This window comes from Oncorhynchus masou, chromosome 1 (genome assembly GCF_036934945.1).
Source record: "Oncorhynchus masou masou isolate Uvic2021 chromosome 1, UVic_Omas_1.1, whole genome shotgun sequence".
Classification (NCBI taxonomy): Eukaryota; Metazoa; Chordata; class Actinopteri; order Salmoniformes; family Salmonidae; genus Oncorhynchus; species Oncorhynchus masou.
Window position 1 is genome coordinate 77,415,062 of NC_088212.1, and position 144,179 is coordinate 77,559,240.

At 42.3% G+C, this 144,179-nt stretch overlaps 1 protein-coding gene across 2 annotated transcripts; it reads right to left on the reverse strand.

The window, feature by feature from the left end:
- Positions 1–52,225: 52,225 nt before the first annotated feature.
- Positions 52,226–120,596, reverse strand: LOC135551055 (TOX high mobility group box family member 3-like). Of its 2 annotated transcripts, none has more exons than XM_064982436.1 (7): positions 119,785–120,596; positions 81,930–81,983; positions 65,189–65,431; positions 57,707–57,967; positions 57,017–57,247; positions 56,279–56,359; positions 52,226–54,593 (listed from the first exon to the last, which is right to left on the reverse strand). In XM_064982436.1, exons 1-7 carry the CDS (start codon positions 119,884–119,886, stop codon positions 53,721–53,723), a joined length of 1,845 nt encoding a protein of 614 aa, XP_064838508.1. In that variant the 5' UTR covers positions 119,887–120,596; the 3' UTR covers positions 52,226–53,720. The 2 variants fall into 2 exon arrangements, with proteins under 2 accessions (XP_064838508.1, XP_064838518.1); XM_064982446.1 differs by lacking the exon at positions 119,785–120,596 and adding an exon at positions 102,450–102,616.
- Positions 120,597–144,179: the final 23,583 nt, after the last annotated feature.

The following is a 144,179-nucleotide window of genomic DNA, read 5'->3' on the forward strand; positions in this document are numbered from 1 at the left end:
CATAGTTTAGGGATCCCTATTGTTCCTGTGGATATGCCTTTCCCTATTCATGCCTTAGATAGTCGACCATTAGGGTCAGGGTTTATCAGGGAGGTAACCGCACCTTTGTGTATGATAACGCAGGAGGGTAACAAGCAGAAGATTAGTCTTTTCCTTATTGATTCTCCTGCGTATTCTGTGGTGCTAGGCCTACCCTGGTTAGTTTGTCATAATCACACTGTTTCTTTTCCACAGAGGGCTCTCACGGGGTGGTCGCGAGAATGCTCAGGTAGGTGTTTAGGGGTTTCCGTTGGTGCTACTACGGTGGAAAGTCCAGACCAGGTCTCCACCGTGCGCATTCCCCCCGACTATGCCGATTTGGCTCTCGCCTTCTGTAAAAAGAGTCACGTGTTTCCCCTGTCGCAAGCGGAGACGGAGGCTATGGAGACATATGTCTCTGAATCCTTGCATCAGGGGTTCATTCAGCCATCCATTTCACCCGTCTCTTCGAGTTTATTTTTTGTGAAAAAAAAGGATGGCGGTTTACGCCCGTGCATTGATTATCGAGGTCTTAATAAAATCACAGTGAAATATAATTACCCGCTACCTCTGATCAATACGGTTATTGAGTTAATGCACGGGCACGTTTTTTCACAAAATTGGATCTCAGGAGTGCGTACAATCTGGTGCGTATTAAGAAGGGTGATGAGTGGAAGACGGCATTTAGCACTACCTCAGGTCATTATGAGTACCTGGTCATGCCATATGGGTTGATGAATGCTCCATCAGTTTTCCAATCATTTGTAGATGAGATCTTCAGGGACCTGCACGGGCAGGGTGTAGTGGTGTATATCGATGATATTCTGATATACTCTGCTACACGCGCCGAGCATGTGTCCCTGGTGCGCAGGGTGCTTGGTCGCCTGTTGGAGCATGATCTATATGTCAAGGCTGAGAAATGCTTGTTTTTCCAACAATCCATCTCCTTCCTAGGGCATCGGATTTCCACTTCAGGAGTGGAGATGGAGAGCAACCGCAATACAGCCGTGCGTAATTGGCCGACTCCAACCACGGTAAAGGAGTTGCAGCGTTTTTTTGGGTTCTCCAATTACTACTGGAGGTTTATCCAGGGTTTTGGTCAGGTGGCAGCTCCCATTACCTCACTGCTAAAGGGGGGCCCGGAGCGCTTGCAGTGGTCGGCTGAGGCGAACAGGGCTTTTGAGCACCTGAAGACTCTGTTTACCTCGGTGCCTGTGCTGGCTCATCCGGATCCCTCTTTGCCATTCATAGTGGAGGTGGACGCATCCGAAGCTGGGATAAGAGCAGTGTTCTCTCAGCGTTCGGGTACGCCACTGAAGCTTCGCCCCTGTGCTTTCTTTTCGAAGAAACTCAGCCCGGCGGAGCGAAACTATGATGTGAGGAACCGAGAGCTGTTAGCTGTCGTAGAAGCCTTGAAGGTGTGGAGGCATTGGCTTGAGGGGGCTAAACACCCTTTTCTCATTGCAGTCTTTTCCTGGACTGACCACCGCAATCTGGAATACATCCGGCAGGCGAAGAACCTCTTGAAACTCCCCATCCCGAATCCTCGCCAGGCAAGGTGGGCCATGTTTTTCACTTTTGAACGTTTTGTGTTTACTCTTTCTTACAGACCAGGCTCCCAGAACGTTAAGGCAGACGTATTGTCTCGGCTGTATGACACAGAGGACCTACAACGCGGTCCATGGATCCCACTCCCATACTCCCAGCTTCGTGTCTGGTGGCGCCTGTAGTGTGGGGCTGGACAAATACGCGGACATTGAGCGGGCGTCATTCGTGCAGAGCCTTCTCCCCCTGGATGTGTCCAGCTGGTCTGGACACGTCTGTTTTCTTTCGAACGTTCCGTCTGCTGTCCGTTTTTCTTCCAAAAATGAAATAGACCACCATTGATATATTGTCTCGGCTCACAGAGGAGCGTCACCCTCCTCTGGTCATCCTGGGATAGGTCGGACGAGTGTCGCTGTCTTGAAGGAAGGTACTGGTGGCCCACTTCCTCTGGTCATCCTGCTAAGGACGGTGGCCCACTTTAGAGGATTTATGTTTCTTCCTTTTCGGTGTGCGCCCAGTGCAAGGCTCCTAGACACCTGCCCAGAGGTAAGCTACAACCTCTACCCGTTCCTCAACGGCCATGGTCGCACCTGTTGGTGGATTTTTTTGACTGATCTTCCACCTTCACAGGGTTACACCACGATCCTGGTCGTTGTGGATCGGTTTTCAAAGTCCTGTCGTCTCCTCCCTTTGCCCGGTCTCCCTACGGCCTTACAAACTGCAGAGGCCCTGTTTACACACGTTTTCTGGCACTATGGGGTGCCTGAGGATATAGTGTCTGATCGGGGTCCCCAGTCCACATCAAGGGTCTGGAAGGCATTCATGGAGCGTCTGGGGATCTCAGTTAGTCTTACCTCAGGTTTTCACCCGAGAGTAATGGGCAGGTGGAGAGAGTTAACCAGGATGTGGGTAGGTTTCTGCGGTCTTATTGCCAGGATCGGCCGGGGGAGTGGGCGAAGTTCGTGCCCTGGGTAGAGATGGCTCAGAACTCGCTACGTCACTCCTCCACTAACCTTACTCCCTTTCAATGTGTATTAGGGTATCAGCCGGTTCTGGCTCCTTGGCATCAGAGCCAGACCGAGGCCCCTGCGGTGGACAATTGGTTTCGGCACGCTGAGGAAACCTGTTAGGCAGCCCACGTCCACCTTCAGCGTGCCATAAGGCGCCAGAAAATTGGCGCAGACCGTCGCCGCAGTGAGGCCCCAGTGTTCGCACCAGGGGACAGGGTCTGGCTCTCGTCCGAAACCTGCCCCTTCGCCTGCTCTGCCGGAAGCTGGGTCCGCGGTTTGTGGGGCCGTTTAAAGTCCTGAGGAGAGTGAACGAGGTATGTAATAGGTTACAACTACCCACTCATTACCGTATTAACCCCTCGTTCCATGTGTCTCTCCTCAGGCCGATGGTGGCTGGCCCGCTCCAGGAGGCTGAAGTGCATGATGTTCCTCCGCCTCCTCTAGACATCGAGGGGGTTCCGGCGTACTCTGTTCGATCCATTTTGGATTCGAGACGTTGGGCGAGGGGCCTTCAGTACCTCGTGGACTGGGAGGGGTACGGGCCGGAGGAGAGATGCTGGGTTCCGGTGGAGGACGTGTTAGATCCTTCCATGTTATCAGAATTCCACCGTCTCCATCCGGATCGCCCTGCACCTCGCCCTCCGGGTCGTCCCCGAGGCCGGTGTCGACGCGCAGCTGGAGCCGCGCGTCAGGGGGGGGGGTACTGTCATTGATCCTTTTTTCATTTTCCATTGGTTTTGTCTTGTCTTCCCACACCTGTTTTCAATCCCATTCATTACCTGTTGTGTATTTAACCCTCTGTTTCCCCTCATGTCTTTGTCAGAGATTGTTTTATTGTCAGTATAGTGTGATTGTTGTATAGGTGCACGTCGGGTCCTCGTACCCATGTTTGGTTTGTTTGTACATTTATTGTTATGGAGCATACTCTTGGAACTTTATTAAAAGACTCCATTTTACACTCAGTTTGACTCTCCTGCGCCTGACTTCCCTGCCACCTATTACACCTATGCATGACAACAAGGTTCCAGAAGGCAACTACAAATGTGGCCATTGTGCCCAATTCAGTTTCACGTACAAATGTGACTCATTTACCCACCCCGCACATGACAAAGATTTAAGATCAAATGCCTGATTACCTCCATGACACCAATGTTATTTACATGGTGAAATGTTTCTGTGGTCTGTCTTACATAGGGAAAACCTGTAGAATCCTTAAGACCTAGAACAGTGAGCACCTCCGCAATATACGGGCAGGTGAGAAATTTTGTACAAGCTGGACATCCTATTAGTTCTCTGTGATGCATTGGAATAGAAATGGTCAAGATTGGACATTGAAAGGAAACTTCTTCAAAGGGAATCTTTCTGGATCCACCGGCTTAACACTCGGGCTCCCAAGTGGTGCAGTGGTGTAAGGCACTGCATCTCAGTGTTAGAGGCATCATTACAGACAGTGCTTCAATTCCAGGCTGTATGACAACCAGCAGTGATTGGGAGTCCTGTAGGGTTTGGCTGGGGTAGGCTGTCATCGTAAATAAGAATTTGTTCTTAACTGATTTTCCTAGATTAAAAAAAGGTTAAATAAAACACACTGTCTTTGCTTGGCCTTAACGAGGAGTTTGACATAAAACTGTTTTTATACTTCCAAAATGTAAAAATTGTGGGTTTTTTTTATCCTAATTTAAAAGTGTGTATATACAGTACCAGTCCAAAGTTTGGACACACCTACTCATTCAAGGTTTTTTTGCTATTACTACTGTTTTCTACATTGTAGAATAATAGTGAAGACATCAAAACTATGAAATAACACATATGGAATCATGTAGTGATCAAAAAAGTGTTAAATCAAAATATATTTTATGTTTGAGATTCTTAAAATAGCCACCCTTTGACTTGATGACAGCTTTGCACACTCTTGGCATTCTCTCAACCAGCTACATGAGATAGTCACCTGGAATGCTTATCAATTAACAGATGTGCCTAGTTAAAAGTTAACTTGTGGAATTTCTTTCCTTCTTAATGCGTTTGAGCCAATCAGTTGTGTTGTGACAAGGTAAGGAGGGTATACATACGATAACCCTATTTGGTAAAAGACCAAGTCCATATTATGGCAAGAACAGCTCAATTCATTATACCTTTATTTCAACAAGGAACACTGACTGAGACCAAGGTCTCTTTTACAAATCAGCAACTAGAAAAGACAATCCATCATTACTTTAAGACATGAAGGTCAGACAATGTGGAAAATGTCAAGAAATTTCTTCAAGTGCATTCCATCAAGCGCTATGATGAAACTGGTTCTCATGAGGACCGCCACAGGAAAGGAAGACCCAGCGTTTCCTCTGCTGCAGAGGATAAGTTAATTAGAGTTACCAGCCTCAGAAATTGCAGTCCAAATAAATGCTTCACAGAGTTCAAGTCACAGACACATCTCAACATTAACTGTTCAAGGGAGACTGTGTGAATCAGGCCTTCATGGCCGAATTGCTGCAAAGAAACCACTACTAAAGGACACCAACAATAAGAAGAGCAACGGACATTAGACCGGTGGAAATCAGTCCTTTGGTCTGATGAGTCCAAATTTGAGAATTTTGGTTCCAACCGCCGTGTCTTTGTGAGACGTGGTGTGAGTGAACGGATGCTCTCCGCATGTGTGGTTCCCACCGTAACGTATGGAGGAGGAGGTGTTATGGTGTGGGGGTACTTTGCTGGTGACACGGTCTGTTATTTATTTAGAATTCAAGGTACACTTAACCAGCATGGCTACCACAGCATTCTGCAGTGAAATGCCATCCCATCTGGTTTGCGCTCAGTAGGGCTATCATTTGTTTTTCAACAGGACAATGACGTAACACACATCCAGGCTGTGTAAGGGGCTATTTGACCAAGAAGGAGAGTGATGGAGTACTGCATCAGATGACCTGGCCTCCACAATCACCTGACTTCAACCCAATTGAGATGGTTTGGGATGAGTTGGACTGGAGAGTGAAGGAAAAGCAGCCAACAAGTGCTCAGCATGTGGGAACTCTATCAAGACTTTTGGAGAAGCATTCCTATGAAGCTGGTTGAGAGAGTGCCAAGAGTGTGCAAAGCTGTCATCAAGGCAAAGGGTGGCTACTTTGAAGAATCTAAAACATCAAATACATTTGTATTTGTTTAACACTTCTTTGTTTACTACATGATTCCATCTGTGTTACTCATAGTTTTGATGTCTTCACTATTGTTCTACAGTGTAGAAAATAGTCTAAATAAATGAAATCCCTTGAATGAGTAGGTGTGTCCAAAAGTGTGACTGGTACTGTATATTACTGTAAATATTTATCACTTTCCTTGTGTATGGTCATATATTATAATACATTGATTGTTGATATTGTGAACCTATGTAATACATTTTTACCTCCTGTTTCAGGAAGTGATGTCAGTGAAAACTGCCCCTACATATTGGACCTTCCACCCTCACCTGGGATATGGATGCCTAACATAAAATCACCTGGGAGCATGAGCAGCAGTGTACAGTGTTTTCCTTTTTTTCTATTAATTCACCTAGAACTCCAGCACCTGCAAGAAGTACCAAGATGTGTGTACTGTATGTTCTTCAGATTTTGTACATGTTTAGTTAATGAAATTGGAAGTTGTCAATTGTGATCATGGTCACAGTTCATTCCCAATTGCAGATCAGCTGGTGTTACATTGTATTAGATTGAAGGTAACAGTCAGTCAGATTAGGTTGCAGGTTAAAACAAAAACACTGGCTGTTGTTGACAAGAATAGACCTATTCAGTTCATACCCATAATTTAATACTTAATTCAGTGATTGAAACTAAGACTCCATCCTCAGTAGCTTATTCCAGCAGGCTATTGGGCAATGGAAGTGCTTCTTACCTCGAAATCACCTCGCTGTTCATGTTGAATAAATGAGTCTATCAATTTGAACTAAGCAAGCTGTTAAATTGTTCATCTTACATCTTGCCTAGGCTACTGTAGGCTATCTGACATTAGATGTAGGCCTATCAGGGGCAATAAGATACCTGCATCTAGCTAACCAAACCATGGTAAAGTTGAATTACAATCACAAACCCAGATTGTAGTAAGTAGGCCTAGCCTATGGCTATTGAAATGACAAGTCAATCTCGCAAATAGGCCATTTACAACAGCTTGTAGTCTTAACATCTGGCACATAATAACAGCACAATTGCCAGAAAATAGCCTAACATTAGTTTTTAGAAGTTCAATCAGGGTGAATAATCTTTTCTCTTGCGACATATTCAAATTCCTTTATTTGTCACATTATCTCGCAATAATTGTTCATTTGAAATTTTGTTTCTTAGGTCGTTAGAAGTTACATTGAGATTCCTTTTTAATTTGCTCGTTAACATTATGGAAAACGGGTTTATTGGATAAATGTGGCAACTGCTGTGGAAAATAATTGGGGCTAATTTTCAGGCCTTGAGGGCAGGTTTTGAGTAGTCATTGGGCTGTACATTTTAGCTAGACGTGGCAACCATGGCAAGATAGAGATGAGAGAGGGGGGGGGGAATGAAGGGGGAAGAGAGAGGGAGGATTAAGAGAGGTAGCGGGAGGGAGAGAGAGAGAGCAAGTAAAATACAAGTGGTCCTGTATGGCTCAGTTGGTAGAGCACAGTGTTTGCACCGCTGGAGTTGTGGGTTTGATTCCAGGGGCCACACAAATGCATGCATGACTGTAAGTTGCTTTGGATGAAAGTGATGGTTAAATGGAATACAATAATAGGAATCTACTGAGGCAATGAATTTATTGGCTAAGTGACCTTTCCCTCCAAAGAGACTAGTTGCTATGCAGTATTATATAACATCTTTGACGTGGCATGAATTATTGGATTTTACAGATGACGTTTTCTTTTATAGTTGGAAACCAATGGATGCATTGAATTACTGAAATGGTTTGGAAAACACTGAACTGATTGCTGACATGTTTAGGACAAAATTGCACTGATCACTGAAACTGGCCTGGTAAATTGATTCTAACCTTATAGTGTACTTTTAAATGTAACAAATTGTTTTGAATCTAACATCCAGCAGGCACTTGAAACTGAAATTCCACCAAAGATTCATCAACTTGATGTTTACGGTTCACTTCCACAAGAGGTCTTGAAGTCCAGGAACAGATATATTATTTATTACCCTGAAACATTCTTCAAAGCATTTTGAAATGCCAAGCTACTTTATTCAATGTGACAGCAACACACACTAGGCTACAGATGTATATCTAATAGAAAGGAAGGGAGACTTGATTTCAAGGAGCATTTCCAACCTTCTCTTGTTGCTCTCAAGCAAAAACAGTATCCGTATATTTACTTTACAATTATGTGTATGATACAAAAGATATTACCAACACAAATTTTCTCTTGATCTTTTCCTCACTCAATTATGTTGAGGTTATACCAAGGGCAAAAACTTAAATTGACGTCTTACGTCAAACATACAGTATGCATGCCGTTATGATGTAGGGCTGTGCAGTATACTGTATTTTACTATATACCTGGAATTGATGCATGGTTTGGTTTGTTAAATGTGATGAGCAACACTGGCGAGTGTAATGTCCATTTTTGTAGTTTACTCTGTCTGCTACTTGCAAGTCGTCTATCTATTATTCCTCCCTGGCTCATACATTTGTTGTCATATTCAAACAACAATGTATTCAAAGTGCTGCCCACTATATTCCAACTATTGAATTACAATAATCATAAAATGTCCATGATTTCAACAGTTCACCAATAAACTACTGTAGGTAGGGTGATAGGTGATGCAACACACAATGGATGCTATGGGAGAATTAAAAAAAACCTGCAGTAAACAAATCCGTTTTCACTAAATGTCAATAATGTGGTTGTCAAAATACATAATAAATTATTTGAAAACATTAATGTGGCAGTTGTTACCCATGTCTTAAAACCGCAATACTGCACGTTATAATATTTATGCAATTAGATCACAACTGTAAAGCATGTTCAAAACGGGACAGCCCGTATTGTGAAACCTGCAAAATCCGTGTTAATATTTGCTCTTTGCGATGGGTAGTTCTCAACCTAAAAGAGAAAAAGATGGCGCTAGAGTGGACAGTTCCTGTCTTACAGGCTCCTGACCAATTCTGCTATTTTGTGTGGACTTTTTTCACTGATCTGAACGTTTTTTGTCGATAACATTTCCGCTATCATTTCATATCACCGAAAACAGCTTCTGGACATCAGAACAGCAATCACTAACCTTGATTTGAACAAAGATTTCTACTTCAACGAGTCAGCAGCTGTGGATGTATGTACTGCTCACTCCGGATCAAGGCCTACTCCCCAGGATTCGAAAGAAACGGAGCAAGAGAGGCACATGAGTAGGCTCCCTGATGAGACTACGTTGGCGAGTAAATAAACCGCCTCTACCCTCCGTTCTATTGGCGAACATACAATCACTAGAGAACAAACTGGACAAGCTATGTTTGAGACTATCCCATCAACGGGACCTGAATAACTGTAATATCCCACGTTTCTCTGTGTCATGGCTGAACATGGACAATACACTGTACATCTAGCTGGTTTTTCTATGCATTGTCAAAACTGAATGGCAACTTTGGGTAAGGTTAAGGGGGATGTGTGTGTCTTTTTTTTAACAACAGCTTGTGCGCAATCTCTAATATTCAGGAAGTCTCTAGGTTTTGCTCACCTGAGTTAGAATGCCTCATGAAAAGCTCCAAACCATACTCGTTACACCAATAGTTTTCATCTATTTTTTTGTAGGGAAGAATGGAAAGAATGAATGGGGCCATGTATTGTGAGATTTTGAGTGAAAACCTCCCATCAGCAAGGGCATTGAAGATGAAACGTGGCTGGGTCTTTCAGCATGACAATGATCCCAAACACACTGCCCGGGCAACGAAGGAGTGGCTTCGTAAGAAGAATTTCAAGGTCCTGGAGTGGCCTAGCCAGTCTCCAGATCTCAACCCCATAGAAAATCTTTGGAGGGAGTTGAAAGTCTGTGTTTTGCCCAGCAACAGCCCCAAAACATCAATGCTCTAGAGGAGATCAGCATGAAGGAATGGGCCAAAATACCAGCAACAGTGTGTGAAAACCTTGTAAGGACTTACAGAAAACATTTGACCTCTGTCATTGCCAACTTAGGTTATATAACACAGTATTGAGAAACTTTTGTTATTGACCAAATACTTATTTTCCACCATAATTTGCAAATAAATTCTAAATTCATAAAAAATCCTACAATGTGAATTTCTGGATTTTATTCTCACATTTTGCCTGTCATAGTTGAAGTGTACCTATGATGAGAATTACAGGCCTCTCTCATCTTTTTAAGTGGGAGAACTTGCACAATTGGTGACTGACTAAATACTTTTTTGCCCTACTCTATACCATGAAATATGTGCTGCTTCCATGCTATGTTGTCGTCTTAGGTCTCTCTTTTTGTAGTGTCTCTTGTAGTGATGTGTGTTTTGTCCTATATTTTTATTGAATTTATTTTCAATCCCAGTCCCCATCCCCGCAGGGGGCCTTTTGCCTTTTGGTATGCCGTCATTGTAAGTAAGAATTTGGTCTTTACTGACTTGCCTAGTTAAATAAAAGTTACATTAAAAAAAATGATAATATACATATTTACCTCAATTACCTTGTATTCGTCCACATCGACTCAGTACTGGTAGCCTGTGTATATAGCCATGTTATCTTTACACATTGTGCATCTATTCCTCATGTTATTATTTTTCTGTTATTTCTCTTTTTTGCTCTTTGCATTATTGGGAAGGGACCCGTAAGTAAGTATTTTAATGTTAGTATACAGCGCATGTGACAAGTAAAATGTTATATGGCATTGTATTATCAAGAACTTTGGAAAAGTCCTGAGGTTGTTTCACGATCACTGGATGTCTTTTGACCAAAATATAAGGTAAAACGTTTATCCTTTACTTCTGTCATTCAGATGCTTTCAGAGACACAAAAAAACAGCAGGTTACAAAATGGGAGCTTCATAACTACGTTCTGATGTACTGGTCCAAAACGACTGGTCCAAAATCACGTTTTGCCACTCCCATTTTCATGATGAGAACTAGCTTGCTACTGTATCTGTGTGGTAGAGCCTGATGCAGTTGGCTGAGGCAACGAGCCGGGCGAAAGGCAGCTGTGCGCGGCATTGGCTGTATTGTGCCAGCTTTTATTCTTTCAAGCAAAAACTGCCAGAATTTAGTGGCATTTGGGCCGGAGAGAGGGGAGAGGTCAAGCGTGCATCTCTTGGCTCCACAATGTCTGTGTGCCAGTCAGTGTGTCTCTGTGATCTTGTCAAGATAGGATGGATTTGATATATGCCTGTTGATATGGAGGATTGGTTTATGGTTCTGAGTTTGAGAAAGGAGACAAAGCTGAACAATGAATTATGCTGATGCTGTCTTATCCTGTGTGTCTTTGCTATAAAAGTTCCCAGTTGAAATGTGTAAGGGACTCTCAGAGAATTCATTGATAGACACTGAATTGATCTGAGAGTCACAGGGTTGTGATAGAGCTCATATAATTAAAGATGGACTTTGATAACTAATTCTGACTTGTGTGTGGTTTGCTCTAATGATTTGGTAAATAGAGGAAATTTCCACAACAACCGATATCCAATATTTTCCTTGGCAAAGAAAAACGATACCGATAACCGATATCTTACATTTTAGCAGCCTTTTAAGAATTCTAGTACAGTTAAATAGTTGAAAAAATTTTCATTTGTTCAGTTAGGAACAGATTGTTTAATAACTTGATTGTTTTATGAGATTGTTTAATAACTTGTAATAAATTGTACAGTTGAATTACACATCCATGAATGTAATTTATCGCACAACAGATATTCATGAGACAAATATTTTAGCTGCCCCACATTACATAGATGGTTAAGTTGTTGGTGGCTCTTCTTACTGTCCAATCTTGACCGTATGGAGAACCTTAAATGCTTTGAAAGAAATATTGGTTTAAACTAAAATGCAGTTAATGATTTTAGCTTTAACTGCTTGAAAAGATGACTGTCTCTAGGCTGTCAAAAACTACTATAAATGGCACAACTTAAAATGTCAAATGTAACTTAACTAGTCAAATGAGAGCAAATTTACATCTCATCTTTCATTTAGGAAATAAAAAAAATAAAACACAACTGCTTTCTTTTAACCTCTTGAAACTCCCCATCCCGGATCCGGGATTGTGACTAAGCCTCAGGCTCATTAGCATAACGCAACGTTAACGATTTCTGAAAATCGCAAATAAAATTAAAATAATGCGTTTGCTCTCAAGCTTAGCCTTTTCTTAACAACACTGTCATCTCAGATTTTCAAAATATGCTTTTGAACCATAGAAATTGACTAATTTGTGTAAGAGTATGCAAAGCTAGCATAGCATTTTGTGTAGCATGTAGCACGCAACATTTTCACAAAAACCAGATAACCAAATAAATAAAATCATTTACCTTTGAAGAGCTTCTGATGTTTTCAATGAGGAGACTCCCAGCCACATACCAGATGCGCAGTGTTTCCTGAAAGCGTCTGTGTGTAGGAGAAATCGTTCCGTTTTCTACATTGCGCCTGGCTACCGAAACGAACCGAAAATGCAGTCACCTACAACGTGAAACTTTTTCCGGATTAACTACATAATATCGACCGAAACATGGCAAACGTTGTTTGGAATCAATCCTCAAGGTGTTTTTTCACATATCTCTTCATTGACATGCAGTTCTTGGAAGCTTGCTTCTCTCTCTCTGCTCCATGGAAAAATACTGGCAGGTGACTTTTGCGCACCAATTTCGGCGCAGGACACCGGGCGGACACGTGGTAAATGTGGTCTCTTATGGTCAATCTTCCAACGATCTGCCTACAAATACGTCACAATGCTGCAGACACCTTGGGGAAACGACAGAAAGGGCAGACTCATTCCTCTTGCGTTCACAGCCATATAAGGAGATCATGAAAGACAGAGCCTCAAAAATCCTTGTCATTTCCTGGATGCCAAGTCATCTTGGTTTTGCCTGAAGCTCACGTTCTAGGGCACGCACAGAGAAGATATTTGTATTTCTGGACACGTCAGAGTGTTTTCTTTCGAACAGTAGCAATTATATGCATAGTCGAGCATCTTTTTGTGACAAAATATCTTGTTTAAAACGGGAACGTTTTTCTTCCAAAAATGAAATAGCGCCACCATAAGTGTAAGAGGTTAAATTAAATTAAAATCTTAATCTATACCAGCCATGAATGAACAACAGAAAAGCCATTGGGCTTAGTAAACATTTTTTCAGTGCCTCGAGATGGCTGGGTAACAGTATGACTGCCCATTTACAATTTTAACACCTGGGGGAGGTTTTTCATCACAAAGAGGACCTGCTCGGCTTTGTCACAAGAGAGTGTTTCTTATTTCGTCTACAATGTGTGAAGATGCACTGAAAAGGCGCTCACTGTCCACACTAGTACAGGGAGCACCAAGATACTTGCGCGCAGCTTTAGCTAGGATGGGGAAACGGTGCTTGTTACTTCTCCAGTATCCAAGTGCATCTTCATTCCTGGGAATAGTAGGTTCTGTCAGGTATCCTAGTATCTGCAAATAATGGGAAAGGGGTGGGGGGGTGGGGTTAGAACATGTAATACAACATATTATTCTTGCATTCCAAAGGATCATTAGGCATTGATCAACATTGGCAAATGTTGGCCGATTTAGTAACAGAAAATGAAAATACAATGAGTCTCTCTCTCTCACACACACACACACACACCAAAAAGTTATTTTGTTGGCATTTACCAGTAAAACATAATCATAACCAATTTCTTTCACTTACTTGCTGTGCTGATTCATTGTTCATTTGTTCAGTCATTTCAATCTCAACTAGGATTTCATCATACCTGTCAAGTAGTAAAGTTTCAGCCCTGTCTGTCCGTGGCCTCTTCTTTCGTGGGTCCTCTTCTTTGGATTTTCACTTTCACTGCGTGGGTTTCCATCATGTCCAGCTGTGTCTAACATTTCACGCAAACCCTGTTTCTTGTCTGCATCGAAGTAGATGTCTTTGTACCTAACCATCGAGCATGGTGACGACACAGTAAAGAGTAGAGATCGACCTATTAATCGGCATGGGCGATCGGTAATCTGCATTTTTGGACACCGATTATATTGCAATCCACGAGGAGACTGCGTGGCAGGCTGACCACCTGTTATGCGAGTGCAGCAAGGAGTCAAGGTAAGTTGCTAGCTAGCATTAAACTTATCTTATAAAAAACAATCAAGCAATCTTAACATAATCACTAGTTAACTACACGTTTGATGATATTACTAGTTCAACTAGCTTGTCCTGCGTTGCATATAATCAATACAGTGCCTGTTAATTTATCATCAAATCACAGCCTACTTCGCCAAACGGGTGATGATTTAACAAAGGTGCTATCATGAAGAAAGCACAATGGTAGCACCAATGTATCTAACCATGATCTAACCTTTCTTAAAATCAATATACAAGTATATATTTTTAAACCTGCATATTTAGTTAAAATAAATTAATGTTAGCAGGCAATATTAACTAGGGGAATTGTGTCATTTCTCCTGCGTTCAGCGTAAGCAGAGTCAGGGTATATGCAGCAGTTTGGGCCGCCTGGCTTGTTGCGAACTGTGTGAAGACAATTCCTTCTTAACAAAGACCGTAATTAATTTGCCATAATTCTACATAAGTATGACATATCATTGAAGGTTGTGCAATGTATCAGCAGTATTTAGACTTAGGGATGCCACCCGTTCGATAAAATACAGAACGGTTCCATATTTCACTGAAATAATACACTTTTTGAACATAATAATAATGATAATTTGACCATATTAATGACCGAAGGCTCGTATTTCTGTGTTTTTATTATATTATAAAAGTCTATGATTTGATATTTGATAGAGCAGTGTGACTGAGCGGTGGTAGGCAGCAGCAGGCTCCTAAGCATTCGTTCAAACAGCACTTTCCTGCGTTTGCCAGCAGCTCTTCGCAATGCTTGAAGCACAGCGCTGTTTATGACTTCAAGCCTATCAAATCCTGAGATTAGGCTGGCAATACTATAGTGCCTATAAGAATATCCAATAGTCAAAGGTATATGAAATACATATGGTATAGAGAGAAATAGTCCTATAAATCCTACAATAACTACAACCTAAAACCTCTTAACTGGGAGTATTGAAGACTCATGTTTAAAGGAACCACCAGCTTCATATGTTCTCATGTTCTGAGCAAGGAACTTAAATTTAGCTTTTTTACACGGCACACATTGCACTTTTACTTTCTTCTCCAACACTGTGTTTTTGCATTATGTAAACGAAATTGAACGTTTCAATATTTATTTGAGACTAAATTTATTTTATTTATGTATTATATTAAGTTAAAATAAGTGTTAATTCAGTATTGTTGTAATTGTCATTATTACAAATAAATAAATATATAAATATAAATATATATATATATATATAAATATATAAATCGTCCGATAGATTGGTATCGTTTCTTTTGGTCCTGCAATAAGCGTTATCGGCATCGGGATTGAAAAATCATAATCGGTCGAGAGAATGCCACCGTATCGCTTGTACACAGCGTCTAGTAGAGTACTTTTGCAAGTTTTAACCCCACTGTTACATGCCTCATAAGAAGAGGTAGGTGCGGGAGTCAGGAGCAGGAGAGCAAGGAATTCCAGTTTGCACAGTCGTTTATTAGTCCCAACCCACCAACAACAGGCGGGGAAAATCACAAAACACACGGAGTACGAACGGTACAACGACGTGGAGGGAAAAAACCCTGTGGCTCAAACACACACCCCTAACAGAGCTAACACAGCAAAATAATACCGCACAAAGACTAGCAGGCAGCGGAGGTTAATAAACCCACCGAAATTAACTAATCAGACACAGGTGATAACAACAGACAGACACAAGTGAAAAATGGATCGGTGGCAGCTAGTAGGCCGGCGAGCACCGCCCGAACAGGGAGAGGGGCCACCTTCGGAGGAAGTGACAGTCCCCCCTCCTGACGTGCGGCTCCCGCAGCACGCCGACGCCGGTCTCGAGGCAACCCGGAGGACGAGGCGCAGGGCGATCAAGATGGAGGCGGTGAAACTCACTCAGCAGAGATGGATCCAAGACGTCCTTCACCGGCACCCAGCATCTCTCCTCCGGACCGTACCCCTTCCAATCCACGAGGTACTGCAGGCCCCTTACCCGATGCCTGGAATCCAGTATGGATCACACTGTGTACGCCAGAGCTCCCTCAGTGTCCAGGGGGGGCGGAAGGACCTGCCGCACCTCAGCTTCTTGAAGCGGACCAGCTTCCACCGGCCTGAGGAGAGACACATGAAACGAGGGGTTAATACGGTGATAAGGGGGAGCTGTAACCTATAACACACCTCGTTTCTTCTCCTCAGGACTAAATGGCCCCACAAACCGCGGACCCAGCTTCCGGTGCGAACATCGGGGCTTCACTGCGGTGGCGGTCAGCGCTCGCTTTCTGCCACCCTTCGGCCCATTTCAGGTGCACGTGGACGACCTCCCATTCCTCCACCGCAGGAGCCTCGGTCTGGCTCGGATGCCACGGTACCAGGACCGGCTGATACCCCAAAACGCACTGAAAGGACGAAAGGTTAGTTGAAGAGTGGCGGAGTAAGTTCTGAGCCATCTCTGCCCATGGAACGTACCTCGCCCACTCCCCTGGCCGGTCCTGGCAATACGACCACAGAAACCTACCCACATCCTAGTCTACTCTCTCCACCTGCCCATTACTCTCGGGGTGATAACCAGAGGTCAGGCTGACCGAGACCCCCAGACGCTCCATGAATGCCCTCCAAACCCAGGACATTAACTGGGGACCCCGGTCAGAAACAATGTCCTCAGGCACCCCGTAGTGCCGGAAGACATGTGTAAACAGGGCCTCCACAGTCTGTAAGGCCGTAGGGAGACTGGGTAAAGGGAGGAGACGACAGGACTTAGAAACTGATCCACCATGACCAGGATCGTGGTCTTGCCCTGAGACGGAGGAAGGTCAGGAGGAAGGTCAGGAAGTCCACCGACAGGTGTGACCAAGGCCGCAGTGGAACGGGGAGAGGTTGTAACCTCCCTCTGGGCAGGTGCCTAGGAGCCTTGCACTGAGCACACACCGAACAGGAAGAGACATAAATTCTCACGTCCTTAGCTAAAGTGGCCCACCAGTACTTCCCCCTAAGGCATCACACCGTCCTATCGATACCCGGATGACCAGAGGAGGGTAACGTGTGAGCCCACTGAATCAACCTGTCGTGAACACCAAGTGGGACGTACTTCCGACCAGCTGGACACTGAGGTGGAGTAGGCTCTGACCGAGATGCCCGCTCGATGACTGTGTCCACCCCCCATACCACCAGTGCCACCAGACAAGAGGCCGGAAGTATGGGGGTGGGATCGATTGACTGCTCCTCTGTATCATAAAGACGGGACAGTGTGTCTGCCTTAGCGTTCTGGGATCCTGGTCTATACAATATCGTAAATCTGAATCTGGTGAAAAACATGGCCCACCTTACCTGGCGAGGGTTCAGACTCCTCGCCGCCCAGATGTACTCCAGATTGTGGTGGTCAGTCCAGATGAGGAAAGGCTGTTGAGCCCACTCAAGCCAATGTCTCCACACCTTCAGAACTTTTACGACAGCCAGCAGCTCCCGGTCCCCCATGTCATAGTCTCGCTCCGTCGGGCTGAGCTTCCTTGAAAAGAAAGCACAGCCTGAGCGCTGTGAGAGCCCGGCTCCAATCCCAGCCTCAGATGCGTCCACCTCCACTATGAATGCCAAAGAGGGATCCGGATGCGCCAATATGTTGGTTATTACGGCATTGTCGGAACTAGAAGCACAAGCATTTTGCTACGCTCACATTAACATCTGCTAACCATGTGTTTGTGACAAATACAATTTGATTTGATTTACCGTAGTGGGAGTCGGCCAATTATGCACAGCTGCAATGCGGTCACACTCCATCACCAACCCTGATGTGGAAATGCGATTCTCAGCCTTGACGTATAGGTCATGCTCCAACAGTCGCCCAAGTACTCTGCGCACCAGAGACGCATGGGAATATATCAGAATGTCATCGATATAAGCCACCACACCCTGCCCGTGCAGGTCCCTGAGAATCTCGTCTACAAAGGATTGGAAGACGGCTGGGGCATTCTTCAACCCATGTGACATGACGAGGTACTCATAATGGCCGGATGTGGTACTAAACGCTGTCTTCCACTCATCTCCCTCCCGGATACGCACCAAGTTATACGCGCTCCTGAAGTACTCTCCACTTCCATGGAGGAGCACGTGAAACACCTCACCCCCATTTTCCACCGTCTGGAGACCGCTATGGATCAAGTGAAAAAAAATTAAAAATACAGTCAAATACTGTCATATCGTAAAAAATGTGAATGTCCTGGTTTAATGACTACAACTATTTGAATAACGACATTAGAAAGTGACTACTTTTCAAAACTATTTGAATACAGACCTGAGAAATCAACTACTTAAAAAATATATTTTAATATAGATCTCAAGAAGTGACTACTTTTCTGAAACTATTGGATTGGCTGCATTCAACTAATCGCAGGTCTGTATCTGGTACTGCATGTTGAAGACAGAAATAGAATGAATAGCGCACACACAATCTCCTATACTATTTCAATCTATCTGACAGAAATGTTTTGTGCATATCAAATATGACTATCTGAACATTCTGAAAATGTCCATTTTCCTGAATGTCCATTGCCCCAGGTGTACTGTACATAATCAAGTCAAACTAATTAATCAATTATATTGTGTACAGATAAGTATAAATAAGTTGTGATGATCAACTACTGTATTACTCTTTCAAGCTGAAATAAAAAATCCCAGAAATGTTCTAAACGCACAAAAAGCTTCTTTCAAATGTTTTTTTTTGCAGTTTTGTTTACATCCCTGTTAGTGAGCATTTCTCTCCCCTTTGCCAAGATCATCCATCCACCTGACAGGTGTGCCATATCAAGAAGCTGATTAAACAGCATGATCATGAGGCCTCCCGGGTGGCACAGTGGTCAAGGACACTGCATCGCAGTGCTAGCTGTGCCACCAAACTCTGGGTTCGCGCAATGCTACAGATGTCAAGTTGAGGGACAGTGCCATTGGCATGCTGACTGCAGGAATATACACCAGAGCTGTTTCCAGATAACTTAAGGTTCATTTCTCTACCATAAGCCATCTCCAATGTTGTTTTAGAGAATTTGGCAGTAAGTCCAACTGACCTCACAAGCACAGATCACATGTAGCATCGTGCGAGCGATTGGTTTGCTGATGTCAATGCTGTGAACAGAGTGCCCCATGGTGGATAAAGGATTATGGTATGGGCAGCCTGAAGCTACGGACGATGAACACAATTGCATTTTATCGATGGCAATTTGAATGCGCAGAGATACCGTGATGAGATCCTGAGGCCCATTGTCATGCCATCCATCTGCCACCAACACCTCATGTTTCAGCATGACAATGCACAGCCCCATGTCTCAACAATCTCTACACAATTCCTGGAAGCTGAAAATGTTGCAGTTCATCCATGGCCTGCCTACTCACCAGACATGTCAACGACTGAGCATGTTTGGGATCCTCTGGATCTACAGCATGTTCCAGTTCCCGCCGATATACAGCAACTTCACACAGTCATTGAAGAGGAGTATGACAACATTCCACAGGCCACAATCAACAGCTTGATCAACTCTATGCGAAGAAGATGTGGTCGCACTGCATGAGGCAAATGGTGGTCACACCAGATACTGACTGTTTTTTTAATCCACGCCCCAATGTTTTGTTAAGGCATCTGTGACCAACAGATGCATATCTGTATTCCCAGTCATGTGAAATCCATACATTATGGCTTAATGAATTAATTTCAATTGATTGATTTCCTTATATGGACTGTAACTCAGTCAAAGCTTTGAAATTGTTGCATGTTTCTTTCATATTTTTGTTCAGTGTATTTGCTCAGAGTAATTCAAAGCTGTTTGCAAACATTCATATTTTTGTTCAGTGTATTTGCTCAGAGTAATTCAAAGCTGTTTGCAAACATTGTTCCAAACACACACTATACTATCTTTAAAAGGAGAGTTCACGCTGAATACAAAATAGCATGATTTTCCACCTACCTTGGCTGGAGTCTGATTAAAGAAGGCAGTTTGGGATATTTCGCTTCTTTTCGACACTTAATAGCCACATTTCGTTACTTTTAGAACACTCAGTAACACTTAACATTAAACTGTTCTTGTGCCTGTCGAATAAAACTGTAATTAACTTTGGAGCAACATTTTATTAGCATGTTGTTACATAATACTTTGGTAATTATATTTTAATTCCATAGCAATGAGCTGAGTTTTTGTAACTACTGTACACAAGAGGAATAGTGACTGTTCCATATTCCACTTATTTAATAACTCCATTATTATGCAATTATAAAGCAATTTCCAAAGTCCTATGTAACAACAATGTTGCTATTGTAATAATCGCAAAGTTACTACACATGTATAGAAACTTGATTTCAAGCGTTACCTTACGTCTCAGTTATTATGAAAATATGTGTTAGTCATTCTTAAGGTGCAAAAGTGGTCTACTCTAATGTTGTGATGATTCAATGTCCTTCATATATTTAATGTAATTCTAGCGATAGGCTATAATAAGATCCATATCAAAGAGCCCTCCAAACCATGTGCTAATAATCATACAGTATATTTACATGAATTCAACTAACTATTGTAGTTTTTGGTTTTTCATTAAATATTTGGCAGCCATCAAATAAATATTTATTTTGTTTTTAAACACCTTACACATATATTCAAACACCTTACATATATTCAAACACTATTTGGTTTTCTGAGACGTATTCAAAATACTTTAAACTATTATTTGGGTTTCTGAGACCTGTATTGTATATCAAAGACAATACTGTAGTTGGCTTTTAGTTGAAACTCTACATAGTCTAATATAGTTTATCTCAAGTATTTGAAAACATTTATATACAACTATTTTCTGCCCAGGTCTGCTGTCCATTAAGCCTACTGACACCCCGGTGGACTTATGCTATAGCCGTGAAGAAGCCTAGTGCCAAGCTGCATACACCACTGTTTAAATCAGCATAGGAAGTGACCCATTACCTGCTCAAGTGACAATTTGAATAAAATTCACATTTTTAAACTGAGTGTGCTACTGCATTTTAAACTAAAATCACTCAAAAGCTTTGCAGAGCAGATGGTAATTGCTGTCTAATCAATCTTGATTTGTGTGTGAATACAAAGACAAAAAAAGGATCTGCTCATTCAACAAGTGACATAATCAAAACCTTGCTTGACTCAACTTACTACAAGCCACACTAATTTGTGCACTATGTTACCATAACTAGGCCTACAGCAGCATCTTAATTCAGTCATAAGATGATATCCAAAACCAATACGGCCTAGGAAATGAAAATCAAGGGACCCAAAGAGGAGGGACAAAGAGTTAATCAGGGCTTAAAAATGGTCAGTTCATATCAACACAGCAACTGTTATGGTGGACGCTTTGTTATAGTCTATGGAGCGTCCACAATGGCCAACCACAATGGCCAACTCCGACCTTCCCCAAACCAATGACCCTTAAAACGCACCCACTGACCTCCCAAAGGAAAGAAATATGTCAGATAGTCCTAATGTTACTAGGAAAAGGAAGACATGTTATGGAGCACAGCTCCTACTCATAGTGTAGCTGCAGGTCTGAGATGGTCCACTCCAAATCCTACTGTAGGATCCCCTTTCCTGCAATGGTGTGTGACTGCCTGTGGCACTAAGCTACAGTCTCCCGTAGGCCGGCAGGAAAGCAAGACGAAATGTTCAATGAGAATCATGTGGTAATCCAGCAATCAGGCCTAAAAGCCACCATCTTCATACTTTTGATTATAAATGGTAAAAAACATACTAATGATCTAGGGTTAGATTACTTCAGCACTAAATACCAAAACATGGCAATTATGCATTCCATCAAGTCAAAATATTAATTAAACAGAATAAATGTATTACATTAAAAGCATAAAAGATTTCAACCTCTAAAATAACATTTTACACATCCACAGATATTTATTTCTCAAAGACTCATTATAATGTACTTGACCATCTTGTTTTCCCTTTCTCCCTATTGCCTTAATACATGTTGCTTTTGCTCATTTGCATTGAAAATTGTTAATTGTTCACTTCCAGCATTTTAATACATTTCTTAAATTCCTGCACTAATATGTGTCACGTTAATTTTGTCTTAGTATGCCTGTATACATAAAAAATAAAATAATCCTTTATAAACTCAGCTAAAAAGGAAACATGCTGTAACGGCGTTCTTCGTTTGTTGAATGAGAGTCGGACCGAAATGCAGCGTGTTGGTTACTCATGTCTTTAATGAAACAAATGACGATACATGAAATAACTTATAAATACAAAAACAACAAACGGAACGTGAAAAACCTATACAGCCTGTCTTGTGAACACTAACACAGAGACAGGAACAATCACCCACGAAATACAAAGTGAAACCCAGGCTACCTAAATACGGTTCCCAATCAGAGACAACGAGAATCACCTGACTCTGATTGAGAACCGCCTCAGGCAGCCAAACCTATACTAAACACACCCCTAATCAACCACAATCCCAATGCCTACAAAAACCCCAATACAACAACACAATAACATAAACCCATGTCACACCCTGGCCTGACCAACTAATTATCTAAAACACAAAATACTAAGACCAAGGCGTGACAGAAACCCCCCCCCTAAGGTGCGGACTCCCGGACGCACCTCAAAACCATAGGGAGGGTCCGGGTGGGTGTCTGTCCATGGTGGCGGTTCCGGCTCGGGACGTGGACCCCACTCCATAAATGTCATAGTTCCTCCCCTTTGCGTCCTGGCATGATCCACCCTCGCCGCCGACCATGGCCTAATAGTCCTCACCCAGAACCCCACTGAACTGAGGAGCAGCTCGTGACTGAGGGGCAGCTTGGGACTGAGGCAGCTCGGGACTGAGGGGCAGCTCGGGACTGAGGGGCAGCTCGGGACTGAGGGGCAGCTCGGGACTGAGGGGCAGCTCGGGACTGAGGGGCAGCTCGGGACTGAGGGGTAGCTCGGGACTGAGAGAAAGCCCAGCACTGAGAGGAAGCCCAGTACTGAGATGAAGCCCAGCCAGGCAGTTGAATCCGGCAGATCCTGGCTGACTGGCGGATCTGGAAGAGTCTGGTTGACGAGCAGATCTGGAAGAGTCTGGTTGACTAGCAGATCTGGAAGAGTCTGGTTGACTGGCAGATCTGGAAGAGTCTGGCTGACTGGCAGATCTGGAAGAGTCTGGCTGACTGGCAGATCTGGAAGAGTCTGGCTGACTGGCAGATCTGGAAGAGTCTGGCTGACTGGCAGATCTGGAAGAGTCTGGCTGACTGGCAGATCTGGAAGAGTCTGGCTGACTGGCAGATCTGGAAGAGTCTGGCGGACTGGCAGATCTGGAAGAGTCTGGCGGACTGGCAGATCTGGAAGAGTTTGGCTGACTGGCAGATCTGGAAGAGTCTGGCTGACTGGCAGATCTGGAAGATTCTGGCTGACTGGCAGATCTGGAAGAGTCTGGCTGACTGGCAGATCTGGAAGAGTCTGGTTGACTGGCGGATCCTGGCAGACTGACGGCTCTGGCTGCTTCATGCTGACTGACGGCTCTGGCTGCTCCGTGCTGACTGGCGGCTCTGGCTGCTCCATGCAGGTTGACTGCTCTGGCGGCTTCTTGCAGACTGACAGCTCTGACTGTTCCATGCAGACTAACAGCTTTGGCAGCTCCTTGCAGACTGGCAGCTCCTTGCAGACTGGCAGCTCCTTGCAGACTGGCAGCTCCTTGCAGACTGGCAGCTCCATGCAGACTGGCAGCTCCTTGCAGACTGGCAGCTCCATGCAGACTGGCAGCTCTGGCTGCTCCATGCAGACTGGCAGCTCTGGCTGCTCCAAGCAGACTGACAGCTCTGGCTGCTCCATGCAGACTGGCAGCTCTAGCTGCTCCATGCAGACTGGCAGCTCTGGCTGCTCCATGCAGACTGGCAGCTCTGGCTGCTCCATGCAGACTGGCAGCTCTGGCTGCTCCATGCAGACTGGCAGCTCTAGCTGCTCCATGCAGACTGGCAGCTCTGGCTGCTCCATGCAGACTGGCAGCTCTGGCTGCTCCATGCAGACTGGCAGCTCTGGCTGCTCCGAACAGGCAGGAGGCTCCGGCAGCGCTGGAGAGGAGAAAGGCTCTGATAGCGCTGAACAGGCTGGATACTCCGACAGCGCAGGAGAGAAGAAAGGCTCCGACAGCGCTGAATAGGTGGGAGACTCCGACAGCGCAGGAGAGGGAGAAAGCGCTGGCTGCGCTGAACAGGCGAGGCGAACTGAAGGCCTGGTGCGTGGTACTGGAACTGGTGGTACTGGATCGAGGACACGCACAGGAAGCCTGGTGCGGGGAGCTGCCATCGGAGGACTGGTGTGTGAAGGTGGCACAGGATGGACTGGACCGTGAAGGTGTACTGGAGAGCCTGAGAGCAGGACTGGCACAGGACGTGCAAGGCTAGGTAGGTACACAGGAGGCCTAGTACGTGAGGCTGGCACATTTTTCATCAGCCGACTAACACGCACCTCAGGACTAGTATGGAGCGCTGACCCAGGTGCCATTAAATCCCCGACACGCTCCGTCGGACGAATCTTGTACCTAAAGCACCAAACTAGCAACTCCCTCATTACTCTCGCCTCCAATTTCCCCATTAACTTCTTCACAGTCTCTGTTTCGCTCACCTCCAACACCGGTTCTGGTCTCCTCCTTGGCTCCTGACGATAAACAGGGAGAGTTGGCTCAGGTCTGTCTCCTGACTCAGCCACTCTCCCTCTGAGCCCCCCCCCCCCCCAAGACATTTTTGGGGCTGATTTTCGGGTTTCGCTCTGCACTGCCGTGTCTTTCTTTTCGACTCCATTCTCCTATAGCCCTCTTCGCACTGCTCCAGCGAATCCCAGGCGGGCTCCGGCACTCTCTCTGGGTCAGCCGCCCACCTGTCTATTTCTTCCCACGTCGTATACTCCAAGCCTCTGCTGTCCATAACGTCCTCCCTTCGCTGCTCCAGCTGCTTGTTAACACGCTGCTCGGTCCGTGTGTGGTGGGTGATTCTGTAACGGCGTTCTTCGTTTGTTGAATGAGAGTCGGACCGAAATGCAGCGTGTTGGTTACTCATGTCTTTAATGAAACAAATGACGATACATGAAATAACTTATAAATACAAAAACAACAAACGGAAAGTGAAAAACCTATACAGCCTGTCTTGTGAACACTAACACAGAGACAGGAACAATCACCCACGAAATACAAAGTGAAACCCAGGCTACCTAAATACGGTTCCCAATCAGAGACAATGAGAATCACCTGACTCTGATTGAGAACCGCCTCAGGCAGCCAAACATATACTAAACACACCCCTAATCAACCACAATCCCAATGCCTACAAAAACCCCAATACAACAACACAATAACATAAACCCATGTCACACCCTGGCCTGACCAACTAATTATCTAAAACACAAAATACTAAGACCAAGGCGTGACACATGCTCTCACTGTCAACTGTGTTCATTTCCAGCAAACTTAACATGTGTAAATATTTGTATGAACATAACAAGATTCAACAACTGAGACATAAACTGAACAAGTTCCACAAACATGTGACTAGCAGAAATGGAATAATGTGTCCCTGAAAAAAAGGGGGGTCAAAATCAAAAGTAACAGCCAGTATCTGGTGTGGCCACCAGCTGCATTAAGTACTGCAGTGTGTCTGCTCCTCATGGACTGCACCAGATTTGCCAGTTCTTGCTGTTAGATGTTGCCCCACTCTTCCACCAAGGCACCTGCAAGTTCCCAGACATTTCTGGGGGGAATGGCCCAATCCAACAGGTCCCAGATGTGCACAATGGGATTGAGATCTGGGCTCTTCGCTGGCCATGGCAGAACACCAACGTTCCTGTCTTACAGGAAATCACTCACAGAACAAGCAGTATGGCAGGTGGCATTGTCATGTTGGAGGGTCATGTCAGGATGAGCCTGCAGGAAGGGCACCACATGAGGGAGGAGGATGTCTAACCTGTAACGCACAGCACAGAGATTTCCTGCAAAGAGAACAAGCTCAGTCCGATGATGCTGTGACACACTGCCCCAGACCATGATGGACCCTCCACCTCCAAATCAATCCTGCTCCAGAGTACAGGCCTCGGTGTAAAGATCATTCCTTTGACGATAAATGCGAATCCAACCATCAACCCTGGTGAGACAAAACCGCGACTTGTCAGTGAAGAGAATTTTTTGCTAGTCCTGTCTGGTCCAGCGACGGTGGGTTTGTGCCCATAGGCGATGTTGTCGCCGGTAATGTCTGGTGAGGATCTGCCTTACAACAGGCATACAAGCCCTCAGTCCAGCCTCTCTCAGCCTATTGCGGACAGTCTGAGCACTGATGGAGGGATTGTGTGTTCCTGGTGTAACTCGGGCAGTTGTTGTTGCCATCCTGTACCTGTCCCACAGGTGTGATGTTCGGATGTACCGATCCTGTGCAGGTGTTGTTACACATGGTCTGCCACTGCGAGGATGATCAGCTCTCCATCTTGTCTCCCTGTAGGCGTCTCACAGTACAGACATTGCAATTTGCAGTCCACATCTGCAGGCCTCATGCCTTGTTGTAGCATGCCTAAGGCACGTATGTTCACACAGACGAGCAGGGACCCTGGGCATCTATCTTTTAGTGTTTTTCAAAGTTAGTAGAAAGGCCTCTTTAATGTCCTAAGTTTTCATAACTGTGACCTTAATTGCCTACCATCTGTAAGCTGTTAGTGTCTTAACAACCATTCCACAGGTGCATGTTCATTAATTGTTTATGGTTCATTACAAAATTGAGGCTATGCTTAAGAAGTTGGAGCTCTTCTCTGTCTGCATTAATAAGGACAACACACAGGTCTTTCCATCATTGTATGACTTTTTTGTGTGCAAATGAACTCAAGCTTACGGACAATGTCAAATGTGATGTAGCGAAGCCCCTGAGTGAGTTTGGAGCGCAATTACGCAGGTACTTTCCCGAACCGGATGACACAAACAAACGTTATCCCTGGATTGGGCTACACTCAAAGTATCTTGCCTTGGCAAATCGCGCCATCAAGACACTGATGCCCTTTGCAACCACGTACTTATGTGAGAGTGGATTATCAGCCCTCACGAGCATAAAAACTAAATACAGGCACAGACTGTGTGTGGAAAATTATTTAATACTGAGACTCTCTCCAATACAACCCAACATTGAAGAGTTATGTGCATCCTTTCAAGCACACCCTTCTCATTAACCTGTGGTGAGTTATTCACCATTTTCAGTAAACAAATAAGGGTTTATATGTAAGATGGTTAAATAAAGAGCGACATTATTGATTATTATTTGATAATTATTTGTGCCCTGGTCCTATAAGAACTTTGTCACTTCCCACGAGCCGGGTTGTGACAAAAACTCACACGCATTCTTATGCTTAATAAACGTATAGTGTGTGTGCGGCAGGCTTACAATGATGGCAAAAAACAACATTTGAGAGTGCGCTGACCCTGGTGTTAGAGGGGGTACGCAACTGGAGGTTGAATGTTTGAAAGGGTACGGGTACTATAAAACGTTTGGGAACCACTGTTCTACGCTATACTAGCTTTTTTTGTCAGAAACTGAAATTAGGCATACTTATCAAATTTTAGCAACCAGGAAATGGGAGAGCGATTTCTGCAGAGTGCATCTTTAATGTAACAAATCAAGTGTTAAACATTGTAAACAATTGATGGTAATTCATGGTAACCTCATAAACAATTAATTTAGACAAGGCATTTATTTGAAACAGGCATTTATTTGCTGAAATGTGTGATATTGCGGGGAATTAGAAGGGACAGGCGACTATTTGAGACTTTCCGTTTATTTGAAGTGTTACAGTATATAGACTTATAGACAGACTTACACCAGACATCTCAGAAACACGTGTCCTGACCTTTCCACAAAGCTCCTCCATTTATTTTTAATACAGTTTGTCTTGTGATGTGGCCTGTTCTCATAGCCACAGAAAAGGTCATAGCCAGCACTCATGTTTGACGCACGCCCGCTGAATTAGCTGCATCACCTTTAATCTTTTCAGAATGCAGGTCTCGCCACTGACTCTTTGTCTCAAAGTTTTGTTTGAATGCATTTGATGCATTTTTGCTGTACTGTCTGACACTAACTATAACACGAGGCCTCTAGGTTTATTCTACTGGTTAATAAAAATATATTGTTGTTTTATCTAAATAATTCACAGGATGACAGCATTGAATTTCATCTGATACAGGGTAGTGAATAATCCAGTGGCGGTCAGTGCTGTTTAAGATGAAGGAAAACACATTTTTCTATGATCATCATGGCCTTAGCTTTATTACAGCATATTGAATGACTGTCATTCATATTCCATTCACCCAGGTCGTAACATTTCTAGGTTTAGGCTACTACATGATACTCTAATTTGCCCTTTACCCGTCATGACGTCCCTACCACATAGCCTACAAATGAAAGTATATAACATAGGTGCACAGGTCGAGAGACAAATTGGAGTGACTGGTGACAGACAGTGACACATTCTTTACCACCTTGCACACTCTTGCCTGCATCTAGCGGATCTAGGATTTAATAATTAGCCCAAACAGTTGCAAAACAAGAGTTTCTATTGAACAATTCAGGTAGGGCCATCCATGTTTTGTTTTAAGAAATGTTTTGCAACAGAATCGGCAGAATGAATACACCCCTGATCACCTGTGCAGACACAGTTCACTTTCACAGCAGCCATACAACATCATCATCACATCTATGCGCTCTCCTCCTCTCACATTTTCCCTTCGCTTGTGGACTTCAGTGCACAACACAACAGCTGTCTGTGACCAAGCGAAGAAAACCTCTCCAAGCCAAACCTTCATATCATAACCGCTAACCGCTACACAAAGCATAATACATTGTCACCATATTGGCTAACACCGTAGTCAACATAGCTACTAGAACTAATGCGTTAATAAACCCACAATCCAATCCATGTGTACAATCAGCAAGCAGTTTAGCAGTTACACCAGTGGGCCCCGGTGAATATAAATTAATACAACAGAAAGTTTACCTTGAAATGGAAGAGTTAGGAGTGTTAGATTGCATTACCCTACAAGCTAACATAAACAGCTTTCCTCTTTGTTTGAGTCAGATTGTTGAGTAGGCTAAATTAACTGCATTAGCTAGCTAAGTAAGTGAAAGTGAATGTGGAAAAATGTATTTCTCTTTGAGTCAACTACTCATTACATTTTATGCACTGCAGTCCTAGCTAAATGAATTAGGCCCTCATCTATGGCTTTCACATGACTGAGAAGGGACGCAGCCATGGTGGGCCCGGGAGGCCATAGGCCCACCCACCAGGGGAGCCATGCCCAGGCAATCAGAGTGAGTTTTTACCACAAAAGGGCTTTATTACAGATGGAAATACTTCTCAGTTTCATCAGCTGTCCGGGTGGATGGTCTCAGACTATCCCGCAGGTGTAACGGTGTTCTTCGTTTGTCAAAAGAGAGTCGGACCGAAATGCAGCGTGTTGGTTACTCATGTTTTTAATGAAGAAAAAACGGAACTATACATAAAATAACTAAATAAATACAAAACAACAAAACGGAAAGTGAAAAACCTAATTACAGCCTATCTGGAGAAACTACACAGAGACAGGAACAATCACCCACGAAATACAAAGTGAAACCCAGGCTACCTAAATACGGTTCCCAATCAGAGACAACGAGAATCACCTGACTCTGATTGAGAACCACCTCAGGCAGCCAAACCTATGCAACACCACTACTCAGCCGCAATCCTAATAACTAAAAAACCCCACTACGAAATACAACAACATAAACCCATGTCACACCCTGGCCTGACCAACTAATTAACTAAAACACAAAATACTACGACCAAGGCGTGACAGCAGGTGTAGAAGCCGGATGTGGAGGTCCTTGGCTGGCGTGATTACACAGGGTTGGTGGTTGTGATGCCAGTTGGACGCACTGCCAAATTCTCTAAAATGATGTTGGAGGCAGCGTATGTTAGAGAAATTAACATTAAATTCTCTGGCAACATATCTGGTGGGTATTCCTGCAGTCACCATGCCAATTGCATGCTGCTTCACAACTTGAGACATCTGTGGCATTGTGTCGTGTGACAAAACATTTATTTTTTAAATATTTCTTTTCAAATTATGAACACAACAAATACAAAAAAAACAGAAATATACAAACAAGAGTACATAAATCTAACAGTATTACATATCAAGATTCATTTTCAATTTGTCAAATACTTTTATGGTGCGTATTGCTTTTTTGTTTTTACATTTACATTGTGTTTCAAAACATGGGACTAACAGTATAGATTCAGTATAAATTAATTCTCTGATTGTGACAAAACATGGGACCAACAGTATAGATTCAGTATAAATTCATTCTCTGATCCTTTGATTGGATGGAAAACATGTCAGTTCATGCTGTAAGAACTCTGATAAGTTGGAGGATGTCCTCCAGATGTCGTTATAATTACTGTGTAAGTCTATGGAAGGGGGCTAGAACCATGAACCTCATAGATTTTGTTTTGAAGTCAATGTACCAAGAGGGGGACGGAAAATAGCTGTCCTCCTGCTATACTTTGGTGATCCCCTACAGGGTGCTGTTGAGGATACTTTTTTGGTGACGTGAATATATTTAGTATAGATCTATCTAAGAAGTTTAATGTTTCACTATTTTAATGTTTATGAAATTCACTGAGTAGGATGGTCCTCCACACTTTTTTTTTTGTTTGTTTACCCACCAAGTTTACCCACCCTTTGCTGAAAAATGTACCGACTCGCTTTATTTACCACTACATCACTGACTATGGCAAAGTCTTACAGCTGTTACCACTTCTATCATCCCAAATACAGTAAATCATTTAATTACCCATATGCAAAGATGAGGGGGGATGGGGAATAGCAGTGCTTGTACTATTTCATTAATTAACTGTGGCAGTGCATTCTAATTTGTATTGTTAAAATGGAGTGCAATTCTGATATTAAGGACATAGTGAAAAAAAGACCCCTTATGTATGAGAACAGCTTTTGAGGGGGAGCCTTGGTTGGGGTAGGGGTCTGTCAACTTGACAGTGATAGATGATACTGCCGCAGATGATGAACATAGGTCTACTGCACTAATTCTACCACCTCCCTTCCAGCCCCCACCATCACATCAAAGCCCAAGACAAATTGACTGCACCCACTGATTAAACTGGTTCCAGTCAGTAGCATGCCTAGGCTGCCTATGTTTGCATGAATCCTGGCTGTCACCCAAATCACCAAGCCTCCACTTCTCAACCCACACTGTCCCAATTCTCCAATTACGCTACATTGGTATTGAGGGAGTGGAAGCAAGGAACATGGCCATGTTCAGATGAACCCTGACCACAGTGCAGTATGAGAGGAATTGGCCATGGACTATAGCCATATTGATTCCTGAACCAAGATAGTGGCTTAAGCAACTGACCCATTGGTAGCAGTGTGAGGGCAAAATCTGCAATTAGCCTACTCATCCATATCAAAATATTGCAAGCATGCCAACTTTAATTCGTGTAGTTATAGTTATTGGGCCTATTGGTAACTTGTAGGCTACACCAAAATTAACCGATTTGCGCCATATATTTGAGACTTTCCCAACATTTTTCTTCATAGTACATTTTCCTTGCAAGAAATGGGCGTATAGGCTGCTAATGTGTGAAATAGTTATATATGCTTGACTTTACTCAACATAAAATGCTCCCATTCTAGGTTCAAAACTTTAATTATGGTGTCCAAAGCCGCCTACCTGGTGCACTGACGGGAATTGTATGTCTGTCTCCTGTTTATTCCCGCATCCGAAAATCACAGCGGTATTGTTGACTTCAAAGGAAGATGGTGAGAGGCTCACATTGACCCGCGAAATAATTTCACCTACAAATGCGCGCGGAAAAATATATCACTGATTAAAGCTACAAACGTTTATGTCGAAAACAGGTCTGTAGTACTGGGGAAGCGCGAAGTCCTCACTTTTTTCCATTTCAAAATGCAGTGTATCTGCCTTGATGATCTTAAAACTCCACAGACAAAACATCTGTTGTGATAATTGGGTTGTTTGCTCTATAACCTGTCCGTTCATATTCCTTGTGAACAGTGGCTGTTCTAGCTTCCCTGGGCGAACCACCTCTTCAGTCCCATATGGTGACACGATGTGCAAATGAGCGATAGAAAACTGATCGCGCAAATGTCACCATTCTGAATATTTTTGCAAATGTATTAAAAATAATGACAGAAATATCTTATTTACAATAGTATTCAGACACTATGCTCTGAAACTCGAAATGGAGCTCAGGTGCATCCTGTTTCAGGTGATCATCCTTGAGATGTTTATGCAACTTGATTGGAGTCCACCTGTAGTAAATTCAATTGATTGGACATGATTTGTAAAGGCACACACCTGTCTATGTAATGTCCCACAGTTGAATGTGCATGTCAGAGCAAAAACCAAGCCATAAGGTTGAAGGAATTCCGTAGAGCTCAGCGACAGGATTGTGTCAAGGCACAGATCTGGGGAAGGGTACCAAAAAATATCTGCAGCATTGAAGGTCCCCATGAACATAGTGGCCTCAATCATTGTTAAATGGAAGAAGTTTGGAACCACCAAGTCTATTCCTAGAGCTGGCCGCCTGGCCAAACTGAGGAATCGGGGGAGAAGGGCCTTGGTCAGCGAGGTGACCAAGAACCCGATTTTCGCTCTGACAGAGCTCCAGAGTTCCTCTGTGGAGATTGGAGAATCTTCCAGAAGAACAACCATCTCTGCAGCACTCCTCCAATCAGGCCTTAATGGTAGAAGGGCCAGACGGAAGCCACTCCTCAGTAAAAAGCACATGACAGCCCGGTTGGAGTTTGAAAAAAAAGGCACCTAAAGACTTTCGGACTATGAGAAACAAGATTCTCTGGTCTGATTAAACCAAGATTGAACTCTTTGGCCTGAATGCCAAGCGTCACATCTGGAGGAAACCTGGCACCATACCTACGGTAAAGCATGGTGGTGGCAGTATCATTCTGTGGGGATGTTTTTCAGCTGCAAGGACTGGGAGACTAGGCAGGATTGAGGCAAAGATGAACGGAGCAAAGTACAGAGAGATCCTTGATGAAAACCTGCTCCAGAGCACTCAGGACCTCAGACTGGGGCGATGGTTCGCCTTCCAACAGGACAATGACAGCCACAGGAGTGGCTTCGGGACTAGTCTCAATGTGGCCCAGCCATTGCCCGGACTTGAACCCGGTCGAACATCTCTGAAGAGACCTGAAAATAGCTGTGCAGCGACGCTCCCCATCCAACCTGACAGAGCTTGATAGGATATGCAGAGAATAATGAGAAACTCCCCAAATACAGGTGTGCCAAGCTTGTAGTGTCATACCCAAGAAGACCCGAGGCTGTAATTGCTGCCAAAGATGCTTCAACAAAGTACTGATTAAAGGATCTGAATACTTAAGTAAATGTGATATTTCCGTTTTTATATAAATTAGCAAAGATTTCTGAAAACACGTTTTCACTTTGTCATTATAGGGTATTGTGTGTAGATTAATGAGGGGGGAAATATTTATTCACTTTTAGAATAAGGCTGTAATGTAACAGAATGTGTAAAAAGTTAAGGGGTCTGAATTCTTCCCGAATACACTGTACATTTAAAAGTGTCCATCCAAGAAGGCTCAAGGTCATTGGCCACAGATAAAATGATGTCCAATCACGTTATATCTACCGTAGATTTGACAGATCATGTCAACATCATACTTTAAAAATCGTAGCTTGCAGTCATCATTATGAATCAAGTCGACAATCTACTGGCAAATCATTTTCAATCCTTGTCATATGAAGAGATATTATGAAGAGAAATTATAGATAAAATGTATCAGTGCCCGTCGGTCATTGGACATAAACATTACACAACAAGTTGGAAATTGCAAATTCGGCAATGAGTGGTTTGGAAGGAATCAGTGGCTAACTCCAAGCACTGCAAAGCAATCACTATCCTTCTACTCAGTGGAGTGGGTGTGGGGTCCATGTCTGGGTTTAAGGGTCTCTTTTCTAAGCTTAAAAGGATAAACATTCAACAAGATGGGCAATAAAAGGTTGAACACATTGGCCATGCTGTCAATCCAGCATGACTTCTTCTGTGTTCAAAACGACTGGAAACTCTGAACTGAGAAATTTCAGACTTCAGTGAGTTCAAGACAACTGGGAACTCTGAAAAAAATGAGCTCCGACTGGGAAAATAAATTTTGAACAGTCATCCAACTCCGAATTCCAAGTCGGGATCTCTGGCCTCTTTCTACAGTTCCAACCTGAAGATCACTGACTCCATGATTCAAACTTTTTTTCCCTTCCTGTTCAAGTGAGCACAGGACAATAAAGTGAGTCCAAAGAAGTATTGCATGCTGCTGCATAAATTATGTAATATGTCAGGGAGATATGTGTACTGTAGCTAAGAAAGTAATACTAAGTGTATGTTCTGTAGTAAGCTGTGAGTAGCCCATGTGCCTCACCCTAACAATTTGGTCCCTTTCCCCCTCCTAACTTAGCCCACTGTTCTGACTTGGTGGTGCACATGTAGCCTATAGCCTGTTTTAGAGAAATGTCATCATCGAATTTTGTCTGCTTTCATTGTCTGCTTATATGCCACCTGTCACGACTCCGACCGAAGGACACTCCCCTTCCCGTTCGGGTGGCGCTCGGCGGTCGTCGTCGCCAGCCTACTAGCTGCCACTGATTATTTCCTCCCCCTCCTTATGTGTTTATTGAGTGCACCTGTTTTGAGTTAGGTAGTTAGTAGTAAGGCTTTATTAGTCAGCCGGCCCGCCTGGTTCATTGTGCGGGATTAATTATTGTGACCGTCTGTTTGGTGTACTTGTGTGCATGTCTATGGGTTTTGTGTTTTCCCATTTTGTGGGTTTTTCTGGACAGTTTAAGTCCCCCTGTTTGGGGCATTTGTTTGTTCATTACGCCCTGTGTTTTCGTGGGGGGGTTGGCTTATGTTCGCAGTTTCTCTGTGCATTAAAATAGCACTCCCCTGAACTCTCTGCTTCCTGCGCCTGACTCCTCACCCACTACACTCAGACCATTACACCACCATTATTTATCCTACGGTTCTGACTTGATGTACAGGGAGAATACTGTAAGAATGGACCATGTTCTGAATTCTGTTGCTGTACATTTCAAAAGTGCTGAACAAATGGTTATATTGACTACATCCGTCCTAGCTCGCTCATTAATGTCTTAATCGAAATTACGCATTGCCACTTATCCGCTCTTTGTCCTCTTATGCCATATGCCAAACCACATTTGTTGAAGCAAGTCAACCATATCAGCTGTGTTTTTTTAAAGGCAGTAAATGAGTCTGAATTAACTGTTTTGTTGCCAGACAAGGCTCTGCTGATAGCCAGGCGTAGCAGTGGTAAGGATTCACTCCATGGTGTGGAAAAGAAATCTCTGCTTTTGGGACAGCTTTATGTAGGCCCTAACAGTTTATGGGCACCATTTGTCACTGTTATAGTGCAATTCATGTGTTGTTCAGTGTTGTGTTGTGGCTTTGCTGGCATGCATCTAAAAAAATGTTTTTGCGTTTGCCCCACCAAGATTTACATGTTAAAATATTGCCACTGGTTTATTGAGATGCATGAATACACCACCCCAAAAGCTTGATTTTTTTCACTCATGAAACAGTAATTCAAGAAGATCAAAATGCGTAGGCTATTCTCATGAAACTGATTGAGATCAATCAACTAATTGGCATGCTGTTGCAATTTCACCAGTAAAATGTGAATAATAATAATTTACAATTGATAGTGATGATGGCCTATTTAGAAATTAGGTATGGCTAACTTGGTGTCATCCATATAGCCTACATGTTTTTTTTTCTTTGTAAAAGCACATAGATGTGTATGAAACAGTAAGCAAAAAAAGATGCATTTGGTCAAATGCGAAAATGTGCCTCACAGCCTTTTGAATTTTGTGTACCGTCAGTAGTCTAGTCAAGGAAGCATTATGCTTAATTTATTGGCACACTCCACTTACCAAGACCATTGCCAAATAAGGCGTCCTGTCACCTGCTTCTATAGTAAGCCTTGAGGTGGCACCACTGTCGTGTCTTTGGCTATGCCGGATTAAGTGGTATGACATGCTAGTCTATAAAATAATTTCTCCGTAATTAATATTACCTGATTGAGCTAATCATGGAAATGTAATTAACTAGAGTCGGGCACCACAAAATAATAATTATAGAGCTGTTATCTTCCGAATAAACTCTTAAAGACCTAGTAATATTTTACATCAATAGCAGTTAATATTAATTGTCACCTTAATTCAGTCTCATCTGAAAGTTGTAAATTCTTGGTTATCTGCACAAACCCTGGCTAACAAGTTGAATCAGCAATACAAAATTGGGTTAAATTATTTATTTACTAAATACCTAACTAATCACACAGAATTACATATACACATAATTAATCATAACTTGATCACAAATTACGTCATGAAGGAAAACGTCCCTAGCGGGCGGAACATATATGACAGCTGGTTACACAAAAGAAAAGGTATGGGTTTGAGTGAAAGAGTGGGAAGACTGGGGGACACAGGGAGAAGCTGTGCTATCATAAATAGAGTATCTTATGCATTCTAAATTACCGCCCATTTGGAAAAGGAAAATGCAATAAATATTTACTCTGAGCTGCGCTTCGGTAGGTTGGTGGTAAATGGAAAGCCGTGTTGCCCAACCAGTCCTTTGTCCTTTGAAGAATGTTTCTGCTGGTAAATAAGATACGTTGTAGTAACGTCGTTGTGTGGTAGACGGAATATTCTGTCTGTTCCTTCCTAACCTGCGTTTGCAGCTGCTCAACGGCTAGGAGGTATCACTTCTGTAGTGAATAAGAGTTCAAAGTTCATACCATTCACAACCAAAGCTCACGCTGATGTTGGCTTCGTTCTGTAGTTATTATCTGAACCATTCTGACATCGGACCGTCGTCCCCACATCCTCGGAACAGGAGGTTAAATTATCGTCAAGGCTTTCTATAGGAAGGGAGAGAAGGGTGTGTTTGAAAAGTTTTATAGCCCATGTCCCTTCACAGGGGCGAGCCACTGATTGAACAGAGCCCTACCTTATGAAAACCCAAATCTCACATTTTAGAAGCTAAAATCACATTTCCTCCCATCACGAATAATTTCATATTCAAACATTTAAATTGAACAACAATTCCATGTGAATAACTCTGACTCTGACTCTATCCACTGTAGAGTTTATGTCATGTTATCATTGATGAGAATGTCTCAGATGACATCATATTCATTAAGTACCACCGCACATGATCAATTGGTCGGATTACCAGAATAAAGTTCATTTCCCCCCACCTTCTGTTGTTTCCAGAATCTCTATGTTAACCAAGGGTTTTGCAAATGTAACATCAGTAGGGTAGAGAGAGGAAAAAGTGTGGAAGAGGTATTTATGACTGTCATAGACCTACTCCCAGGCCAACTTCATGACACCACCCAGCACAACTCTTGAGATGAAATGCCTCTACATCACGATTTCAATAGTAGTTGAACCTCTATGGGCAAAAAGAGCTAGATTTAATACTAAAAGACCAAAATATATGACTTTATTTTATTTTACTTTAGTTTATTGGTCAGTCAAGGTACACAGTTTAATATGTTATAGTGGGTGCAGTTAAATTCATATATTACTAGCTCCTAACAATGCAGTAAAATGCCAAAGTACACAAATAATAATAATAATACAAAATAATAATAATTTTGAAATGTTGGAACGAATCCAATTAACAACCCAAATAGCACTATAACAGTAATCCAAATGCAATCTATACCTTCTGCATGTATACTGGATGAATTTAGACATGATATACTAAGAATGATATGTACAGCATTAGCATACAGTGCCTTCAGAAAATATTCACACCCCTTGACTTTTCCACATTTTGCTGTGTTACAAAGTAAAATTGAAATGGATTTAATTGTATTTTTTTTGTCGATGATCTACATAAAATACTCCAATGTCAAAGTGGAAGAAAAAATCTAACAATTGTTAAAAAAATGAAGTGCCTTATTGTAAACAGGATGTATGTTTTCTGTATAGGCGTCCTTCTTTTCACAACTACAATGTTGTGGATCCATCCTCAGTTTTCTCCTATCACGGCCGTTAAACTTTGTAACTGTTTTAAAGTCCCCATTGGCCTCATGGTGAAATCCTAACTGAGTTAGGAAGACGCATGTATCTTTGTAGTGACTGAGTGTATTGATACACCATCCAAAGTGTAATTAATAACTTCACCAAGCTCAAAGGAATATCCAATGTCTGCTTTTTGTTTTATTTTTACCCATCTACCAATAGGTACCCTTCTTTGTGAAGTATTGTAAAACCTCCCTGGTCTTTGTGGCTGAATCTGTGTTTGAAAGTCACTGCTCGACTGAGGGACTTTACAGACAATTGTATGTGTGGTATACAGAGATGAGGTAGTCATTCAAAAATCACGTTAAACACTATTATTGTCCATGCAACTTATGTGACTTGTTAAGCACATTTGTACTGGTGAACTTACGCTTGTCATAGCAAAGGGATTGAATACTTATTGACTGAAGACATTTCAGCTTTTATTTTTTATTAATTTGTAAGAATCTCCAAAAACAAAAATGAATCTTTGACATTATGGGATCTTGGGATCTTGCCAGTGACAACAAATCTCAATTTCATCCATTTTAAATTCAGGCTGTAAAAAGTCAAGGGGTGTTAAGAATCCAGTACATAAATACATATGCGATGTATATAAACAGTTTAACTACTGTAAAATGCAATGTACAGTAGAATAAATATTTTAACGTGCTATGTCGAGAATACAGTATTTAAATATACAGTACAAAACCCCATGGCAAAATGGACAGAATTGCAGGAATGTAGCTTCCGGACCAGAGTCCAGAATATAAATATGTACAGTACCAGTCAAAAGTTTGGACACACCTACTCATTCAAGGGTTTTTCTTTATTTGTACTATTGTCTACATTGTAGAATATTAGTGACGACAACAAAACTATGAAATAACACATATGGAATCATGTAGTAATCAAAGTGTTAAAAAAATCTAAATCTATTTTATATTTGAAATTCTTCAAAGTAGCCACCCTTTGCCTTGATGACATCTTTGCACACACAAGGTCCAAACTTTTGACTTGTACTGTATGTATATGTACACTATGTGAATGGTGTGTGAAAAGACAGTATGGACAGTATGTCAACAGAAAAGGTGTGTACACGAGTAGTTACAGTTGAAGTCGGAAGTTTACATGCACCATAGCCAAATACATTTACTCAGTTTTCACAGAATTCTCTGACTTAGGTCAATTAGGATCACCACTTTATTTTAAGAATGTGAAATGTCAGAATAATAGTAGAGAGAATGATTTATTTCAGCTTTTATTTCTTTCATCACATTCCCAGTGGGTCAGAGGTTTACATACACTCAATTAGTATTTGGTAGCATTGCCTTTAAGTTGTTTATCTTGGGTCAAACGTTTCGGGTAGCCTTCCACAAGCTTCCCACAATAAGTTGGGTGAATTTTGGCCCATTCCTCCTGACAGAGCTGGTGTAACTGAGTCAGGTTTGTAGGCCTCCTTGCTCGCACACACTTTTTCAGTTCTGTCCACAAATGTTCTATAGGATTGAGGTCAGGGCTTTGTGATGGTCACTCCAATACCTTGACTTTGTTGTCCTTTTTGGCACAACTTTGGAAGTATGCTTGGGGTCATAGTCCATTTGGAAGACCCACTTGTGACCAAGCATTAACTTCCTGACTGATGTCTTGAGATTTTGTTTCAATATATCCACATAATTTTCATGCCTCATGATGCCATCTATTTTGTAAAGTGCACCAGTCCCTCCTGCAGCAAAGCACCCCCAAAACATGATCAGACCAGAGTACATTTTTCCAAAAAGTACAATCTTTGTCCCCGTGTGCAGTTGCAAACCGTAGTCTGACTTTTTTATGGCGGTTTTTGAGCAGTGTTTTTTTTCTTTGCTGAGCGGCATTTCAGATTATGTCAATATAGGACTCGTTTTACTGTGGATATAGATACTTTTGTACCAGTTTCCTCCAGCATCTTCACAAGGTCCTTTGCTGTTGTTCTGGGATTGTTTTGCCCTTTTCGCACCAAAGTACGTTCACGTCTAGGAGACAGAACACGTCTCCTTCCTGAGCGGTATGACGGCTGCGTGGTATCATGGTGTTTATACTTTACATTTACATTTAAGTCATTTGGCAGACGCTCTTATCCAGAGACTTGCGTGTTATTGTTTGTACAAATGAACATGGTACCTTCAGGCATTTGGAAATTGCTCCCAAGGATGAACCAGAGTTGTGGAGGTCAATTTTGCTTTGCTGAGGTCTTGGCAGATTTCTTTTGATTTTCCCCTGATGTCAAGCAAACAGGCCCTGAGTTTGAAGGTAGGCCTTTGAAGGTAGCCCCTTTTTCCCCAAATTACCATGTGAATGAATAAATTCCCTGTTAACAGTAATTTTTTCTGCCTCTGTCATCCTTACCCGCACCTACAGTCACATACCTCTTTCACTCCACTGGGAGTTGAGTGTAGCAGCCTGTTGCGCTCCCTCCAACCAAGAGGCGTGTGTAACAATTTTTGGGGAAAAGGGGCTGGACGGAACCAAAGCAAAGAAATAAAAAATTAAAGAGCCCCCTCTCCTACCTTACCTACCCACAATTTCCCTAACTAGCACCACCTGGCGCACTAACCAAAATACAGGGGATGGTCTGTCCAGGTCTTACCTAGTGTGCATAGACACACTTGGTAAGTAGTAAGTAGTGCATACTATGGGTATATGTATGCCCGCAGGCCTCTTGCCTAAGCACTCGCAAGGTGCCTTCCCCTTCCCCCCTAGAGGGCAGGCAGTGTGCCCCTGGTGATGTGTTGGGCTGACCGCACAACCCTCTGGAGAGCCCTGCGGTTGTGGGCGGTGCATTTGCCGTACCAGGCGGTGATATAGCTCTCGATGGTGCATCTTTAGAAGTTCTTGAGAGGCCAAGACAAATTACTTCAGCCTCCTAAGGTTGAAGAGGCACTGTTACGCCTTCACCACGGTGTCGGTGTGAATGGAGCGTTTCAGGTCCTCAGTGATGTGCACACCAAGGAACTTGAAGGAACTTGAAGCGTTTGACCCTCTCCACTGTGGCCCTGTCAATGTGGATGGGGCGTGCTCTCTCTGCTGTCTCCTGTTGTCCACAATCAGCTCCCTCGTTTTGTCAACATTGAGGGAGAAGTTATTTTCCTGACAACACTCTACCAGGGCTTTCACCTCCTCCTTGAAGGCTGTCTCGTTGTAGTTGATAATCAGACCTACTAGAAGTTCAGGCTGACATTCACAGAGCATGGACAGAGTAAACTGGGTAGGCCTACTGTAGTCTTGGATCTGTGTGTGTAGAGTGGGAAGAAGAGTGCAAACCTCTGGCACTGCACTGAAGACCCTGGCTTCTTTCCCTTGTTCCCTCCCCCTGCACTGGCCCCTTTCCTCCCTCTCTCTCTTTTGTACAGTGCAAACAAAGAGAGGACACAAACAATGGATCACTCTGAGAACTGAATTGCTTTGCGGGTCAAGCACTAAACCCCCCTTTTGACAGAAACACAACCCATACTTGTTCTGCTGAAGAGAGGCTGACCCTCCCGGCAAATAAATAATGAACGCTGCCTGTGCTTTAAACTGATAAAACTGCAGGCACTGGAATCAGTACAGCAGCCAAATCACCTCTAATAGGTTAATGGTAACAGACTGTCCCCTCTCTCCTCTCACTCCAGGCATACAGACATAGAGTCATTTAACTTATTTACAGTAGATATAGAAATGAATAAGGAGAAAGTTGAGCTAATTATGTAAGATTCTTAATTTAAATTGAATTTCTTCCCACATACTCCTTTTCCTGAAACAGAATTTCCAAGATCAATCTATTGAACAACATACATTTATTGGACTATTGGAAGAGACAGTATAAATACCAAACTGACAATCAGATGCAAAAACAGCACCTGCATGCATTTGTTAGTCAAATTGCATTTGTTAGTCAAATTGCATTATCAACCATGTCTGTTTGTAAATGTAAGTTCCACCAATAGACACCTCTCTTACAGCCCCAGAAGGAAAAGGAAATAGTACCATTAATTCGGTTGGCAGGTAACCTAGTAGTTAGAGCGTTGAACTAGTAACTGAAACGTTGCAAGATTGAATCCCTGAGCTGACAAGGTAAACATCTGCCATTCTGCCCCTGAACAAGGCAGTTAACCCACTGTTCCTAGTCTGTCATTGTTCTTAACTGACTTGCCTAGTTTGTTTAGGCAGCTAGCCTAGCAGTTAAGAGTGTTGGGCCAGTAACCAAAAGGGCACTGGTTTGAATCCCTGACCCAGCCGTTCTGCCCTTTCGCAAGGCAGTTAATCCCCAACAACAACTGCTCCCCGGGCAATGATGACATGGATGTCGATTAAGGCAGCCCCAGCACCTCTCTGATTCAGAAGGGTTGGGTAAATGCGGAAGACACATTGTGGTTGAATGCATTCAGTTGTGCAACTGACTAGGTATCCTTTTCCCCTTTCTGTGTGGTAGTATATTGTATATTGTTAGTGCCCACTGCACTGCATTTATTTGTGTGGATCTAATAGTGTTTTTACAGCTCACAGGGTTGGGCACAATTCAGTATTGAATTGAAAATGCCTCAAATTCCTATTAATTAATTGCAAATGACTCTTCTATTTTACCAGGCAAGTCAGTTAAGAACAAATTCTTATTTTCAATGACGGCCTAGGAAAAGTGGGTTAACTGTGCCTGTTCAGGGGCTTGTCAGCTCAGGGGTTTGAACTTGCAAACTTCCGTTTACTAGTCCAACGATCTAACCACTAGACTACCCTGCCACCCCATTCTATTTTAGGTGTAGCCTAAAACATCAAACATGCTGTTATATACATGCATATAAAATATTGTTTGAACTGAGAAAAAACTCTTAAAATGTATGATCAAGGAAAACAAAACCTGTATATGAAGTTATTTTTAATTTCATAAATCACTTCCTCCATTTTGTTCAATATGGGAGAAAATACAACATTTCCCAGAATGCATTAGTTTAACCCTCAAGTTGACCCTGAGGCCTTCAAAAAGAAGCCAAACAAATTAAACGGTTGGTGGAAATATAATTGGCTATTCTAAGCACTAAAGTTAAAAGAGTACATGAACATTGTTTCTAGACAAAAGTTATGTATTCATTGGTATCTGGATGTGTGACCTGTCAGATTCAATAAAATGCTCATGTTCTGTGTGTGGGTGGAATTTATTTTAATTGCACCGAATTAAACTCTACTTCCTGTCACTCACATTTTTATTCTACATCCTGTGGGGTGTGGCCAATTCAATGTTCAACTCATAAGTTGAATAGGAGTCAATTTAAAAATTCTGAATTGAACCAACCCGACAGGTTGTGTCCGAAATGGAACACTATTCCCTATATACTGCACTACTTTTGACAAGAGCCACAATGGGGCTCTGGTCAAAAGCAGTGAACAAGTGAATAGGGTGCCATTTCTGACGCAGATACAGTCTGCATGGACAGCTGAAGTCTGAAGGCACGCAAGCTGTTCAGTCTTTCACATCTCCTTGCTGCTCCTCCCCCAGGTCAACCAGCCATACATTAGAGCAGGAAAAGTATCATAGGGTCCAGGAACTGGTGCCAATCACTCTACAATACAGCGCAATGAGCATCACACTGATGGGGACAAATATAGACCCTTAATAAGGAAGGAAGCAATGTGATACACTGATTCAGGTTGTGACCCAGCCCTCTCTGATTGTATTTATATTAGTTTACCTAATCTGTTTGTTTAGCTTAAGTATAAAGATATGTTGATATGGTCTGGTGACAAGGTATGTTACCTATTATACATTTCTATATTCACTGAAAATAACAGTTTTCCTTCAGTGGATCATTCGATTTTCCTTCTATTTGTTGATTTTGGATATGAATTAATCTGTTAATATGGTCTTATAATTAGTTCTCAGGTTTGTCAACTATTACACATTTCTAGTATATTCACTAGAATAATTCTCTATCATGTGATTCCCCCTCTGGCCCTCTGCTTGTTATATTCAGTCTCATTTAACACCTGTGTTTTACATGCTCTCCTACTAGCCCCTCCGTGCTACAGCAGGCACCAGGACAGTGATAATATACCATGATATTTCCCCCCTGACGGTGACTGTGTGATCTGTGAAACCATCCTCATCCACAGTCTCCGTCTTTATTATCACCTGACCCACTGATGCTTTAAGGCTCTTCCAGACTAAGGGATTAAATATCTCATGTTTAACCCTTTACACTCACTGTTCCTGAATAGACCCTTCTTACTCTGATGATTTGAGGGAGCCAACAAAAATGTTCCATCTATCCCCTCTCTCACTCTCTACCTCTTTCCACTGAGTAATCTTCAGCGCGGTCGAACTTGTGTCTAACCTTTTCCTGCCCCCTTTGTTTGGCTTTTGTTTGGCAACAGCTGGTATCACGTTTTTTTTTGGTCAGCTGTGATTGCTCCAGGCAAAACAGCAGCAGATGGTGTTTTTCTGTGCATGAATGGACGTTAGAGGAGTTTGGACTGAATAGGCCAAGTTTTGAATGGTGTCTACAGAGCACCTGCCTCTTGTAGCATCAGAGACATCCTAGTGGCTTGATCTATCTCAGTCTCCCTGTTTCCCTGTTAGTCCAAAGTGGATATGAAAAAGATACAAGGGGGACCTTGTTGGGCACTGTCCATACTTATTGATTTTCCTCCAGAGCAGAGGAACACATAATGGTGGTGTATAGTCAGTCTGACTTAATTGGATATGACACAGCACGCACATGTAAGCTATCAGTTTGGTCTGGTTTTGTTGCCATAGAAACATGTGAGCTCTGTAATAAACAGGCTAAGTAAGTTTCAATAAGAGGCAATGTCAGACCATGGGCAACTATATCTATACTATATCAACTATATCTCTCTAGTCACCCCCAAAACCAATTATTTCTTTGGTCGCCTCTCCTTCCAGTTCTCTGCTGCCAATGACTGGAACGAACTACAAAAATCTCTGAAACTGGAAACACTTATCTCCCTCACTAGCTTTAAGCACCAACTGTCAGAGCAGCTCTGCACCTTTACATAGCCCACCTATAATGTAGCCCAAACAACTACCTCTTTCCCTACTGTATTTAATTAATTTATTTATTTTGCTCCTTTGCACACCATTATTTTTATTTCTACTTTGCACATTCTTCCACTGCAAATCTACCATTCTAGTGTTTTACTTGCTATATTATATTTACTTTGCCACCATGGCCTTTTTCGCCTTTACCTCCCTTATCTCACCTCATTTGCTCACATCGTATATAGACTTGTTTATAGAGTATTATTGACTGTATGTTTGTTTTACTCAATGTGTAACTCTGTGTCGTTGTATGTGTCGAACTGCTTTGCTTTATCTTGGCCAGGTCGCAATTGTAAATGAGAACTTGTTCTCAACTTGCCTACCTGGTTAAATAAATAAATAAATAGAAAACTCTGCAGAACACCTCTGGGATATGATGTTCTGTCACAGTATACTTTAGCCAGAGTTCTCAAATCACTGACATAAATGACTAGTCACTCATAGCCATGAAAAAATTAATACTGCAAAATACATTAGAACTACATTAGAACTTCAGAAGGCTTGCCTGACAACTCATCCTGAATTTATTGTTTGCTCCATACATCAGTCTCAACCTACCATCATAGAAATTGTTTGTGCTGACGTAAAAATTATGTGATTCATGATTTGTGTAGACCGGCTCTGGTCCAACCCATCGGTTTCTGGGACCAATTAGATCAGTTTGAGAAGTCATCGGGTAGGAAACAAATCCAGAGGGTGTGGCGTTTGGCAGGGGCAATGTGGATGGGTAGCCAGTCAAGCCCAGGAGAAAAAAAACTGGTTGAATCAGCATTGTTTCCAAGTAATTTCAACAACAACAAATAAATGTGATGACGTTGACTCAACGTGGAAAACTGATTGGATTTGCAAAAACTCAATAATTTAAGGGAATTTAGTTTTTTTTCCCATCCAACTTTTCACCTAAATCCAATGACAATTGTGATATTTTTGGTTGATTTCAGGTTGAATTCACATTAGTTGGCAACTCAACCAAATTTCTATCAAAACTAGACTGACGTCTGTGCCCAGTGGGTGGTCTCAATGTATATCCAGTTCACAGCATGGTTGGACTATAGGCAGGCTTAATGGCATTTTTGTCCGACAGATATTTGACTTTTGATGTTCGATGATCTTTGCAGAAGTTGACAGTAACGATTGTGGAATGTTCCCTTGCCTTGTACTTGAGGAATGTGTTCTTGTTCTTGTTTTGACACACTCAAACTGGTGTGCCTGGCACCTACTACCATACCGCGTTCAAAGGCACTTAAATATTTTGTCTTCTTCATTCACCCTCTGAATGGCACACATACACAATCCATGTCTCAATTGTCTCAAGGCTTAAAAATCCTTCATTAACTTGTATCCTCCTCCTCATCATCTACACTGATTTGAAGTGGATTTAACAAGTCACATCAATAAAGGATCATAGCTTTCAACTGGATTCACCTGGTCAGTCTAAGTCATGGAAAGAGCAGGTACAGTTGAAGTCGGAGGTTTACATACCAAATATATTAAACTCAGTTTTTCACAATTCCTGACATTTAATCCTTGTAAAAACTCCCTGTTTAGGTCAATTAGGATCACCACTTTATTTTAAGAATGTCAGAATATCAGATTAATAGTAGAGAGAATTATTTATTTCAGCTTTTATTTTTTTCATCACATCCCCAGTGGGTCAGAGGTTTACATACACTCAATTAGTATTTGGTAGCATTGCCTTTAAGTTGTTTAACTTGGGTCAAACGTTTCGGGTAGCCTTCCACAAGCTTCCAACAATAAGTTAGGTGAATTTTGGCCCATTCCTCCTGACAGAGCTGGTGCAACTGAATCAGGTTTGTAGGCTTCCTTGCTCGCACAAGCTTTTTCAGTTCTGCCCACAAATGTTCTATAGGATTGAGGTCAGGGCTTTGTGATGGTCACTCCAATACCCTGACTTTGTTGTCCTTAAGCCATTTTGCCACAACTTCGGAAGTATGCTTGGGGTCATTGTCCATTTGGAAGACCCATTTGCGACCAAGCTTTAACTTCCTGACTGATGTCTTGAGATGCTGCTTCAATATAGCCACATAATTTTCATGCCTCGTGATGCCATCTATTTTGTGAAGTGCACCAGTCTCTCCAGCAGCAAAGCACCCCCACAACATGATGCTGCCACCCCCTATTTTTGTTTCATCAGACCAGAGAACATTTTTCCAAAAAGTACGATCTTTGTCCCCATGTGCAGTTGCAAACCGTAGTTTGTATTTTTTTTATGGAGGTTTTCGAGCAGAGGCTTCTTCTTTGCTGAGCGGCCTTTCAAGTTATGTCAATATAGGACTCTCCTTCCTGAGTGGTATGACGGCTGTGTGGTCCAATAGTGTTTATACTTGCGTACTATTGTTTGTACAGATGAACGTGGTACCTTCAGGCGTTTGGAAATTGCTCCCAAGGATGAACCAGTCTTGTGGAGGTCAACAACAAAAGAATTCTGAGGTCTTGGCTGATTTCTTTAGATTTTCCCCTGATGTCAAGCAAAGAGGCACTGAGTTTGAAGGTAGGGCTTGAAATACATCCACAGGTACACCTCCAATTGACTCAAATGATGTCAATTAGCCTATCAGAAGCTTCTAAAGCCATGACATAATTTTCTGGAATTTTCCAGGCTGTTTATAGGCACAGTCAACTTAGTGTATGTAAACTTCTGACCCACTGGAATTGTGATACAGTGAATTATAAGTGAAATAATCTGTCTGTAAACAATTATTGGAAAAATGGCTTGTGTCATGCACAAAGTAGTCCTAACCAACTTGCCAAAACTATAGTTTGTTAATTAACAGGAAATGTGTGGAGTGGTTGAAAAACAAGTTTTAAGGACTCCTACCTAAGTGTATGTAAACGTCCGACTTCAACTGTATTCCTAATGTTTTGTATACTCAATGTATACTGTCATAGTGGATTTCCAGTTTGTATTTGGTTCTATTTCAGGAGGGTTAGTAAGGGTTGCTGGGTTAGTAAGGATGTTTGTAAGCCTACATTATTGTCTGATTACACACATTTAAAACACCTCTGGAGCTGGATACCCCTCTAAATATTGTATTTTATATTTGTATGGTAAACTAACGCCAATAGCAGGCCTGTGATATAGTGTGAGATAGCATGAATCTCAGACCAACCAAGGTCAGTAGAGTGGCCAGTTCAGCCTTACATTCACTGAATTCAACAAAAGAGGGGATAAGCCTAAAGACTGAATCACTGTCAACAATGATAGAGAATGTGTGTGTGCAAGTGTGTGTCCTGTGTGTTTGTGTGCTAGGTTTCAATGTGCTGGTTATTCTACCAGTACGGCAAACTAATGCTGTGGTTTCTTTTGCTTTACAAAAAAACAGAGCAAAGGACCCTAACCCAAGGCATTATACTCTATTTAGTAGGTTTAAATTCATTATAGCCATAATAAAATGCAAATGTCACACACTAACATCATGGATACATATCAGTGAAAGTTTTACAGGGGTTGTATGGTGTATTCACAAGCTTCCCACAGACACTAAATTAGTCTTATCATCCGGAGAGGTTGCTTATCATCTCAACTATGTCCATCCATGGTCTGCTGGGTCAAAAGTTCCCTAAACAAAGGTTACCATTGGTCAGGGGAGTCAAGAATTCATCTTCCCAAAACCTGAAGAGTCAGCGAGCCCCCCTAAACAAAGTTCATCATTGAACCATGGGGTCAATAGTTCTCTAAACAAAGATCACCAGTGAACTTTAAACATGTGAGCTTAACGGTTCCCATAAACAAAGCTTTGCCATTGGACTTGAAGGGTCAACTGTCATCTCTCCAGGATCAGGTGTTAGGAGCAAAAGGCAGAATCTGAAATGGCAGCCTATACCCCAAGTCGATATTCCCCTCGACGTCGCCCACAAATTGGGGAAAACAAACATTCTTTCCCATTGACCCCCATTGTAAAAGAGCCAACTTCGGCATAGATTTTTTGTTATACAGAAATAACAACACTTTCCAATAAGCTGCTGTGCTGGTCAATGTAACCAGGTTAAAAATCCCACGTAGGGAAATAGACCCTGCAAGAAGAACGCTGTGTCTTCAGGTTTTCAATGTGGAAGAATGGGAAATTGTGGGGACCCGGTGTCCAAGCAGGGAAAACATTTAAACACAGGTAAGACATTTATCTCGTTTAGTATAGTCCGTTTGTAACTCCACTCACTACTTGTAGCTTTTATAGTCTGTTTGTTTGTGTTGTTGCGTGGCTACGGTTAGCGCCATCAAAAAATGGCGCCCGAGGGAGGCCCTGCAATACTACATTTTTCTAAGTAGCGAGAACGCTTGGGAGCAGGCAAATGCCTTTTTTAATCTTGAGACATGTATTTTTCTTAAACGTAGTTTTGTAATTAACTAAAACAAGCAGACAAAAAGAAAATTGCGTTTGAAAAAGGTCACGTTTGTGCTGTAAGCCAATTATGTAACCATGGGTTGTTTTCTCCACATGCGGGCGGGGCCGCAACGTTCTATTTAATACCGACTAGGACTATATAGTGTACTATTTTTGACCAGGGTTCGCATAGGGCTCTGGTCAAAAGTAGTGCACTACAGATGTAGGATCTTCATTTGAGAGTTTGCTACAGCATGAAAATAATCCTGCAGCATTGTGAATTATTATGTGGATTATAATTAACTGACATTTAATCGGAGGTTAATACATTTTTTGTAAAGGAAAATCAAATCTAAAATCAAGGTGAATTTACAAACTTCAGAAGCCTTTTTAAACCTCAAATACACTACACGTTTTACATTTCCTTTATTGCAGGAAAGTTCTCCTGCAAAAGGGTGATCAAATTAAGATCCTACATCTGTATGAAAGGAATAGGGTGCAATTTCAGACACACCCAAAGGCTGTGTTCTTTTTATATTAGACATAGTTTTGATGGGCAGAGTGTCAGGTCAGTAACTCTGCATACCGGAGTTGGAGTCCAAGTCCAGACACAGATATTGGCTGTAGCTTGGGTGTGGGGTATGGTCCAAGCCTACGTGGGTCTGGGTGTTTGGGGGACTAGGAGTTAGTAGCAGCAGGGCTATTGTTATGGCTACATTGTATCTGTGCATTGAACAGGAAAACACAGGACCCAAATAAATCATTAAAATATAGGGATCATACAGGTTCCACGTCTGGCTCCTCAGGCTTCCTCTAACATAACGCCAAGCATATGAGGCATAAGACCCAAATACGGATGAAGGCAACTGGCTCAGGTTATGCATGAAGCATATAGCCCAGGGTTGGGCAACTTTGATGGTGGTAGGGGGCCAAACAAATCTAAACGCATCATGAGGGGCAGCAGTTGCGAGTAAAACATTTTAGCAGCCCCTCCCCTTGAGAAAACATTTTGACATAGGGCGGAGTGTATTGGCAATGGGTCAGAGAGGAAAATGTGATGTTTTACAGCTAATTTACAAAAATTCTACACATTTTGCCATAGGGTGGAAAGAAATGTTTGCAGTTTTTGATATGATATCTGAGTAAGACTGACTAACAAAATTAATGGGGGCCCCCCAGCCGGTAATTTAACCATGATTTATTACGTTTAGATCACTGGCCGCTAGACTAACTTACCAATCGAAAACAAATTAGCTGACATGGGCTAATTGAGTGACTATCAGTGACTGACAGAAGAGAAAAACTGCTGATGTACAGCCACATTTAGAAATTGCACCTTGTGTTTTCTATGATTCTAACTTGTAAACAGTAAGTTGAGACCCCGACTGAGTTTTTTTTGTGGAAATATATCAGAGGGCCTTCAAATGTTGCCTATCCCTGATATAGCCTATCATATGACTAATTATGTAATGTTTGTTATCAAAACTGGCAAATTGTGAGGAGGAATCATTTATTATAAATTTTGCACTAGCCTATTTCTGCAAATGTAGATAAATACACTGGTTATGATGTTGTGTAAATGCCTGCAGAAAATCTCAATGGAAGTCCACTGAAAGCAAGTGAAATATATTCAGCTAGGTCTTCAATCTAATCCAGTCAGTCTCCCAAAGAAGACTTACTCAACAGTAATCATTTAAAATGTATGTTGAGGATGTAGGCTACTAACAATGTTTTAAATAAATCTGTAACCTTTTTATTGAACAGTCCCAAAACTCCCATCCCTAGCTGTGAGATATTTGTCCACACAGTGACAGTGCTGTGGGGTTATGGAATAACAAGAAGCTCCATGCATTATTAATGAAAGCTCCGCCGCGAATCTGTTCAGAATAATATTAGCCATTTCCCTCCGCCTCATTACTGTGTTTTTAAGCATGTGTTTGGTCGCCATGGACACCCCACTCAACATTTTCTCTCATCCCCCCCCCCCCCCCCCCACACCTCCCTCCTATTGAGATTCAGGTCATGGACGGCACTTGCTGTTTTTCATTTTCATTTCATCATAAGCGCTTTTAGACTGTTGCCAGAGCTTATTTGCAGTTTTCCTGCGGACCTCTTCACTACTGGCTTCTGACAGGACAGATGCTGCAATTAATCACGCCGGGCAGAGAAATGGGCATCGTGGCTCCACACAGAGATGAAGAGCCAATCACTACACACTAAGCAACAGCAGCCAGCCCTCAAAGTCCAAGTTACAAATGCCTTTTCAAACGAACTAATTGAATACAAAGCCACAATTTTAAAATGATATAAATCGGTGGTATAAAATATGCATGAGTTTTATTTCACAATTTTTTTACAGATTTGGTTAAAAATAAATGTCCCTCTCCTCTACGTAGTCTAATGGCTCTGCTGCTCATTGTGGATATATGATAATTGTTGTTTGCCAGTCTTCCCTCCCCCACTCACTCTCCATGTTGATGTACGCTCAGAGCCCCCTGATGATAGGCTATCTTAGAAATGAAGTAGTTACTATGTGGTGGTACGAAACGGTTAGTTCCTGGTGAAGAAAGAATCCAAAACATTTGTCAGTGAGAATGAGGACTGTTATTGAGACAAGCACCAGTTACATGCTGACTCTTTCCAGTCTCAACACTGTTTGTTTGACACAGTTACAATGGTTGGTACTCCATGTTGAAATCATGTTGAAATCACACATTTTTCAATATCTAACAATAAGGAGACGTCATACAAAATTATGGCTAGTATCGTATAATTGATGGAATGTCTCTGGTTGTGTTTTCATTTAAGCTCAAATGTTAAATTAAATGTCCTATTAACAGCTGAAAAACAAGTAGGCTATTCATACTGAAATGTATTTATTCTATGCACAGTTTTCAAAAATCAGTTGGATTTTTATCTGTAAGCAAAATACAAACAAATTAATTGCTGCAATTATAACTCATAAAAAAAGTATAAAAGAGCAGAAATGCACTACGTGATATAGCAATCCACAGGTCATTTTACCAATGTTTTAATTACAGCCTCACATATTAAAACTTTACAACAGGTGATATGAAAAATGTACAACTTTTCTCTTTTCATCATGGATATATCACTTCATCTGGCAAGAAAATACCCTCATTGCCTTTTCAATTGGCTCTGACAGTGCAACAAAGTGTCTGCTACTTCTTCTGTTTACTTTTGATAAGTTTTGTAGTATCAAGCAGTACGTAGTGTAAAAATACATCAATCAATAATGAAACCATCGACCTTGATCGTGGCATTTTTCATTTACCATAAAATATCCCCTTTATCACACCAAATAAAAACATAATTTAATTGTTAAACATCTGAGGTAAAAACAAACACATAAAAGGAGGATTTTTTTGGAGTGCCAGTTTTACACACACTTTTTGAGCAAATGGGTATTTTAGTGGAAAGAGGAGGTCCCCAACTCTACAAAACACTTACAGCAGGTTACATTTACAGTTTGATGACATAAATGATCTTATGGCAGTATATGTCTCTGTCTGTCCATTCCTCCATTCCTCCATCCAGCAACCCCCACAATCCCCCATCCCCAAGACATTTTTCAGTTCCCTTTTTCCTTAAGATATTGTCTCTTGCCTTCATGCCATAGGATGAATGCGCTCAAATATCACATTGGCCTGAAATGCATGATGGTTTAATGGAGAATTTCCCTTCGGCAATTTGTTAAACAGTTACATCTGCAGGAATGTAGGGCAAGAGAAAAATGGGAAAAATTTAGAAAGTCTCATAATATAATGGCCAGTGTGGAAACAAGTTTAATGTGTGGATTACTGGTCTCCAGTACTATACCTGTAAGTCATTCAGTTCAGGTGTTCTTCTCTGGGAGAGGTTAGAGCTGCAAAAAATGCCTGTTGAAATCCATTCAATGTGTCCAGTAGTTGAGCTGAACGGACAACTTTGACCTCATAAATAAAGCTCTATCGTTAAATAAAAACAGGGCATTCCTTCCCCTGTGTGAGTCAGGTATACCAGTCTTTTCACAAATGTGCCCAAAGTCAGTTTTGAATTGACTAGAGCGGAGAAGGACAAGAAAACAAACAAACAATCAATGGGCATTTGCCTACCGACTTTTCCTCATAGCGCAGCCTATTTTATAGACAAAATCCAGCTAAGGTATCTGCCCCTTTACATGTCTACGTAGGTATTCATATCCGTCTATAACAATGGACAAGTTCTTTGTAAAACATTCTAATTCTTACACACTTCTTAAGTGTAACTTAGTAAAGCAATGTGGAAATTATGCTTTTATTTCTATTCCTCTTCTTTGAGATAAGATAGATATCTTCCATTCATTTGGCTCAGTAGATGGAGACCTGGGACAGAACCTGGGCGTGGGCCTGGATCTGGGAGGGGTGTGGCTGCTGGGGGGCGGGTTGGGGACTGCCCATGGAGGCGGAGCCCCCCACTGATTGAGGCGTGCTGGGTGAGTGCTGTGGTGGGGAACACTGGGACTGGTGCTGTTGCTGCTGTTGTTGGAGATGCTGCTGCATCTGCTGCTGGTGGAGCTGCTGCATCTGCATCTGGTGGAGTTGCAGTTGCTGTTGTTGCATGTCATGCCTCTGCTGCTGATGCTGCTGCTGCTGCTGTTGTTGTTGTTGTTGTTGTTGCTGTTGTTGCTGTTGTTGCTGCATGTTATGTTGCTGCAACTGCTGCTGGAGGTGGTGCTGGAAATGCTGATGCTGCATCTGCTGCTGGATCTGCTGGTGGTGCATCTGCTGCTGCTGCATCTGGTGGTGCTGCAGGTGTTGCTGCATCTGCTGCTGCTGTGTCTGCTGCTGCTGCAGCTGCTGCATGTGCCCCCCCACGCCACCCTGCATGGGAGGGCTCATCTGGGACACGGCCGTGGGCTGGGCCCCGGCCACCATGGCCCCTCCTCCACCACCTCCACCCATCTGGTTCAGCAGCTGGGATGGCACACCGTTGGTCATGTTCTGGTGCTGCACCGTCACCGAGGTCACGATCTGGTTGCCCCCCATCCTCATCTGCAGCGGCTTGGGGGCGATGGCCCGTGGCATGCCGTTCTGGAGAGCCTGGGCCATGGAGGACATAGAGGACATGGATGGGTGCTGGGAGAGTGGCGAAGGCAGCATCAGACCTGGGGACAGGCTGGTGGAGGCCAGGGTCTGCTGGACTGAACGGATGGTCTGAGCCTCTGCTGATTCCTGGGCAGCCTGGAAGCGAAACAACAGCATGTTAGATACAGACTAGGAATGGACGCTAGACTTACTCACTAAACAAATATGTTTATTTCGACAATAGCCTGAGGTAACAACGTAAAGCTATAAAGCCTCTTACTTTTCTAAGATTGTAATCTTGAAAAGATTCAGGATGTTGATGCAGTTCGTGCAGGAAGATTTGAATATCTACAGTTGAAGTCGGAAGTTTACATACACCTTAGCCAAATACATTTAAACTCAGTTTTTCACAATTCAATCCTATCTTAGGTCAATTAGGATCACCACTTCATTTTAAGAATGTCCGATGTCAGAATAATAGTAGAGAGAATTATTTATTTCAGCTTTTATTTCTTTCATCACATCCCCAGTGGGTAAGAAATGTACATACACTCAATTAGTACTTGGTAGCATTGCCTTTAAGTTGTTTAACTTGGGTCAAATGTTTTGGGTAGTCTTCCACAAGCTTCCCACAATAAGTCAGGTGAATTTTGACCCATTCCTCCTGACAGAGCTGGTTTAACTGAGTCAGGTTTGTAGTCCTCCTTGCTCGTAATTGCTTTTTCAGTTATGCCCACACATTTTCTATAGAATTGAGGTCAGGGCTTTTTTGCCACTACTTTGGAAGTATGCTTGGGGTCATTGTCCATTTGGAAGACCCATTTGCGACCAAGCTTTAACCTCCTGACTGATGTCTGGAGATAATTTTCATTCCTCATGATGCCATCTATTTTGTGAAGTGCACCAGTCCCTCCTGCAGCAAAGCACCCCCACAACATGATGCTGCCACCCCGTGCTTCACGGTTGGGATGGTGTTCTTTGCCTTCCAAACATATGATGGTCATTGTGGTCAAACAGTTCTATTTTTTGTTTCATCAGACCAGAGGACATTTCTCCAAAAAATACGATCTTTGTCCCCATGTGCAGTTGCAAACCATAGTCTGTCTTTTTAATGGCGTTTTTTTTTTAGCAGTGGCTTCCTCTTTTCTGAGCGGCCTTTCTGGTTATGTCGATATAGGACTCGGTTTACTGTGGACATAGATACTTTTGTACCTGTTTCCTCCAGCATCTCCACAAGGTCCTTTGATGTTGTTCTGGGATTGATTTGCACTTTTCGCACCAAAGTACGTTTATCTCTAGGAGACAGAACGCGTCTCCTTCCTGAGCGGTATGATGGCTGCGTGGTCCCATGGTGTTCATACTTGCGTACTATTGTTTGTACAGATGAATGTGGTACCTTCAGGCATTTGGAAATTGCTGAGTTCTGACCCACTGGAATTGTAATACAGTGAATTATAAGTGAAATAATCTGTCTGTAAACAATTGTTGGAAAAATGACTTGTGTCATGCACAAAGTAGATTTGTGGAGTGGTGGAAAAATGAGTTTTAATGACTCCAACCTAAGTGTATGTAAACTTCCGACTTCAACTGTAAGTTTACTACTTATCACAATGAAATTCAAATCAAATCAATGCTTATTTGTCACAGGATACTGCATGTATAAATGGTACAGTGAAATGTTACCTTGCAAGTGCTCCTCAACAATGCAGTACAAATATCAATAATAATCAAGTCAAATAAAAAATATAACAGTCAGAAAGTCAGAAATGAAAGTAGGGGTATTGGGCTTCTTTCCAGCAGTTCACACTTCTGTTGGCTGAAAGGTGAAAGCAGTGTCTCACCTTTGAAACCAGGCTGGCGCGGTAGGCAGCGAGGGCTTTTAAATATTCCTTTTTAGCAGCCTCTGTTTTGCTTTTATAGCCCTGTTATGACAAGACGGACAGGAGTGAACGACAGGTGACAAACAAAGAATCACTCTGTAAAGAGATACAACATATAAATGCAGGCATAGGCAGCACAATATAACTGACTAAACAGCCTTCTACTTTTGATGTCTATATTCATCGATTTATTTCTGTAGCTCTCCACATATTCATTGGGAAAAGAGCGGGCGGGAGAAATTATACAATCTGACTTCATGCATCCCCTTAGAGCAATTACTGCTAATTACTGATCATCATGCATTTGCTTCTCAAACAGATATAAAAGTCAAGGGCCAGTATTCACAAAGAATCTCAGAGTAGAAGTGCTCATTCAGGATCTGGTAAGTCTCCCCTGTCCTGTTCATATATAATCGTATTCAGTATGATCTAAAAGGTTAAACTGATTCTATATCAACACTCCTAGTCTGAGATGCTATGGCTGCGTTTACACAGGTATCCCAATTCAGATTAGTTTTTTTATTCCACTAATTGGTCTTTGACCAATCAAATCAGGTCATTTTCAGAATGGTCAAAAGACCAATTAGTGAGAAAAAAATCTGTATTGGGCTGCCTGTGTAAACACAGCCTTTGTGAATGCAGACCCAGTGGTGTAAACGTCATAGTGTAGGACTGTTCTGACAGATTATGATGGATTACCTGCTTCTGTTCCTCTCCCAAGCCATCCCACATGGAGGCCACTATCTTGGAAACCTCTCCGAAGGTGGCGTTGGGGTTTTGACCCTTAATGGCGGCCTGTGTGTCTCTGAAGAACAGGGCGTAGGCTGAAACTGGCTTCTGGGGCTCGTTGGGGTCCTTCTTCTTCTTCTTCTTGGGGGTCTTGGGCTTCTTCCCAGCATCTGGTGCTGGGCGCTTCTCTCCCGCCATTACCTGTTACAAGAAGAGAGATCTGGTTTAGGCAGATTAATGCAATTCAATGGTGACATGTTGTAGTGCCAAAGGAATTTTATTTTGTTAAACTAGGCAAGTCAGTTAAGAACAAATTCTTATTTACAATGACGGCCTACCCCTGCCAAACCTGGACGACGCTGGACCAATTGTGTGCCGCCCTATGGGACTCCCAATCACGGCCGGATGTGATGCAGCCTGGATTTAAGCCAAGGACTGCAGTGACGCCGCTTGCACTGAGATGCTGTGCCACTCAGGAGCCCAAATGTGCATGTGACACTTTATTAACACAACCACCCTCAACAAATGTATATGAATATCAAGCAGTCACTGTGCTATTCAATCAGGTCTATTTCACACTAAAGTGAGCACAGTCTTAGTGCAGCCTTCTTTAAAATGTGTTTTTATTTAAGGCCTTTTCATAGAGTTTTCCTCACTCACCCTATTGTCCTGGTCTTGGTCGTCCTCGTTGATAGAGCTGGAGGGTGAGGGCGTGGCCGACTTGCTGGCTGGTGGTGAGGGCGAAGTATGGGGGATTTTGGGTCCTGTCATGTTCAGGCCCAGCTGTGCGCTGAGCTGGGACTGGTTGATGGTGGTCAGCTGGTTCCGGGACATCATACCATTGGGGTTGTTCATGCTGATGATGGATCTCATGACCATGGCGGGGTTAGGGGGGTACTGGCGGAGGTGACCCTGCATGTTCTGAATCAGAGGAGAAAGAGGGAAACGTCAGTAAATATGACAGCATCTTTTAAGAGACTGTACTGTATCTGTAGCCTGGTACCAGATCTGTTTGTGCTATATAGCCATTTGTTTGGCATCACAACCAAGTAGGACTTGGCTATACAGCACAAACAGATATTGGACCAGAGCATAGCAGTAAAATAATCTGGTCATCACATTCTTCCAGACTGTCACATGGCCACAATGCATCACATAACATAACACATGGCCCTGGGTCTTTAACTTCTCCCATTATCAACTATGATGAATTATCTTGAAACCTGAGTCGCCAGTTTGATCTGCCATTAATAGATGGCTTCACAGCTCAATTGATACGGTTCACAACACTCTATTGTATGGAAATCTGTGGCACAGCTTTGACTGCTCAGACCCTGGTGTATAATGGACTGAGTTAGTACCCTTGAGATGGTTAGGCTACATAACCTCAAATGCCAGGACAAAAACATTTGTATGCACAATGACTACCTCAAAGACATTTTGGATTTAATGCCCATGCAACAAATAAAAATGCTATACATTTCTGTGAAGTCTGACATTTTGAAGGTTATACATTTCCCCTGGCTGGCAGATGGGGGCACAAAACGATACCTCCTCCAGTATGTTTCGAAATTAAATGCTATCTGCTGGCAGGTTTCATAGATCATACTTTAACTGCCAAAGAGTGAAGAAATATTTCTATATAATCAACTCTATAAATCAACTGTCTGACAGATACGATTGGCGTGTCATGGGCATTTTTCTTCCTCTTTTTACCGTTGTGGGTATATCATAACATCAATACCATCTTCACATTTTCTAATATATTTTCCAGATTAAACATTATGGTTTTCAAAAGCTCTTTGTGTAAAGAGAGAGGAAGAGATAGGTGTTTGCATTGATTGCACAGAGGATGGAATTACATGGCCCGCATTTCTCTCAGAGGGGAGAATGATCAGTGATGCAGCGGAGCTGACAGGGAATAGTGAAAAATAACCGAACACAACAAACATGTGATTTGTTTGGGAGGTGTGTGTGTGTGTGTGTGTATGTGTTCTCCCTGAGTAACATCCATCTGGTATTCAGCAGCAGCACAAACTACAAACTCCATCTCTCCCAACATCAACACATCATATACCCACACACCTTGCTTTATTGAGAGAACCTTACGAACCCTGTCTTCAAAACAATATTCAAACACCTTCTCAGAACAGAAACATATTGAATTTACAATCCATTTGTCTCCCATCTTTCTCATATGCCATGTCTACTACTTATCATAAAACAATACAAGGCAGACTTGTATTCAATGTTTACATAGAAATACTCCACCAGAGACAGAATAGAATACAATTTATAGACATATTTTTCTGATGATGCAAACATGCAAACCATTCAATTCTCTCTTTGAATAAATAGTGAAATAAAACATGCCAACCATTCAATTCGCTCTTTGAATAAATGGTGAAATAAACTTGAGCAATGGGATAGCGATGTAATGTTGACTTACATATCTTCAGTTTGAAACCGTTCCACTTGATGTGTAAGTCTCATTGTCACCTCCAGTAGTGAGCTACAGTAAGTGAGTGCTCTCAGAGTGACTCTCTGCTCATTGAGAGCATCACAGATGAAACACACTGAGCTCTTTAGCCATGACTATCTTTGTAACAACATTTCAACACTTCAACACAATATCACAATGATGCAATATCACTTAGAGCAATGACACATCCTGCCATTTGTGTCAAATGTTGAGTTTTCTTCATAACAGCTACGGTCATAGCATTCAAAGATCGTTTGCCTTTCAAAATGTATCTTGTGTTTGCTGGCTTTAGTGATAGCTGGCCTTTTTGTAAATGGGTTTGTGGTGAAATAGTTTACACTAGTGTTACAATAATATCACATAACCCAGCTTGCTATACAGACTATAGTTGTATAATATAAACTGGACTGGTGGCTATAAATACATCTACGGCTCTTTACAACTCACAACTATTTACCTAAAAGAGTGAGTGATTAATGTAATCTATATGAAAAAACAATATATTTGCTATGTAACTTCAGTGTTAAAAAATGACCATGTATGTAAAATGTGTGTAACATATATGCTGTCTGTAACAGAAAAGCTGTCCAAACAAAGTTTGAAGAGGAGTGAGTGATTATAGAGTAGGCAAACATACCCTAGCTTAGGCCTAATGTTTACACGTCTATGTTAACCATACTATCAAAACACCCCTGGATAATACTAGTCCCTGAGAAAGGTCTACAGTGGCTATGATTGTAATGTGTGAATCTGCAACAAGTCTGTTAATTTATGTCCTTCTGTCCTCTCATTTGCATTTTAATTGGAATATTTTCTGCATCCCAAATGGCACCCTATTCTTTATATAGTGTATACTTTTAACCAGGGCACAAAGTGCACTATGTAGGGAATAGGGTGCCTTTGGGACGCAGATATTGTCTGCAGTCACAGCAGACATCTAAGAAGATAGCTTGATAGTCATCATAAATCTGTAAATAAGTCCTTATCTCGAATGCACAGTGGCCAGCTGTGACAAGCCAACCCCTTCTCTTCTCTCTCCTATCAGGCTCCATCCAACTAGTGTGTGTGTGTGTGTGTGTGTGTGCGTGTGTGTGTGTGTGTGTGTGTGTGTGTGTGTGTGTGTGTGTGTGTGTGTGTGTGTGTGTGTGTGTGTGTGTGTGTGTGTGTGTGTGTGTGTGTGTGTGTGTGTGTGTATACATGGACATGTGTATCAAACACAAGTAAACCCAGAGTCTATGCAATCTACTCTCCAATCAATCAATCAGTCTCTCAACATCTATGCCTTTTAAAAAACCTCAAGCTCAAGGAGCCAGCAGCAAAATGATACACAGCAAGTCATGTGTACCTGTCAAGCTGTCACAAGCATATTGGCTTGTTTGATAGAAGGTTGTTGGCTTTGACTACACATCCTATCCTCTCCCCTGCACCAAAGCATTTCAACAACTATGAATAAGATGCAATAAAAAACAAAACAATAGCCGAGACCCTTCCACAACACACTGGCTAATAAACACAGCAGCTGGACTGAAAATGCAACATTACTCATTCAGAAGTACCAGAGATAAAATCTCAATAGCAGCGATGTCAATGAAAAGAGCCTTGGGTCTGTTCTTGAAGATATTGGAATCAGAATTTGGGGAGGTGGGAAATTTATTACCAGTGGCACTGTGTGAGCCATAACAGGCTGAAAAGAATGTTAACAAGTTCAATTTCCATTCAATCAACGACAGAGGCTCTTGGAAATGTTCCATTGCAGAAGTGGGGTAAAATCATCTATATGGTAATTATAAGGATGAGTCCCCCAGTAACTTTCGCCAGCATGAAAGGTCAGTCCTATTAAAGATAGTTTATCAGTCCTCTGCACATAGTCCTTTACTGCATGTGCTTTTAAACGGGTACATCTTATTTTCTTACTCCTCCCTTTTCGGCTCCCTGCCCGCAGAACCTTGGTGCTTAAGCCAAATGAGAAAAATGGAATTTAGAATGCTGGTAAAGGCTATAATAGCATGAAGATAAATTGTTTTTCGACTCCTCTCTCCTGTCTCTAGCTTTAACAAACCTCACGTTATACTGCTGCGCATTTACACAGTCACAGTCCGTCCACTGACTAACCCCTCTCCATCCAACCTCCAAGCCCAAAAACAAATTCTTCCCTTCCACAACCCCATTTTATCTGACCATGAAGGGTTACAAACCCTTCTCCCACAATTAATGTCCCCTGTCCCAAAACCCTTCCTTCCCCCATTTTTCCCGGTGCACTGTGGGTATTTAAAAGTTGTTCAACATGATATCATTTCATTTCAAGCGCTGGCTGCCTTAGAAAACTAAATTACAGAATCAATCACACAGAAGGTCAGGTTGAGACTTCATTACAAGTATTGCATGCCTGCATGAATATCTTTCATTTCTGACTGACCCAATGTCACAACATCTGTTTGGCTGAAAGTAAAAAGAGAAAAGAAACAGGACGAAGAAAATAATGACAAAAAAATCCACTCTCTGAAATGGATGTACAACTGATATCAGTGCTACTCAGCTTGGAAGGAAGATAAGAGAGTGTAAAAAAAACATTGTTTCTACAACACTGGTCATATTTTCCATTTTATTCAAGACACAGTGGTTTGTGACGGGTCAGAATCTAGGGGATTACATTCATAGACTATCTGTACACTATCAGGGTGTAATTAACCGTACTGTACATACAGTCAGCTACAAATCCCCAGGTCAGACCCAATTGAATGGCTTTGCTGGGTGTTGGCTATAGAGGAAAACAACTGTGGATGAATGTACTAGTCTAGCTGGCTAAATTTGTGTGTGTAATAAGTCATTAGGGTGAACGTAGCGCAAATGATGCAGATTAGATTCCTACTGACTAGATTTTGGCAAATAGTCAGTATGTATTCATGTAAATACAATAAACATGCATCTCTGCATCAATTTTGGGCAACAAATCTAGAAAGATACATTTTACTCCATATTCATTTCTACTCAATTGGTATATTTGGGCTATTTCTAACCCAATTATGAAGATATGACACATAGAAGGGACCTTTTATAGACAGCCATATCCACACATGCTTTTACTTTCTTACAAGGGAGGAAACACAGGAAAAGTCCAATTCTGTGCAAAGATACAGTAGAGAAGACAGGGAGATTTTCTGAAATAGCACCCAGAGGCCTTTGCAGTGCATGAGAGAGAGAGAGAGAGAGAGAGAGAGAGAGAGAGAGAGAGAGAGAGAGAGAGAGAGAGAGAGAGAGAGAGAGAGAGAGAGAGAGAGAGAGAGAGAGAGAGAGAGAGAGAACTCTAAATAAATAGATACCAGTTCCAGTTCCAATAGTATTTGGCACTATTGACAGAGACCAAATCACAAATCAAGAGGACACATGCTGCGAGACACAAATGACAGTCAGAAGCTTGTTAGGGGAGCAGATTAAATAAATAATTACTTGCTTTCTGCCAGCCGTTTCTGACTGTCTGCAGCCCACAGAAATGTACTTCTCTTTGTAGAACCATTGCATTTGTGGCCAATTTGCTAGACATACATGGAGCATTGGGGGAATGGAATTAATGGAACACTTGGCAGAGCAACGACATGGAGGAGGATTTGAAAATGGTACAGGTACATTGTACACCCATTGTTTTTTTTTTCTGTCATGGTGGTTGGGAAACATACTTACTATGTTTTATTTGCATGGTTTATTTATACGTCCTTGCAAACTTTTCAAATAAGAGATACACAACAGTGTAGTGTACATAATGTTGTCCCCCAATGTCATTCCACTGACAAAATGAACCTAAAATGTAATAACACTTTCATAAACACTGTATAGTTCATTAAAATAGTTACTTCCCTCGACCCTTTTCAAATCTCAAACCAAAGACAACGGCATAGATCAATGTAATTTCCCTGCGTTGTCTCTGTGTTCAGGACTTTTAGGGATCAACCCCATATCCAGAACATAATGGAGTTCACGGTCGGTAAGCCTTTCTGCCTTTCTGCCTTTCTGTCTGTGGTACAATGTTTGCTGAGTGATAAAGGAGCAGAGCAGTGTGCAACAGTCTCCCAGTGACAATGCCACGAGGCAAAGGAGCATAAACCTCACATTCTTTCCCTGTAGTTTTAATAGAGTCTCCTTACAATCAGAGACATGAGCCATGCAAATGGTGTTAAAGAGGAATAATGTTGGAGAATCAAATCTAATCCTCCACCAAGTCGTGAGAACAGTCAGGACTGTAATTGTGTCAAGGTTCTGTTTCTTCTCCAGATGTAAAAAAGCTTAACTGACCATGAAATGAAAATTCTTTAGGCAAAAGCCTTCCGGGGCTCGCTTATGCAGCACAGATATTTTAAAAGCTGCAATTATTTTACATGCCAGCAGCATGGAAGGGAGGAAAAAAGGCAATAAATATTCTAGTGCCTGCCCATATCGGAATGTAAATACATATTCTGTAATATCATATGTGATTCACCATATGTGTCTGGTTTAAAAGTGGGTGGTCTGAAATACATTTTTACATGGATAATATGGCTAAAACTATCATGATATTTTTGTTTAATGTGATGATTTTTTTGCAGTTCAGCCCCAAAAAACACAGCATCAATATCATCATCTCTCAGCAAGTGACATTTCCACATTTCCTCCTCAATGCATTTCATCCTCAATGGCATTTAAGAATGCTTTTTCTATCCGTAAAAAGAAAAATCTATAACATAGAACTCTATCAACATAAAGAAAGTGATGACTGGGTTCCGGAACCATTCCAGATTCTCTCATCCACACCAATGGACAGGAAGGCTAAGCTGGAGATCCATTCATTGACTCCCTTTCTAAGTACTCACACCGAAAGGTTAATTCTAGTAGCATCGTGTTATTTAACCAAATACAAAACCTGGGATTCTGAACTCAAACAAAGCTCTGTCTGTCAGTTGACTGAGTGCATTCAGGCTCTGAACATAACAACATGTAGATAAAGGCATGGAAACACATCATGTGACAGTGGAGGGGACAGGACAGGACAGAATGATGCATCAGCATCTACAGAACAGGGTTTCTGGAACCAACATACGGACCCATGAAACAGTGGCACTTTTTGGGGACTTACTTTCACCACTCCCTGCGGGGGAAAAATACATTGTGCCATCATGCCCATGATCCATTCATTTCTTTTCCTATTACAAAGAGGGTTCTTTTGGTAGGCTTTGTTTTTCCTTTATATAACCAAACAGAATTCAGTATATTCAGTATACATACTGCGACCATTGTCTAGCTAGCATTGTGATACTATTCCATCCTCCAGCTTTATAAACGGGCCAGATGCTGTGCCAGATGCAGTAACAACTGGAGGTGTGCACTGAGTGCAGTGAAGGTTACTCTATGGCCTAATAAAGGGTAAGGGTATTCTCCAGGTACTCAGATCATACTGTAATGGTCACATGGGCTCTCCTGACCTTTTTTTATTTATATGTTTATATGACAGCACCTTGATCCTGTACCCAAGTGTTGGTGCCTGGTACTCTATTTACTCTGTGCATGAACAAATCCATCAGATTGCCACCTTATACCTGCCCTAGCCCTATAATTATTGAAGAGCCTATGCATGTGACTGCAGTATCTATTAAATCCCTCTACCCTAAGTGTTGGTCCAGTCTAGTACTCACCAATGGCAGGCCGTTGATGCTGGAGAGCCCCTCCTGGTCCATGAGGTTACGTGAGATGGTGATGGAGGGCAGCTCCAGGCTCTGAGGGGGGAACTGGGGGGTGAAGGGTCCCCTGTGCTGGAGCGGGTTCCCCGGGAAGGGGGAGTCCACATCCGATAGGCCCAGGCCAGACTCTGTCTCTGGAGGAGGGGTGATGGGAGGGATCTCAAACTCCTCGTCTCCCAGGCTGGGGGTGTGGAATGTCTAGAGAGCAGATAGGGAGAGGGAAGAACATGGTCACATCATTGGATTCATGTTTACAAATCAATACAGATCATGTGTACTGTATAGGAAACTAGTAGTGAAAGTTGGCTGAGCGAGAAAAAGGAAGGAAAAGCACACTGTCACTTCAATATATTCATTTATGATCAGTGTATGTGTACTGTCGCTACAAGCCTAGATACTTTATAATGACATTTAGCTAAAACTATCTGCAGATGTAGGATTTTAATTTGAGCCAGTTTGTTACAGCAGGAAAATAATCCTGCAGCAACAGGAAATGTGAATTATTATGTGGATTATAATTCATGGAAATAACATAAAAATATGCACATCCAATTCATCAGGAAATGCTAAATGTGTAGTATATTTGAGGTGTAAAAATTATTCTGAAGTTTGTAATTTCCACTTCAAAATTTCAGAGTAGATTTTTCCTTGTGAAAAATGTGTCAACCCCTACAAAAATGTCCATGAATTATAATCAAAGGAAAAAAGGAATATCTGCAACTCTCCTATGCTCCCATGGGGATTTAATCAGACACACAAAACAGACAACGTTTCGATCCGAGTTGGAATCATTCTTATCTCTCATACCTGCATGAAGCCTTCCTTTCAGAGATTTATTTTTTAAAGGGGGAGAAGTTTGGTGGGGTGGTACTAACACTTGTCTTTAACCATACAGAGATGTAACATTTCTTAAAACCCATTAAAGTTCACTCTGATCAAAGTAAGAAGGGAAGAGAGAAAACAAAGCAACGACAAAAAAGTGAAGAAATCATGAGAGAGGAGAGGATACATGATAAAAGCCCCTTAATCTCAGGGATGGAAGATCTTGGGTCTGAAGTGCAAAGAAAATACACGTCACAGAAACATGGGTTTAAAGAAAATGTTCTGAGAAATATTACGCTTGGTCAGAAGGGTTTCTCGTTGTTCCCCTTGGTTGAACCCTTAAATCTGCTCATCAAACAGTCTAATCCCTCTGCCTGCGGAATTCAAGCTTTTGGTCACACTTAATTAGCTTATTTGGATTCTTGGAGATGGTACCGACTGCTCTGCTCACCTACTACTGGTCTTGTCTTCATTGGTACATTCCTTAAGCCACTCTGTAAAAGGCCAACATATTCACATAGCGACCCACAATGACCACATGCATATAGGACGCGCCACAATTGGATACAGCCACTACTAGCATGGCAGTCAAGATACTCTTTCCTCAATATCAAAGGTCTTAAATCGAGTTGAAAAACATATTTCTGTTAGCTTTAGGTCAGTGTGTTGATATCAGTGTTAATACACTTTTTACCAGGGCAAGCTTAGAGGGGAGGCAGAACAGAAGTCCATCAGCCTCTCTCTCTCTCTCTTTTTTCTAGAACAGGCAATGAAAAAACCCAAGGCAGTGGCAGCAGAGGGAATATGCCAGCCTAGTCCTTGATTAGAGAGTAGTAATATTTCTGTTGCTTGCTTTAGCACACAGACACTTGAAACTAATTCAATGCCTACTCAGGGCAGCTGTCTCTGATGAATTCCAGAGGCAGAGACAGCTAATAGAGTTGTATTTTCCTGTTCCCTTAGTTTCAGACCACTTTTAAACTTTCTGATGCTTGTTTCACAGCAGTTCAATCAGTTATCCTTTCTGAAGGAGCCACTGCATGTTCATCACAGCTCTGGACTCTGGTTTAAGGCTTCCTCATGCTTCGGTTCGGAGGGCGCCTAGCAGGACTCGGCTAGGCGCACCAAACTAGTGTGCTCGCATACCTTCGACCTTCGCTTGAAAAGACCTTCACTTGAAAAATCTGAAAAAAAAATACCAATATTACTAGTTGAGATGCCGTAGCCAGTATATAATTCCTCAAAATAAAAGACTAATCTAAGATAACAACAACAAAATTGGTCATTCATTTTGATGTTTTTGCCAAGGATAACTTCGTTGCACAATTTTACGTCTAACTAGGATGTTGGGTTTAGTATTTCTCAAGTTAAAAAAATTGCATGAAAACGAGTTGTCTATCATTGAATGACAACAAACACGTCCTTGAACAATCCCTACTGTTGACCAATTACAGACGAAGGGGCACAGATTCAGCTTGCCTTGAGAAAAAATATTATGTGCATGAACAGAGGAAAAAACTCTTGCCGAAGGCCAAAACAAACAAAAATGTCACAAAATGTCATCCTAATATATGCATGAACTGTTTCAGTTGGGAAGCAAATGGACACTTTTATACTGTCTTAGAAAAAAGGGTTCCAAAAGGGTTCTTTGGCTGTCCCCATAGGAGAACCCTTTTTGGTTCCATGTAGAACCCTCTGTGGAAAAGGTCCTACATAGAACCCAAAAGAGTTTTACCTGGATTCAAAATGGGTTCTCCTATGGAGACAGCCAAGGAACCATTTTGGAACCCTTTTTTCAAAAGGGGTTCTTCAAAGAGTTCTCCTATACGAACAGCCAAAGAACCATTTAAGGTTCGAGATGTATATTTTTTCTAAGAGTGTAGAGGAGAGCAGGATAAATTACAGAAAGCTTTAAACAAACAATTTACTGTGCTCTACTCTACTACTGCCATCTTATTTCATGTTAACGCCACTGAAAAAACACTGGAACCTGTTTTGTCTCCATGCCTAACAATGAAAACACAAAGTGTTTAAAACATAAATAGTGTAAAAAGGGAACTGTCATGACTCAACGGTGTAGAGCTACAGCCAGGGCCATATGGCAGTGATCAGGAGAGAACATCATCATCACAGGCTTCATTACCAATCTGAACCAGTCATTAGAGAAGAATGATGTGCAGTAAAAAGGTCCTCTCTGTTTGTTTGGCTGGTTTCACAGGCCTCAGAAGGATACTTTAGGGGAGGAAAAAAGGACATCACCATTACATTCATTTGTATTACTCTCTGACCTTTTCATATGGGTACAACTTGCCAAGATCTGTGTGGAAGAAGCTAAACCAGGACAGTGAACAGAGCTGGATAGGGATGTTGGACCGTAGGCTGATGCATTGTGGCTTGAATTATAGTGGCAAGCAGGATGAGGTTTGAGACAGCCTTCCCTTAGATGAAGGTGAGCAAAGGTGAGTTCCATTTTTATAGTAAAACAGAGCAAATGTGACTGTGACCTTTAAGATAAACAGACCTGCCCCTGGCAGGAATAGAGGAATGCTTTTTTCCTAGATTCTGCTAAATAGTGTAACGGAGGGAGGGAGCGAGGGAAGGAGGAAGGGAGGGAGAAAGGAAGTGAGATCGCTATCAAAGACTGTGGTTGTGTTCCTCGTCTCCCGTCCTTAATGATGATCCAAATTAACATCTGCACGAGTTGGGAGCTAAAATTGAGACATGAAGTTAGCTAAGGCTCATCTGGGGTACGGAGGGAGTGTGTCAGCTGTCAGTGCAGCGCAGGCCTCTATTCTTATAGCCTTTAGCCGTACCCTTATCCTACTTCTCCTTTGTTCCCCTGGTGATGTAGAGGTTAATCCAGGACCTGCAGTACCTAGCCCCACTCCTACTCCCCAGGTGCTCTCATTTGCTGACTTCTGTAACCGTAAAAGCCTTGGTTTCATGCATGTTAACATTAGAAGCCTACTCCCTAAGTTTGCTTTAATCACTGCTTTAGCACTCTGCTAACTCAGATGTCTTAGCTGTGTCTGAATCATGGCTTAGGAAAACCACCCAAAACCATGAAATTTCCATCCCTACAGTGCCTTGCGAAAGTATTCGGCCCCGTTGAACTTTGCGACCTTTTGCCACATTTCAGGCTTCAAACATAAAGATATAAAACTGTATTTTTTTGTGAAGAATCAACAACAAGTGGGACACAATCATGAAGTGGAACGGCATTTATTGGATATTTCAAACTTGTTTAACAAATCAAAAACTGAAAAATTGGGCGTGCAAAATTATTCAGCTCCTTTACTTTCAGTGCAGCAAACTCTCTCCAGAAGTTCAGTGAGGATCTCTGAATGATCCAATGTTGACCTAAATGACTAATGATGATAAATACAATCCACCTGTGTGTAATCAAGTCTCCATATAAATGCACCTGCACTGTGATAGTCTCAGAGGACCGTTAAAAGCGCAGAGAGCATCATGAAGAACAAGGAACACACCAGGCAGGTCCGAGATACTGTTGTGAAGAAGTTTAAAGCCGGATTTGGATACAAAACGATTTCCCAAGCTTTAAACATCCCAAGGAGCACTGTGCAAGCGATAATATTGAAATGGAAGGAGTATCAGACCACTGCAAATCTACCAAGACCTGGCCGTCCCTCTAAACTTTCAGCTCATACAAGGAGAAGACTGATCAGAGATGCAGCCAAGAGGCCCATGATCACTCTGGATGAACTGCAGAGATCTACAGCTGAGGTGGGAGACTGTCCATAGGACAACAATCAGTCGTATATTGCACAAATCTGGCCTTTATGGAAGAGTGGCAAGAAGAAAGCCATTTCTTAAAGATATCCATAAAAAGTGTCGTTTAAGGTTTGCCACAAGCCACCTGGGAGACACACCAAACATGTGGAAGAAGGTGCTCTGGTCAGATGAAACCAAAATTGAACTTTTTGGCAACAATGCAAAACGTTATGTTTGGCGTAAAAGCAACACAGCTCATCACCCTGAACTTATCATACCCACTGTCAAACATGGTGGTGGCAGCATCGTGGTTTGGGCCTGCTTTTCTTCAGCAGGGACAGGGAAGATGGTTAAAATTGATGGGAAGATGGATGGAGCCAAATACAGGACCATTCTGGAAGAAAACCTGATGGAGTCTGCAAAAGACCTGAGACAGGGACGGAGATTTGTCTTCCAACAAGACAATGATCCAAAACATAAAGCAAAATCTACAATGGATTGGTTCAAAAATAAACATATCCAGGTGTTAGAATGGCCAAGTCAAAGTCCAGACCTGAATCCAATCGAGAATCTGTGGAAAGAACTGAAAACTGCTGTTCACAAATGCTCTCCATCCAACCTCACTGAGCTCGAGCTGCTTTGCAAGGAGGAATGGGAAAAAATTTCAGTCTCTCGATGTGCAAAACTGATAGAGACATACCCCAAGCGACTTACAGCTGTAATCGCAGCAAAAGGTGGCGCTACAAAGTATTAACTTAAGGGGGCTGAATAATTTTGCACACCCAATTTTTCAGTTTTTGATTTGTTAAAAAAGTTTGAAATATCCAATAAATGTCGTTCCACTTCATGATTGTGTCCCACTTGTTGTTGATTCTTCACAAAAAAATACAGTTTTATATCTTTATGTTTGAAGCCTGAAATGTGGCAAAAGGTCGCAAAGTTCAAGGGGGCCGAATACTTTCACAAGGCACTGTAACTATAACATTTCCAACAAGATAGAACTGCCAAAGGGGGTGGTGTTACAATCTACTGCAGAGATAGCCTGCAGAGTTATGTCTTACTATCCAAGTCTGTACCCAAACAATTCGAGCTTCTACTTTTAAAAATCCATCTTTCCAGAAACAAGTCTCAAACTGTTGCCGCTTGCTATAGACCACCCTCTGCCCGAGCTGTGCCCTGGACATAATATGTGAATTGATTGCCCCCCATCTATCCTCAGAGCTCATGATGCTAAGTGACCTAAACTGTGACATGCTTAACATCCCGGCCATTCTACAATCTAAGCTTGATGCCCTCAATCTCACACAAATGATCAATGAACCCACCAGGTACAACCCCAAAACCGCAAACACGGGCACCCTCATAAATATCATCCTAACCAACTTGCCCTCAAAATACACCTCTGCTGTTTTCAATCAAGATCTCAGCGATCACTGCCTCGTTGCCTGCATCCGTAAGGGGTCTGCGGTCAAACGACAACCCCTCATCACTGTCAAACGCTCCCTAAAACACTTCAGCGTGCAGGTTTTTCTAATCGACCTGGCCCGGGTATCCTGGAAGGATATTGACCTCATCCTGTCAGTAGAGGATGCCTGGTTATTCTTTAAAAGTGTGTTCCTCACCATCTTAAATAAGCATGCCCCATTCAAAAAATGTAGAACCAGGAACAGATATAGCCCTCAAGACCTGACTCTCAAGACCTGACTGCCCTTGACCAGCACAAAAACTTCCTGTGACGTTCTGCATTAGCATCGAACAGCCCCCGTGATATGCAACTTTTAAGGGAAGTTAGGAACAAATATAAACAGGCAGTTATTAAGAAAGGTAAGGCTAGCTTTTTCAAACAGAAATTTGCATCCTGTAGCTCAAAATTTGCATCCTGTAGCTCAAAATAATTCTGGGACACTGTAAAGTCCATGGAGAATAAGAGCACCTCCTCCCAGCTGCCCACTGCACTAAGGTTAGGAAACATTGTTACCACAGATAAATCCACGATAATTGAGAATTTCAATAAGCATTTTTCTATGGCTGGCCATGCTTTCCACCTGGCTACTCCTACCCCGGTCAACAGCCCTACGCTCCCCACAGCACCTCGACCCAAACCTCCCCCACTTCTCCTTCACCGAAATCCAGATAGCTGATGTTCTGAAAGAGCTGCAAAATCTGGACCCCTATAAATCAGCCGGGCTCGACAATCTGGACCCTCTCTTTCTAAAATTATCTGCCAAAATTGTTGCACCCCTATTACTAGCCTGTTCAACCTCTCTTTCATATCGTCTGAGATTCCCATAGATTGGAAAGCTGCTGCGGTCATCCCCCTCTTCAAAGGGGGAGACACTCTAGACCCAAACTGCTACAGACCTAAATCTATTCTACCCTGCCTTTCTAAGGTATTCAAAAGCCAAGTTAACAAACAGATTACCAACCATTTCGAATGCCACAGCTGGCCATGGGTGCACCTCAGTCTCGCTCAAGGTCCTAAACAATATCATAACCTCCATCGATAAGAGACATTACTGTGCAGCCGTATTCATCGACCTGGCTAAGGCTTTTGACTCTGTCAATCACAACATTCTTATTGGCAGACTAAACTGCCTTGGTTTCTCAAATGATTTCCTCACCTGGTTCACCAACTTCTTCTCAGACAGAGTTCAGTGTGTCAAATCGAAGGGCCTGTTTTCCGGACCTCTGGCAGTCTCTATGGGGGTGCCACAGGGTTAAATTCTCGGGCCGACTCTCTTCTCTGTATACATCAATGATGTCGCTCTTGCTGCTGGTGATTCTTTGATCCACCTCTACACAGACAACACCATTCTGTATACCTCTGGCCCTTCTTTGGACACTGTGTTAACTAACCTCCAGATGAGCTTCAATGCCATACAACTCTCCTTCCGTGGCCTCCAACTGCTCTTAAATGCAAGTAAAACTAAATGCATGCTCTTCAACCGATCGCTGCCCACACCTGCCCGCCCATCCAGCATCACTACTCTGGTCTAGAGGTTGACCGATTAATCAGAATGGCCGATTAATTTGGGCCGATTTCAAGTTTTCATAACAATCGGACATCGGTATTTTTTATATATTTTTTTATACCTTTATTTAACTCGGCAAGTCAGTCAAGAACACATTTTTATTTTCAATGATGGCCTAGGAATGGTGGGTTAACTGCCTCGTTCAGGGGCAGAACGACAGATTTTCACCTTGTCACCTCAGGGGATCCAATCTTGCAACATTACAGTTAACTAGTCCAAAGCAATAACAACCTGCCTCTCTCTCGTTGCACTCCACAAGGAGACTGCCTGTTTCGCGAATGCAGTAAGCCAAGGTAAGTTGCTAGCTAGCATTAAACTTATCTTGGAAAAAACAATCAATCATAATCACTAGTTAACTACACATGGTTGATGATATTACTAGATATTATCTAGCGTGTCCTGCGTTGCATATAATCTGACTGAACATACAAGCATACAAGTATCTAAGCATCTGACTGAGAGGTGGTTGGCAGAAGCAGGCCGTAAACATTTATTCAAACAGCACTTTTGTGCGTTTTGCCAGCAGCTCGTCGTTGTGCGTCAAGCATTGCGCTGTTTATGACTTAAAGCCTATCAACTCCCGAGATGAGGCTGGTGTAACCGAACTGAAATGGCTAGCTAGTTAGCTCGCGCTAATAGCGTTTCAAACATCACTCACTCTGAGCCTTCTAGTAGTTGTTCCCATTGCTCTGCATGGGTAACACTGCTTCGATGGTGGCTGTTGTCGTTGTGTTGCTGGGTCGAGCCCAGGGAGGAGCGAGGAGAGGGACGGAAGCTATACTGTTAAACTGGCAATACTAAAGTGCCTAATAACATCCAATAGTCAAAGGTTAATGAAATACAAATGGTATAGAGGGAAATAGTCCTATAATTCCTATAATAACTACAACCCAAAACTTCTTTCCTGGGAATATTGAAGACTCATGTTAAAAGGAACCACCGAGCTTTCATATGTTCTCATGTTCTGAGCAAAGGAACTGAAACGTTAGCTTTCTTACATAGCACATATTACACTTTTACTTTCTTTTCCAACACTTTGTTTTTGCATTATTTAAACCAAATTGAACGTTTCATTATTTACTTGAGGCAAAATTGATTTTATTGATGTATTATATTATGTTAACTTCTTGGATATAGGGGGCGCTATTTTAATTTTTGGATGAAAAACGTTCCCGTTTTAAACAAGATATTTTGTCACAAAAAGATGCTCGACTATGCATATAATTGACAGCTTTGGAAAGAAAACACTCTGACGTTTCCAAAACTGCAAAGATATTGTCTGTGAGTGCCACAGAACTGATGTTACAGAAAACCCCAGATAAAAATACAATCAGGAAGTGCCACATTTTTTGAAACCGCCTCATGGCAATGACTCCTTATATGGCTGTGGAGGAGCTAGGAGTCAGCTTACCTTTTCCACATTTCCCCCAAGGTGTCTGCAGCATTGTGACGTATATGTAGGCATATCATTGGAAGATTGACCATAAGACACTACACCTACCAGGTGGTCGCTTGGTGTCCTCCGTCGCAATTATTGCGTAATCTCCAGCTGCAGTATTTTTCCGTTTGCCTCGGATGAGAAACTGCCAGGAATGATTTTTCATCTAATAGAATTGTGAAAAACACCTTGAGGATTGATTCTAAACAATGTTTGCCATGTTTCTGTAGATATTATGGAGCTAATTTGAAAAAAAGTTTGGCGTTGTGTTGACTGCATTTTCGTTTTTTTTTTCTTAGCCAAACGTGATGAACAAAACGGAGCTATTTCTCTTACACAAATAATATTTTTGGAAAAAATGAACATTTGCTATTTAACTGAGAGTCTCGTCATTGAAAACATCTGAAGTTCTTCAAAGGTAAATGATTTTATTTGAATGCTTTTCTTGTTTTTGTGAAAATGTTGCCTGCTGAATGCTAGGCTTAATGCTATGCTAGGCTATCAATACTCTTACACAAATGCTTGTGTAGCTTTGGTTAAAGCATATTTAGAAAATCTGAGATGACAGTGTTGTTAACAAAAGGCTAGGCTTGTGTTTCAATATATTTATTTCATTTCATTTGCGATTTTCATGAATAGGAAACGTTGCATTATGGTAATGAGCTTGAGGCTATGATTACGCTCCCGGATACGGGATTGCTCGACGCTAGAGGTGAAAATAAGTGTTCAGTATTGTTGTAATTGCCATTATTACAAATAAATAAATAAAAATCGGTATCGGTATCAGCTTTTTTGGCACTCCAATAATCAGTATCGGTATCGGAGTTGAAAAATCATAATCGGTCGACCACTACTCTGGACGGTTCAGACTTAGAATATGTGGACAACAACAAAGGTGTCTGCTAAGACTGTAAACTCTCCTTCCAGACTCACATTAAACATCTCTAATCCAAAATGAAATCTAGAATCGGCTTCCTATTCCGCCAACAAAGCATCCTTCACTCATGCTGCCAATCATACCCTCGTAAAACTGACTATGCACACACACTTCGGTGATGTCATTTACAAAATAGCCTCCAACACTCTACTCAACAAATTGGATACAGTCTATCACAGTGCCATCCGTTTTGTCACCAAAGCCCCATATACTACCCACCACTGTGACCTGTACGCTCTCGTTTGCTGGCCCTCGCTTCATACTCATTCGCCAAACCCACTGGCTCCAGGTCAACTACAAGTCTCTGCTAGGTAAAGCCACGCCTTATCTCAGCTCACTGGTCACCTTAGCAGCACCCACCAACAGCACGCGCTCCAGCAGGTATATCTCACTGGTCACCCCCAAAGCCAATTCTTCCTTCGCCTGCCTCTCCTTCCAGTTCTCTGCTGCCAATGGCTGGAAAGAACTGCAAAAATCGATAAAGCTGGAGACTCTTACCTCCCTCACTAGCTTTAAGCACCAGCTGTCAGAGCAGCTCACAGATCACTGCACCTGTACATAGCTCATCTGTAAATAACCCATCCAATCTACCTCATCCCCATACTGTATTTATTTACTTATGTAACAGCTTTCTTTAGGTGAAGGAGAGTCGGACCAAAATGCGGCGTGGCTATTTAGATTAATGTTTTAATAAAACAAGGAACACGAATCAATACAAAAAAACAAAAAACGTAACAATAAAACCGAAACAGCCTATACTGGTGCAAAGTAACACAGAGACAGAAACAAGGACAATCACCCACGACACACTCAAAGAATATGGCTGCCTAAATATGGTTCCCAATCAGAGACAACGATAAACACCTGCCTCTGATTGAGAACCACTTCAGACAGCCATAGACTTTGCTAGCAAACCCCACTAAGCCACAATCCCAATACCTATGAAAAACTCCAAGACAAAACACACCACATACCAAAACCCATGTCACACCCTGGCCTGACCAAATAAATAAAGAAAACACAAAATACTAAGACCAACTTATCTTGCTCCTTTGCACCCCAGTATCTCTACTTGCACATTCATCTTCTGCACATTCTACCATTCCAGTGTTTAATTGCTAATTGTAATTACTTCACCTCATTTGCACATGCTGTATATATATTTTCTACTGTATTATTGATTGTATGTTTGTTTATTCCATGTGTAACTCTGTGTTGTTGTATGTGTCGAACTGCTTTGCTTTATCTTGGTCAGGTCACAGTTGCAAATGAGAACTTTTTCTCAACTAGCCTACCTGGTTAAATAAAGGTGACATTTAAAAAATCCTCTAAGGGGGAGAGGTGCGAGACTAGAAGTGCCTGTCGGCCTGGCTGGATGGATGGCTGGTGGAGCCCAGAGAGTAACACACTGTTACAGCATTGCAGCATTACTGCCTGGTGTCACTTCACATAAAGACTGGCTAATTCTGCACCAGGAGCAGTTTAGAGGGGCTCTGATCTCAGATTAAGAGATGCACAATCCACTTCCTTGACATCAGCAGCCTGGTTATCCATTTAAATTGTTATGAAAGCTCAGCACAGCCAAGTGCCAAGCGAACCAGATGCTGGCTTCATGTTTGTGTGTGTGTGTGTGCGTGTGCGTGTGTGTGTGTGTGTGTGTGTGTGTGTGTGTGTGTGTGTGTGTGTGTGTCCATGTCAGTCACTGTGTGTGTGTGCATGTTGTTTGTGTTATGTGTGCGTGCATGTGTGACGGGTCGTTCCATGGGCAGGCGGAGGGTCCGATGGCATAGGGGGCAGAGCAGGGCTTGTAAGAGGGAGCTGAGGCCAGACCAGATCAATCCAGCATGTGTGGGCAGATGTATAGGGAATCTCCCAGGCAGCCACAGAGCCCCAGTGTTGTATGATGTAATGTGTTAATACACAGGCAGCATTACGTGCATGGTGAAAAGGCCATCAGGTTTATGAGAAACACATTGACTCACTGCTAAAGTGTTGACTATTGGAGCTAACAGGCAAGGATTATGGAAATATTCAGGAAAAGCATGAGACATGGTTGCATGGTGGAGTTTCAGATGCTAATGATCTGATGTGTTTCTGTGAACCATCGAGGACTCCAATCTATCTCATATTCCTTCTATCTAGAACATGTATGGTGTTCTCACTCCCAATATCGAAGACAGCAGCAAGAAAAAGCTTTTGAGGCAATATCTCCAGCCTTTCAATAAACTTCTTTAATCCAATTCGCTGATGCAATAACCAAGACTTGTTAAAGGCAGAGCCATGCAATTACTGAATATAATAGGCCCCGGGATCAATAGAGCCAGGATTGAGACTCCAGTTTCCAACATCTAGAGAGGCAGAGGAGCATAAAGATACTCAAATGATAACATCACAGTGGGCCCGTAATCAAAATTTCAAATGTGTAACCATCTCGAATCCATTTCTACATAGATCATTACTCCTGTCTAATTTGATTGGAAGGGAGAAGTGATACCCACCGCTGAGTGGAATTGAATCCCGGTGTACAGTATCATACTCTCTAAGGAGAGCAGTCAAGCCTCCCTGTCAGGATGGGTGTTTTAACAGGAGCACACCAAGGTCATGTTATCTCATTCTGTAAGTGCAGAATAATAACACACCAGCCATCTACAGTAAATATCCAATGTTATTTTATCTGTTACATATGACGTTTTGGTTGGTTTTGATACACCAGCCATCTACATATCCAATGTTATTGTATCTATTGGATAAGCGTATTGGTTTATTTTGATACACTAGTCATCTAAGTATCTAATATTGTTTAATCTATTTGAATAAGCATATTGGCTAATTTAAAGATGTTCTCTGCGTTTTAGTATGCCAGTGAGTAAATAGCCAGTAGTGATTGTGTAGAGATGACTCAGTGGTCTGCATTATAAAGTTGCAAGATAACTGGATATTTTTTTTTACAATTACCGTTAGCCTCAATTGTCTATGCAGAATGCAGTTGTATATATTTAGCTGCTGTTAAAGTCACTCTTTCATCATGGAGCCAGATCCATTTTGGCTGGTGCTGGTACAGCATTCCCTTCCAGTGCACCCAGAGCCAAGGCCTGTCACATTAACTTGATTAATACAGCATTACAGTAGAGAGAAATCTCATTTTAGTGTGAAATTACACAATTCAAAGTGGAAAGTCACTTAAATTTCCCCCCAGTTCAGGTTACAAGAAACAATACTTCACACACTCCAATCCTTTTTTTTCATTAGAAAAAATAAATAATCGGTGCTCTGTCTGTGGTTACACTCAAGACATATTTTTCTATATCGCTCTCTACACGCACGCACACGCACGCACACGCACACACACAATATGTGGGCTGAAGTAGTTAGTGCTAAATACGGCTGCTAGAATCCTGACTAGAACCAAAAAATTTGATCATATTACTCCAGTGCTAGCCTCCCTACACTGGCTTCCTGTCAAAGCAAGGGCTGATTTCAAGGTTTTACTGCTAACCTACAAAGCATTGCATGGGCTTGCTCCTACCTATCTCTCTGATTTGGTCCTGCCGTACATACCTACACGTACGCTACGGTCACAAGACGCAGGCCTCCTAATTGTCCCTAGAATTTCTAAGCAAACAGCTGGAGGCAGGGCTTTCTCCTATAGAGCTCCATTTTTATGGAACGGTCTGCCTACCCATGTCAGAGACGCAAACTCGGTCTCAACCTTTAAGTCTTTACTGAAGACTCATCTCTTCAGTGGGTCATATGATTGAGTGTAGTCTGGCCCAGGAGTGGGAAGGTGAACGGAAAGGCTCTGGAGCAACGAACCACCCTTGCTGTCTCTGCCTGGCCGGTTCCCCTCTTTCCACTGGGATTCTCTGCCTCTAACCCTATTACAGGGGCTGAGTCACTGGCTTGCTGGGGCTCTCATGCCGTCCCTGGAAGGGGTGCGTCACCTGAGTGGGTTGATTCACTGATGTGGTCATCCTGTCTGGGTTGGCGCCCCCTTGGGTTGTGCCGTGGCGGAGATCTTTGCGGGCTCTACTCAGCTTTGTCTCAGGATGGTAAGTTGGTGGTTGAAGATATCCCTCCAGTGGTGTGGGGGCTGTGCTTTGGCAAAGTGGGTGGGGTTATATCCTTCCTGTTTGGCCCTGTCCGGGGTGTCCTCGGGTGGGGCCACAGTGTCTCCTGACCCCTCCTGTCTCAGCCTCCAGTATTTATGCTGCAGTAGTTTGTGTCGGGGGGCTAGGGTCAGTTTGTTAAATCTGGAGTACTTCTCCTGTCCTATTCGGTGTCCTGTGTGAATCTAAGTGTGCGTTCTCTAATTCTCTCTTTCTCTCTCGGAGGACCTGAGCCCTAGGACCATGCCCCAGGACTACCTGACATGATGACTCCTTGCTGTCCCCAGTCCACCTGGCTGTGCTGCTGCTCCAGTTTCAACTGACCTGAGCCCTAGGACCATGCCCCAGGACTACCTGACATGATGACTCCTTGCTGTCCCCAGTCCACCTGACCGTGCTGCTGCTCCAGTTTCAACTGTTCTGCCTTATTATTATTCGACCATGCTGGTCATTTATGAACATTTGAACATCTTGGCCATGTTCTGTTATAATCTCTACCCGGCACAGCCAGAAGAGGACTGGCCACCCCACATAGCCTGGTTCCTCTCTAGGTTTCTTCCTAGGTTTTGGCTTTTCTAGGGAGTTTTTCCTAGCCACCGTGCTTCTACACCTGCATTGCTTGCTGTTTGGGGTTTTAGGCTGGGTTTCTGTACAGCACTTTGAGATATCAGCTGATGTACGAAGGGCTATATAAATAAATTTGATTTGATTTGATTTGATTTGAAGTACAATGCCATCTGCGCCGTAACACTGGAAACAGTTGCTCCTTTTGATCAAATGTAAATGAGCTGCTTGGCTGTTCTATCAACTCTCCTGCCTTCCCCCTACCACCAGCCCCCACCCAGCCAGTCCAGCCACACTGGGCTTTCACAGCTTGGGCTGAATGATCTCTGAACAGCTTGTGATAGTGTGGCCTCCACTCGCCTCACCACAGAGGGTCTCAGCCATAGAAGTAGAGTAACCAGATTGGGTAAAAAAAAGACCCTTTGACCACGGCACATTGAGTTGCATGGGGATGCCGGTTCTAGTAATTATATTTCTTTGGCCTCAGCAGCCCCTGGACATGGACGATGGATGCACTAAGTTTTAGCAAATTTGTTGGCAAATGAAACATCTCCCTATAAGACTCTATGAAAGCTTTGTAGTTGCGTCAGTCTGTGCAGTCCCGGCTGTACTGTATCTGCATGACTGAGTAGCATCACCATTGAGCTAATGAGTTAAGAAACAATAGCTTTCTCAAACATGGAGAAAGATGTGATGTGTAACATTACAAAGGCATCTGTTTTCATCTTCTCTATGGCAATACTGTGGTTGCTTGGTACATGGTTGAGAGGGCAGGCTAGATCAGTCTCTCTTTAGACAGCACCCTGGTACACTAAACAGTATGAGATTGCTCTGTTTTGAACTATTGTGGATGGATGATGGCTATTTTTGGTGCACTTCTCTCTAATGACAGGGCAGGAGAGAGGGTGGAGGTCGACTACACTGGTATATTTAGCACACTGTTGAATCCTCAGTCACCAACGCTCAGAGGGACATGAAATGTGAGTTCGGCAGCTCATCAGAAGTATTCCCAAACCTACTCTATGTGTCCTTACCATAACATAGACAGATCATTCAGACACTTCTAAAGTCATGCCACATGACATTCAAGGCATTGGAACTGCCAGGCAAGACAGAGAGTGGTTTTGTGAGTGATGACGCGTGTTTCTCTTCAGGCTCCTTGATCATGTCTTGGAACACGAGGGAAAACAGGTGTTTACATCCCTAACTTTCTGACACCTCACCCTGGCTTGGCTTGCTGAGTCCTGTCAAGCTAGACACATCACAAGGCTTTCAGAACTTGACTAATCTTACTATCAATCTATGCAGGGTCTTGCTTCGGTATGAAGCTATTAAACAGCAATACAACAAAGCCTTACTCAATGTTAAAAACAATTGTAGTCTATAATTTACTATAGCTTGTCTGCCGGTCCACTGTCGGACGAATAGTAGTTGTTATCTTTGACATCTGATTCATTGACTTGCCTACATCGCCAATGTTGGCCTTGACATGATCAGTACATAGAGAAGGGATCAGAACATGGAGAAGGGATCAGAACGTAGAGAAGGGATCAGAACGTGGAGAAGGGATCAGAACGTGGAGAAGGGATCAGAACGTGGAGAAGGGATCAGAACGTGGAGAAGGGAGCAGAACGTGGAGAAGGGATCAGAACGTAGAGAAGGGATTAGAATAGGGAGAAGGGATCAGAACGTGGAGAAGGGATCAGAAAATGGAGAAGGGAGCAGAACGTGGAGAAGGGATCAGAACGTGGAGAAGAGATCAGAACGTGAAGGGATCAGAACATGGAGAAGGGATCAGAACGTGGAGAAGAGATCAGAACGTGGAGAAGAGATCAGAACGTGGAGAAGAGATCAGAACGTGGAGAAGAGATCAGAACGTGGAGAAGAGATCAGAACGTGGAGAAGAGATCAGAACGTGAAGGGATCAGAATATGGAGAAGGGAGCAGAATGTGGAGAAGGGATCAGAATGTGGATCAGAAAGTAGAGAAGAGATCAGAACGTGGAGAAGAGATCAGAACATGGTGAAGGGATAGTTGAGGAAAGTGGAGAAGGGATACTTACATCACCACCACCAGCGACATCTGCCATGTTCATGTAGTTGTTGTTGTTGGCAAACTGCAAGAGAAGAGAACAGATCATCATTATACCTCTGGCCTCGTACCAAGATTATGTCAAATCAGTGTCACAGAGATATTTCCTTTCACAGATCCATTCAATTAGTGTCACTTGCGTTTATGTGTTTTCACATTTACGTGTTGAGTTTAGTCCTAGTTGTTTCTGCTTGGGTGACATTGCTCTATTGTCACATAGTAGAAATATGTATTTTGAGAAGCTGTAGCCAATTCACTGCAAGGTAATGAAAATCTGGAATCTGGAATAATGAATTTCATGCCTTATGGGATGGTAATTAAGCATGGGTTTGCATCACAAAGCAAAGTATCAAGATGCTCTGGCAGGTTATTAACTTCAAGTAACCCAAGGGAGGAGGATGCTGCCAAGGAACTAAAAAAAGATGGTGGGAGAGTACCAATAGGACATGGAGCGGTTGTGGTTTTTTGGATTGGTGAAAGGCAAGCATGAATGGAGGGGATAAGTGTAGCTAGATGAGCTATTACAAAATGTGTCCTTTAGTTTAGTTAAGAAATAGCAACAGCGCGTGTGTTTTGCGTTCATGACGAGCCCCCTAAACCCACACACACAGCCCTCCTAGCAAAATGGCTGCCACTTCCTTTCTTCTGAGACACAAGCGTGCTGACAGGTAGGAACAATGGGAGACAGAATGAAGAATTATGCACTAGCAGCTGGGCCCTAGAGCACAATGCACCTCTCTGTGACCAGGCTACAGCAGCAGCACAAACCCCACAAACCCCAGCCTACACCGGGCAGGGAGGAAGAGGGGAAGAGGTTTGTGTCTTCATGAGTCCTCCCTCTGTGAGACACTTTCTCCATTTGCACAAAGCACTGGAATAATCTCATTTTGTGTAATTATTACAAAGTCATTCTAGTGAAACATTATGAAAGTGGAACAACTCAAATATAGAGGGAGAGAAAAAATGGTTTCTTATCTTAAGCGGAAGCCAAACAATAGTGGAAACAAATTAAGATCAGAGCGAGATGAGAAGTGCATTAATTTATTTTCCACTCCTTTGTTTTTTCTCCCCTCGTTTTCTTGTGAGTGGTTAGTATGCGAATGTAATTACCGAAAGAACTGCGGCTAATCAACTACGAATGGTATCCATTAATTAGCCTATGAGAGAGAGAGAGCGTGGAGAGAAAGCGTGTAGAATCAGCAGCAATGTTAACAGTGTAATGCACCAATGAGAAGGGAAGCCACAAGCCCCACTATCAGTTGGCAAAGCAGGTGGTTTGATACATTCAACACAACCTGTTTGTAGACCTCTTTACCTGGAGCTGTCCCACTGAACTGCATCTGAGCACTGGGGTTCACACACACACACACACACACACACACACACACACACACACACACACACACACACACACACACACACACACACACACACACACACACACACACACACACACACACACACACACACACACACACACACACACACACACACACACACACACACACACACAGAGACAACAGAGAGTTGCAGACAACCTCAACTGTGAAACCTCTGTCAATAAGGAGCGGTCCTCCCTTCCCCCTTCTGTATTTTCAGACCTGACATGGCCAGGGTATTCTATGGTCAGGCATTCTGAGAAGCACACACAGACACAGACACACACACATCTGGCATTCTGAGCAGCACTCGGCTAGTAATTAACCTCAACGCAGCCTGGGCTTATCTGTGAAGTGTTACACTGTCCCCTCCTTCTTTTAGATTACAAATTGAAGCCTCAGAGATATCTCTCTCTATTGAAACGCAGGCAACATTGTGTTGATGTGGGAAGATATAGGAAGGTTTTGTGCAGTGCAACCTCTTCCTAACCCCCCTGGGTTTTTTTTCTGGTAAGTGAGGCGTTAGGGGGTGAACAAACAATATCTCTGGAACCAAGAGAACTCTGAACATTGTGGGAAATGGAGAGGGAACATAAGGATCTAAGGAAGTGAATACATAATTTTGTTGTTATTGTGGGCTTTCTAACGGCAAGAACTGATGCGGAGGTAGGCTATGTCTTCCCAGAGCATGCAGGTAGTGTGTTGGTTGTCAGTGTTTAGTTATTCATTAACGTCATCAACATCCAACTGTTTCCCAATGCAATTACTACCTGCAACATACAGATGCAGGATCTTAATTTGATCACTCTTTTTATGCTGAATATTTTTCTGTGCCGCAGAAAATGCAGACGAGCTTCATGATATACACAAATTCACTGAAAACCAGCACTAACACGTGGTTATATTAACAGTATTCCACTTTTCATGTAGCCTCATTTTGACCAGCAAAAAGCCTAACCACCGATCAAGCAACATTATGGACTAAACATTAAAATCCTGTTGCACAGGATTATTTTGCTGTGACAATACAGGTCAAATTAAGATCTGTAAACTTACCGCCTCTGTGGTGTGTGCTCCAAACATATAATAAATTTATACCTCATTAACACAAACACCACGCTCTAAGGTGAGACAATAGGAAAACAACCAACAACAATTGATGCTGGCCTGAGTTCCAGTAAATTAGCTTCAGTGAAAACACTGCAATAAGGAAAGGCCATTAATTAGTATTGTGAAACTCTTTAGGAAGACTGCCCCATTTCCATGAGATGTGTTTTATTGTGCTTCCAGTTCCAGGGCACATTGGGTACAAGTCCAAATCTCCCATGAGAACTAGACTGTATCCCAAATGGCACCCTATGCCCTATGTAGTGCACTACTTTTGGACCCTTGTCAAGAGCAGTGCACTATAAAATGAATAGGGTGCCATTTGGGACACATCCTAGTCTCTTACCTAGTCCCCAGCCACCAGAATCAATCTTGACCATTAAGAGCTCTACCCTACCGTGGCAGTCGCTTGGCCACATCCTCAGTGGACAGTGAGTAGCAACATGAGCGGATCTTGTTATTATTATATTGTTGCTCCCAATTCATTGGTGGAACGCCGGCGTTTAATGTTCATGTTTCACGGCCGGCTCTGATTGAGTCAAATGCCAGATGAAATTAAGTGTGATTGGAAGGACTGTGCAGCTGACGGCAGAGCCTGCACTAAAATGGGTCAGAGCAGACAATAAGCGCTCTGTAATTAAAATGATGAGATGAGCAGGATGGATGAACAAACTCTGCCTGCTTACAGTCCTCATTAGGACAAAACCAAACCACGCTATGTTACACAAGAAGCTTTTTGGCAGCAGTGAAATCTGCCACTGGTGGAACTAAGATTGTCTGGGGTATTATCACCCGAACATGACAGAGTAAATGTTACAGAAATGTTATCATGGGGTGTTCTTACAGGAACCAGGGAACTGGGGGTGAAAAATATGTTGGAACATAGGAGCACAGCAGCAACAGGCCAGGCAAACCTGTTACAAAGCATTAGACAGCCCTGCACATTCAAGCTCCAAGCCCAGCATGTTTGGAAAAACAAGTGATGTCTCTCTTTCCCTCTCCCAATCTCTCTTTCTCTGTCATTATCTCTATATATCTCCTAAAGGCTCTATCTGGCAGAGGGGAACAAGCAGCAGTAGAGTAGAGTAGAGCTTTAAAATAGCATTGTGATAGAAGGCTTTTATAAACAGACTGGATCCATGGCCAAAGGAGCTATGTGTAACACGAGCCTCGATGGTGTGAGAGAGACAGAAACGGCAAAGCAAACACACTGACTGACCGGCCATCTACCTAGTGTTTTCACTCCCAGCCACTTCCTCTCTATCTGCACCAGCAGCACATTTCTTTCTTCAATAAATGTTTCAGAGAACAGAGAATTAAAGAGCTTACATGATCCTGATCCTGCCGTGAAAAGACTGAATAAGATGTACTGTCTGAGAAAACACTCATAGAGAGAGACAGAAAAGCATTAAGCTTTCCTCACATTGAATCAGATGAAGAGATGCATTTAATTTCTCTCTGTGTTTTGAGAAGGGAAAGAATACCCAATCCTTTGCAATTGGCAGTCTTCTCTCACATTATAGTGCTATGATGAGCTCTTGTGAGAGCTGGAAGAGGAGGAGGGGAAATTGTGGCTGTTTACATCTTCATTTGCTGAGATGCATTTGTTTTATCCATGTACTGTAAATACCATAGTAGTTCATTGGATTGTTTTTATTTGGAAAGACTTTCCACTACAGGTCGACCGATTAATCGGAATGGCCGATTAATTAGGGCCAATTTCAAGTTTTCATAACAATCGTAAATCAGTATTTTTGGATGCCGATTTGGCCCAATGTCTTTCTTTTTTTTACACCTTTATTTAACCAGGCAAGTCAGTTAAGAACACATTCTTATTTCCAATGACGGCCTAGGAACAGTGGGTTAACTGCATTGTTCAGGGGCAGAATGACAGATTTTACCTTGTCAGCTCGGGGATTCAATCTTGCAATCTTACAGTTAACGAGTCCAACGCTCTAACCACCTGCCTCACGAGGAGCCTGCCTGTTACGCGAATGCAGTAACAGGCAGGGCCAATTTCAAGTTTTCATAACAATCGTAAATCGGTATTTTTGGATGCCGATTTGGCCCAATGTCTTTCTTTTTTTTACACCTTTATTTAACCAGGCAAGTCAGTTAAGAACACATTCTTATTTCCAATGACGGCCTAGGAACAGTGGGTTAACTGCATTGTTCAGGGGCAGAATGACAGATTTTACCTTGTCAGCTCGGGGATTCAATCTTGCAATCTTACAGTTAACGAGTCCAACGCTCTAACCACCTGCCTCACGAGGAGCCTGCCTGTTACGCGAATGCAGTAAGAAGCCAAGGTAAGTTGCTAGCTAGCACTAAACTTATCTTAGAAAAAACTATCAATCAATCATAATCACTAGTTAACTACACATGGTTGATGATATTACTAGTTTATCTAGCGTGTCCTGCGTTGCATATAATCGAAGCGGTGCGCATTCACGAAAAAGGACTGCCGTTGCTCCAATGTGTACCTAACCATAAACATCAATGCCTTTCTTAAAATCAATACACAGAAGTATACATTTTTAATCCTGCATATTTAGCTAAAAGAAATCCAGCTTAGCAGGCAATATTAACCAGGTGAAATTGTGTCACTTCTCTTGCGTTCATTGCACGCAGAGTCAGGGTATATGCAACAGTTGGGCCTCCTGGCTCGTTGCGAACTAATTTGCCAGAATTTTACGTAATTATGACATAACATTGAAGGTTCTGCAATGTAACAGGAATATTTAGACTTAGGGATGCCACCCGTTAGATAAAATACGGAATAGTTCCGTATTTCACTGAAGGAATAAATGTTTTGTTTTCGAGATGATAGTTTCCGGATTCGACCATATTAATGACCTAAGGCTTGTATTTCTGTGTGTTATTATGTTATAATTAAGTCTATGATTTGATAGAGCAGTCTGATTGAGTGGTGGTAGGCACCAGCAGGCTCGTACGCATACATTCAAACAGCATTTTTGTGGGTTTTGCCAGCAGCTCTTCGCTGTGCTTCAAGCATTGCACTGTTTATGACTTCATGCCTATCAACTCCCGAGATTAGGCTGCTCATAAATGTGGAGATAAAATAAGATACAGTGGGGAGAACAAGTATTTGATACACTGCCGATTTTGCAGGTTTTCCTACTTAAAAACATGTAGAGGTCTGTAATTTTATCATAGGTACACTTCAACTGTCAGAGACGGAATCTAAAGCAAAAATCCAGAAAATCACATTGTATGATTTTTAAGTAATTAATTAGCATTTTCAAGATGTTCAAGATGACGGTCAAGATGACGGTCAAGATGACGGTCAATCACCCTCAGTCTGGAGCTCCATGCAAGATCTCACCTCGTGGGGCATCAATGATCATGAGGAAAGTGAAGGATCAGCCCAGAACTACACGGCAGGACCTGGTCAATGACCTGAAGAGAGCTGGGACCACAGTCTCAAAGAAAACCATTAGTAACACACTACGCCGTCATGGATTAAAATCCTGCAGCGCACGCAAGGTCCCCCTGCTCAACCCAGCGCATGTCCAGGCCCATCTGAAGTTTGCCAATGACCATCTGGATGATCCAGAGGAGGAATGGGAGAAGGTCATGTGGTCTGATGAGACAAAAATATAGCTTTTTCGTCTAAACTCCACTCGCCATGTTTGGAAATAGAAGAAGGATGAGTACAACCCCAAGAACACCATCCCAACCGTGAAGCATGGAGGTGGAAACATCATTCTTTGGGGATGCTTTTCTGCAAAGGGGTCAGGACGACTGCACCGTATTGAGGGGAGGTTGGATGGATCTCGCCATGTATCACGAGATCTTGGCCAACAACCTCCTTCCCTCAGTAAGAGCATTGAAGATGGGTCGTGGCTGGGTCGTCCAGCATGACAACGACCCGAAACACACAGCCAGGGCAACAAAGGAGTAGCTCCGTAAGAAGCATCTCAAGGTCCTGGAGTGGCCTAGCCCGTCTCCAGACCTGAACCCAAAAGAAAATCTTTGAAGGGAGCTGAAAGTCCATATTGCCCAGTGACAGCCCCAAAACCTGAAGGATCTGGAGAAGGTCTGTATGGAGAAGTGGGCCAAAATCCCTGCTGCAGTGTGTGCAAAACTGGTCAAAAACTACAGGAAAAGGGTCTAGAATCTTCCTTTTCCATCTGCACTTTAGACTATTCAATTCCAAAGTTGACTCTCATGAATAAATCAAAATGAAATGACCTCACAATAAGTGATTGGCTATGTAAAGAAAACAATGTCTACTCTGTGATGGACGAGACACAGAATGAGCAGAATATAGGCTACTTAGGTTACACAATACAATCCAAAGCCATCAGTATCAGTACCTGCTTGACAGCAGGTAAGCACCTTGACTGTGTTCCTCCTCCCTCCTCCTCACAGAAACACCAAAAACTAATTCAATCACGAGCAGACATTTGCCAGAAACATATCAGCTGCTGACAAGCAATTTTACAGTTCAACTATGAGCTGAGTAATCACAGCATAGCCTCTGTTCTCCGGGACACGATGCTTATGCTAATGTGTTCTCCAGTCCAGTCATCTTTCTGGAAGAAGGAAAAAACACCAGTCAACTTGCAACTACACTACGCCTCCAGTTCAGTCCAGAGTATAACCATAAGTCATTTGCTCTGTTGTTTTTATTCATTTTAATATTTCCATTAAGATGCCAGCCACTGTAGCTTTGTCCCTTTCATTTAGCAGAAGGGAAGGAGACCAAGACTAGCAATACAAACAGAACACTTGCCTTTCCGCACAACCTCCACCAGGCCAGTTGCAGCTTGGGTCAACACCAATCTCTGATTCCCTGGGTCCTCCTCACCAAATACATGCTCATTTACCACCCAATTCAGGGTAAACAGTCTGCAGCTGGACCCTCCTGTGATTATAGGGGCTATTCACCACCAGCATGCCCCCATACATGCAGTGCCAAGCTGACACATATAGATATATATATATACCTCACTATGTGTTCGGCAGTCAATTTGTAAAGCGACTCTAGTGCACAGCGTGTCCACACAGTCAGCTCACAAGCTGTGTTCTGATCTGCAGGAGGAATCGATCCGTAATTCAGTTTAAAGCTAAAATCATTACTCCCACAGCACAGCAGACTGTTCCCTCCCATAAGAACTAACTGACTGCTGGTCCAGAACTACACAAGAAGTAACATTAAACATTAAACATTTCTTTTTCTCTGTCTGTCTGTCTCCCATCTGTCCTTCTCTCTCTTATTCTCTCTACCTCTCTCTCTCTGTCCCTTATACTCTCCTCCCCTCTCCCCCTTACTCTCTCTCTCTGTCCCTTACACACTCTCTCTGTCCATTACATACTCTCTCTGTCCCTTACACACTCTCTCTGTCCCTTACACACTCTCTCTGTCCCTTACACACTCTCTCTGTCCCTTACACACTCTCTCTGTCCCTTACACACTCTCTCTGTCCCTTACACACTCTTCCTGTCCCTTACACACTCTCTCTGTCCCTTACACACTCTCTCTGTCCCTTACACACTCTCTCTGTCCCTTACACACTCTCTCTGTCCCTTACACACTCTCTCTGTCCATTACACACTCTCTCTGTCCCTTACACACTCTCCCTGTCCCTTACACACTCTCTCTGTCCCTTACACACTCTCTCTGTCCCTTACACACTCTCTCTGTCCCTTACACACTCTCTCTGTCCCTTACACACTATCTCTGTCCCTTACACACTAGGCTTGGGCGGTATCCAGATTTCCATACCAACCATGTTCCATCCCGGAACATTCTGTAATACCAGCAGTGAACAAAATCCCACTGAGTCTCTATAACCCAGGGGGCGGCAGGTAGCCTATTGGTCAGTAACCAAAAGGTTGTTAGATCAAATCCTCAAGCTGACAAGGTAAAAATCTGCCATTCTCCCTCTGAACAAGGCAGTCAACCCACTCTTCCTAGGCTTTCATTGTAAATAAGAATTTGTTCTTAACTGACTTGCCTAGTAAAATTAAAAAATCCAAAAGATAGCAATGCTAGCAAGTACATGTACAGTTGAAGTCGGAAGTTTACATACACCTTAGACAAATACATTTAAAATCAATTTTTCACAATTACTGACATTTAATCCTAGTAAAAAAAATGGCTGTTTTAGGTCAGTTAGGATCACCACTTTGTTTTAAGAATTTCAAATGTCAGAAAAATAGTAGAGATAATTATTTATTTCAGCTTTTATTTCTTTCATCATGTTCAGAGTGGGTCAGAAGATTACATACACTCAATTAGTATTAAGCTCCAAAAGCCTTCCACAAGCTTCCCACAATAAGTTGGGTGAATTATGGCCTTCCTCCTGGCAGAGCTGGTGTAACTGAGTTAGGTTTGTAGGCCTCCTTGCTCGCACAAGCTTTTTCAGTTCTGCCTACACATTTTCTATAGGATTGAGGTCAAGGCTTTGTGATGGCCACTCCAATACCTTGACTTTGTTGTCCTTAAGCCATTTTGCTACTACTTTGTTAGTGTGCTTGGGGTCATTGTCCATTTGGAAGACCCATTTGCGACCAAGCTTCAACTTCCTGACTGATATCCACATAATTTTCCGCCCTCACGATGCTATCTATTTTGTGAAGTGCACCAGTCCCTCCTGCAGCAAAGCACCTCCACAATATGATGCTGCCACCCCTGTGCTTCATGGTTGGGATGTTGTTCTGTGGCTTGCAAGCCTCTCCCTTTTTCCTCCAAGCATAACAATTGTCTTTAGGGCGAAACAGTTGTATTTTTGTTTCATCAGATCAGAGGACATTTTTCCAAAAAGTACGATCTTTGTCCCCATGTGCAGTTGCAAACTATAGTCTGGCTTTTTAATGGTGGTTTTGGAGCAGTGGCTTCTTCCTTGCTGAGCGGCCTTTCAGGTTATGTCAATATATGACTTGTTTTACTGTGGATACAGATACTGTCCTTTGATGTTGTTCTGGGGTTGATTTGCGCACAAAAGTATGTTCATCTCTAGGAGACAGAACACATCTCCGTCCTGAGCGGTATGACGGCTGAGTGGTTCCACAGTGTTTATACTTGCATACTATTGTTTGTACAGATAAACGTGGTACATTTTGCTCCCAAGTACGAACCAGACTTGTGGAGGTCTACAATTTTTTTTCTGAGGTCTTGGCTGATTTCTTTTGATTTTCCCATGAGTTCAAGCAAAGAGGCACTGAGTTTGAAGGTAGGCCTTGAAAACATCCACAGGTATACCTCCAATTCACTCAAAGTATGTCAATTAGCCTAGCAGAAGCTTCTAAAGTCATGACATCATTTTCTGGAATTTTCCAAGCTGTTTAAAGGCACAGTCAACTTAGTGTATGTAAACATCTGACCCACTGGAATTGTGATACAGTGAATTATAAGTGAAATAATCTGTCTGTAAACAATTGTTGGAAAAATGACTTGTGTCATTCACAAAGTAGATGTCCTAACCGACTTGCCAAAACTATAGCTTGTTAACAAGAAATGTGTGGAGCGGTTGAAAAACGAGTTTTAATGACTCCAACCTAAGTGTATGTAAACTTCCAACTTCAACTGTAACATCGCATAGAGAATGCTAAAAAGATTATTGCGAACATTTTATACAGTCTCTGACCTAAATTATTTGCAGGACAGACATCCCAGATCCTAAAGTTATACAAATAAATGCTACTCACAGTTTGTTGCACGCACAAAACAAATAATAGACAACATGGCTCCAGGAGGGTTTTTCTGCTGTTACCAACCTTAGCCTGATTTTGGAAGAAGATAACCACTTAGCTAGATAGTTAACTAGCTACTAAGTTAGCAAATCAAAGCACAACTGCATAGCATTTAAAACATTTTAGACAGTTAACTTAATAGTTATAAGATATCTAGCTGGCAAACATATAGTTGTGAATTCCATGCTGTAACTCAATCACCTGGCGCATGATGCACAACAGTGAGTGACTCACAAGGCTCCAGTCTCTCATCGTTGTGTGCTTGTAAACAATCACCACATGACTGAGGACTATAATGACAAATTTAATTACGTGACAGGTGAAATGAAGAACACTATCTTCTTAATCTGCACAAGTTGACCGTAGGTATTTACTTAAAAAGTAGCTACAAATATTTAAATGTATTAAAACCTTAAAGAAAGTTTCAATGGTATTCACGGTATTGAAAAAAATATTTTCAAAAACCCAGGTATACGGTATATACGGTACACCATTCAAGCCTACCTCTCACCCCTCACTAGATTAAAATGGAGCAGTAGAACAGGTCTGAGAGAGAAAGATTTGGTGTTATCAGAAGTCTGGAAAAAAACAGATGACAGTTTTATTCAGTCTGTGTCCTGATTGTCTCTCTCTTTCACAGCCTGTCCACTCTCTTCTGCTTGGCCCTACATTGTTTGCGTCTCAAATGCGTCTCAACACTATTCCATAGGTCTCTGGTCAAAAGTAGTACACTATATAGGAAATAGGTTGCTATTTGGGACATGCCCATTGTGTCGTCAGTCTGCCCTGTTTGCTTTAATAAATCTGGACCAGACCTGATGGAATTGTTTAACCCCATGCTGGGAAATCAACATGGCTATAAAAGACCACCTGTTCACTTATACTCTACCAGTGTTTGATGTCTTGCATCCCAAATATTACCCTATTACTTATATAGCAGTACTTTTGACCAGAGCCCTATGGGAGCACTATGGGCCCTGGTCAAATGTAGTGCACTATGTAGGGAACAGGGTCCCATTTGGGAAGCAACCTCGGTGGAGTTGAGTGTATTAATAAAACTGAGTTTCAGGTCTCAGGTGCAGGTCCCCTCAGAAAGACTTCATGGGGATAAAGATTTTGTGTACGCTCACTTTAACGTATATGAAAGATACAGTCCCAAGGGTGAAATGTGAAATGTGAGCACACCTAATATAGATGTGTCTATCTGGGACGGGAGTTAAACCTAAGTAGAGCCTCCCAGGTACTATGTTACAGTACATGGCATAACTAAGAACATTACTGCTTCCTTGTTGCTGGCTTAAGAAACATGGGCTACACTTGGAATGGAAACAAACTGAAGAGGTCAATTAAGAAAATAAAGGAAATGAGATTGAATGATATTATAGTGTACTTCGCTGTCAAGTTTCTTCTCTGGGCCAGCTTGTTTTGGTAGTGTTGAGAGACAGACTGTAAGCAAACATAACAAACACTGGGCCGAGGAGAGTTGTGCTTTGGTTCCATATGACGGACAGTGCTAAAGGTAGTTACATTTTTCTTGTTATTACTCTTGTGTCACATATTCAAAAATGTTCCCTACGACTCACACCATGCTTGATCTGTTTCAGGAATATGGAATATGTGGATAAATAGGCTGTATCAATCAACCACATGTTGGGAATTATGATGACACAAAGCTACTTCCATACAGTCAAAACCATTCACAAAGTATGTCAGAAATTCCTTAGATCTGTGACAGATGCACACCAAAGCCTCAACACTGTAGTTGATACTAGGGCTGTTGCGGTGACCATATTACCGTCACACCGGCAGTCACGAGTCATGAAGGCAGTCAAATTCCACGTGACCATTAGTCATGTTAATTAGGCTTCTCCAAGCTCTGATGCTGCTGATGGTCCTTAGTAGCATACCAAACATGCTAACTGATCGCCGCACTCAGCGAGGGCACATTACGTGCATTACGGCCACATCAAGGCGATGCCGCCGTTAAATTCTAAGCATTATCAAGTGCTTGACAAGTTGTGAGTGAGAGACTGATGAAGTGTGTTCAGCCTGCGCAAAAAAAAACAAAGCAGACCTCATGCCTTTCATGTGACTTTCTTCAAATCATCATTAAAGTCGCATCATGCAGCCTTACAATGTATTAAAAATCTAAACATATAGCCCAACGTTTGTAGAACAACTAAAGTTACATTAATAACTTTAAATGAAGCTTAAAGGAATAACTATTTCTTTGTTAACCGCTCAATACAGAATAGTCGCATGAGCGCACTCCGTCAAATCATTTGGAGAATTATTCAGCTATGTTCAATTGTATTCTTCATACTATAAAATAATGGCACGGAATTCTAAGCAAATCTTATCTGTTAAATTAACTAGTGTAGCCTACAGCCATTTGGCATAGCCAGATCAGGACAAACTTAGAGTATGCTATTCTGCCCTTCTGAAATAAACTACATTTTCTAAATATCATGTTTCTTTAGACGAGTCTAAAGTAAATAATGGATTTATTGTGAAGGTGTAGGCTATATTACATGGATTTATTAGACTTTTTCAAATGTATATGTTCCAAAGGTCAGCATTAGTGGCTTGTAGGCTATGTGTGGAAGCCAGGAGATGCTAAATGTGTTTATGTTAATTAACAGTCAATTACCGTGAGACCGACAGTTATTTGATTGACAATCACCGGCTGACAAACTTTCGTGACCGCCACATCCCTAGTTGATACCAACACAATAATGACCAAAAGCATCTGTTCTGGCACTAGGCCTACAGGGACTTGTGTCCTTAGCCTGGGTCCAATCCAGCTAGTCTACATACTATGTAGATGAACCACCCTCTCCTCTTCTCCCTTTACCACTGAGTCTGGTCTGGTCCACACTCCCGAGAGCAAATCCTAAAAGAAAGCATTAGCTGAATGAGGGGTTTCATCTTTGATCTAGAGGGGTGCAAAGCCATTGGCCCGCCGCCACAAAGGGGCTTAGGGCTGAGGAGAAGAGTATAAGGCCTCAGAAACATGTGGAAGCTTTCCCACAATGCCTGCTGTTAGCAGCACAGACACAGACACACAAGTCGTTAAAGGCCCAGTGTAGTCAAAAATGTGATTTCCCTGTGTTTTATATATATATACAATATTTCCACACTATGAGGTTGGAATAATACTGTAAAATTGTGACAATGATGACAATGCCCTTTTAGTGTAAGAGCTTGAAATTTCAGGTATTATTTTGCTGGATGAAGTTTTGGCCTGCCTAGTGACATCACCAGGATGTACATTACTTAATAGACCAATAAGAAAGAGAGTTCCACACCTCTCTGCCAATAACAGCAAGTTTTCAGTTTGATATTGAGATGAAAAATGGCCGCATTGAACCTTTAATAAGGAAATGACATGAGAGTAGTTCAAATCAGCTTGGTGGTGGTGGTGTCTTGCAGTCGCCTCTAAACCTTGAATGTCTAGATGCTGTTTACTTTGGGACAGCTTTGAAGTAACTCCAGCTCCAAGATGCTATCATTTAAACCAGGCTTACTTTTACTGCACTCTTAGCTCTCTGGTCTATGGCTATTGTGGGTTTAGGTGTCATTATCTGAGATAATGCATTGTTTAATCGCCATACAGGAACGCTTTTCACCACAGTAGATGGGTTTGTTTCAGTGGTATTAGTGCTGATGGTGGTGTTGCTGTACAAGATATGACAGGTGGGTATGGGCTCAGTGACCTGGATTCATCCCTATTGAGAGCTGCGGAGAATGGAGTCTTCTCCTATTGCCTTGGCAGAATAGACACATTTCTCTATTCCCTGGACACTATTACTGGTTAACACACTCATTAGAATGGTTTTTGCCTCTGTACACACTGCAAAACGCAGGTACCAGTCACTGTTTCAGGGACTCACTGGAAACTAATCCTCTAATTCTTTGAGAGTAATTGCATGAAAATTCTATTTAACTCAGGAGGTTGAAACAACGTTTATAAACCGTTATAATTTGACTCAGGCAGAAAAGCTTCCTGGATTAAAAGTGACAGTATGAAAGTATTCTACCATCCAATGCTTATGTAAATAGATCTGATGTACCAACAAATTATTCATCCAGAAAATTCATTGTGTACAATCAGTAGGATCTGTAGTATTACCTGTTAAGCTTTCATGCTTCTCTTCTTACTCGCAAAAACAAAACTCTTTAGGCTAGAAATGGATTAGGTAAATAACTGTGTCTATCTCCATGCATGTATTGTAAAGATACAGCTGTAAGCTGGCGTGGGTGTACTGTATCTATCTACCCTGTGCTGTGCTGTGCTGCATGCATCCTTCCTTTCCATGTATTTTTCTCGATAAGACTACATACAGTAAGTAGAAACCGACCAGTTGTTCAATCTCTATAAATCTGAGAAACACAAACTGCTGAGCGGTGACTCATATATCAGTCTATTATACACTACAGGGCTGACTGTATTAAACAAATGGATCTGCCTGCAGCTGGAGGAGAGAGCCAGTATAGGGGAGCAGAGGTTATTGTCTAATTTCAATCTTGGCTGCCTTCCCAGAGCTCTACCACATTCCAATTTGTGGCTGTGTTGCTTGGCACTACTGACAGAACAGAGAGAGGTCCTGCTGCAAATACTGGTTGTGTTCGGCTACAGAAATGTGTCTGGAAAACTGGCAATCAACAAGTCGGCGCAGATTAACGCAACGACTGGAGCAAATTAGCTGAAATTATGGAAATGCTATGGATAAGGATGTTTTCTTTCGGGTTGTCGAGCGACATATACCTGCCATTTTTGCCAGTCATTGTTAGTTGTTACAGTATCTTTCTCCTACACAATCGTTGGGGGTTGGTGTGTAAGATCACATACACACCCATTATAGCAATGTTAATACACTGCCTAGCATGTTATGAATTGTTTTATTCCACAATGAAAGGACAGCTGCAAAAGACAACGCTGGACAAAAACAGCTGTTTAGACCTGCATATGAGCTATTTAAAGTACGTATTTTCCAGCATACTACCCTCCATTCAGCAATTTGACTGACAATTCGTGGCAACAGGGCCTCCAAAAAACAAAAAAAAACAAGCGTCTGTTGAGTTTCAGATATTGTTTTCGTTATGTGACAGGAGCCATCAAGACTAAATGCTCTGTTCATGCTTTTCACTCTATTTACAACTGAAGTGCCATTTTAACATTTCACTTTTCAAAGGAAGTGTAAGATTATGATACCTACTGTTGAATAATTACAAAGACTTAATCTTCACTATTTATTTCATATCACAGCAGCCAGTGACATTTAGAGAGCTTAAGAAGAAAGCCGCATCTGTTTAGACACAATGTAAAATGATTCCGTTCCTCCATGTTAGAAAGAACAGTGAGATCAAAGTGAACCTGAACATGACAGTCCACAGAGTTAATGGAACCCCACTATGTTTTAGAGGATTTCTTTTTTACACTGAAGGAAACAAGAGAAGCTGAGCTTAGCTAGCAAAGCATTGACAAAGGTGAAGAGAAAATATACCTTTCTCTCTGTCTGTCTCTCCGTCTCTCTCGCTCTCAATTCAATTCAAATGGGCTTTATTGGCATGAGAAACATGTTTACATTGTCAAAGCAAGTGAAATAAACAATAAACAAAGGTGAGAAGACACAAAATATTAACAATAAACGATTAGAATTTAACAGTAAATATTGCACTCAAAAAGGTTTCAAAAAGATAACTACACTTAAGTGTTTTATTATCAGCTATTTACAGTGTTTTAGTAATGTGCAAATAGTTCTAATATGAAAAGTAGAGAAAGATAAATAGGATAAACATTGGTGGTATTTGCAATGTTGTTTGTGCTCTACTAGTTGCCCTTTTCTCATGGCAAAGGGCCACAAATCTTGCTGCCATGATTGCACAGATATGGGAGTTTATCCATGTTTGATTTGTTTTCAAATGATTTGTGTGTCTGTGTAATTTTCTCTCTCTCAAAAATATCCTTGGTGAGGCTGACACGTAAAAAGCATGTGACCAATCAAATACAGCCATGACACTTAAAAGTGTGGATTTCCCTCAGGATAATATGAGGCTAAGCGTTTGCCTTTACGACTAATGTATGAGCCAATGGTATAACTCATAAAGTCAGTCATGTGCGCATACAGTACATTACAACCATAAACCAGCATCTGGGTCTGGAATGGAAAGTAGGAGAGACATGGTAATGTCATTAGTCTATCCAACCCCTTTCAACTGAGTATACTAGATGAAGTGAAATGCATTACATTAAGATCATGGTTCAATTAAATTTGTTAGTGTGTTCTAGAACATGAGGATCTACTTATTGCAACGTAGAGGTGTTTTAATGGACAGTTTAATGCTGGGTATTAATTAGGTTGACTACAGAGATTAAGTAGTCTACAGTTTGTTTTAAACAACTACTCTAAGATAGGAAGTATCTGTTTTTCCATGCTTAAAAATAACACTGCACATTTGATTTTGTACACTACTCCACCTCTGAGGCAGCAAGGTCTGCTAAGTGTCTATAGAAAAATAAGTCATTGACTTCCTCCTTCCTCCTTTTTCTCCTCCTTTTATCCCATTTCTAACAGTCCAGGAAGATGAGAAAGGGGTCAGACAGTGACATATGCTGTATTTGAGCCTTGACCTCCTTGTTAGGGGCAAATGGGAACTGCGCTGTGAGTTTCTGCACCAAAATAAATGAGACAGTTCAGTTAAGGTCGGGTTCCACCATACGTTCTACAACGAACTCAAGCACTTTCCCCACTGTGTGTATGTGTGTACCAACATGCCTCTCCATTCGTCTTCATTAAGCTTGTGTTTGAGCTGTTTCTCCACATCACTGTAAGTATAGAGTCTACTGGGAGCAGCTGCAGCTCCTTCATACTGTAGCCCACATCTCATCTACTCTACACTGTCCTTCTCACTATCCTTCACAGACGTCCTTCTTTAAAGACATAGAGAGTGAGAGGCTTTTAAACAGTTGTGCTGGACAGGTGGAGAGAAAACACCACTTTCTTTGAGAGAGAGAGAGAGAGAGAGAGAGAGAGAGAGAGAGAGAGAGAGAGAGAGGAAGGATTCAAGCTTTCACCCTGCCTGTCATCAGCCAATTTACCTGGAGAGAGAGGGGCAGATTCAATGGACACAGAGCTAATTCATCTCTTCATTCATGTAAACTGAAGAGATCGACCAAATCAGCTCTCCAACAGTATTGACTGTTAGCTCCTTGTATTTCACAGTTTTATTAAATCGGGAGCATTACTGCTATCATGCTGGCCCCAAAATCCAAATAAAGGCCTGGATTGGAAAACGAGGCCACCATCACACTTGGAAGCAATGATCCCGATCTCTTTATTCAAATCTGCCATGTGTGGATATTCAGTGTGACTGATTAGCCATGGGAATGTTGCTCCAGCATATCTCTCCTGTCTGTCTGTAATTGAGCAGATTTATACTCTGGAAAAGGCTTTCTTATTATAACTCGGCTACACAAAGTTTTCTATTTAATGTATTACTCATTTGTAAAGGCCTCTCTAAACAGGCACATCGCAAATTGTAATATATTATAATTCAGTTAATCTTTCTCACTAGCATCATCTGAATCCATATCCTTAATCCATATCATTTTTATATGATGATTTGTTACCCTCAGATTTGTTGTTGGCTCTCTCTCACCCACAGACCATCAGACATCAGTGCTGGTTAGGCTGGTCAGTGTAGAGTTGTCAGATCCAGGAATTCAAAGATCAGAAAGAACAATAGCCAGCGGCCTGCCTGACTGGGCTCTAAAAGCCTCTATGTCAGCACACAGTAGCTACAGTATGTTGTTTTGACAACCCCTGTACCAAACTCTGGACGTATTTTATCTTACAAGCTTTATATAGAGTGCTGCATATTCTCTCAGTTATGTTGCTATCACTTTCTACAGAGAAACATAATGTTTTTATAATTAAAAGAGAAAGATGACACTGATCATATATTATCATGAGTGTTTCCTCACATAAGTGCTGTATGTGGGGTGAGTTAAGTGAATAGAATTATGTGGTCAAATACGACGAGATGCAAAATTTAGATGCAATTTAAATTACTAAAACGTGAAGCCATCACACTGAAGTTGAATAAAGAGTATATATTCATTGTAATCCCATATGGTTAATTATGAAAGGAATATGCTCAACCTCAATTTGGGAAACTGCAGAAACAGTAATAGTAGCCATTATGTTAACTATACTCTATATCCCTACTGTGCGTATATGATGTAGTGCAGTGAATATCTTTTCTCTCAAATAATATTTTATTCACTTTTAGGAAAGGGGATATGTTGCGTTGATGTTCCCTAAACACCCAATGCTCTGAGGCATAATTTGTCATTGTTATTCAGAACTCGCTCACCTCCACTTAAAACATGATCCTTCTGGAGTCTAATGAAGCACCAAGGTAGGTCCCGGGGGGTTCCGCCTTGCCAGAGAAAACCTCTGATTTATGTACTACTTTGTTTTTCCTGCTTAAGGCTTGCCTGTTGTGTGAGAGAGATGACCCCATCACCTGCCTGGTGATGAATATGCGGATGGAGCATTTACTCGTATTTATTAATTAGCTTCTGTTAAAAATATATTCTCTCTGAAAATGTCAATACCCACAATACACCACAACAGTCAGTCTCTCTCTCTGTCCTATTGTTTCCCAGTCTCCGCCTTCTCACAATGAAACAAAAACAATCTGCCTGTATTTGCAATGACACTCCATTGCTGGATAAACTTTTAAACCTAGATTAAATAAAATGGCACTTTTGGACGGCACTAAGCAGCCATCGTGCGGAACTGATTGGCTTTTGAAAACACTAATTAGTACTCAACCTTGTGGCTGTCCAACTGTAGCCAGCTAATGTGAGCGCACACACTTGTGATTTAGCCTCAATATCATGGCTCTATCAGGCCTCTGTTTAGCCTGGAGAGATATTAGCACAGCCCACTCTCATGTTGGAGTGTCACGGACCTCTTCATCTGTTTTGAGTAAACAAAATAAAACTGCAACCGGAAAATATGAGGGCTTGTTTGTAGTGAGACATGCTGGAGGAAAACATAGAAAGGGAATTTGTGCCTTGATACGCTAACGTGATCTGAAACCCCCTGCACATTAGGCTAGTTCATAAAATGAAAGAGATCCTGGAATTGAATAAATAGGCCTGGTATGTGGTGGACACTGGTGGAAAATGTGGTAATGTTATGAAAACATTACACATCCTGCATGGTGCATTTAAAAATATATTTTTGTTTAACCTTTAACTAGGCAAGTCAGTTAAGAATACATTCTTATTGACAATTACAGCCTACAGCGGGTTAACTGCCTTGTTCAGGGGCAGAATAAACAGAAGTTTCCCTTGTCCGCATAGGGATTCGATCCAGCAACCTTTTGGTTACTGGCCAAACACTCTAACCACTAGTCTACCTGCAGCCACTGGATTCTGTATAAGTGATTATTAGTCCATCTGCTGAATCCACAGGCAAAAATATATATAAATTGGAATATTATTTTTTTTTTTAAATATGCTTGAATTCTTTGAGCATGTCCAATCTGTAAATAATTGGAAAGATGCTTTATTTCTTAGAGGGAGTCCACTAGGTTGGGTGATATACCGTTTACACCATATACTGGGGTATTTTGAAATACAGACGGTATTATTTTCTAAAACACAAAAACAAATTATATATTAGCTAGCAAACCAAATGCATAGCTGGAGCCCTAAGCTGGATATAATTTATTTGACACATCTTAGATTTCATATAGTTACACTTAACTTATAGTTATAATCAGTGGTGTAGCACACAGCTCCGCATCAACCCACGAGACAGGGGAGCCCACAACCCCCAATTTTTTATTATATATACACTATCGTTGAAAGTTTGGGGTCACTTAGAAATGCCCTTGTTTTTTAAAGAAAAGCGCATTTTTTCCTGTTGCGACTCTAGGGGCAGTATTTTCATTTTTGGAAAAGAAACGTTCCCGTTTTAACCTGTTGTGGCTGCGATCCCCATACAGGGATCAACATCAGGGAACATTTCAGAGTGACAACTAAAAATACAACTTCGTAACATTAAACATTCTTGAAAATGCAAGTGTCTTACACCCTTCAAAAGATTAGAATCTTGGTAATCAAACTACGTTTTCCAATTTAAAATAGTTATTACAGAGAACAAGTCCCATGCTTTTGTTTGAGAAGAGCAATCAACAACAGAAACATTTTCCGCCATGACAGTTTTTACACATTCACATCTGAAGGTAATATTATGACTTACATTCTGATATCTTGCTCTTATTTCTCTTCCTGAGGGTCCCAGGGATCAAATGCAGTGCCGTTTTCTTTGCTAAAATCCATTTTTATAGCCTAAATTGAAACATTTTGTAAACCGTTTGTGCCGTGAATTCCATCTCTATCAATTCTTTACTGAGCATTCGACGTGATTCTCCCCTGTAAACAATCGTTTATCTAGTCATGGTTGGTTTCAGTGCATTCCTCTGGATGTTTGCAACACAGCCAAACGTCATAGTTTTTTTTGCAGTGAGTATTGACCGAAGTGAGCTGATTTGAAGGCAACGATAAATGACTACCTTACGCACCAATAATTTTAGCAAAGCTTCATTGATTGACTATATTTCTGCCCAATGACCACTGATCTTCTTGAAATCTAGCTGAGTAGATAGCCAATGAGCTGAGGTAAACGCCAATATATAATGGTTTTGGGTTGGACCACAATTCCTTGTTTGTAATCGCACGCGCAGGGAACTCCATTCTCGCCTTGACGATCAGAGGAGTTGCTGTAAGGCTTTTTACGAGCAGCTGTATTTCGGAAAGTTGTAGTTTCAACGATTTCATTGAAGATATCATGGCGAAAAAATCAGGTAAAGCGAAGTCAAAGTGAAAGTGAAAAAGTGAAAGTGAGACAGATTTTTTGTTTGAGGAATCTTGGAGTGTTATGATTCAAACGAACTGAGGAGCTGTTTCTGCAAGGACAGGACGTACTTCTGGACGGGTAAGTGCTAATGCCGTTTTATGAAATATAAAAATATATATACATTATATATATTTGAAAAAATGTATTTAATTTTTTTGCAATGAAATGTGTGGTTTGTTTGTGTGTGTGTGTGTTGGATTGATTGGGTGTATGTGTGTGTGTGTATATATATACAACAATGGCCGGAGTTGAATGGAACAGCTATCGATAAACTTACACAAATGCTTGTCTAGCTTTGGCTGTAAAGCATATTTTGAAAATCTGAGATGACAGGGTGATTAACAAAAGGCTAAGCTGTGTCTCAATATATTTCATTTGTGATTTTCATGAATAGTAATATTTTCTAGGGATATTTATGTCCGTTGCGTTATGCTAATTATTGTCAGGCGATTATTACGCTCCCGGATCCGGGATGGGGAGCCACAAGAAGTTTAAAATAACATCAAATTGATCGGAAATACACTGTAGACATTGTTAATGTTGTAAATGACTATTGTAGCTGGAAACGGCAGATTTTTAATGGAATATCTATATTGGCGTACAGAGGCCCTTTATCAGCAACCATCACTCCTGTGTTCCAATGGCACGTTGTATCATTTTAAAAGGCTAATTGATCATTATAAAACCCTTTTGTTATTATGTTAGCACAGCTGAAAACTGTTGTTCTGATTAAAGAAGCAATAAAACTGGCCTTCTTTAGGCTAGTTGAGCATCTGGAGCATCAGCATTTGTGGCTTCGATTACAGGCTCAAAATGTCAAGAAACAAATAACTTTCTGAAACTCGTCAGTCTATTCTTGTTCTGAAAAATAACCAGAAAAGAAAGAGGAGTGGGAGGCCCCGGTGCACAACTGAGCAAGAGGACAAGTACCTCTCACAAGTCCTCAACTGGCAACTTCATTAAATAATACCCACAAAACACTAGTCTCAACGTCAACAGTTGAGAGGCGCCTCCGGGATGCTGTTCCTCTGTCCAGTGTCTGTGTTCTTTTGCCCATCTTAATATTTTATTTTTATTGGCCAGTCTGAGATGTGGCTTTTTCTTTGCAACTCTGCCTAGAAAGCCAGCATCCCGGAGTCGCCTCTTCACTATTGATGTTGAAATTGGTGTTTTGTTTATTCTAAAATTGATTAAATAGTTTTTTCCCCTCATCAATCTACACACAAAACCCCATAATGATAAAGCAAAAACAGGTTTTTAGACATTTTTTAAATATCATATTTACATAAGTATTCAGACCTTTACTCAGTATTTTGTTGAAGCACATTCGGCAGTGATTACAGCCTTGAGTCTTCTTGGGTATGACGCTACAAGCTTGGCACACAACTGTTTTTGGGGAGTTTCTCCCATTCTTCTCTGCAGATCCTCTCAAGCTCTCTCAGGTTGGATGGGGAGCTTTGCTGCACAGCTATTTTCAGGTCTATCCAGAGATGTCAAATCAAATCAAATCAAATTTATTTGTCACATACACATGGTTAGCAGATGTTAATGCGAGTGTAGTGAAATGCATGTGCTTCTAGTTCCGACAATGCAGTAATAACCAACAAGTAATCTAACTAACAATTCCTAAACTACTGTCTTATACACAGTGTAAGGGGATAAAGAATATGTACATAAGGATATATGAATGAGTGATGGTACAGAGCAGCATAGGCAAGATACAGTAGATGGTATCGAGTACAGTATATACATATGAGATGAGTATGTAAACAAAGTGGCATAGTTAAAGTGGCTAGTGATACATGTATTACATAAGGATGCAGTCGATGATATAGAGTACAGTATATACGTATGCATTGTTTAAAGTGGCTAGTGATATATTTACATCATTTCCCATCAATTCCCATTATTAAAGTGGCTGGAGTTGAGTCAGTGTCAGTGTGTTGGCAGCAGCCACTCAATGTTAGTGGTGGCTGTTTAACAGTCTGATGGCCTTGAGATAGAGGCTGTTTTTCAGTCTCTCGGTCCCAGCTTTGATGCACCTGTACTGACCTCGCCTTCTGGATGATAGCGGGGTGAACAGGCAGTGGCTCGGGTGGTTGATGTCCTTGATGATCTTTATGGCCTTCCTGTAACATCGGGTGGTGTAGGTGTCCTGGAGGGCAGGTAGTTTGACCCCGGTGATGCGTTGTGCAGACCTCACTACCCTCTGGAGAGCCTTATGGTTGAGGGTGGAGCAGTTGCCGTACCAGGCGGTGATACAGCCCGCCAGGATGCTCTCGATTGTGCATCTGTAGAAGTTTGTGAGTGCTTTTGGTGACAAGCCAAATTTTTTCAGCCTCCTGAGGTTGAAGAGGCGCTGCTGCGCCTTCTTCACGATGCTGTCTGTGTGAGTGGACCAATTCAGTTTGTCTGTGATGTGTATGCCGAGGAACTTAAAACTTGCTACTCTCTCTACTACTGTTCCATCGATGTGGATAGGGGGGTGTTCCCTCTGCTGTTTCCTGAAGTCCACAATCATCTCTTTAGTTTTGTTGACGTTGAGTGTGAGTTTATTTTCCTGACACCACACTCCGAGGGCCCTCACCTCCTCCCTGTAGGCCGTCTCGTCGTTGTTGGTAATCAAGCCTACCACTGTTGTGTCGTCCGCAAACTTGATGATTGAGTTGGAGGCGTGCGTGGCCACGCAGTCGTGGGTGAACAGGGAGTACAGGAGAGGGCTCAGAACGCACCCTTGTGGGGCCCCAGTGTTGAGGATCAGCGGGGAGGAGATGTTGTTACCTACCCTCACCACCTGGGGGCGGCCCGTCAGGAAGTCCAGTACCCAGTTGCACAGAGCGGGGTCGAGACCCAGGGACGAGCTTGGAGGGTACTATGGTGTTGAATGCCGAGCTGTAGTCGATGAACAGCATTCTCACATAGGTATTCCTCTTGTCCAGATGGGTTAGGGCAGTGTGCAGTGTGGTTGAGATTGCATCGTCTGTGGACCTATTTGAGCGGTAAGCAAATTGGAGTGGGTCTAGGGTGTCAGGTAGGGTGGAGGTGATATGGTCCTTGACTAGTCTCTCAAAGCACTTCATGATGACGGAAGTGAGTGCTACGGGGCGGTAGTCGTTTAGCTCAGTTACCTTAGCTTTCTTGGGAACAGGAACAATGGTGGCCCTCTTGTTCGATCAGGTTCAAGTCCGGGCTCTGGCTAGGCCACTCAAGGACATTCAGAGACTTGTCCCGAAGCCACTCCTGTGTTGTCTTGGATGTGTGCTTGGGGTTGTTGTCCTGTTGGAAGATGAAACTTCACCCAGTCTGAGGTCCTGAGCGCTCTGGAGCAAGTTTTCATTAAGGATCTCTATATACTTTACTCCGTTCATCTTTACCTCGATCCTGACTAGTCTCCCAGTCTCTGCCGCTGGAAAACAACCCCACAGCATGATACTGCCACCACCATGCTTCACCGTAGGGTGAAGTCATGTGCCTTTTACTGAGGAGTGGCTTTCGTCTGGCCACTCTACCGTAAAGGCCTGATTGGTGGAGTGCTGCAGAGATGGTTGTCATTTTGGAAGGTTCTCCCATCTCCACAGAGGAACTCTCACCTCCCTGACCAAGGCCCTTCATCCCTAATTACTCAGTTTGTCCAGGCGGCCAGCTCTAGGAGGAGTCTTGCTGGTTCCAAACTTCTCCCATTTAAGAAGGATGGAGGCCACTGTGTTATTGGGACCTTCAATGCTCCAGAAATGCTTTGGCACCCTTCCCCAGATCTGTGCCTCGACACAATCCTGTCTTGGAGCTCTACGGACAATTCCTTAGACCTCATGGCTTAGTTTTTGCTCTGACATGCACTATCAACTGTGGGACCTTATATAGACAGGTGTGTGCCTTTCCAAATCATGTCCAATCAATTCAATTTACCACAAGTGGACTCCAATCAAGTTGTAGAAACATCTCAAGGATGGTCAATGGAAACAGGATGCACCTGAGCTCAATTTTGAGTCTCATAGCAAAGGGTCTGAAGACTTATGTAAATAAGGTTTTTCTGTTTTATATATTTATATATTTGCAAAACAAAGTTTAAACCTGTTTTCACTTTGTTATTATGGGGTATTGTTTGTAGATTGCTGAGGATTTTCTTTTATTTAATCCATTTTAGAATAAGGCTGTAACGTAATAAAATGTGGGGAAAGTCTGAATACATTCCGAAGGCACTGTATATATACAAAAGCATGTGGACACCTCTTCAAACTAGTGGATTAGGCTATTTCAGCCACATGTATAAAATCGAGCACACATCCATGTAATCTCCATTGACAACCATTGGCAGTAGAATGGGATTACTAAAGAGCTCAGTGATTTTCAACGTGGCACTAAAATAGGATGCCACCTTTTCAACAAGTCATGTTGTCAAATTTCTGCCCTGCTAGAGCTTCCCCGGTCAACTGTAAGTGTGTCAAGCCCTGGCCTTAGTTCCTTTTTTTATGTCTCTGTTTTAGGTTGGTCAGGGCGTGAGTTGGGGTGGGCATTCAATGTTGTGTTCTATGTTTTGTGTTTCTGCTTTTGGCCTGGTATGGTTCCCAATCAGAGGCAGCTGTCAATCGTTGTCTCTGATTGAGAACAATACTTAGGTAGCCTGTGTTCCCACTATGATTTGTGGGTAGTTGTTTTCTGTTTAGTGTATATGACCTTACAGAACTGTTTTGTTTCTTCCATTCGCTTTATTTTGTTTTTGAGTGTTCAGTCGAATAAATTAACATGGACACTTACCACGCTGCATATTGGTCCGATCCTTCCTACTCCTCCTCAGACGACAGAGAGATTCGTTACAAAGTTCTGTTATTGTTAAGTGGAAACGTGGGGGCACCCCTGCCTCGTGGTGGCTGTGGGGGTGCATGCTACACCACTGTTTATAAGTTTAGTATAACTATAAGAAATCTAAGATGTGTCAAATAAATTATATCCAGCTCACGGCTACAGCTATGCATTTGGTTCGCTGGCTAAGTCACTAGATGCCAAGATCAAGCTTCTTGGTTACAGCAGAGACATTCAATTCCCCCCTGGATGAAGATCCCTGTTGCCTAAATTATTTTATGTGTCAAAAATAAAATAAATGTTTTTGGGAGGTTACAGATATGGTATGAAGGTATGAAAACCTGAATACTCCCCAACACTAGAGTCCATATTTGGTAACTAGCAAACTACCAGTCCAACAGAGAACAATATGGGTAATAATGGCGAGCACAATTACACAGAGGAATGTGCTTCAAGTTTATGTCTGATAAGAACCAAAGCAGCGGACAATCACTGAGGTAATTACAGAAAGATACACGTAACTCACGCTCCTCTGTCTAACTTTAGCATATCGCCTCATCCACAGTTTATTACAATACTCACAACTCACAGATGTTGGTATACATGCACGAAGCTTCACTTGAACATGCTTCAGTAAACAATGCCGTTTTTCTGTGATTTCACACATCTGGGCCGAGAAAATGTATTTTCTTTTGAAGCAATAGTTAATCGCTATATAGGCTAAGTATTACTTAAATATCTTATTTGCATCTGGAGGATAGTTTGTGGAGGAGAAGTAGGTGTAATCCATGATGTCTTACAGTTACTATTTTGGAGAGCAACAGGTTAATGTTGTCATTAGCCAATAGGAAAGACTACAGGCCAATCAAAATATGACATCACCTGACATCCTCAATGTTTTGTGGCAACAGGATCCCTAGATAGTAGAACGCTGTATTAGTCAGTGATCAAAGCTAATGGTGCTAGGCCGCTAGCACCATGGCCTGTTGAGTAGCAAATGGTCTGGATAAAGCAGTAGGAACATGATCCAAGCTACTATCCAAAGCATACAGATATGCTGCTGTTTTGACAGCATAATAAGTTGAGACTTTAGTAACACCAGGCAACTGCTTTCAGCATACACAAAGGATCTGACATTGGACAGTGACCAATCTCTGGCTCTCTCCAGGAGAAGCAACGGCACTCTAATAGAGTTCACTGAAAACAAACCACGACAACAAAGAAATACTTGATTCCTTTAAATAACTGTTGCCATTCAAGCCAGCCACACCCATGTAAAAGGAAGTGTGGTGTACCAAGGGTAAACCCCTAAGTATTGGTATACGTCAGAACAACTTATGATACTACCTAAAAGAGCTATTTTAGAATAGCCCGTAATCTCAATGTCACTAGAACAATCCCAATCCCAAAGCCAAAACTCTGTAAAGTCTAGGCTGCTCTCCTAGAAGATGCATATCATAAGCTAATGGAGACGGCTGGAAACTACAGGGGGGCTGAAGGTTCACCACGATTAGCTTGTGTAACTGCTGAAGGTCAACGCAGCTCTGCTGAGCAGCCACAAGCCTTCATAAAACCATGCAGCGTATCATTATTTTCACAGTGTTTCATTATGGATTGTTAACCTTGGCTAACTCCCCAACTAACGCTTTAATCAACTGCCTGTAATGTCTCTGATACAATGTAATCATTCTGCTTCTCCTTCTCATTTATCAGCGGGTAGGAAGGAAAAACGTACCTGTGCCTCATTAGAGAAAGAAAAAAAAGAAAGCAAGCTCCTTTTCCAGGATCTTTATGTGTCTGGAAAGACACACGTGAGTAAGAGCTTCCGAAGAGGAGAGAGGAAGATTCAGGGTCATTGCCCATTGTCAGAGAAACTAGATCGTTTGCCTAGAAAGGAATGGAGTATGAAAGACTTGTCAATAGCATGTAGTCTCAGGAGGAAACTAAAGAACTCCTCAATGCCGAGGCCTCTTTCTCCTTGGCCTGGTTCCTACCACTGGCATCCCACACCATAGCCACCTGTGAGGAAGTGTTCACCGGGTCACAGTGCAGTGGCAGTGCATTAAGTCCCCCTGCAATGCACTGCCACAAAGAGATGACCTCCAACAAAAAGCCTAAAATATCAGCTCCTTTCCCAAATGTACTAGGGGAGTCTTCATAAGACAAATATGGTAGAACCCTCTCATCAACCCTCTCATCAAGTCATCAGTTTGCAAACAATTGGAGGTTGCAACCAGTGACCTCTAAACCCCACGAGAATGGTTGCCAAGAGACAAAAGAGATCTAAACCAACTAGCAGATGACTTTTCAGAATCTTCTCCCCCCACATCAATACTGCTTTCAGAGATCCAGATGGAGGCCAGCAGCAAAGTGTCCCCTTATTGCGACTTTATTGGTGCATCCTAAATGCAACATTGAATTACGGCAGGGGAAAAGGGAGGCACGCTTGTTTTGTTTAACACACAGTACTTCTGAGGCCAATAAAAATCAGCAATGAAGCAATCACTGTATAATTTTTGGAAACCATCTACAAAGAGAGCACTTTGCAGTTTTAATATGCGTATGAAATAAATATTAGAGCCGAGCCAGAGCATGAGATAAACCATATGTTGCTTGGTGGAACAAAAAAATATATCCATAGGCTAGTGCTTTCTACAAAACGCTACATGTCTTTATCTTTTAATAAAAGTGAACTCCAACTAAATAGTGATTTACAGTAAATGTGTGGTACATTGAGAACAGAGAAATGCTACTCGGGGGGAGTATGTTACATCTCAAAAGAAGGGTTCAGAGCCAATATGTGAGAGGGATTTGTGTGGTTGCAAGACGTGATATTTTATTGAGAGTAATGGAGCACCCCATAGGCTGACAACAACTATATGATTATCGAATATGTTAGAGAGAGTTTGATGTTTTAGAAAAATATTGTTTTTCACTCTCACTTTTCCCTTTCCCTGTTTTGATATTGGGGCTCACTCACCATGTGTCTTATTTAATATGTTGGCATAATGATGAATAGTTTTGGGTTGTACAGTCAAGTGTTTTTATTCAGAAAAACATTCTAGGCATCACTGTGAACTGACTGCTTTGGAAACTACAGGCAGGAGTTGTAACTAGAATTGTGTACCTGTACACAAAGAAAGGAATACTAAGTGTCCATATATGAGATTAACACTTTCTGACAGAGAGGATACATTATGGATAGGCACTACTATCCAGTGAAAGAACAATGGACACAATCAACAATTTAAAGCCATAAATAAACAACAAGAAACAGAGACATTCTCCCAAGAACAGCTCTTTCAAAACTCTCAGAGCTAGGCCTACACAGAGCAGAGAGACAGACAAGGACATGTCAGCACAGTGCCTATGTACTGTAGATCTCTGCTACCATTTAATTCTAACATAAATGATGACAAATTAAATTTCCAGGAAAAACAAAGGACTTTTCTGCAATAGAATATTCTTATCATTCTAATGCACATCTATAAAAGATCCAATTAAAATCTGGGAGAGTGTGATGGCGCTTTTCCAATTTATATTAGCTTTTGAGGAGACTTAAAGTTTATTTATTAGGTGAAGATGACTTTAAATACTACACTATTAACGCTGCAGCAAAATTGGATTAGCAGAGTGAGATTTTAACATTTACCCTGTACCCACATATATAACGTTGGGGGAGGGGTGATCTACGATCAATGACTATGACCTTCTGAGGCCAACATGGCTCCCCTATTTCCATAACACTGACTCCAGCTGTTGGCTTGGGGACCTCTGCAGTGGCTGGAAAAATGTAAGAAAACAGTTTGGAAATGGAGATAAACATAGCCGTTAAAGTCAATGTGTTCTAAACGTGACACATATTATTTGTTTACTACTGTATTACAGTAACCAAGGCATAGGTCCAAGTTACATTAAATCACCTATTGAAAAACAGTACGTTGTTACTGTGGTTCATTTCAGTCTTCCATTTAAACATTCAAATAGCTGTTGTATTACTCCATTTTCTGTGCTCTTTGTTTAGCAGGTCTAATGGATATTTGCCCACCTGCTGACATTGTCTTCTCCCTAAAGGACGACCTGGTGGTGACATACACTGAGCATTATGGGAATGTTACATGGTCGTGGTGGCGCTATGGGCAGCTGAACAAAGGATAGCTGGACTAATCACCACAGTTTGACTGCGTCTGATATTGCACCCTATTCCCTATATAGTAGACTTATTTTTACCAGGGCCCTATTCAAAAGTAGTGCAAAGGGAATTAGGTGGCATTTTGGATGCACATAAATCTCCTTTGCCTTGTACGTAATATCCCTCTCTCAGTCCCTACAGCATATAGCTCACTAATGAGGTGACATTTCACACTTATAGTCACGACAATGCACTGCTCTGCAAATTAATGTAATAATAACAGTCAGCAATACCTTGATGAGACGGAAAATACGTCCATTCTGAACAGTAAGGGATGGTCTGAAAAATAGCACAGGCAAAAATTCTAACAATTGAACTTTTAAGTCTCGTTTTCTTGACAGGACCTCCTATTCACGTGTTGAGCGAAGGGGGTCATGCATATTTGATTGTGTAAAACGTCACATTTCTAATCTATCTACTAATTCAATCTGTGTTGGATTAAAGGTTAAATCCAGGGGAGATCAGTTAAATGTTTTGATACAGTCCTCCGTCAGCCCATTACGAGGCATTAGAAATTAGTTACGTGAAAAATGTGACAGCTGCCTCACTGCAACAGTGCTTTCAAAATAAATGTAAGTGTCTTAACTGCAAGGCTAATCATTTATAGGACACAATTTATTGAATCACCCAGCCAGAACTGATTGACTGGTCCCACTGCTTAATTCACAGTAAAAGTAGTTTCTGTGGCAATAAATGAGATTAAATGATTATTTTTAAAGATGGAATCCTTAATGGTGAAACTGTCACGTCAATTTGGGATATTATAACACCAAAGAAGTTACAGCAAACAACTAACACAGTTGTTTTACCTTGAACATCACTGCATGCTTCGATAGAACAGCAGAATATGTACTGCACAGGAGGTTGGTGACACCTTAATTGGGGAGGATAGGCTCGTGGTAATGGCTGGAGCGGAATCACTGGAATGGTATCAAATACATCAAACACATGGTTTCCACATGGTTATGAGCCGTCCTCCCCTCAGCAGTCTCCACTGATGTAGTGCAATGTGTTGTACCACGCTGCTCATTTCCATTTGGACGTTGCTCACCTCCGTTTAGTTGACAAAACAAAAACAATAACAATGGCGCTGGGGTGAACAGATTATATCTTTAATAAGTGAGTGAGGTTGATGCTGTCAGAGATGTCGCAAGACAAAGAAAGATTGAAATGGTTTATCCTGGTGAGAAATGTAGGTCTCATGGTGAGTTAGTAGACCCTGGTGTGATATAAAGAGACATGTTAGGCTTGCCTAGCGACTCACCCTGAATTTAATTCCTCTGCTCTGTCAATCGCTTCATACATTCAGTCTGAAGCTGTTGTTTGTGTAACTTCAAAATGAGGGGCATTGTACAGAACTAATTCATCAGCGATTGGATCTTCTCTAACAAGTCGAACCAATCAGAGTACCAAAGTTAATGAAATCATCGTGTAGGCCGGCTCTGGACCAATCCATCGGTTTCTGAGACCAATCAGAACGGACGGAATGTGTTCACATTCTAGAAATTGTTGGGGAGAGAGGCAAATCCATACTCAACGTGAGTGCTGTGGAGCTGTAACAGTGACACGGCTTTTGGATTGTCCAGAGAGAAAACAGAACCTTCTGAGACAGTCTCTCTGTTCCATACTACTTAAAAGGAAGCAATATATCGGGCATGTGTTCTATATAGTAGGCTAGTGTGGACATTCCAAAATCAAATCACATTGTATCTGTCACATGCTTGGTAAACAACATGTGAAATGCTTACTTATGGGCACTTCCCAACAATGCAGAGAGAAAGAAAAAAGAGATCATAGAAAAATAGATACACAATGAGTAACTTGGCTATATACAGGAGGTACCAGTACTGAGTCGATGTGGAGGGGTACGAGGTGATAACATGGCTATATGCAGAAGGTACCAGTACTGAGTCGATGTGCAGGGGTACGAGGTAATAACATGGCTATATACAGGAGGTACCAGTACTGAGTCGATGTGCAGGGGTACGAGGTGATAACATGGCTATATACAGGAGGTACCAGTACTGAGTCGATGTGCAGGGGTACGAGGTAATAACATGGCTATATACAGGAAGTACCAGGACTGAGTCGATGTGCAGGGGCACGAGGTGATAACATGGCTATATACGGGAAGTACCAGTACTGAGGCGATGTGCAGGGGAAAGAGGTAATAACATGGCTATATACAGGAAGTACCAGTACTGAGGTGATATGCAGGGGTATGAGGTAATAACATGGCTATATACGGGAAGTACCAGTACTGAGGTGATGTGCAGGGGAACGAGGTAATAACATGGCTATATACAGGAAGTACCAGTACTGAGGTGATGTGCAGGGGTACGAGGTAATAACATGGCTATATACAGGAAGTACCAGGACTGAGTCGATGTGCAGGGGTACGAGGTGATAACATGGCTATATACGGGAAGTACCAGTACTGAGGCGATGTGCAGGGGAACGAGGTAATAACATGGCTATATACAGGAAGTACCAGTACTGAGTCGATGTGCAGGGGAACGAGGTAATAACATGGCTATATACGGGAAGTACCAGTACTGAGTCGATGTGCAGGGGTACGAGGTAATAACATGGCTATATACAGGAAGTACCAGTACTGAGGCGATGTGCAGGGGTACGAGGTAATAACATGGCTATATACAGGAAGTACCAGTACTGAGTTGATGTGCAGGGGTACGAGGTGATAACATGGCTATATACGGGAAGTACCAGTACTGAGTCGATGTGCAGGGGTACGAGGTAATTGAGGTAGATATGTACATATCAGTAGCTATAAAGTGACTAGGCAACAGGTTAGATAATAAACAATAGCAGCAGTGTATGTGATGAGTCAGAAGAGTTGGTGCACAAAGGGTCAATGCAAATAGTCCGGGTAGATATTGGTTTGGGGGTAGAAGCTGTTCAGGGTCCTTCTGGTTCCAGACTTGGTGCATCGGTACCGCTTGCCGTGCATGCCCATTACATCATTTCATTCTAAGTAGTATGCTAGTGTGGATATTAAAATGTAGCAATACTGTGTAAACTCTATCTACATGCAGCCTGCTGGCTGATGATGGTGATGTGAGAAGAGGAGATGGAATGGATTCATGAGCACTGGGTGGTGGTTGGATTAAAGATGGTCTTCATGAGAGCTGATCAGGGTAATGGGCTGTGTGAGCATGAGATTTACATATTCAACACCAACCACAGCCTCTCTTTCCAAATCCACCCTGTAAAGACAGTCCATCGGTCCCAATGTTGCACACAGGTTCAGTGGACATATAGACGAGGACTCTTAAGTGTTGATTTACGTCACTGTAAAATTCAAAAGTACATACCGCAGAGAGATTCAAACACAAACAGGAGGACTCCCTAGATGTGTGTGTGTGTGTGTGTGTGTGTGTGTGTGTGTGTGTGTGTGTGTGTGTGTGTGTGTGTGTGTGTGTGTGTGTGTGTGTGTGTGTGTGTGTGTGTGTGTGTGTGTGTGTGTGTGTGTGTGTGTGTGTGTGTGTGTGTGTGTGCACACATTGCAAGGAATGATGCGTGTAATAGCTTAGATCATAGAAAGCAGAGAGTATGATCTACTAATGTTCCACCACAAGTCCACCTCTAATATACAGTATATGACTCACAGTCCGGACACAGCTTCCGTAGCAACAACTATTAAGGTCTTCCATGCAGGAAGCTGAGCTGAGCTGAGCTGATAGAAGTTCAGAGTTAGGACGAAAACGTAAACACTACATAGTTAATCACATACACACATCAGTTGAATTAATGTAGATAGGACCAGATGAATTGGGGAAATTGTCTGAATCTGCAGAGTAACTCACTTTCGGACGGAGCATCCATTAGCTCAGGGGTTCCAAGTACTGTACTTCAAGTGAGTGAGCTAAAAATTAACTTTCCCAATATCAAATGGAAAACCGGGTCTTTAATAAATCTGTTGAACTAGGCGTCCGACAAACTGCAATTAAATTGCCCAGAAAATACATCAGCTTTTCACTTCCTAAACATTTAAACCTTGAAACATATGACTTCGGTTACATCCATCAACTTTAGAAAACGGCAAAGTAAGCAGCTTCTCGGGGTACCAGCGATTTAGAGTCCTAGTAGTGTTTGGATATGTTTACAATGTGTGTGTGGTGAAATGGCACCAGCTGTGTACACTGACAAGATGCACACGGCCCACTGTGTTTGAAGAGCGTCTTAACCCCTTCAGTACCACTCCACAGACGGGACAACAAAGACCATGGGGGGCTAGGCCAATCTGGCTGTAGGGGACAATGGGGAGATATTGCCCCAAGGGTTTTCTGGTGTGAAGGGACTGTAATTTAGCATCTCTGATTTATGTCCTTTCTGCTTTGTTTCCTATACATATGCAAGGGACAATAGGATCTAACCCATCCTCAATCAGGCTTTTGTTTCACCTACATGACTCATTTAAAGGCTCAGTAAAGTCCTAGAGTATGCCGACTGCAGCTGCAGCCTTCCACCCTCATGTGTTATGCTGTGAATCACTTCCCATTTGTTGTTCTTACAGTGTATGTAGTCTATTACGTATGACAGACGAGTGGTTGATACAACTCAAAGTTGAAATATAATCAATTGATAAGCGCTTCCTTGAATAAGAGGAAACATATACTGTATATTTGGTAGAGTCTCAGAGGCCATTTGTCATCAGAGCCAATCAGCTGTTACTATCAACCCTACTTAGTGAAACACACTTCCTGTTTACAGCAGTTGTCACTGAAAGGATTCTTGGAAGACAATCACTCTTCCGTAATGACACCTTTTAAACCAACAGAAAAGTATGGCTACTGAACAGCGGAATATTTCAGTCAATCACAGTTAACACAATGCTAATGCATATTACATCATCTTTGGATCTGAACATAGCCATCCACAATTTATAATCACTTTACTGGCAGTATTAGGAATAGTTTCACAAACTGAAACTCTGTAGTAGTAGCAGTGCTGCAGGTGCAACACACTCCTCAGTTACACCTGGTAACAACCAACTAATTACCTCTACCAGTGCAGCTAATGAAATGTATATTACATCTAAAACATTATTAAACTTCAGGGGAGTATAACACAGGACTATAAATGTGCCAGTAACAGAGGAGGGGGGGAGGCACGCTCATGAACAAAGGCATTTCAGTCAATCAAATGGTCAAATCATTTAGACATGCTAAATGTAAACCAGTAGAGTTGAGAAAATACCCAAAAAGATCACAGCCTTTAGTAGTGTCCAATCTGAAGAGCTTGCACAGTTATGTAGACCACAAAATGGCCCACATTTTAAACCAAGGGGGACATATAAAATATTCAACTTTTGCGACAGAAAATGAGAGAAAATACACCCTGATGACCAGAAATAATCTAGGCGTGTATTCATAAGGTTTCACAAGTGAAGCCGGGCTTCTTGTAAATTTCACTGACTAAGACCACATGTGCTCAGTATAAACCAAAGAGCCAGTAAAAACCAAGTCATTATCCCAGATAAATTGAATGTAATGTAAGACTGCACACAATTTCTGAAGTACCAACTACCAACCAATCAGTGGCTAAAAAGAGTCCCTGTGGGTATATACCCCTAAACATAGTTGCCTTGTGTCCCAGCTTAAATCAAAGCACTTTACCAAAGGCACCCTGCTGAGACTGCCCTGTCATACACCTGAACACAATCCACACCATTAAATATTAAAAAGGTATAGAATAATATGTATTCTATATGAAGTGTGCTTTAAATCAGCTCTTAATGACATTTATCATCAAGGGTCTGGGGTTCAATTCTACTAGATTACTAGCAGCTTTTGTTCCCTTGTAAAGTACATGATATTAACATATTCCCTTCATCTCATTGCCAAATCATGGCTGGATTCATTAGTCATGAATCATGATGACTGTAATACCTAATTAAGTTTGTGCCTCTCATTTGGATGTTTCTGTAGATTTAAAAAACAATCTGTGATGTTTGAAAGTGCCTCTGGGCCCCATTGTGATTAAATCTGAGTTATTTCCTCAGACAACATTTTGAGGGTGTTACTGTTTATACATCACATTGAGTACCCATTGACATTGACCAATGCACTGTCACAGCTTCTCGGAGTGGTAACTTGACATGAAAGCTATAATAAATAACTCTGTTATCAACCCAAGTTAATTTGAGTCTATACAACTTCAAAACATGACACATCATCTGGATGACTAATGTTTCCTCGCTATGAGTTTGGTGGAATCAATTTGGGGATGATGTGTCTTGCATTATGCAAACACATGCAAATCTCCCTTCCACTCAGCATGCAGGGGCTTCTGAATTGGCTTGTGATATGTGGTTTGTGATGAGACATGTTGCAGAGGGAGGGCTTCATTTCCTCTCCCTCTCAGACTACAATTGCATTTTGGCCTATTCCTGACAGAAATACTATTTCCTTTCTCAAACTTTGGCCCGGGGAGTTTTCAAGCAAACACAAAACCATGCTTTATCTATTATAGGACAGTCAAACAAATGTGGTTGCACTTGGGAGCTTTAACAAGCCTGGGCTATTTGGCTAAGCAGACGCAAACACTGCTCTGGTCTCAGAATGTTCTCAGAACAGGATTATAGTATGTTTTCTACTGGTTCTTAGAGGATGTTCTGGGGGAAGGTCTGGAAACTCATTTGATACGGACTGTCTCTCTCTCTTTTGGTAGCTACCATGCTTCCACATCCTGAAGATGTTGTCAAATAGAGCCATTATCCTTTTCAAAACAAATACTCCTTTGTGCTTGTGATACAAAAACACCAAATATCTGCTGCTGGTTGTGTACCAAACCACATGTCAGTCTGACACTGTTTGTGTAAGGCTGTCTCACATAGGATAACCCTACTAGGGACAGTATGACATTTTTTCAAAATACTGCAACACATCAGTAAACAGGGACATATTATCTGTGAGCAAAAGAAGGGATCATGATCTGAAACAACTGCAGTTGAATCAGACATCAGATATCAGATATCAACATAAACAACCGGCTCACTTCAAGGATAATTAATGCCTTTCACAATTCATGAACTGCCCTGAAATATGACCAGCTCTATAGGTAGTGACATCACTTTATCATGTGCCTTCAGTGAATCTAAAACATATGAACTGCATGTTGATTGATGATGATGGAATTATAAATTATAAACACTGCCCATTAAATGATTAAATGATTATGGACCAAGACACTTTTTAAAGGCTCTGTCACACATGTAATCAAGTTTATCACTCATCGTAAAGTAGCAGTGTCACTGCCACCTGGCATGAATAGCTTACTCTGCAAGAGATGGGATACCAAAACTTCGTCCAACAGGGAGATGTGCTATATGAGAAAGCATTTCAATGTGTAAACATTAGGACATGCAGAACTCCAGCACCAAATGAAGATGGTAACTTGCATAATTGATAAAAGTGTGTAATGCACTGGTAAAATGACCTATTGTCTTATTCTGTCTATTTTATAAAAGCTTTGTAATGCCAATGCAGAATAGGATTAGATGATGGAGTAGCCTAATTAATTATCAAAGAAAACATTCCCAATCGTGTACAACACCATTTGTCATTATATTAGTCTGTCCGGACTCCAGAGGAATGGGGTTTGAATACAGTGTGCAGAAACATGATAGAAGTATGCAAAACAATGTAGAACGCAATTGCTCACCTTATTATAGTTGTAGTAGCCCAAACAGTGGGAAAAATCCAGGTTTGGTGGGTCTCCTGGAATAGGATTTCCTCCGGCAGTCGGATAAAACCGTACATCCATGATGTACCAGGCAACAGCGCAGCTGTACTGTGAACAGAGCTCAATTTGTTTCTACCTTTTTACAATCCACGCGCACAGAGTGAGAGAAAGGCGGCGAGGCGGGCAAGCTTTATCGGGACCGTAAATCAAAGAAATAGAAAGCGGGATAAGAAGGGGTAAGGGGTAAAATACGACGTTTTGTTATTCCTCTTCTACTTGTTAAAGAAGCTTTTCATAGTTTTGAAACCCAAATAACGGTTGAGCTATGTCCAAGCTCGTCCTCAAGGTTTATGATCTGCGCCAAGCCGTGATGTTTGCCCATGCATTTAGAGGCAGCTGCTGTACACAAAGAAGCCACGCGACCGGCAGGGACAGACTGCACAATCGTATTTCCCCTGTTCAGCTTGCGAAACAAAATTGAAAACGGAACTAACGTTGTAATATGTGTATAATAAGACGTCCGGCTCGCAGGAGAGTGACTATCCACGTAAAAAACGCTCGTTTCCCCCAAAAAGTTATTTTTCCTCAAGTTTGCACAGTAGTTGGCGAAGGTGCATTAAGCAATGAGGATATTATATTCCCTGGAATTCTGCTACAGTGTTCCACCAGTGGAGAGTGGGGTTTGGGACAAAAAAAATATACATTTGTGCGGTCAACCAATAATGTGGAATTAGTATATTTGCTATACAACACTAGATAGATGCTTGGTTCAGTCTTTGGCTCTGTTGATGAACAATGTGTGAACAACTTGGGCTACTCCCTGAACACAGCACGCCACTCCCATTTAGCCAGCATCTGCTTCAATGAAAACACTAGATAGTTAAATTTTACACGGCTTTCAGTCTCTGGGGATACTTTGATTGACAGATTTTATATAAAAGATACTTAATCAGCAATATACACGGTTTTACAGCAGTTGCTCGAATTGAGAATTGTTTATGTTTGTAATATACTGGTCATATTTTTTAATGTATTTTTTTTAACCAGGCAAGTCAGGTAAGAACAAATTCTTATTTACAATTACATCCTACCCCTAAATAGAAAGACAGATTTTTACCTTGTCAGCTCGGGGATTTAATCTAGCAACCTTTCGGTTACTGGCCCAACGCTCTAACCACTGGGCTACCTGCCGCCCCAAAACTCTTATTAACCTTATAAACCATATTACTATAATTGTTTCTATGTGCTTAACTAAATCAAACATTGTTCTTAATGAAAATCAAACAAACATTGGTTTTGAAAGCCAATCCAATCTTAGGGATCGCTATAGCCTGAAGCAGCTTGTTGGCCCCCTCCCTAATATGACCACATGGGACAGTAGAATGAATACAAACAGTCTATTTACAATAATCATAATGTCTCAATGATGTGTAGCCCTACTTGTTTATTTTCTCCTCTGAAAAGATTGAACTAACAGTCAGTCTTCCATTACAGGGATTGGAGGAGATGTACTTTATGTGTGCTCGGCCTCTAATGTATATAATGATAACCTGATTTCTTGTCAGGCCGAGTCAAACATATACGGCCACATGTAGAGACATGGCCTATTAGATACTTCAACCACCTGCCTGCACATCTTTCTCTTCAGGATAGTAGGCCTGCTGCATACATACTGACCAGTGGAGAGATGAAAATGAGGGGCATCACTTATTAGCAACCACAAAGAGACCCCGGACCTTTCTGTCCCTCACTCACACACTCACTCACTCACCGACTCACACACACACACACACACACACACACACACACACACACACACACACACACACACACACACAAACATCTAAGGACAAAGTATTCGTCTTGTATGTAAACACATACCTACACATATACCTAAACATGGAGTGCTGCCATACGTGTTAGAGAATTGGAGATCTTGAGTTATTGAACATCTCAGATCTAAGGTTCCTTTGTGGTCCCAAGTGGGTGAAGGTTTGGTGTATGTTTTGATTTTATAAGATATTCTGAATGTGGGAGGTGTTCAGCATGTGTTATTGAAGACTGAATCAAAGAAATACTGTACATCACTGTATGCCCATTCTAGAAGATAATCCTTGTTTTGAGTGCTGTCCAACGATACAACGCTTGCTTTGAGATGGTTAACAAAATGTAAAAAAATCCATGTAGCTTCGCAAAGAAAATATACTTTGCAATTATGGATACATTGACCCAAGGTGGATGTTTTTATGTTATGTTCCTGGATGATTAAACTGCAAACATGCCGAAAAAAGCATTATGCATGCACACATACAGATACACCCACATATATACACTCAATCACATTTCTTTCACTATCACACACATGCACACACACATTAAAACCCACACAATCTCCCACATAATTTATCAGATAAGAGTGCCACCGCCCGCCCGCCACACTACATTTCTAATTCAATAGCTCATGGTTATTAGATATGTTTTGGTTTTGAATAAAGCACGGCTGTGCTCTGGCTCCGGCAGGTCTTTGGGTTGGTGTTGTTATTTATTTCTGTGTTTAATGTTGTTCGCCCATGCAGCTGCGGAGCTGAATTCATTTCCGTATTGTTGGTTGGGTGTCAGTGTCCCAGCCTGATGAATTATGCCTTGCCACCATGGATATGTCCCAAATGGCACCCTATTCCCTTTATATTGCACTATTTTTGACCGGGGATGGGAATAGTGTGCCAATTGGGATGCAATCATGTGTCATTTCTCCCTCTCTCAGCTCTCTCAGGGAACATTGGAACCATTTGGTAACCTGAAAACAAATTATCTTCTGCTGGCTCTCATTCAAATTCAATTAAATCAGTGCTGAGTAATTATGTGGAGGTACAAAAGAGTAATAAATGCAAAAATAATTAATTAACCTAATAATCTTTATTTATGATCCTCCTCATATTAAGTATGGGATTCCATTGTGCGGCAACCTGAACAAATAACTGCTGTTGGATATTTGTAACTGAATTTTCGTGCTTGTGTTTCATCCTGTGTTACATTAGTGAAATCAAATGCTCATTATTTCCCATCTCAAATTAAAAACAGCTCAGGTACATGTCATACCCAGATCTGTTCTGATGACCATCTCATTCACCCATTAAGCACATATTGTGCATGATGGATACAGCTGCGTCAGCATACGTGTTAGAATGTCAATCTATTCCAGGAAAGTGGAGAACTTACGTGAGTTACTGACATGCGTTGGACATAAGATATGCAACCCTAACACCTGACCAAATGTGATGTGCAGAACATTTATTATCAAGCTACACCTGCTAAGACGAGAATAGATGATTTTATCAAAACATATAACATAATACTGTTACATGTACAGCAAAACAAAATGTAGCTTTCATCGCGGAAGCTTTTATCCTTACTGAAGGGCACCATGTACGCAAGGACAATGTACAAATGTATTATCTCCAAAAAAAACTACTGTAAATCCACAACCTACTGTAACACTATTTCCAAGGCTACAACCTCACCTTGACATGGGAAGCATGGAAGCTTCCTGTGCTTTGTGTTTGTTCTGTCGGGCCATTGGTTAATTAACCCTCTATCTATCCAGCCAATGGTTGTTTTGTGCATGTGCACCATAGCGTTCATCCATTTGATGTCACTTTGTATACTGAACAAAAATATAAACGCAACATGTAAAGTGTTGGTCCCATGTTTCCTGAGCTGAAATAAAAAAATCCCAGAAATTTGCTGTACGCACAAAAATATTGTTTCTCTAAAAGGTTGTGCACAAATTTGTTTACATCCCTTTTAGTGAGCATTTCTCCTTTGCCAAGCTAATCCATCCACCTGACAGGTGTGGCATATCAAGAAGCTGATTAAACAGCATGATCATTACATAGGTGCCCCTTGTGCTGGGGACAATAAAAGGCCACTCTAAAATGTGCAGTTTTGTCACACAAAATGCCACAGATTTCTCAAGTTTTGAGGGAGTCTGCAATTGGCATGCTGACTGCAGGAATGAACACCAGAGCTGTTATCAGAGAATTTAATATTAATTTCTCTACCGTAAGCCGCCTCCAACGTTGTTATAGAGAATTTGGCACTATGTCCAACTGGCCTCACAATCGCAGACCACTTGTATGGCCTTGTGTGGGCAAGCGGTTTGCTGATGTCAACGTTGTGAACAGAGTGCCCCGTGGTGGTGGTGGGGTTATGGACTATGAACACAATTGCATTTAATCGATTAAAGATGAAGGCGTAATTAATTTATTTCAATTGACTGATTTCCTCATAATTTGGACTCTACAAGGTGTCAAAAGTGTTCCACAGGGATGCTGGCCCATGTTGACTCCAATGCTTCCCACAGTTGTTTCAAATTGATGTCCTGTGGGTGGTGGGCCAACAGCGTTGCAGTTCTTGATACAAACTAGCACCTACTACCATACCCCTTTCAAAGGCACTTAAATCTTTTGTCACCCTCTGAATGGCACCCATACACAATCCATGTTTAAATTTTCTTAAGACTTAAAAAATATTATTTAACCTGTCTCCTTCCCTTCATCGACACTGATTGAAGTGGATTTAACTAGTGACATCAAGAAGAGATCATAGCTTTCACCCTGGATTCACCTGGTTAGTCGAGGACATGGAAAGAGCAAATTGTTTTGAAGGTTTGTATACAAAGTACACATTCAGTTGAACTATTGGATCTTAATGTACAGTTGAAGTCAGAAGTTTACATACACCTTAGCCCAGTATATTTAAACTCAGTTTTCACAATCCCTGACATTTAATCCTAGTAAAAAATCCCTGTTTTAGGTCAGTTAGGATCACCACTTTATTTTTAAAATGTTAAATGTCAGAATAATAGTGGAGAGAATGATTTATTTCATCACATTCCCAGTGGATCAGAAGTTTAGATACACTCAATTAGTATTTGGTAGCATTGCCTTTAAATAGCTTAACTTGGGTCAAACATTTCAGGTAGCCTTCCACAAGCTTCCAACAATAAGTTGTATGAATTTTGGCCCGTTCTTCCTGACAGAGCTGGTGTAACTGAGTCAGGTTTGTGTTCCTCCTTTGCCCGCACACACTTTTTCAGTTCTGCCCACAAATGTTCTATAGGATTGAGATCAGGGCTTTGTGATGGCCACTCCAATACCTTGACTTTGTTGTCCTTAAGCCATTTTGCCATTACTTTGAAAGTATGCTTGGGTCGTTTTTAATTTAGAAGACCCATTTGTGACCAAGCTTCAACATCCTGACTGATGTCTTGAGATGTTGCTTCAATATATCCACATAATTTTCCACCCTCATGATGCCATCTATTTTGTGAAGTGCACCAGTCCATCTTGCATCAAAGCATCCCCACAACATGATGCTGTCACCCCCGTGATTCACGGTTGGGATGGAGTTCTTCAGAATACAAGCCTCTCCCTTTATCCCCCAAACATAACGACGGTCATTATGGCCAAAAAGTTATATTTTTGTTTCATCAGGCCAGAGGACATTTCTCCAAAAAGTACGATCTTTGTTCCCATGTGCAGTTGCAAACCGTAGTCTGGCTTTTTTATGGTGGTTTTGGAGCAGTGGCTTCTTCCTTGCTGAGCAACCTTTCAGGTTATATCGATATAGGACTCAAGTCTCCTTCCTGAGCGGTATGACGGCTGCGTGGTCCCATAGTGTTAATACTTGTACACATAAACGTGGTACCTTCAGGTGTTTGGAAATAGCTCCCAAGGATGAACCAGACTTGTGGTCTACATTTTTTTCTGAGGTCTTGGCTGATTTCTTTTGATTGTCCCATGATTTCAAGCAAAGAGGCACTGAGTATGAACGTAGGCCTTAAAATACATCCTCAAGTACACCTCCAATTCACTCAAATTATGTTAATTAGCCTATCAGAAGCTTCTCAAGTCATGACATCATTTCCTGGAATTTTCCAAGCTGTTTAAAGGCACAGTCAACTTAGTGTTTATTTTATTTATTTCACCTTTATTTAACCAGGTAGGCTGGTTGAGAACAAGTTCTCATTTACAACTGCGACCTGGCCAAGATAAAACAACACAGAGTTACACATGGAGTAAACAATTAACAAATCAATAACACAGTAGAAAAAAAGAGAGTCTGTATACATTGTGTGCAAAAGGCATGAGGACGTAGGCGAACAATTACAATTTTGCAGATTAACACTGGAGTGATAAATGATCAGATGGTCAGGTACAGGTAGAGATATTGGTGTGCAAAAGAGCAGAAAAGTAAATAAATATATACAGTATAGGGATGAGGTAGGTAAAATTGGGTGGGCTATTTACCGATAGACTATGTACAGCTGCAGCGATCGGTTCGCTGCTCAGATAGCAGATGTTTGAAGTTGGTGAGGGAGATGAAACTCTCCAACTTCAGCGATTTTTGCAATTCATTCCAGTCACAGGCAGCAGAGAACTGGAACGAACGGCGGCCAAATGAGGTGTTGGCTTTAGGGATGATCAATGAGATACACCTGCTGGAGCACGTGCTACAGGGGGGTGTTGCCATCGTGACCAGTGAACTGACATGGACTTGTAGATGACCTGGAGCCAGTGGGTCTGGCGACGAATATGTAGTGAGGGCCAGCCGACTAGAGCATACAGGTCGCAGTGGTGGGTGGTATAATGTGCTTTAGTAACAAAACGGATGGCACTTTGATAAACTGCATCCAGTTTGCTGAGTAGAGTATTGGATTCGGCTTGTCACCAAAAGCACTCACAAACTTCTACAGAGGCACAATCGAGAGCATCCTGGCGGGCTGTATCACCGCCTGGTACGGCAACTGCTCCGCCCTCAACCGTAAGGCTCTCCAGAGGGTAGTGAGGTCTGCACAACGCATCATCGGGGGCAAACTACCTGCCCTCCAGGACACCTACACCACCCGATGTTACAGGAAGGCCATAAAGATCATCAAGGACATCTACCACCCGAGCCACTGCCTGTTCACCCCGCTATCATCCAGAAGGCGAGGTCAGTACAGGTGCATCAAAGCTGGGACCGAGAGACTGAAAAACAGCTTCGTCTGCGTAGAGGTGGATCAGGGAATTGCCTGCAGCAAGAGCAACATCATTGATATATACAAAGAAAAGAGTCGGCCCGAGAATTGAACCCTGTGGCACCCCCATAGAGACTGCCAGAGGACCGGACAGCATGCCCTCCGATTTGACACACTGAACTCTGTCTGAAAAGTAGTTGGTGAACCAGGCAAGGCAGTCATTAGAAAACCCGAGGTTACTGAGTCTGCCGATAAGAATATGGTGATTGACAGAATCGAAAGCCTTGGCGATGAAGACGGCTGCACAGTACTGTCTTTTATCGATGGCGGTTATGATATCATTTAGTACCTTGAGCGTGGCTGTGGTGCACCCGTGACCGGCTCGGAAATCAGATTGCACAACGGAGAAGGTACAGTGGGATTCGAGATGGTCAGTGACCTGTTTGTTGACTTGGATTTCGAAGACCTTAGATAGGCAGGGCAGGATGGATATAAGTCTGTGACAGTTTGGGTCCAGGGTGTCTCCCCCTTAGAAGAGGGGGATGACTGCGGCAGCTTTCCAATCCTTGGGTGTCAGGATTTGGCCAGGGTTGTTCCGGGTTTTGGTCACTAGATGCCCCCATTGTGCTTTTTGACCTTATGTTTTTTCCCTTGTTCCCCATTATTATTTGCACCTGTGCCTCGTTTCCCCTGATTGTATTTAAACCCTTAGTTTCCCTCAGTTCTGTGCTCTGTGTTTGTATGTTAGCACCCAGCCCTAGTGTTCTGTGTATTCTTGTCGATTCCGGTGGATGCTCTTGTGGAATTCTGTTTTTGTTTTTGAGTATCTCTTGAGGCTTTTTTGTGCTATTCCTACCACCTTTTGGATTTGCCATTTTTGTATTGAAGGACTTCTCCTTTTTACTTTATTAAATACACCGTCTTAAGTACTGCTGTGTCTGCCTCATCTTCTGGATTCTGCTGACTATTCGTGGCTCAGTTGGTTAAGTGACTGTTTCTCACTCCGGAGACACAGGTTCGTAACCGGGTCCTGACACTTGGGGATCTCAGACGATATGAAAGAGAGGTTGAACAGGCTGGTAATAGGGGTTGCGACAATGGCGGTGGATAGTTTCAGAAATAGAGGGTCCAGATTGTCAAGCCCAGCTGATTTGTACGGGTCCAGGTTTTGCAGCTCTTTCAGAACATCTGCTATCTGGATTTTGGGTAAAGGAGAACCTGGAGAGGCTTGGGCGAGTCGCTGCGGGGGGGTAGCTGTTGGCCGAGGTTGGAGTAGCCAGGAGGAAGGCGTGGCCAGCCGTTGAGAAATGCTTGTTGAAGTTTTCGATTTATCGGTGGTGACCATGTTACCTAGCCTCAGTGCAGTGGGCAGCTGGGAGGAGGTGCTCTTGTTCTCCATGGACTTCACAGTGTTCCAGAACTTTTTGGAGTTAGAGCTACAGGATGCAAATTTCGGCCTGCTTTCCTGACTGACTGTGTGTATTGGTTCCTGACTTCCCTGAACAGTTGCATATCGCGGGGACTATTCAATGCTATTGCAGTCCGCCACTGGATGTTTTTGTGCTGGTCGAGGGCATTCAGGTCTGGAGTGAATCAAGGGCTATATCTGTTCTTAGTTCTGCATTTTTTGAACGGAGCATGCTTATCTAAAATGGTGAGGAAGTTACTTTTAAAGAATGACCAGGCATCCTCAACTGACGGGATGAGGTCAAAATCCTTCCAGGAAACCCGGGCCAGGTCGATTAGAAAGGCCTGCTCACAGAAGTGTTTTAGGTAGAGTTTGACATTGATGAGGGGTGGTCGTTTGACTGCGGATCCGTAGCGGATACAGGCAATGAGGCAGTGATCACTGAGATCCTGGTTGAAGACAGCGGAGGTGTATTTGGAGGGCCAGTTGGTCAGGATGACGTCTATGAGGGTGCCCTTGTTTCCAGATTTAGGGTTGTACCTGTACCTGGATCTTTGATGATTTGTGTGAGATTGAGGGCATCTAGCTTAGATTGTAGGACTGCCGGGGTGTTAATTAAGCATATCCCAGTTTAGGTCACCTAACAGGACTAACTCTGAAGCCAGATGGGGGGGCGATCAATTCACAAATGGTGTCCAGGTCACAGCTGGGAGCTGAGGGGGGTCGTTAGCAGGCAGCAACAGTGAGAGACTTATTTCTGGAGAGAGTCATTTTTAAAATTAGGAGTTCGAACTGTTTGGGTATGGACCTGGAAAGTATGACATTACTTTGCAGGCTCTCTCTGCAGTAGACCCCCTCCCCCTCCCTTTGGCAGTTCTATCTTGACGGAAAATGTTATAGTTGGGTATGGAAATCTCCGAATTTTTGGTGGCCTTCCTGAGCCAGGATTCAGACACGGCAAGGACATCAGGGTTAGCAGAGTGTGCTAAAGCAGTGAGTAAAACAAACTTAGGGAGGAGGCTTCTGATGTTGACATACATGCATGCATGTTGACATGCATCCACATCACCCGCGGAACAGAGGAGGAGTAGTATGAGGGTGCGGCTAAAGGCTATCAAAACTGGTCGCCTTGAGCGTTGGGGACAAAGAATAAAAGGAGCAGATTTCTGGGCATTGTAGAATATATTCAGGGCATAATGCGCAGACAGGGGTATGGTGGGGTGTGGGTACAGCGGAGGTAAGCCCAGGCACTGGGTGATGATCAGAGAGGTTGTATCTCTGGACATGCTGGTTGTAATGGGTGAGGTCACCGCATGTGTGGGAGGTGGGACAAAGGAGGTATCAGGGGTATGAAGAGTGGAACTAGGGGCTCCATTGAAAACTAAAACAATGATAACTAACCTGAACAACAGTATACAAGGCATATTGACATTTGAGAGAGACATACAGCGAGGCATACAGTATTCACAGGTGTTGATTGGGAGAGCTAGCTAAAACAGTAGGTGAGACAACAACAGCTAATCAGCTAGCACAACAACAGCAGTTAAAATGGCGTTGACTAGGCAGAGAGGGTCGGATTAACTACACACAGAGCCTGAGTGCGGCTGGGGCCGACAGATAAAAACATAAACAAACAGAATGGAGTACCGTGATTAATGGACAATCCAGCAGGCTTCAGCTATATAGCCAAAGTAATCACAGTGTCCAGCAGGCATCAGCTATGTAGCCAAGTGATCACAGTGTCCAGGGGGCAGCGGTAGATGGGACAGGGAAGCTAGACTGGCGAGTATTATCCAGGCTAAAAAAAAAACTGGTTGGCTGTGCAGAAGGTAAAAGCCGCTAGCAGTGGCTAACAATGACTAAATAGCTTGTAGCTAGTTAGCTGGTTAGCTTCTGGAGGTTCTTGAATATGTTCTAAAAATGTAAAATAATAGCGATTCCGTATCACATTGGGTGAGGCAGGTTACCGGAAGGTATAATCTAATTAAAAATCGAAAAGATATTGAAAATAAATATGGGTCCAGTGAGTGGTTGGGCTGGCTGGGGACGCGGCGATTCAGACAGTTAGCAGGCCGGGGCTAAACAAACTAGCAGTTAGCAGACCGGGGCTAAACAAGCTATCAGTTAGTAGACCGGGGCAGGCTAGCAGTTAGCAGGCCGAATTAGCAAGCAAGCAGATAGCAAGGGCTAGAAAGTTAGCCTTTGGGAGACGTCGCGATGGGGTTAAGTCTGTTTATGCCTCTTCATGCGGTGACATCGATAGACCGGTCGTGGGTCCGGATATTGTTGCCCAGGAGTATGCTTCGGTGGTAGCACAGGAGCTCTGGCCGGGCTAGTTTCAAGCTAAGTGGATGGAAACGCTAGCCAGGAGTAGTCATCCGGGGTTGCGGTTAGCTAGTTAGCTAGTTATGAAGATCCAGATGAAAATGTTCCATTTAAGGTGGGAATCCGGGGATAGAAATAATAGGTCCGTTATGTTCTGGTTAGAGTCGCGTTGTTCGAACTGGCGAGAACTTTCCGAGCCAAAGGTTAGCTGATGACCGCTAGCAATGGTTTGCTGACTGATAGCTGGTAGTTAGCTGGCTAGCTTCAGTTGAGGGATTCCGGATCCGAAGTTAATATAAATACTTTAGAAAAAAAGCAGATCTATGCTACATTGGGTGAGGTGGGTTGCAGGAGAGTATTTAGATGTTGAGGTTTAGCAAAATGTTTTAAAAGATATGCAAAGAAAAATATGTTAAAATATATATATACAAGGGACACGACACGACAAGACATCTGACTGCTACGCCATCTTGGATAGTCTGATGTAAGTACATTTCTGACCCACTGGAATTGTGATACAGTGAATTATAAGTGAAATAATCTGTCTGTAAACAATTGTTGGAAAAATGAAAGTAGATGCCAAAACTATAGTTTGTTAACAAGAAATTTGTGGAGTGGTTGAAAAACGAGTTTTAAGTGTATGTAAACTTCAGACTTCAACTGTACATGCTGTGTAACATAGAATGGACATGCTTGGTTAAGAAGCAGCACATCAGGACAATTTGCTAATTTACAGAAAGAAAACACTAAATGTTCAGGAGAGTCTGCCATGGGAGAGGACAATGGCTGCCCAAGAGCTACCAGTGCTTCTGTAAGACATGCATAAGGTGACTGTATACACTGTAAAGGGGTTGCCGTGAATATTACTGTAAGTTACAGGCAGCTAGGGAGGGAGGAGGTGAGGGCCCTCGGAGTGTGGTGTCAGGAAAATAACCTCACACTCAACCTCAACAAAACAAAGGAGATGATTGGACTTCACGAAACAGCAGAGGGAGCACCCACCTATCCACATCGATGGGACAGTAAGTGGAGAGGGTAGTAAGTTTTAAGTTCCTTGGCGTACACATCACGGACAAACTGAATTGGTCCACCCACACAGACAGCGTCGTGAAGAGGGCGCAGCAGTGCCTCTTCAACCTCAGGAGGCTGAAGAAATTCTGCTTGTCACCAAAAGCACTCACAAACTTCTACAGATGCACAATCGAGAGCATCCTGTCGGGCTGTATTACCGCCTGGTACGGCAACTGCTCCGCCCACAACCGTAAGGCTCTCCAGAGGGTAGTGAGGTCTGCACAACGCATCACTGGGGGCAAACTACCTGCCCTCCAGGACACCTACACCACCCGATGTCACAGGAAGGCCATAAAGATAATCAAGGACAACAACCACCCGAGCCACTGCCTGTTCACCCCGCTATCACCCGGATGCGAGGTCAGTACAGGTGCATCAAAGCAGGGACCGAGAGACTGAAAAACAGCTTCTATCTCAAGGCCATCAGACTGTTAACTTCTTGAAACTCCCCATCCCGGATCCGGGTTTGTGACTAAAGCCTCAGGCTCATTAGCATAACGCAACATTAACGATTTCTGAAAATCGTAAATAAAATGAAAATAATGCATCTGCTCTCAAGCTTAGCCTTTTCTTAACAACACTGTCATCTCAGATTTTCAAAATATGCTTTTGAACCATAGAAATTGACTAATTTGTGTAAGAGTATGCAAAGCTAGCATAGCATTTTGAGTAGCATTTAGCACGCAACATTTTCACAAAAACCAGATAACCAAATAAATAAAATCATTTACCTTTGAAGAGCTTCTGATGTTTTCAATGAGGAGACTCTCAGTTACATACCAAATGCGCAGTTTTTCCTGAAAGCGTCTGTGTGTAGGAGAAATCGTTCCGTTTTCTACATTGCGTCTGGCTACCGAAACGAACCGAAAATTCAGTCACCTACAACGTAAAACTTTTTCCGGATTAACTACATAATATCGACTGAAACAGGGCAAACGTTGTTTGGAATCAATCCTCAAGGTGTTTTTTCACATATCTCTTCATTGATATGCAGTTCGTGGAAGCTTGCTTTCCTCTCTGTATCGCATGGAAAAATACTGGCAGGTGACTTTTGCGCACCAATTTCGGCGCAGGACACCGGTCGGACACCTGGTAAATGTGGTCTCTTATGGTCAATCTTCCAATGATCTGCCCACAAATACGTCACAATGCTGCAGACACCTTGGGGAAACGACAGAAAGGGTTGACTCACTCCTCTCGCATTCACAGCCATATAAGGAGACAATGGAAACAGAGCCTCAAAAATCCTTGTCATTTCCTGGATGCCATCTCATCTTGGTTTTGCCTGAAGCTCACGTTCTAGGGCACGCACAGAGAATATCTTGGTATTTCTGGACACGTCAGAGTGTTTTCTTTCGAATGGTATCAATTATATGCATAGTCGAGCATCTTTTTGTGACAAAATATCTTGTTTAAAACGGGAACGTTTTTCATCCAAAAAATGAAATAGCGCCCCCATAGATGTAAGATTAAACAGCCACCACTAACATTGAGTGGCTGCTGCCAATACACTGACTCAACTCCAGCCACTTTAATAATGGGAATTGATGGAAATTGATGTAAAATATATCACTAGCCACTTTAAACAATGCTACTTAATGTAATGTTTACATACCCTACATTACTCATCTCATATGTATATGTATATACTGTGCTCTATATCATCTACTGCAACTTTATGTAATACATGTATCACTAGCCACTTTAAACTATGCCACTTTGTTTGCATACCCTACATTACTCATCTCATATGTATATACTGTACTCGATACCATCTACTGCATCTTGCCTATGCTGTACTGTACCATCACTCATTCATATATCTTTATGTGCATATTCTTTATCCCTTTACACTTGTGTGTATAACGTAGTAGTTTTGGAATTGTTAGGTTAGATTACTCGTTGGTTATTACTGCATTGTCGGAACTAGAAGCACAAGCATTTTGCTACACTCGCATTAACATCTGCTAACCATGTGTATGTGACAAATACATTTGATTTGATTTTGATTTGAAGTTAGTTTGTGTATTTTATATTGTAGGACACCTACTGTAATCTCGGTAGTATCACAACAAGTAGTGTCTAGTAATACTGTAGAAGGGACTTCATTTTACTGTAATTGTAATTAATGAATGCATGAATAAATGAAATTCATTGAGAGGAGATTTCTATTTCAGTATTTTACTTTATGGGAATGTTGCAAGCAGGTTGGCTGCTAGGTAATGTTTTAACACAGCATATCAATGGATATTGGGTGTTTTATATCACTTGCACTTCTAGAGGCCTGAGCAAAAGCTTCAACTTGGCAGCAACTACAGTGCAAAAAAAAAACAAGGACAAAATGTTCAACCATTAAAGGTTGAAGACTTGCTGCCACTCCAATCTGTCCCCTATACAATTTAAATTGATGGGGCACTACTACCACATATTATTTTAATTGGTACTCTCACTCACGGGTGCAACAAATTTAGCCCCAAAATATGTTAATAACCCAGAAACAACAATACCATGCACCCACTACTGGTCAAAGGTTTTTGCTGCTCCAATAATACAGTATGGTACTGTATTCTGTGGGAATGAATTACTGTACCATTTGAAATAAAGCAATTCTTTACAGAATGCTGCAGTTCACCGTTTCACTGTATTTTACTGTTAATTATACCCAAAATTAACATATCAATTACAGTTTTCTATTAGTGCACTGTTGGTGATCACTCAGTCAGTTCACACACACATGTACACCTCCTTGACACACACTCCTAGGAGATAAATAGTGGCCTGCAGCTAGCCACTGAGGAGTGAACATGAAGTGGATAATGCAGACCCAAACCCCACAGAGAGAAAGAGACAGCCTCCTGAGCTGTGGACAGTCATTAAGTCATTAAGCATCTTTCTAATCCCTACCTCCTTTTGAATACCTCCACCACAGAAGAAGATACTGTGCCATGATTTACAGTCATTTGACCAATCAGATCATATCCTTTGCCCATATCCTTTTAATTGGGAAAACGATCAGAATTGCTCTGCCTTTGTAAATGCAGCTACAGTGTTCTAAAAAAAGGAATGTGTGTTTAAAAAAAGTAAGAATATTTGTCATGATGCAGTCTGACATGAGCTTATTGCCTTTCATAAGGCTGTAATATTTCCAGTCCAACCTGAATGTCTCCTGAGCTGATTGTCTGTTTTAAATGCAACCGGAGGACTTGGTTCTGACTGGTACATGACGTCCCATATGGCACCCCATCCTTTATATACCCCACTACTTTTGACCATAGCCCTATTGGCCCTGGTCAAAAATAGTGCACAATATAGGGAATAGGGTACCATTTAGCCTGAGTATATCTAGCAGCCAGCATCGTTCATCCTGCAGGAGATAGATTTAGATGTGCTGTGCTGTGTTTGCGTTTCATGCCATGCTCTTGGGGACCATTGCCTCTATTACACTACTCTGTAATGATGAGAAGATTGAAGATTAAAGTCAAACTGAACCATCCTCTTCCTCTAAGGGGATAGGCCTATGCGGTGATGTCACAGGGCATGTTTGTGTAACATTTCTTGCAATGCTGAATCATATCCGCGGAACCTAGATTTGCATTTGAACATATGTAATACCATTAACGCCTCAAAGGACAGTTTCTAGGAACTATTTGTTACTGAAACAGTTATTTTCATTGACTGTTGTTGAAATGTTCAAACATGAACATGAAATGGGAGATGAATCTGTCTCTAGAATGTGTAGCTTTTCAATAATGATGTCTACCAGAAACCTAATCAATTTGCATTGAATGATGTTCTATACTAAGGTACTGAAACTCCATTCCACTCAGCCCCACCCCATCCCAAAATACAGTGCATACTAGCACCCTAATTCATATGCATGACTTGAGTTCCCTCCTAAGTGGCCAGCATTGTATTTATTTTCAGAGACAGTTTAATCATTCAAAGTAAGCCATCCCCTATTCGAGTCACACATACAGTACATTAAGACGATTGCAATTGCAACCTCTACAAATTGATTCCCCCTGCCTTTTTAAACAATTTTCAAAAACATTGTTTATAAGTAACATGTTACACAGTAACCACTTAATATTATGTTATTATACAGCTATTACTGTATACAGAACCTAAATAACACTAGCTACCCATCTCATAACCCACAAGTAGACCAATGAAAATTAATCTAGAGAACTCTGACAAATCTACAGGATACTTCATTATATTATTGTCAATTAAAACCTGTCCTCAGCAGCATTAGTAATCTTAGCGCTCGTCATTCATACTAATTAGTAGAGCAGCCTCCAGTGTCTCATGCTGGAAGAGGATATTTCAATATCCCATTAAATGATGCAGAGATATGATGCTGATTGACATTCTGTAAAACTCGGGGAAGTAATTACATTATATGCTTCAGTGTTTTTATAATCATTTCATATTTCACAAGGCTTTCAGCAATTTGTGTGTAAAACATATAATTGTGAGATCCCTCCACAAGGGCTTCATATTAATGTCAGCGTGTGTCACGCCTTGGTCATTGTATTTTGTGTTCTCGTTATATATTTGGTTAGGCCAGGGTGTGACATGGGTTTATGTATTGTATTTTCGTATTGGGGTTTGTAGTATTTGGGATTGCGGCTGAGTAGGGGTGTTGTATAGGTTTGGCTGCCTGAGGCGGTTCTCAATCAGAGTCAGGTGATTCTCGTTGTCTCTGATTGGGAACCGTATTTAGGTAGCCTGGTTTTCACTTTGTATTTCGTGGGTGATTGTTCCTGTCTCTGTGTTAGTGTTCACCAGTCAGGCTGTAATAGGTTTCACGTTCCGTTTTGTTGTTTTGTATTTATTAGTTATTTCATGTATAGTTTCGTTATTTGTTTCACTAATAAACATGAGTAACCAACACGCTGCATTTCGGTCCGACTCTCTTTCGACAAACGAAGAACGTCGTTACAGCGTGATACTAAAGGAAAATAATCCTATTATCTGACACTTTTACATGGTATTTTTGTATAAGGGTAACGCCTGCCCTTATTTGTATACAATCTGATCTACCCACAATATTGACAGATACAAGAAACCAAATATTGTCTTGAGGTAAAATAAGAAATAGCTATCTCCCAAAGAGCTTATTTTCCAAATGCTACAGCATAATGAGATTTCTACCCACATCCTCTTTTGATGGATAGTTTGGGATTGCCATTTTGGTAAATTAAATAAATTATTCTGCCACAATTTGCTTTGTCACGTCTTTGTGTAGTCTGTTCCCCATCAGTGCTCTGAATGAAAATGTATTCTCTTCATCTCATCGTTAACTAAGCAAATTAGCATGTTTACAGGCTTGCTGTCACCCTCCTGCATAAATACCCATCTACATTGATCCTATTGTTGTCTGAAATTCAAGTATGTGTGTCAACGCATTCTTTCTGCCATAATGGTAAGCAATGAATTCTGCTGGTGACTTTCATGGCAACATGTTCCTGTTCAGTTTGTACAACAGTGCTAAAAGAATGACAAGGCCCTACTAGGGCTGTTATGGTGACCATATTACCGCCATACCGGCGGTCACGAGTCATGACCGCAGTCAAATTCCACGTGACCATTTAGTCGTGGCAACTAGGCTTCTCCAAGCTCTGAAGCTGCTGATGGTCATTAGTAGCCTATCAAACTTGCTAACTGCCTGGTACTTAGCACTCAATTGTCCCTCTATTTTATTTTTTATTTCACCTTTATTTAACCAGGTAGGCTAGTTGAGAACAAGTTCTGCGACCTGGCCAAGATAAATCAAAGCAGTGTGACACAAACAACAACACAGAGTTACAACATGGAATAAACAAGCGTACAGTCAATATCACAATAGAAAAAAGTTGATATACAGTGTATGCAAATGGCGTGAGGAGGTAAGGCAATCAATAAGCCATAGTAGCAAGTGATTACAATTTAGCAAATTAACACTGGAGTGATAGATGTGCAGATGATGATGTGCAAGTAGAAATACTGGTGTGCAAATAGGCAGAAAAGGTAGGTAGATTGGATGGGCTATTTACAGATGGTCTATGTACAGCTGCAACGTTTGGTTAGCTACTCGGATAGCTGAAGTTTAAAGTTAGTGAGGGAAATAAAAGTCTCCAGCTTCAGCCATTTTTCCAATTCGTTCCAGTCATTGGCAGCAGAGAACTGAAAGGAAAGGCGGCCAAAGGAAGTGTTGGCTTTGGGGATGACCAGTGAGATATACCTGCTGGAGGGCGTGCTACAGGTGGGTGTTGTTATCATGAACAGTGAGCTGAGATAAGGCGGAGCTTTACCTAGCAAAGATTTATAGATGACCTGGAGCCAGTGGGTCTGACGACGAATATGTAGCGAGGGCCAGCCGATTAGAGCAGGTATGTCGCAGTGGTGGGTGGTATATGGGGCTTTGGTGACAAAACGGATGGCACTGTGACAGACTGCATCCAGTTTGCTGAGTAGAGTGTTGGAGGCTATTTTGTAAATGACATCGCTTAATCCAGTGGTTCCCAAACTTTTTATAGTCCCATACCCCTTCAAACATTCAACCTCCAGCTACGTACCCCCTGTCATGACGTTGGCCTGGGGGATAGGTTTATGACATTCATAAATACCCCCTTTTTCCTCTCTCTACCCTACTGATGTTACATTTGTAAAACCCTTGGTTAACATAGAGATTCTGGGAACATCAGTAGGTGGGGTGAAATTAACTATATTCTGGTAATCCGAACAATTGATCATATGCGTTGGTACTTAATGAATATGATGTCAGTTCGGTTGTCATCTGAGACATTCTCATCAATGATAAGATGACATAAACTCCACAGTAGAATGTCTACACATCAGAATTATCGGATTCACATGGAATTGTTGTTCAATTTAAATGTTTGAATATGAAATTATTTGTGATGGGATGAAATGTGATTTTAGCTTGTAAAATGTGAGATGTGGGTTTTCATAAGATAGTGCTGCTCAATCAGTGCCCCTTGACGACAACATAACTTGCTGTTCCGGGGATGTAGGATGACGGTCCTATGTCAGAATGGTTCAGATAATAACTACAGACTGAAGCCAACGTCAGCGTGAGCTTTGGTTGCGAATGGTATGAACTTTGAACTCTTATTCACTTATTCACAGAAGTGATACCTCCTAGCCGTTGAGTTAGCAACCGCAGCTGCAAATGCAGGTTAGGAAGAAACAGACAGAGTATCCTGTCTACCACACAACGACGTTACTACAACGTATGCAATTGACAACCAGAGACATTCTTCAAAGGACTCGGTTGGGCAACACGGCCTTCCATCTACCACCAACCTACCGAAGCGCAGCTCAGAGTAAATATTTATTGCATTTTCCTTTCCAAATGGGCGGTAATTTAGAATGCATAAGATACTGTATTTACGATAGCACAGCTTCTTCCCTTTGTTCATCAGTCTTCCCACTCTTTCACTCAAACCCAGCCCCTTTTCATTTGTGTAACAAGCTGTCACATCTGTTCCGCCCGCCAGGGACGTTTTCCTTTATGACGTAATTTGTAATCAAGTTATGATTCATTGTGTGTATGTGTAAGTCTGTGTGATTAGTTAGGTATTTAGTAAATAAATAATTTGACCCAATTTTGTATTGCTGATTTATATTCTGTAATCTAAGAATTTACGATTGTTCGATGATCCGGAAAGGATTTGAACATTTATGGAACTAGGCCGCACGTCTGGGTTAAGTCAACATAATTGGAGCCCCCTGATAGAATGAGGCTTTCATTTTGATTCAGCCTGTATAAAATTGAAAAACAGATTACATAATATTTTTGGAGTGGTAGACAAGCATTATTGTATGTGTGAGTGCTGAAGATTCCCCTGCCTCCGTGTTGTTCGCTGACGTAGTCAGTGGGTAACGTAAGCAAATACATTTCTGTATGAGGGCCGAGAAAGCTAATTATAGAAATCTGAGAAATAGAGCTTTTGGCCAAATGCAGGGCTATTTCTGCCTGGCGCGTTTCAGACACGGGTAGGCTCGGTCATTATTAATTTCTCGAGCGAGGACAAAGTGCCTGCCGATAGAAATTCAGGAGATATACGCTTGACCAGCGATATATATATCTCTGTGTCTCTCACGAGTAGACCACGCGAGTTGACCACGCGAGTTGACCACGGTGCATTTCTTTGTTTGCCGTGTGTTCCAGTTAAAACATCGTCAAAAAATGCAGAAAAGGGTTTGAACATAATACGTTACAAGTAAAACCTTTCCCTTGCCAAGGGAATCCTATGTGCTGCATTTTCAGGCACAAGGAAGGGTTTAGCTTGCATGCTAAAGCTAACAAGGGAAAATAGCAATTTTTTTCCCTTGTGTCACGTTGAAATTTCTCCGCCTTGTGGAACGGAAGTCCCGGCCCAGGTTGTTCCGTTTGATTTCAGTGTGTGAAATCATTGACCACTGACATGTGCCCAGTATATTCGTTCATGAAGAATTACTCAGGTCACACTCAAGTCATTACTTATGATATCCAGACGGATATCAATGTCTTATCCAATTGAACTAATAAGTGTAAATCTGGCTATTTGCATTCTGAAATAGATATTTTAAATAATATCCAAATTGATGAGTTTTCTAAATAAGACATTGTAAACTTTTTCCAAACTAACCTAGATGAAGCCACTTCTCAGGTTAAAGTTTAATTCCCAAATAGCCTATACAGGTCTATTCAGTAAAATTTGTTTTTTGAAAAAGCATTCAGTAATCCAGTACTGAAAGAAGCCCCGCCCCAGCGGGAATCCCATGTGGTTTCGGCCTTAGGGAGAAGTGTCACAGTGTTGAATGTTTCCAACATTTGATCTACTGTTTACACTTATGATATCCAATCAATGGAGATTGTATGGATTATCGTCTCATTCAATTTAATAAGTTAAATTGTTGAACATAACTTAATGTTCTTCCAATCAAATGAGACACTTTTAAACTTCTCATATTAACCTTGATGAAGGAACTTCTCAGGTTAATTAGAGTTTATTACCCAGATAGCCTACCCAGGAAGGATTAATCATTGGCATTGATTAATTAATTCAATTTGCTTTTGCAAATTCATTCACGTCCAACTTCCACATTACTGGTACAGTACTGATAGTTCATCAGCTTTCAATGAATTCCAAACCCAAACATTGAAAGAACATTTTTCTAATAATGTGCAAGCTATCAAAGGAGGTTATAAGTAAAACCACTCCTCCGCTAATTAGTGAACCTCCACCCATAAAAGGATTGATCTCTGACCTCAGCAGCGATACCAATCCTAATTATGCCATTAGCCGAAATTGCGAACAGTCTCCAAAATCAACCATAGGCTTTGTGACATTTCTCCCCACTTTTGCACTGATGTATCGCCATACAAATGTGGCATCGGTCCAATACCACAGTACACAGCTGAAGCACGTGCCAGTCATGGCTAACATGAGAGGACAGGTGGAGAGAACTGAGCAACTATTGACAAAAGCAGGAAATGAAAACCTCTGCTAGTCGAGGAACTGCGTTTGAAATCTGAACAATTAAAAGTAATTGCAAATGCTTATGACGATGAACGAGCACAATCTCTTCAACAAAATTGTTGTCTCCAGGAACAACTTGATTTAGCCAAAACTAAATATGAGGTAGTCCACTCCAAACTAGATAAATCTGTTGAGTTATCTACAAACAAGAGCGCGCAATTTGATAACATGCAGGCAGTTTTGTTAAACGTTACTCAGAGTAACACGGTTCTACTCAAAATTCTGCAGACCAAAGACAATCAATTGATGAACACAATGGATTGGATGACAAATCAGCAGAACTCATTGAAGTCACTGACCAAATGAATGATGAGAGAACTCGGGTGATGAAGATGGAAATCCTGATTTCTAAGCAAGCAGAAGAAATCTCATCACTGAATCTCTCACTCCGTACTCAAGACCTCTATCTGCAAACCATGACAGATAAGTTTGAGACCAAAAGGAGCAAGTGCGACACTCACGTGTCCAAAATCAGTACTCTAAGCGCTCATGTGGACTCTGCAATGCAGCAGAATACCACCCTTAGGTACCATCTGGAGGAAATCCAGAATGGTCACACTCCTCAGAGAGACTACCCTTCCAAGCAACCGGAGCCCTGTACTCAAAGGAATGAAGACGATAGGTTTCAGACATTGCCTCCATTAAGTGTCACTCAGTTTTCTCCTCTCAGCCATTCGGCACTGAGTAATATGGCGCCTCTTGGCCAAAGCTTGGCTTCTCCTCGTGGCCTTTCGGCCCCACTTTCCCCAAAGGATGAAACCAACCCTCTCCGCCCACTTGACGCAGAATACCTTGACAAACTCGTCAAGAATTTCCCCACCTTTGACCCCGTTCCAGGTCAGCCAAACGATACTGAGATGTTCCTAGCTGACATAGAGGACGCGTTGGATGGCTACCCGAAAGCTATGGGTTCTGACAGGGTTTACCTGTTGAAGCGAACATCGAATAGACATGTGACGAGGTTCATTCGTCATTCGTCGAAGTTCATTCGCAACACATTGTAAATGACTACGCTAACCTTGCCACAGCTTTGAAATTAGAATTCAGTGGTTCTGCGACTCACAAACATGATAGCTCACTGGCTAACACGGTCAAACAAGCTCGGAATGAACACCCACAAGCTTACTATCATAGGCTTCGTTCAGCTTACTTTGGCTGTCACGCCCTGGTCTATATTTATTATGTTATCTTCATTTATTGAGTCAGGCCAGGGAGTGACATGGGTTTATTTGTAGTGTGTTTCGTCTTGGGGTTGTGTGGGGTGTATAGTTTAGTCCATGGCTGCCTGAGGCGGTTCTCAATCATAGTCAGGTGATTATCGTTGTCTCTGATTGGGAACCATATTTAGGTAGCCTGGGTTTCACTGTGTGTTTGTGGGTGATTGTTCCTGTCTCTGTGTTTGTTGCACCAGTCAGGGCTGTTTCGGTTTTTGACGTTTGTTGTTTTGTATTGTTCGTGTTTTTCATCATTAAAGATGTATCGAACGAACCACGTTGCATTTTGGTCCGATCCTTGTTCCACCTCTTCGTTAGAGAAGGAGGTAGAAGAAACCCGTTACAGAATCACCCACCACAAACGGACCAAGCAACGTGTCAACGGGCAGGAGCCACAGGAGAAGCAACAAAGGCAGCAACAGCGATCACAGGACTTCTGGACTTGGGAGGAGAAATTGTTCGGAGAAGGACCCTGGGATCAGCCTAGAGAATATCGCCGCCCCAAAGAAGAACTGGAGGCGGCGAGAGCTGAGAGGCGCTGGTATGAGGAGGCAGCGCGGCGACGCGGATGGAAGCCCGAGAGTCAGCCCCAAAAATGTCTTGGGGGGAGGCTCAGGGAGAGTGTGGCAGAGTCAGGAGTCAGACCTGAGCCCACTCTCCCTGTTTATCGTGTGGAGCCAAGGAGGAGACCAGAACCGGTGTTGGAGGTGAGCGAAGGAGAGAATGTGAAGGAGTTAATGGGGAAATTGGAGGAGAGAGAAATGAGGGAGTTGCTGTGTTGGTGCTTTTTGCATGGAATTCGCCCGACGGAACGTGTCAGGGATTTGATGGCACCTGGGTCAACGCTCCATACTCGTCCTGAGGTGCGTGTTAGTCGGCTGGTGAAGTTGGTGCCAGCCTCACGCACCAGGCCTCCTGTACACATCCCTAGCCTTGCACGTCCTGTGCCAACACTGCTCTAAAGATCTCCAGTACGCCTTCATGGTCTAGCCCATCCTGTGCCACCTCCACACACCAGCCCTCCGGTGGCAGCTCCCCGCACCAGGCTTCCTGTGCGTGTCCTCGGCCCAGTACCATCAGTGCCAGCAACACGCATCAGGCCTACAGTGCGCCTCGCCTCTCCTGCGCTGCCGGAGCCTCCCGCCTGTTCAGCGCTGTTGGAGCCTTCCTCCTCTCCTGCGCTGCCGGAGTCTCCCGCCTGTTTAGCGCTGCCAGAGCCTTCCGCCTCTACAGCGTTGCCGGAGTCTCCTGCCCGTTTAGCGCAGCCAGAGCTGCCAGTCTGCATGGAGCAGCCAGAGCTGTCAGTCTGCATGGAGCAGCCAGAGCTGCCAGTCTGCATGGAGCAGCCAGAGCTGCCAGTCTGCATGGAGCAGCCAGAGCTGCCAGTCTGCATGGTGCAGCCAGAGCTGCCAGTCTGTATGGAGCAGCCAGAGCTGCCAGTCTGCATGGAGCAGCCAGAGCTGCCAGTCTGCATGGAGCAGCCAGAGCTGCCAGTCTGCATAGAGCAGACAGAGCTGCCAGTCTGCATGGAGCAGCCAGAGCAGTCAGTCTGCATGGAGCAGCCAGAGCTGTCAGTCTGCTTGGAGCAGCCAGAGCTGCCAGTCTGCATGGAGCTGCCAGTCTGTAAGGAGTTGCCAGTCTGCAAGGAGCTGCTAGTCTGCAAGGAGCTGCCAGTCTGCAAGGAGCTGCCAGTCTGCAAGGAGCTGCCAGAGCTGTTAGTCTGCATGGAGCAGCCAGAGCCGCCAGTCAGCATGGAGCAGCCAGAGCCGTCAGTCAGCATGAAGCAGCCAGAGCCGTCAGTC

Coding starts and splice junctions, on each gene's coding strand:
- LOC135551055 (XM_064982436.1), bottom strand. CDS start 119,886: ATGGATGTACGGTTTTATCCGACTGCCGGAGGAAATCCTATTCCAGGA. Junction 57,248..57,706: donor ACCAAGACCAGGACAATAGG/GTGAGTGAGGAA, acceptor TTCTTGTAACAG/GTAATGGCGGGAGAGAAGCG. Junction 56,360..57,016: donor TGGGAGAGGAACAGAAGCAG/GTAATCCATCAT, acceptor TTGTCATAACAG/GGCTATAAAAGCAAAACAGA.